We start from the raw sequence: 144,179 nt of genomic DNA, 5'->3' as shown, positions 1-144,179 counted from the left end.
GACGAAGAGCCCATGATCACAGATAACGATTTGAGATTTAAAAATAGAGTAAATATTAATAAATCTGAATACTGGTCATCTTCCTCGGACAATGAAGATTTAGAGACAATATCTCGTCGTCAGCAGATTAAAGTTAAACAGATTGATGTTGAAGCAAATACGTTTTATTGCAAAGAAAATATACATCCAAATCTCATATTTCCTGGGACATTCTTGCTTTTTAAAGTTCCTACTGAGAAGCCAAATATTTGCTTCAGATATGTTGCTACCTGCCAGACACGTGTCGATGACGGTGATGAAGAAATCTGAGTACCCTTTTTGAGATCTGTGCGTAACAATCTTAGAAAATTTAAGCTGGAATCTAAGGATATATCACATATTGATTTTGAGCAAATAATCTGTATTATTCCAACACTGACGCTAAAAAAAAGAAAAAAGTCAAGAATATTATTGTTTTGATAATGATATTGATGTTTTTGAAAAATAATAAGTTTTGTAAAATAAATATATAAATGACTTAGTTATTTAAACCGTTGTTTATAATTTAAATATTTCCTTATTTCTACCTAATTATATCAATATCATCATTTCGAGAACATTTTTGTCATTCCGGGAACGGTTGATCATTTTCGAGAACATTACAATATTTCAATAAAATACGCATAAATGGAGGTATTTAATATTATAATTATAGATACATACCCATGTTTTAAACAAAGCTCAAATTATCCGCTTTGTTTAGTTTTTGCGGATTTTATGAAACTTAGGAAAACGTTCCCGAATTGATGGTTCTCTGCAAGATATTTACTACTAAGCAATATTACTAAAAAAATAAAGAATTCTGTGCGCTGCCCTGTAAAGGTTTAAAAATATACAAATTAAGCAACAGTATAAACTAATAGTCATCATTATAGCTTTCAATTTTTTTTGTCATAAAACCGATTTTGAAATTCGCAACCTTGCTGATTTTGAGCCACTAGGTTTTTGCCTTGAAGATTATTTGTCTGTCAGGAGTTGTATTTTCATATTTATTTTTTTGAGAAATGGTGAAAACACCATAGTCTAGATGTGGCAAAATACAATTACTTAACCTCATCTAGGCGAATTCAATCAAAATTGGATTTAGTTGTGCAGCAGAATACCCAAATAAAAGACTGCAGAGAAAATGACGAGTAGTGTTTGAGTAGCGTAGCGGGACTATCTCTCAAAGAGTAAAGTGGCGATTCCGTTGAATTATGCAAAGGCTATTTACACTACAGCGTGAGACTCGATGACGGTTGCATATGGAAAACGCAAACCAAGTGAAGAGAGATCGGGAGCAGTAGTACACAAAAAACAAGCAACAACCGCCCACAGAGAACAAGTAACTAATAACACAGAGAGGCAGGAGGCCAGCGTACCTTGCGATAATCCGCTAGCGCTTTCAAAGCAATCAACCGACGCATTGTTACCTATACCGAAACGCACAGTGAGCGCTGAGCTTGAAAATATAGTTACAAAATCCGCACATCCAGATGGGACCGAAGTTAAGAATACAGCAACAACTGAAATGGCACCACAACAACCACATCGTGTTGATAAAATTGATTTGCTAGTTGGTAATACATATAATGTCTTAATTAAAAAAAAAACTAAAATTTTAAAGTATTTTAGGTATTCATAAGATATTGTATAGTACGTTAAATGAGTCTAATCGTGTGCTATTTCAAAAACATTATGGCTTCAATACGATATAAACAGAACGCTTAAGGTGATGGGAATCCCCCGCCATTCAATTTCCAAACTCATTGCGATGCTCACTGATCACTGAGTGATCGGTACTCATGCGGAGAATCTTGGAATTCCGTACAATACCTATTGCAGAAGCTGTGCAGATCCTGCAGAGAAAGACACTGTTGAGAACTTTTTCTGCAAATGTTCGGCTCTGGCAGCTAGGCGCTTGATATTCCTTAGCGTGCCCTTTGGGGATGGCTTAAAGAAATTCTCCAGCCTAAATCCCTTTTCTCTGCTCCATTAAATCAACAGCACTGGATGGCTTTAGTCGATTTTCTCTTCCCTAAATTTTTTCACAGGTAGTGGTTCACTTTATGGTATCAAAACGGCAGGTAAGTGCTACTTGTAGTGCACCTGGGGTACTCTTGCCATCTAACCTACCTACCTACCTGATGTTTCACCGAGATTCGAACCTACGTTCTTTTCGAATTCCAAATGGCGGATCAGGTGGATAAGCATTTGGCTTAACTTGGTGTGTTTTCCTTTGGCGTCGGTTCGCACGAGAGGGAAACGACTGACGCGCATCAGTCAAGAAGAAGAAGAAGAAATCACATCATAGATTAAATATTATTTTTAAAAATCTAATATTTTTTTGGTACTGCTATTTTCTTGTTCGCAACTGTAGGTATTGTATATATGTATACTAGTATAGATTACAATCAGAGAGCGGAACCCATTTAATTGAAAATAACGATTAAGGGTAACATTAAAATGTAAAAATAATAAAAATGCAACAAATAATAAGGGAAAATTCTTAATATGTACAGACAGCTTTTCACTCTGTCTAGCGATAAAAAATATCTTTAATGATAATCAGATCGTTTGTCGAATCAGGGATAAATTAATAAAATATCCTAACAATATAAAAATTATGTGGATACCTAGCCACAAAGGCATCCCTGGAAATGTAAAAGCTGATGCAGCAGTCAAAAATACATATTCGAACCCCTAAATCACTTTTGACACATTATCCTCGAATGACATCCTTAAAACTATCAACCTCCTTTTCCCAATTCCCAACTTCCCAACTTCCCTTTCCAAACACCAGATCACAACTTTCATACGTCTGGGACTCGGTCATAATAAACTAATACACGAACATCTTCTTCTCGGCTCTCCTTCCCGGACTTGGCAGTTTTGTGGAGGGCATCTCTCAATCGAACACATTCTAGACCTCTGTCCAACACTAACCACCAAACGAACTACTGCATTCGGAACTATGGTACCACCCACTCTATTAAATAATGTTAATTACTTTTGACAATGTGATTAAAATATAAAATTATAGAAAATGTATTAATATATCAGACTATATTTAAATTGTACAGTTAGAAATAATTCATTTTGTAATCGTCATTAAGCACTGAAGGCCCTAGTAGCCAGTGTGCTAATTAAGTTAGGGTTATATTGTATATATCTCCTATAAATAATAATAATAATAAATAATAAAGTTCGTAAATAAATTTTCGACGTAAAAATTACCAAACCAGACTTTAAAAGAAATTAATAAATATTTTGGTGCTTTTCGATGCCCAATATCACAGTTGATGCATTAAATTTAAAAAACCAGAAAAAAATGTTTGCCAACCTGTGTAATTGTTGGGGTAGTTAATATGTTTGCAAGATTTGTGCTTAGTATTGCCATCAGTGCTTGCTGCATCATTTTGGTGAAGGCCACCATGCCAAATACGAGTATGTAAACATATTTTTTATCTATCTGTAGTTTTATGCTTGCCAGTGGAAGTATTGCAAATAGTTTTTTCATGAGTTGTCTTTAATCCATTCTTAAGCATCGCAACCCTCCACCCACCTCCCCTTCAATGTAACTCCATGAAACTCACGTGGTTACGAGCCCAACCCCACATTCGATCTGTACGAATTTGTATTTGCGCACACTTGTTTGTCTGCGCCACTGTTGGTTTGCTGCTTTTTGGCAGAACTCTAATTTGGTCTTAATTACTATTACAGCTCGAAACATAACTATTCTGCTTGCTTCCATTTGGTTTCATCCCTAAGTAAAGCAGTAAGCAATCAGTGAAGCAAGACACCTCACCAGGACGTAAGTAATGATGTGTTTGTTTGTATGTTTGTATGTAGAAATTGAAATGTATGAATATAAAGTTCTCAATACGTTCCTATTTCTTTTTAAGAACAGTTTGGTTCATATTAATAAAAACTGTAATGAAATAAAATTTCACGAAATTTCCCATCTCAAACCATTTTTCATTCATCGACCGGACGAGGCATGTCCTTAAGATTCTGAAGATGACTTTGAAGTGAAATCAAATTATCGACCGACCAAGTAAACAGGTTGGGTTAGGATAAATGGATGTCCACGCGAGGACCCACTTGGATAAATAATCAAATTTGTTCACTGCGATGCCGTACAGATGAAAACAAAACAGCAGCGGGCGAAGTACCGAACAGTGCGAAAAAAAGAAGAAGGAGCTTTGCATTAAAGGACGACGATCAACGGTAGCTAATTACATTTGCTTTACCCACTTCAAGCTGGAGAACTTCACTAGACTCGTGATATTAAAACCTGCTATATTTGCAGGTGTAGCAAAAAAGTGAGAGATTCAAGCATCGTTCTTGGCCTGGCGAGAGTAGGACAGCTGAGAAGACAGCTTCTTTCTCTAGACAGCTTCCACAGAAAGGACTTGACATTGGACATTGCATGGATACCTAATAGGCAATGCCTAGTAAGGGAACCCACCAAATTCCAGAGCTTCGGTATTAGAATTTCCCTCGACCACCCCCCATCTACTCGCGGCTGAAAGATCTCGCGGCTTTGCACGTTTGCGTACTAACCCAGCACTCGCTGAGTTGGCGCAAGGCCCATCTTCCGAGGAGTAGACCAAAGGTTCTCATTTCGCATTGAAACCTTCTCGGGGGTCCCCCATCTAGGCAGCTCATCATTCAATCGGTTTCCCGCTATGCCCCTGTGAGCGGAAACCCAAATGCGCCTAATATCGTTGTACTCGGATGCAGTTGATAGAAAAATTAGGCATTTAGCGACTAATTTCAAGCGCACAAATAACGAGCCCAGGACCCTAATTGGCACTAGGCTGTTGAAGTAGAATTTTATCTCCCTTAAAGTAATTATAAAAGTAAACAACCAATCCTTCTTCTTCTTCTAGATTGGTACAATAACCGATTACGCGATTTTGGCCGAGTTTAACAAAGCCAGTCGTTTCTTTTCCGTGCTAGGCGGCACCAGTTGGAAACACCAAGTGAATCCAAGTCCTTCTCCACCTGAGCTTTCCAACGCAAAGGAGGCCTTCCTCTTCTTCTGCTGCCATCAGCTGGTACCGCATCGAATACTTTCAGAGCCGAAGCGTTTGTATTCATTCGGACGACAAGACCCTGCCAGCGTAGCCACTGGATCTTTATTCGCTGCGCTATGTCTATGTCGTCGTAAAGCTCATACAGCTCATTGTTCCATCACATACCCCAGTCCCCGTTGCGAACGTAGGTAGGTAGGTAGGTGAAATGATTGAAGTGCCAGGCAGGCACTCCTCAAGCAACACTAAAGCACCGTTTTGATACCATTATGAGACCTCCAAGAGGCAGATATCTACAGCCAGCCAGAGCTGTTGATATAATGGAGGAGATTGATTGGATTTAGATTGGCGCACTTCCCAAAGTTGTCGAAGAAAGGAGCGTCCAGTGTTCTTAGTCGTCTAGCTGCCAAACCTGGATATTTACAGGGAAAGTGCTCTACAGTATCTTTCTCTGAAAGGTTCCCACAGCTTCTGCAATGGGGGTTAAATGGTAAACCTAGCTTCCTCGTGTGCGTGACCGTACCATCGTATATCGTATTGGGGTCAAAGCGTTTTCGAAATAGCACCTGAAGAAATGGAACTCCATCTTTTCTGCGCTTTCTTGTGGAATAATTTGTGCAGTTCGCCTTTAACAACTGTCGGGGGGATGCCGATGACCGGGTAAGAGGACAACTCTGTCCCCTTCGTGGCAAGCTCACCAGCGATCTCATTTCAATTTACGTTTCTATGTCCTGCAAAACCCAGATCAGAGAAATGTTACCTGAACAGCCAAGAGATTTGATCCACTCCTTTCAGGAGTTGAATAGTTTCGTTCTGCACCAAGGCGTCGTCAGAGCCTTTATAGCGGTTTGACTATAGGAGAAAATGTTAAAATCTCCCTAGCTCACCCGTTCCCTAAGCATTTTGCATGCCTGCAGGATCGCAAAGACTTCTGCTTGAAAAAACACTAGCTGTATTCGGCAGTTTAAAGGAACGTGTAAAGTTCAAAAAATCTTCTTGATCGGGAGCTTCTTGCAAAATACTCCCCCACCAACCCTCATGTCCAACTTCGAGCCATCCATAAGCATTTTGCACTCCGTTGAGGAAATATGAATAGAAAAAGTACCGGTTGGACCCAGCGACGTAGTGCATTGACCAAGCACCATGGGGATGAACTCTAAGTTTCTAAGAATACTGGAGTGTTCGTAGGTTACGTCTACCTTGTGGCCCGAACACCTCATTCTGGTTGCGGCGCGTTCAGCAGCAGGTTTGCCTGTGATGTCCACGCGTACCACATCAGCATAGCGTTAAGTGCTGGAGTAGGAGTGGTTCGAAAAGTAAATTAAACCAACTCGTGTAAACAATTCTTAGAAAGTGTGGGATATTTTTAGCATAAGAATTTTCTAAAAAATTTCTGATTATTTTATTAAATTAAATATATTAAAATTTAATAAAACATGGCGCAAATTCAAAGTGAGTCTAAATGAGTGTAGATTTTTGATGGTTCTTTTCCTTTCATATAACGAATACTCGAAGTTTTTGGTAAACTTCTCGTATACCGTCGCGGTAAAAAGATTCATCTTTTGAGGCTATCCACGGATCAAGCCATTTTTTGTGGTCTTCCTTGATGTGCCGTCGATCGGAACAGGTGATAATCGGACAGCGCAATCTCTGGAGAATATGGCGGGTGGGGTAGGATTTCTCATTTTTGTGATTCCAGGTAGGTTTTAACGGGTTTAGCAACGTGAGGCCGAGCGTTGTCATGATGTAGAATCACTTTTTCATGCATCTCCGCGCATTGCGGTTGCTTCTCGCGCGTCTTACAAACGGACAACGCTTGCAAATCATTGAATTTTACTATAAAAATGCGTGTTCTGTTAAGAAAGTTTAAGATTCACTGTTTTATCGAAAAATTGTGTTCAGCGACGAAGCTCATTTTTGGATCAATGGGTACGTTAATAAGCAGAATTGTCGATTTTGGAGTGAAGATCAGCCAGAAGAATTGCAAGAGCTACAAATGTATCCAGAAAAGCTCACAGTTTGGTGCGGTTTAAGGGCTGGAGGTATCATTGGACCGTACTTCTTCAAAGATGCTGCGAATCGTAACGTAACTGTGAATGGTGAGCGCTACCGTGAAATGATATCCAACTTTTTTTTTTGCCCAAAGTGCAAGAGCTTGACTTGCATGGCATGCGGTTTCAGCAAGGCGGTGCCACATGCCACACAGCACGCGTAACAATGGACTTGTTGAGAGGCGAGTTCGGTGAACATTTTATTTCACGTTCGGGACCTGTCAATTGGCCATCCAGTTCGTGCGATATCACGCCTTTACATTGTTTTTTATGGGGCTATGTTAAAGCTCATGTCTATTCAGACAAGCCTGCTTCAATTAACGCATTGGAAGACAACATTAAAGCATTTATATGTGAGATACCGGCCGACACATTGGTAAGAGTATGCCAAAATTGGACTAAGCGGATGGACCATTTGAAGCGCAGTCGCGGTCGACATTTGCGTGAAATAATCTTCAAGCATTAAATTAAATGGACTGTACTATCGGATGTAAAAAAAATTTGAATGCATTTTGCTGAATTTTACGAGTGTTTTTCTGAAAAACTTTCCTATAGCTCTTAAAAAATCACCCTGGAGTATAAAGTATATTTTTGAAAAAAGAACATTAAAAAAAAAAACAATAAATAAATAAATACAATATTTAGCACTTCGCAATATGTTGCGCTGCTATTCTCGTGTAAACAGGTGCATCTAATTTTAATTGAAAATGAAAGCTTAAAATAAATTAACAAATAAAAGTTAATTTTCAGATGTACAGTGTACTTGTTTTTTTTGGCTTTTGTTAAATTTTTTTTTTGTGTTTTTGTTTTTTTTCTTACATTTCAACCTTCAAAATAGCTGGTCTTAATTTCAGACCCTACATAACCGAGAATATGTAAAGCAATCTGCTGCCGCGTGTAATCATTAGTATAAAACACACACACACATACGCATATATTTATTTATCCCAAGATCTATTGTAAGTGTATTGAGTGCATGGCAGCCGTAAAAACAAAATTACTTCATACATTACACATGCACACACACACACATAGACATAGACATGCCTATGGCGTAAAAGCCAGAGTAAGTGAAGCACCGCTTTCCGATTCAACCATTTCCATTTCCACAACCACTTACAACCAAGCTTCAGTTCAATGCTATAAAATAACAAAAATACGCATAAAAGTAAACAAACGCACTTTGTTACACACACACACACACACATACTCGCATTCTTTGTCTTCACTCAGGCAAACAGACAAACCACCTCGAACAAATCTTAACCGAGAGCATTGCCAAACAGGTGTTTCCCTACCCATGCCAAGAGCATCTATCAAATCAGCGCACTGCAGAAGTATTCACATGCTTACGTACATAACCACATACACAGGAGAGCATTTCTACATGTTTGAAGGTAAACGAAAGTTGTTGGAAGGGAGGCGGCTTGCAAATTTTTGCCAGAGAGCTATAAAAGAATGCGCCGCATTTTACGGAAATCGTTTATTGAGTTCCCTCCGCTCGCTGGATATCAACAGAGAAGCATAAATGTTTGCTCATACAAAACACACACACACACACACACAAATATATATATACTATATACAGATTTCTATGAGGGCTTGCAATGAAAGCTTCTCTATATATTTTTAAAGCCGATTTTTGCGAACAGATCCCAAATTTTCCCCTTCCTACATACACGCGTAGGTTTACCGCTGCTCTCCACTGCAGCAGTCATATGCTGTATTGTTATTAAGAAAATTGTTTTTCATAGCGTACGAGTATGTTTGACTACTTGACGGTGCCGTGTACTCGTAACTGTAAAAAATATCTTGATTTCTGGTAAGCTGATACAACTGGCGAAATTATCCAACGCACCATATAAAAGTACTCGCATACATACATACATATGTATTATGTGTGTGTGTGCACTTGTTCACAAGTAATATGAAGTTGAGGGAAGCCAGCAGTCGAGTGCTCTACGAAAATAAAATCGCACAATTGACAGAAGGAACTGAACCTGAGCTGCTTGCAGCAGGAAGTGTGCCCGAAAATATTTATAGATTTTTTTTTTTTTGTTTGTTTTTTGTTTTTTTTTTTGTGCAAAAGCGACTGATATGAAATCTGCTTTCTGGGAATTTTGAGCATAATTAAGCTGAATTTCAAATATTCATTGTGAGCGAATGTCGAATAATAAATAATAGACAACTTGTAAATCGTCGTTAATGAGTTTGATTTTGCTGTTCGAATTATGAGTAATGATGACTATGTGACGCAAATTTCTGATGGAAATCAATCTTGCAATGAATTGCAATTTTCTCAGTCTTTTTAGTCCTTAATTTAGTCCAATATTAAATAGTAGGTGCGCAACGAAGTTCCTACGTTAAACATAACATAACGTCATAAACCAACCTCAGACATTTGGTAAACAAACTGCTTCGACACATTAGTGATTTTGTTTTGGTACCAAATACTTTTGGTTTTGTGAAAATGTCTGATTTTGTGCCGAATAATCATCATTTGCGGGAAGTGTTGATTTTCCCCTTTCATTCAACGGCCGAAAAAAACCGCGGCTAAAGCGCATCGAGAGGTACAAAAAGTTTATGGAAATGCTGCTTTCAGTGAAACAACGTGCCGAGATTGGTGCCGTCGCTTCAAAGACGGTGATTTTAATGTTGACGACCGTCCGCGTGAAGAAAAGCCAAAAACCTTCGAAGACACTGAATTGAAGGCATTCCTTAATGAGGATCCGTGTCAAACGCAAGAAGAGCTTGCTTTAGTATTAGGAGTTACCCGCTCATCCATATCCAAGCGATTTCATGCTTTGGGAATGATTCAGAAACAGGGGACTTGGGTTCCTTATGAGTTAAAACCAAAGGATGCTGAACGTCGTTTCTCGTCTGTGAACAACTGCTCCAGCGGCAAAAAGGGAGGGGTTTCTTCATCGCATCGAGACGAGTGATGAAAAATGGATAGATTAAAGCAATCCAAAGAAAAGAAAGTCAAGGGGACTGCCCGGCCATGGTTCTCCCTGCATCCCATTGGTCCTTCCCTTTCACCTCACTTCGTTCACACTGGTATCACAAAGGACGAATCCTTCTTCGTCCAAGTGTGCTCACGCCCTGGGCAACCATACCAACCTAACCTAACCTAACCTAACTGACTCTCCATTTTGGCCAAGTGCTTTGGGAACTGTTATGGCAAATGCTAATCTTACTGGAATTTTGTACAACTGCCGCGTACATTCCAGTTGAACTCTTAATAAATCCGGCTTTATTGTTTGTACAAATGCAGGTATTCAATAATAAGATATTCCACTTCAACTTTTAAATAATAAACTAAACAAAAAATTATAAATTAAAAATTAATGGCAATCAGATACAAAAATATTTCTGGGCTTAAAAGATGATTCAGTTTTTGAAATTTTGATGTTTATCTAATATTTTCTTATACCTATAAATATTTCATCAGTGGTAAACAATTTAAACAAAATTTATGTCATCAAACTCAGTTTCCGGGATTACCTAAAATTTAAATAAAATAAATTCATCTTCCCCCTTACGTACGCACCTACAAATAGTTCAGTTGCTCAGTTCCACTTGCTGGCATACATTTTATTTCATTTTCAATTTCCGTTTTTTGCAGTTACTTAGTTTTAATCTTTATCCTTACAGTTCATTTCGTTTTGTAATTTCCTACAGAAGTTTTCAGTTTCCTGTCAACCCATTTTTTGTTTGTTTTTGCTCGAAGCTGGCTTTAAGTTTCAGTGTGAACTTTACGGGTGGCTGAGAGTTGGCCTTTGAAACAAGTGGCACATAATTTCAGCATGCCACATGCGTCATGCAAGTGCCACATGTGCATGCAGTACATACCAATTCAGTATAAAGCTGGAGATGTAGACATATATATACTGCATTTTTGTTGTTTATTGCTCCTTTCCTTGCTCGTTGTAGCCACTTAATGAGAAGCAGTCAAAGGCTTGAGCCTCACGATAAGTTTACTAAGTTTGTACTCGTGCACATGTGTGTGTATGTATGTAATATTTGTGCCAATTTAGTGAATGTCTTTTAAGCGTTGCAGCAGATTCCCTTTTTTCACTTCCTTTTCCTCCGAAGTTTTTTCTTTTTTCTTGGTTCACTGGCCTATGCGCTGCTTAGATTTATTATTTGGCTTGCTGACACAATTCGCTGGCCAGTGCGAATGATTTGCTGAATGCCCAATTACATATTTATATACTGTAGCGGTCTGTGTGCGCATTCGCTTATTTACAAATATTAATAAGTTTATTTTACACTTCTCTTTTAATGGTACGTTAAATTGTTATGCTATGCTAAGATTACATTGCGCCTGTTCGCTTTATATTGAATGTTTGACTCCTTTTATTGAGCGATGCCACGGCAAGTGCTACAAGTCATTTGGACATTGTCGTAAATTTTTCTGAATACGCTTTCTTGTAGACTTAAGAAGTAACTTAGAAGACTAAAAATATGATAAAAAATTAATAATTTTGAGACTTGTTCAGTTTTGCAAATTTTGGTATGGAGTTTTTTAAAGTGAAATATTTTCGGTTAATTTTAACATTTAATGAACTTTTATTTTTATTTTTTAGGATAAAATATGCAAAACAAAAAGTTAAAATAATACTAAAATAAATAAAAATAAAATAAAAAAATGCAAATTTACAAAAAACAAATCATATTGAAATTTTATCCGAATTTTGTTTGTTTGTGTAATTCTTGAAAATACACCTCTCACACTTTGTTTATTTTTAAATTTTTTTCTTATTATTAAAAGACTATTTTAGTTTTTTTTTATTTTGTATATTTTAACACGTTGACTACCAAGCCCATTTTCAGAAAACTGGCCAAAAATTACTTTTTTTTGATTTTTTCACATTATATTACTAAAAACTCTATTTCTAGATCATTGGTATCATCAAAAATCAAAAATGATGTTTTTTAAAGGAGAAAAATGACCTACGAGTTATCTCGTAGTTGGCGTCTAGGAAAGAACTCGCTACGAATTATCTCGTAGTAGGTACGTCCTTTTTCCCCTAATTTTTGCTTTCTATTGTATTTTGTTTTATAGTTATTATTATTTATTATATTTAATTATCATAATTTTATTATTGTTTTCTTTCTTTTTAGATTTATAAACATTCTCTAAAATTACTGTTATAATTATCAAGAACCCAATATGGATAAGAAAAGGTCACTGAATCAAAGTGAAATTGAGTACAACGCAAATCTAAGTGATTCAGAAGATGATTTCAACGATGGTAGTAACGACATTTATGAGCCTTCTGAGAATACAAGTGATAGTGAAGATGAAGTCATCTCCGAACCTGAAGACGTCTCCGAATCTGATAATAATGACGATGATTTTCAAGCAACAACGTCAAATGAGAATGATGATTTGTGGACAGAAGTTCAACACAATCCTGAATTATTTCTTTTCGAAGAAAATGTTGGTGTGAAATTAGATACATCAAATTTTATAGTACAAACGCTGGGGGATTTATATTTTTCGGATGATTTTTCTTGTATTACTGGTAGAACAAACTAATTTATATGCTGCGCAAGAAATTGCAACATTGGAAAATGGGAATCAAAATGCTATAAAAAAATCTAAAAGGATATCAATTTGGCAAGACGTAAGTGCTACAGAGATGAAAGTTTTTATTGCACTTTTATTGCAAATGGGACCTTGTACTTTTCCAAAAATAGAACATTACTGGAACACAAACAAGCTATATAATGTAAACTTTTGGCGCACACATATGAGCCGCAATCGATTCCAGTTGATACTTCGTTATTTTCATTTGGTTGGTAACTCACAACCATCTACCGACAGATTATACAAGGTGAGGCCAATCCTAAATCATTTCAGCGATATTATGCGTTGCTATGTACCAAGTAAAAATATTTGTATTGACGAATCCGTGATGCTATGGCGGGGAAGCAATTTCTTGAAATCAGTTAAATACTTTTTCTGCATATTATTAGATAATTTGAAGTATTCCATTACTTATGGAATGCGATTTCATTCACAGGCTAATCAGCTACCCTGTCAGAAATCAAAATAGATTAACGAAACCAACGCAAGACTACGTCTTGTCGAGGCCCTATGTTCCCGAGAGGAGTGAACAAGGAAAAAATAATAATTTCATTCACGTGGCTGCCTCGACTGGTTTTGCAGTAGCGCATCTTGGTAACCCACTTTTGTAAGACTTTGCTTACCGTTTTCTGATTCTGCCTCACGAATGCTTTCTCAGTATTTACTTTGAGGGCCTGAATCGTTCATTGATTGTTCGCCTAACATCGATCCTTTACGGCGTCAAATCGCGGCGCCGAGGTGGCCAGTTGATATCGCCCAGATGGTTGTTAACTCAATTAGCGCCGAAAAGACTGATTGTGGCACGGTCTGTGTGACATGGCGCGCCATACCGCTGAAGTCAAGGGTCGTTCAAGTATATGCTTTCAATTTCCAGCCACAAAAAATACTTATTTTGTCTCAGTATAGCTCTTCCTTGACTGAAGTGGCGTTATTAGCCGAATTTTCAAAGAAAGATGGGCTTATGATGCCACCGCTCCGAAATCCGTACCAAACTATCACTCTCTTGGAATGCATTAGCTGCTCGACGATGACGTGCGGGTTTTTTGATCCCCAAATACAGCAGTTTTGTTAATTAACCCCTTAACCTACGATGACGGGCATAACCCGCGTACGATGGTCGGGCCAAACGTAAATATTACGTGTGCCATGGTGTGGGTTAAACCTAGATGACTTAAAACTTTTATTGCAGTCAGCGTGTTCCGTGTGAATGCCCCGAATGCTGCGCGAGCTTGTGTACGATTTGTGCCCAATATCTTGGAATCTAAATCGTAGGTTTAAGGGTTAACATAGCTATTGACATAAAAATTAGCTTCGTCAGAAAAGATGATTGTTCGAGCAGAATCCTCGTCCATTTCGAGCTGTTTTAAGGCCCAAATTGAGACACGATAACGTAGCGGATGGTCAAGTAAGTTCAATTACTGTAAGCTAATATTGCACGATGTTTATAAAATTCTTACAGCAGGCTGGCGCGCGAAATATTGAATTGTTGAGATCAACAGCGAGTCGATGTTCCAGTACTGAACCGCCACATTCTCCTCAATGCGGTGCGCATACGGTGCGTACGACGGGAACCGTGTAAGTTGTCCACTAACATGCTAGTAGCATGAACTTTTTGCAGAAGTTGCCTACAGAAGGTGTGGTGGGTGCCTTATATGGCTCAAAACTTTTGTTCCACTAAATCACTGTTTAGGCTACACAATATTGATATTGGGAATAAGTTTACCATATATCTCAAGCAAATGGTCACCTTTTTTTTAGAAAATGTTGTCCTGTCGCAAACTCTACCCCCAGGGAAACTTAAACCAAACAATTCTGAGTGGTACACAGCCACTTGATTCCTAGCAGTTTTCGGAGAACTAAGGAAAACCAACGGCAGAAGACGAATCATACATCACCAGAAAGTTTTTGAGCACTCAACAGATCGAGTGCCAGACCTATTATGCCGCGACGTCTGAATTTGGTATCCCCACAAAACTAATACGGCTTTGCAAAATGACGTTGCTCAATACCAGCAGCGTCGTCAGAATTGGGATGTACCTCTCCGGAGGAGGTTTCCTACAGGGTAACTCGCTGTCGTGTGACTTCTTTAACCTGATGTTGGAGAGGATCGTACGAGCCGCAGAATTTAATCGCTTAGGCACAATATTTAATGAGACCATACAATTCTTGGCGTATTCCGGTGATATTCACACCATCGGTCTTAACAACCGCGCTGTTAGTTCTGCCTTCTCCAAACTGGATAAAGAAGCAAAGCGAATGGGTCTGGTGGTGAACGAGGACAAAACGTAGTACCTCCTGTCATCAAACAAACAGTCGGCGTACTCGCATATCGGCACGCACGTCACTGTTGACAGTTATGATTTCGAGGTTGTAAAAGACTTCGTTTATTTAGGAACCAGCATTAACACCGATAACAATGTCAGCCTGGAAATCCAACGTAGAATCTCTCTTGCCAAGAAGTGGTGCTTTGGCCTAAGTAGGCAACTGAGTAGTGAGGTCCCTCTCTCGACGAACAAAACTAACACTCTACAAGACTCTCATCATGCCCGTCCTAACGTATGGCGCAGCAGCGTGAACGATGACAACATCCGATGAAGCGACGCTTGAAGTGTTCAAGGGAAAGATTCTGCGCAAGATTTTTGGATCTTTGCACGTTGGCAACGGCGAATATCGCACGCGTATGAGCTTTACGACGACACAGACATAGCGCAGCGAATAAAGATCCAGCGGCTACATTGGCTGGGTCATGTCGTCCGAATGAATACAGCGAATGAATGCGTTGGAAAGATCAAGTGGAGAAGGACTTGGCTTCACGAGGTGTATCCAACTGGCACCGGTTAGCACGAGAGAGAATCGACTGGCGCGCTTTGTTAAACTCGGCCGAAATCGCGTAATCGGTTATAGCGCAAATTAAAGAGATGATGTTATACTGTATATGGGCTTAGCTGTACGGAATTTTCTAGACTGAGAACGCAAGAGCTCCGCATCCACGAAACTCTTGCTCCATGCCACGAATAACTTTCGTTGCTAAAAGCCTCAGAATCTTTTAGACTACCCATGGAACATTGAGTTTTCGGGGCAATCCATCGAATAAGTCAAACAAACCAATAAACATCGGCTCATATTACAATTACCGAACTCTAACACTACGCGGCGCTAAAAAAACTATTGCACTAGGGCTTATTTCCAAGTTTCGACAGTGTATTTATTTCTCATTTAATTTTTTAAATTTTTGAATGAATATACAATTTATTTCAAGTTCATTTCAAACTACGTGCAAGCTAAAGAAAATCAACAATTTTAATAAGAATTTCTAGAAAAATTTTTAATGTGCAGTTTCATAGTCCATTGCATTTTTTTACAATAAAATGCAATAATTAAGTAGTTTAAAACTCCCGTTAATTTTTGATAATTTTTTTCTTGACAGTATTGCATGTTTGCTCCATTTATCGAAATTTTTTTATGGAAGAAAACACCAAATATTGTGAGCCAGAAAATCAGCGCATTTTTTGAGCTACTCGAGCTTTTATAAAAATTCTCTGGACTTATTTTTCCTTGTCGTGTTTCACAAAGTTTTAAATTCGTGTTTATATGGTTTTCGTAGGAACATAAAAAGTGTGGAATTGTGCTCAAAATTTCTTGCAATTTTTTTTTTAATTTGCACGACATTTGAAATTTGGATCTATAGGGTTTTTGTATGCAATTTTGTTTAAACAATATTATTAAAAAAAAATTATTTAAATTAATTTCAAAATAAAAAAATTGTCTTCTTCTTGATTGGCGTGATAACCGCTTGTTGTGCCATCGCCTACGACACTCGTCGTCACTAACGTGCAAAGATCCAAAAATCTTCGGTCGAATCTTTCTCTCAAACACTCCAAGGGACGCCTCATCGGATATTGTAATCGTCCAAGCTTCTGCGGCATACGTTAGGACGGGTATGTTGAGAACCTTGTAGAGTGTTAGTTTTGTTCACCGAGAGAGCAGACTTTACTCGTATTACTCCGTTGCCTATTTAGTCCAAGTTGGCGAGAAAGATGCTACTTTATTATTTTACTGTGTTTTCATAATTGGGCACAAAATATAAAAAACAACCCTCGTACGATTTTATTCAAGTATTTTACGCTCAATACGGAAAATGTGAGAATACCGGCAATAAGCTGGTGTTCCTTGTCTCTTCATCAGTATGCGCGCTCCATAACATTTGAAATCTTCTTGCTAGCTGTTTAGTCTTCAAGTGTCTTGCAATGCTTTTTTTTTATTTTTTTATGCTATTTTTCTTTTTTTATCTTTTTTTTTTGATTTTGCTGTTTGTAGCTCTTGGCGTTCCATATTGCACTCATTCCTCATATTTATATTACTTCCATTGAAATGATTTTCTTTAAATATAATCGTAAAATTTTTACAACATAAATGCATCTACATAAATTCTTCCATGTGTGGAGAAGCAAAATCTGTATGATTTTACGAGGTATTTTTTACAGTCAAGATTTTTGCCTTGGCACAGATTTATTTGGGTGCATGCAATTTTTACGAGCATACCATCGTTTATGCCTTTATAAAAACGTTTATGTAAATGGTTTGAACTGAGTTTGCGGCCGGCCATTCGGAAGAGAGGTGACTTGATTGCTTCGGCTGTTATTTCCTTTATTTCCGCTCGATTATTTAGTGCCGCTTTATTTTATCATTATTTTATCTAGAACGCCTATTTATTTATTTTTAATATTTATTTAGATTTTTTTACTATAATTTGTATTATATAAAAACAAATGGCATGCCTACTTTCTTCATAGTTTGCTGTATGCGTCAGTAAATATGCGTCCCAATAATTATCTACGTTCACTTTCTCTCGCATGCGACAAAACTTTGAGAGCTTCCTTTTCCTTTGCTAAGTTGAAGTAGTTCGAATGACATAAATTAATTTACAACACAAACGGAGCCGACTTGTATCGCCACTTACAAAATGCGTCATATGCGTGGTTGCGCATACATACACATAACAACATAGCTCTGCATATCCGCAGAGTTCTCTATGGGTATGCATGAATGTATTTTGCGTAGAAGTGGATAACTTCATTTGCAACAAAGCGCATTGTACTTGTTTTGTACTCCTCAAAAGTGCAGTGGGAGCGCAACTCGAGCGCAACTGTGTCACTGTAAGCACACGCACACACACACACACGCTCCGGTGGAGCTGACTTTATATTTGAGGGCGCACATAACTACTACTATGCGGGCGAATTCGCAACATCAATGAATCTATACCGCCGGCATACTTCAGACCACTTTGCTTGTGCAAATCTAGAGCGGAATTGATTATGGATCATTATTTAAAAGTACCGCTAGGATAAATTCTTTTGATGTTGGAAACAGGGCTAAGAGAAGCAGAATTGAAAGTGATAACAAACTGTAACAATGGCAGTTCAATTCCTATATAAAATTTTCTTGTATATCGGCTGATTTATAAAATTGTTAAGAAAATAAAAGTAGGTATGAAGAAAAACTAGTTTGGAGTGATTGCCGCTGGGTGCAATGGCGTATTTAGGTCAAAAATAAAGTTCCATTGTGATATGACAATTATAGATAAATTTTACTCCCTTAGGTTAGATTAGGTTTGGCAGACGCAACGCACATTGAGACAGCGAGGAAACTTAAACAACGAAATGGGTCCGTTGTGAGCCGCAGGGGCTGGGATGCATTGCCTCTTCCATATTGAAACGTCCTGAGCCTTGAACAAAGCGCAAAAGGTTGTTGATACCTAAAGTGTATAGATTATCCATATTTATTAAGAAGTAGGATCTTAAATTCGGTTCCTGCTTCTAGCTAGAGCCGGGCATGTGCAAAAAAGGTTGTTTCCAATTCCTCCTCATTTCTGCAGCTGCGAGAGAAATCATGCGTGTAAACTCCTAATCTCCTTGCATGATTTCCTATGAGACAATGCCCTGGGCCCCTACTAAGGTTCTAATTTGAAGTCTACTCAATTTTATAATATTCTTCGATAGACGTAGGTTTAGCCTTGGCCATGTTTGTCTAGCAATTTCACAGGTATTGGCACTAATCCATCTTCGATTGACGGAGTTGATTAGGGCGTCCATAACAAGAAGCTTACAAGTTGCGAGAGGTACTTCCATAAAATTATTTATGTTTGGCATAGAGGTACCTTCTCTTGCAAGTTGGTCAGCCCTACAGTTCCCTGGTATATATATCTCTGTGGCCTGGAGCCCAGCATAAGATAATACGATATTGTTTGGCCAACTCATTAAGCGATTGGCGATAATTTAAAACCCTTCTTGATGTTATTTGTAGGCAGCAGGGATGCCTGATAGAATGCAGAGTAAAATCGCTTGCGCCTAAAACTCTACCCCTCCCATTCGGTGACTCGAATTAATCTCTGCAGGTATTTTAAGTCGGCATCCATCACATATTTTAGATCGACCTTAGAAGATGCAGCAGCCTTTGTGCTTAACAGAAACTGAGATATCGTTTGTTCCTATTCGTGTATTTACAGCTTTTGCAACATCCTTGGAAAGCCGCGTCTGCATTGTTATTATTAGTCGCTATGGCCCCTACATTGCGCGTATTGCCGAAAGGCCTTTCTGCATGCATCCGTATACGCCGTATCCGGCAATGCTCTGTTAGAGGTCCACCGACAGTGGTCTCATCCACCATTCTTAGAAAGTGCATGGAAAAAAAGTGCGTGTAGCGTGGTCACATAACAGAAGTGAAACTTTCAAGGCAGACAAAGAAACAGGGAGAAACCCGAGAGAGAATGAGAGAGAGGGAGAGACCCGAGAGAGAATATATATAGTCTGACAGTTTCCCATTCTTCCTACCCGTCCTGGTACTCAAGTTAGGGCGGATTTGTTCTAATTAGCTAGTTACTTAGTTGCCTTTTATATACTTCACCCAATACTGAGACACAGCCTAAAAATAATGGAAATATCTTTATAGTTTTTCAAAATATTCTCCTTCTCCTTGGAAATCAATACACTTTTGCATTCGTTTGAACCAATTTCCAAAGCAGTGTTGCCACACGGAAGTGGATATGTCCAAAACAAGCTCTTTAAAAAATTGAACAGCTTCTTCAAGCATAGAAAAAAGTTGACCTCACATTTTATTTTTGATGTACGGAAACGAACAGAAGTTAATAGGTGCCAAATCAGTGTTGTTCGGTGGATGACTCATTAATTCGTTATTTTCTTCTTCTTCTTAATTGGCGGTTTTGGTAGAGTTTAACAAAGCGCGCCAGTCATTTCTATCTCGTGCTAACCGGCGCCAGTTGGACACACGAAGTGAAGCCAAGTCCTTCTCCACCTAAGCTTTCCAGCCCAAAGTAGGCCTTCCTCCTCCTCTGCTACCAATAGTTGGTACCGCATCGAATACTTTCAAAGCCGGAGCTTTGGTATCCATTCGAACGACTTAACCCAGCCAACGTAGCCGCTGGATCTTTATTCGCTTCGCTATGTCTATGTCGTCGTAAAGCTCATACAGCTCATCGCTCCATCGCCTGCAATATTCGACATTGCCAACGTACAAAGCTCCAAAAATCGCTGTCTCCCAAACACTCCAAGCGTCGCTTCATCGGATATTGCCATCGTGCACGCTGCTGCGCCATACGTTAAGACGGGCATGATGAGAGTCTTGTAGCCGTGTTAGTATTGTTCGTCGAGAGAGGACTTTACTACTCAATTCAAAGAACCACTTCTTGGCAAGAGAGATTCTAAGTTGGGTTTCAAGGCTGACATTTTCTTCGGTGTTAATGCTGGTTCCTAAGTATACGCGGTCTTTTTTGATGGCAGGAGGTACTTCGTTTTGTCCTCGTTCACCACCAGACCCATTCGCTTTGCTTCCTGGAAAAGGCAGAACTAACAGCGCGGTTGTTAAGGCCAATAATGTCACCAACAATTGAACGTTCTTATAAAATATTGTGCCTAAACGATAAAGTTCTGCGGCTCATACGATCCTCTCCAGCATCAGGTTAAAGAAATCACTCGACAGCGAATCACCCTGTCGGAAACCTCGTTTGGTATCAAACGGCTCGGAGAGGTCCTTCCCAATTCTGACGGCGCTGCTGGTGTTGAGCAACGTCATCTTGCATAGCCGTATTAGTTTTGTGGGGATACCAAATTCAGACATCGGGACATACAGATAACTCCTCTTCGTACTGTCGGATGCAGCTTTGAAGTCGACGAAAAGATGTTGTGTGTCGATTATCTTTTCATAGGTCTTTTCCAAGATTTTGCGCACTGTGAATATTTGGTCGATTGTAGATTTTCTAGGTCTAAAGCCAGACTGATAAGGTCCAATCAGTTGGTTGACGGTGGGCTTCCGCCTTTCACACAATACGCTCGCTAGAACCTTATAGGCGATATTTAGAAGACTAATCCCGCGGTAATTGGCACAGATTCCAGGATCACGTTATCGCTTTGTCACCTCGTCATGGTCGGGTAGCGGAATGTCAAATGCGTCGTCGACGATTGGGTTATCGGGATCTTCACCTTCTCTGAGACATGCGCAGCTATCACTGTTTAGCAAGTTAGAGAAGTGTTCTCTCCATAATTTAAGAATGCTCTGTATGTCAGTTACCTGATCACCGCCTCTATTTTTACAGGAATATGCCCTGATCCTAAAACCTTCTGTAAGCCGCCGAACTTTCTGGTGGAATTTTCAGGCATTGTTCCTATTGGCCAGCACTTGCGTATTTCGGCCTTTCGTTTCTTCCGCCTGATAATAGACTTTTTAGCTCCCAGTAGCGATACCACATGGCTCGCGTTGCGCCCGATCGCAGCGTGGCACCAGTATAACAGTTAGGGGAAAAATGATTTTCTGAATTATGCCTAATTTGTTTTTATTCCATTTAAAATAGAAAAATAAGGAGTGAAATCACGAAAAAGTCTCTTTTCAATAATCTGTTGCGATCAGCGCAGTTCAAGATTAGAGACCTAACTGATTTTTTCTACAAATTTACAATAACAAATATGAGGCAGAAGTGATATAATTATTCTTATTTGCTTAAACCAAAGTTTGAAATTGAACACTTAATCTATCTTTCTGCTTCTACTCCTGCTGTCGCTGTTGTTGCTGTGTCGTTTATGGGCTTTCCTCTTTCAGTCAATGTAAATAGTTGAGCCTCATCCCGACTGTAGCCGCGAACGTTTTTATGGCGTCTCATTTAGTGATGAGCGAGGGACTGCCGTAGCCGAATGGGTTGGTGCGTTCGTGTCTCGGCGAAACACCAAAATGAAGACAACCTTTTTTTTAATAGCGGTCGCCCTTCGCAGGCAATGGCAAACCTCCGAGTGTACTTCTGCCGTGAAAAAGCTCCTCATAAAAATATCTGCCGTTCGGAGTCGGCAGGTCACTCCATTTATGGAACAACATCAAGACGCACATCACAAATAGGAGAAGGAGCTCGGTCAAACACCCAAAAAGGGTGTACGCGCTAATTATATATGCATATATGTATTTAGCGATGGTCGAGCACATATCCTGGACAAATCTTCTACACGTACTTGACTGAAACTTTTGCCGTGAAAGGCCACACGGTCTGCTCTCTCAAATGTAACTCGAGTAACTGGGGCAAAAAGGGCTGTCGACCCGCTGGAAACAGGGTAGGTATTCCAGGAAGCAGCCGGGTCCGGTGAGTATCTGAGTTAGAGAGTAGTCGATATCGCCATGCTTCCTACTAATCCATTTGGTATGAGTTTGTATGCCCACCGGCCTTTGGTTAACTTATCCCATCTTCTTTGCCAATCAGTCATCGCGTTCTTTCTGCAGCCTTATCTGCTAAAAGAGTGAAGCCTCTTTTCACTATAGGCGACACAATTCCATCGCATGGATGTACATTGGTATCTTTCTAGCGACAACGCATATTGCGTAGTCTGATCACTGTGGGTACGAGCCACCTCACGTATTTGACTATGGTTGGCCTCAGTCCACTACAGTTGCGGCCCACCTCCGCTCGTCTCTTCTTGCGGCCCACCTATGTTAGCCAGAATTCTTGCGAGAGCGCCATTGACAGCCGGTGATTTACAATTAACTACTACCAAATGATGCTTGAAGCTTAAGCTCGTGTTGAGCGTGACTCAGAGATCCTTAATCGAGAATATTTGGTGCTCACCAACCGTAATCCTTTTTTGCTTCTGCGCGCTTATAAGCACGGCCTCCGTTTTTAGGGCTGCCAGCTCCAATCCCGTATTACAGAGCCATTGATTATGAATACAAGGTGGAGTCCAAAATAAACAAGACTGAGCTTAAATATATTAACTTCGAGTTTTTTTATTCAAAACAGTCCCCTCTGACCTCGATACTCTATTTTTCGTGATCTAAAAGCTTTTTGAAAGAGTGTTTCAGGTCATTGATCGGAATCCGGAATGCCCTTCAGGATGTGGGTAAAAGTCTTTTAGATGGTCTCTGCCGAGGCAAAACGTTTTCCTTTCATGGCTAAATGAAGTTTTCTGCATAGGTAAAAGTCACAGAGTATGGCTACCAGGCGAATACGGTGAGTGAGTGATGGTTAAAATGCGATTTCTTGTCAAGAAATCAGTCACAAGAGTGGATGCATTATCATGCAATAAGTGACAGCTTCCTCCTTCGTGGTATTCAGGGCGAATTCGACGATGCAGCAAACGCTTTAAAATGCCAAGATAGGAAATTGCATTGACGGTTTTCCCCGTTGGCAAGAACTCCTTGTGGACAATACCTTTGGAATCGTGAAAACAAATGAGCATCGACTTGATTTTTGACTGCTCCAAACGCGATTTTTTGGGTAGTGGCTCATCTGCAGCCTTCCATTCGGCACTTTGATGCTTAGTTTCAGGTTCACGGTGGAAACACCACATTTCATCACCAGTTGCAATGTTCTAAAGGAAGTTCTCGTCGTTTCTCGCCTCTTTAATGAGGTCTTTCGAATGTTGAATTCTGAGCAAGTGTTGGTCCACAGTTAACTTGTGCGGAATGAAACGAGTACAGTCCTTTCTTAAAACAAAATGCTCAGCTAAAATGCGATAAATCGATGTTTTTGAGATATTCAACTCCGATTCCATGAATTTCAACTATGATTTCGGTTCATTTTTGGTAAATTTTCGAACAATTTCGATGGAGTTTTCGGTGATTACTGATTTTGAGCGCCTCGTATGTGCATTGTCATCATTTATGTCCTCACAACCATCTCTGAAATGTGTAAACCACTCATGGACTCTGGACGAGGTGGACATAAACTTAAACTTTTTTCATCAATTTAAAAGTTTCGGTAAACGCTTTACCGATTTGAAAACAAAATTTGATATTAGTTCTTTGTTCGAGACTCATTTTTATACCGCTGATACAAACATACTGGCACTTTAGACGCAATAACTTTGCTTCCGCTGAACTGAATGGCATCAAGCTGTAACTGGAAGTCCGCTAGGGATGTGACTATAACGCACTGACTCATTAAAAGGATGGTGCCACCAAAAACTTTTTATGACGCCAGTCTTGTTTATTGTGGACTTCACCTTGTATAGCTCAGTCTTAGATACTTTGACTATGCCTTTGATTAAGACTATGACAATGACCCAGACTGTGACAATGCCATTGGTTTTGGCTATGACTACGACATTCACTAAAAGCGTTTTCAGATATCGTCCCCTTAGTATAACAATAGCCTATGTGCTCATAGGCTATTATTTTTTTATTGAATTTTTGGATTCTCCATCGTCGATTTTATATGTGGTCAAAATTTTGTCAAATTCTAGTTCCACAAAGTGGGTCAAAACGTCAGTCAAAAATAATAAATATTTACAGACATAACGAGATTTGAGTGAGAGCTACTTTCGACAAAAAGTTTGAAATTCATTTTCTCAAAACATCAAAAAATGTATAGGCTATTTTAATACTAAGGGGACGATATGTTTCCCCTTAGATCTGGCAACACCTTAAGCCTTATTTGGTTGAACGAAATTTTGTGCAAAAGGGGCTAAGGTTTTGAATTGAAATGCACAAAAGCCTCACGCAATCCACAGGGCGCTATTAAAGTCGTTGCTTTACATTTAAAGTCACATTGAAAAAACAGAAAAATTGTTCAGCGCCTGCCGAAAAGTACTCATAAAAGAAAATGGCATTTTACGCAAAATATCACTTTCAATGCGGATGAATAACAAATAAATCATTTATTGATAATGTCCGAATGTTTGGCAAAATGACAAGCTACAGAACTGAGTGCGGGCGAGCAAAAGAGAAGAATCCAACTGAAAATCAGCAGGCAGATGGCATGAAAAGTTGAAAAAAAAAACAAAAAAAATCTTAATACATAAAATGAGCGCTGTGCACTTTAATTGGAATAATATTAATTTATTGATTTACGCATGCAACACGCTGCGCATGCTGCGCTATTAAGTGTTGCATGCAACAAACCAAACATAATTACAGAACAAACCTACAGCTGCTGCAGAATAAAAACAACAAATATTACAACTATAAGAAAAAACAAGCACGAGAATGTGGCACTGTGGCGTGCACTGACCGAGATTGCAGGGAGATGCAGGTGGGCCGGGCACTGGTGCGCTGTGAGTGCGTCGGCGCTGGTGGCTACCAAAAAAGAAAACTTCATAATTATTTTCGCCCTCGAATTCAGTACAAACCAAGCCTTGTAGCTGTTCGTGGGTCGCGCTTTGGAGGCTGGGTTGGCTGGGTTGGCTTTGTTGGTGTTGTTGTTGTTTTTGTTTATGCGTTCATGCACGCGCTACCCAAGTGTAAATAAAATTGTCGAGAAGCTGACATTTTTATTGACCACATTTAACGAAGTCACCCACCACCGGACAGCTTATTTGCTTCACTTCTCGGCTGCGTTTGTGCGCCTGTGTGCGTGTGCGTGTGTATGCCACGTATTCGCTTATTTGTCCGCTTGCCTACAGTCGCACACAGCTTTCTAGGCTCATACAGATTTCTAGAATTCACTTGCTTACTTATGGACATGCGTGTGTAGGTATTTGTGCCTGCGTGCGAGTAGATATGTCGTCATGTTGTCTGTATGTATGGCTTTATGTCTCTTGCCGCGATTCACGGTCTTAATTGGAGTTTATGTGTTCACACGTATGTCATATTGGGACATTTAAATCAGCGGCACTCTTCCATCTGCAAGCTGGCAAACAACCTCCTATTCTCATAAATTGTAAAACAGCTTTTTGAGGAAATAAAAATAACCATTTCATGGTTCAGGTAATTGAATATGAAAAGTGTAGCGGGAAATTTGAAATTTTCGAATAAAACGTAATAAATTCTTTGAGAAGTCTACACGAATTTTGGGGCACACTCTTCCAGAGAAGAAGAGAGTTTCTCTCACCATCTGGTGAATGAAATCTGGCTTCCGTTACCCGCTGAAATATTTAGTGCATCTAAAGAACAAAAACCTCTAAGAGCTGACGGGCTGGCGCATTAATATCACAGAAAAAGCGCGAGTGCTTAAAACTATTTATTGAAAATTTAGGGTTTTGAAACTTTGACGTTTTTTAAATGAAAAACTGAGTATGCAGTATTGCTGTATGAAATCTATACTTTGTGCACGTGGCACATGGGCTAGTCCTTGGATAACTAAGTATGAATGTCCCGCGGTGAACTCATTCCGCAAATTTCATTGGTCATTTCTGGTGTGATCCAGTGTTGAGGGGTTCTTAGGAGGGCTGCTACTTAATTTTGGGATAGACGCAGAAAATAACGGGTGATTTTTTAGTTATTATTAACATCTTCAGTTTTGTCTATAATTTAACCATGAATCGTCTTACAAACGAACAACGCTTGCAAATCATTGAATTTTATTATAAAAATGCGTGTTCTGTTAAGAAAGTTTCAGATCCACTTTTTTATCGAAAAATTGTGTTCAGCGACGAAGCTCATTTTTGGATCAATGGGTACGTAAATAAGCAGAATTGTCGATTTTGGAGTGAAGATCAGGCAGAAGAATTGCAAGAGCTACAAATGTATCCCGAAAAGCCACAGTTTGGTGCGGTTTAAGGGCTGGAGGTATCATTGGACCGTACTTCTTCAAAGATGCTGCGAATCGTAACGTAACTGTGAATGGTGAGCGCTACCGTGAAATGATATCCAACTTTTTTTTTTGCCCAAAGTGCAAGAGCTCGACTTGCATGGCATGTGGTTTTAGCAAGAGGATGCCACATGCCACACAGCACGCGTAGCAATGGACTTGTTGAGAGGCGAGCGATATAACGCCTTTAGATTATTTTTTGTGGGGCTATGTTAAAGCTCATGTCTATTCAGACAAGCCAGCTTCAATTAACGCATTGGAAGACAAAATTAAAGCATTTATATGTGAGATACCGGTCGTAACATTGGTAAGAGTATGCCAAAATTGGACTAAGCGGATGGACCATTTGAAGCGCAGTCGCGGTCAACATTTGCGTGAAATAATCTTCAAACATTAAATTATGAAAATATGAATGTATACACATTTTTACGTCATTTGTCGTTTCGTAGTGATGCGCGCACAACATACAGACATTCACCTTTATAGTATAGATAGCTTCGGAATAGAAACTTTTTGATGTCAGAAACACAATCGGTTTGCCTTTGCCTACCTTGGGGCGACCGCTAATGATTAATTTTGTAAGTAGGGATGTTGTGATACCAAAATAGTATCGATATCAATATCAAAGGATGTATCAGAGGACGACTAACGATATTAAATTTGTATTGGCTACGAAGTAGTAAAGAATCGATATTTCACCCTTTTAGGTCAGATGAGGCTCCGCAGTTAGTAAGAACGGATGTTCTGCTCTTCTCGTGAATTCTGTGGAATCGTGGACATCGCCGTCATTGAGATATTCTCGTCTGCTGGACTAGACTCTATCGTAAGAAGACCTATAATGCACGATGAATGCGATTGCATTTAAGACTGATAAAATTAAAAATAAATAAAGAACAAAAAAAAAAAACAAAAATGCCCAATAATGATGATTTATTCCAGAAATTTAAGAAAATATGCTGATTTAGATGAATAAACAAGGACAATTGAAGCTCCAGTTTTTATTTTTAAAATTAATTCCACTAAATCTTTTTTTAGTATAAGATGTGAATACAAACACATTTTTGCATCTAGAATCTTAGCTGTAGGCATATGCTTTGATACCCAGATACAATTTCTTGCTTCTCTAATATAATGAAGGTATCTATGCCATTATTACATGATTTATCGTAAATATAATATAAAGGGTGGTTCAATTTCAAGGGCCAATGTTGACTGTAAACCACACCTAAACGTCAAGTTTCTTTCCGTATATCATTTGATATTTTTCAATTTCAGACTAACTCAATTTGAACCATGGAAAGATACACAATCGAGCAAGGCTTAAAGTTATTCAGTTCAATCTAAATGCATATCGCACACTTCGTGATTTTTCGGTCAATTTAATCGTTCAAATGTGCTTTCATCGGAAAAATTTTGCAACAGTTTGAGCAAACCGGGTCTGTAGGAGATGTGAAAACACCAGTGCATGCTCGTACAGCTCGTACTGCAGAAAATTTTGCTGCTGTTCGCGATAGTGTGGTTGAAGAGCCATCCACCTCAACTCGTCGTCGTGCCCAACAATTGCACCTCGCACGCTCGTCGTTGATGAACATTATGCATAAAGACTTGCATTTACACGCTCAAAAGGTGCAATCGACTCAAGAACTAAAGCCTATTGACCATTTCAAGCGTCGTCAATGGTCAGAATGGAGGCAGGAAATGGCAACAGTGAATGACCAATTTTCGAACAAAATCATCCTCAGTGGTGAGGCACATTTTCACCTCAGCGGATTCGTCAATAAGCGGAATGCCGCATTTGGGCGAATGATAATCCAAGAGTGATTGCCGAAAAACCAATGCACCCACAAAGAGTGACTGTTTGGTGCGGTTTATGGGCCGGCGGCATCATTGGGCCGTATTTTTTCCAAAATGAGGCCGGACAGGCAGTTACTGTGAATAGTGTTCGCTATAGTGAGATGATAACGAACTTTTTATGGCCCGAATTGGAAGATATGGATGTGGACGATATGTGGTTTCAACAGGATGGTATCACTTGCCACACAACTAACGAAATAATGGCTCTTTTGCGCGAAAAACTTGATGACCGAATAATCTCACGTCGCGGCGATGCCAATTGGCCGCCAAGATCATGTGGTTTGACACGGTTGGACTTCTTTCTTTGAGGTTATTTGAAAGAAAAGGTGTACGTCGATAAGCCAGTAACAATTCAAGAGCTAAAGGATGAGATAATTTGGCACATTAACGCCATAGAACCTCAATTATGCCTCAGCGTCATCGAGGCCGAGGCCGCGGCGGCCATTTGGCCGATATTTTATTTCATGCGTAATTAAGACATACCAATATTATCGGCCGACGTAGCCGAATAGGTTGGTGCGTGACCACCATTCGGAATTCACAGAGAGAACGTAGGTTCGAATCTCGGTGAAACACCAAAATTAAGAAAAACATTTTTCTAATAGCGGTCACCCCTCGGCAGTCAATGGCAAACCACCGAGTGTATATCTGCCATGAAAAAGCTCCTCATAAAATATCTGCCGTTCGGAGTCGGCTTAAAACTGTAGGTCCCTCCATTTGAAGATCAACATCAAGACGCACCACACAAATAGGAGGAGAAGCTCGGCCAAACACCGAAAAAAGGTATACCCGCCAATTATATATATATATAATTATTTCCTAAAATCCTTACAATAATTTCCTAAACAAATTGTATTTTATTCAAAATCAACACCGGCCCTTGAAACTTAACCACCCTTTAGTGAATATTAGTATTTCTATCACAAAGCGATAGAACGAAACGAGGAAAAATTGTATGCTGTATCAAAAGATTCGAATATGAGTATCGCCACAGGTCTCAAACACCGATATACCCAGTAGTGTCGGGGCATCCCGATTGATAAGATTTAGGTAGATGGATTTCATAGAAGCTTCTATGAATTTCTTTTGCCATTCAGATACCCAGAATTTAAGTTCATATTTTAAGATTTCGTGGGCATATTTTGCCGAAATTTACATTTGCCCTATGACCTAAAAGCTGTTCGTCAACAGTCATACCTCGATTTGAGTAGTAATACTCGTAGTCCACTAATAGCATTCGCAACTTACCTAACACATCATGGAAATGATGATGCAAAAAAATAAGAGAAACAAATATCTGATATTATTATTCGAACTTTTCTAAACATTTCTAAATCTCCCACATTGAGCCAGAAGTGCTTAAGACTGTTATACTATACATATATTTTAAAATGTAAAATGGGTCTATGTTTGAAACCATTTCAAGTACTTTATTAGTAGATGGAGTATTGCTCTCATCACCAAAACCACTATCACTCGATTACGAACTCAAATACAGACTCTTCTAGGGCATACGCTTCATCACTAATATTGAGGAGACTTCAGGCATCTTTTTGACTACTTAAAATAAATGTTCCACCATTGAACATATTTTTTCTCATATGCGTCGAAAATGACGCATGAGGACAGACAACGCAACATTTGAAATAAAATTCGTGACATATTTTTTATAGGTTGGTGCGTGACTACCATTCCCTAGTGCACGGAAGGCAAGTATCTGAGTGTATTTCTGCCGTGAAATGGGTCCTTATATAAAATCTCATTCGTCGTTCGGAGGCAGCTTATAACTGATGGTCACTTCATTTGTGGCGGGTTAACAGTTTCCATAAAAATTTCAAAAGATTATAGCACAGACGTCGTTTTCGACACAAATATTATCAGTAGTTGGCATATAGTGTTTCAGTGGTCAACGGTAACGAAAACAATTAGCGGCTGTTCGAAGTCAAAAAGAGCCTCGAAGGCCCATTCGCACTTCCTAGGAGTTTTTTGTTTCCTTGTTCACTCCTCTCGGGAGCATAGGGCCTCAACAAGACTCAGTCTTGCGTTGGTTTCGTTAATCTATTTTATTTCTGACAGAGTAGCTGATTAACCTCAGGCTGCCAGTGGGAAAAGTGGAAATGCCCACCTGTCGTTGCTTAGAAACAACGGTTTCTTACTGCTTGGAGCGCCATCTGTGTTCCACATTTTTCTGGCAGAAGGATCGCACAGATGGTTGAGGACTTCGCTAAATTTGGTGTGCCTGCGCTATTACCGCGGTTTCCCGCTTCCTCTTGCTGGCGCCACTGATGCAATATATAATATAACTGTTTCTTTTTTGCTTGTTTTAGCAGCCACAATGCAAAAAATGCGCTGACTCTTGTGCGGGAGTGAGGATGGAAAGTGAGAATGGAAAGTTTGAGAATGTTTTTGGGATGGAAAATTATTAGAAAGAAAGATAGTAGGTAAATTTGGAAAAGTGCGAGGACTGTGCTTTACGTGGGATTCAAGCCCACAACTTCTGGGATGGCAGGCCAGTGCACTTTTGCTACACTACCGTAATAATTTTGATTTGATGTTTTTTTTTCGCGAAAATAGTGTTTAGTGAGCGCACGGAATTCACTCAAATTCAAATGAATATCACAACAAAACTATTTGTCACGTCAGCTAGAAAATTAGGTTGCATTCTATTGAAAAATATTTTCTACAAAGTGAAGTGTTGCATTTCTGCGTCTTATTGACTCAACCTCTAACGTTTTTTCTGCTTTTCCATTTTCCAATTTATTTCAAGCAAATCTCGCCAAACCATAAAACCAAAATGAAGAAAAAAACAAGAAAACGCAAGCCACCAAAAAGTTTTACTAAAAAAAAAACAAAACAAAATCAAAACACGCAAGAAATGTTTTACGCTGTGAGCAAAAATCTCACAACACTAACAAATAATCAATTAGACAGGTGAAGCAGACCAGCAAAATGAAGTCCAACTGTGGATGCCACAGACAAAATTTTCTATTAATTTTCACGCCGGTTTATGTTTTTTTTCTTTTTGTTGTTGTTTTTTTGCTTTACTTTTTTTATTTATTTTTTATTTCTTTTTTTGTACAATTTTCATATACGAAGCTCAGTTCATTTTGATAGCCGCAATTTGGCGCGTGGATTGGCGTGGAGTGCAATAGTCATCTGCATCCTCTGCACCTTCCTCCCACTCAGCCACTCCAATGCCGGCGAATGAATTTGTTTTATTGAGGCATGCTTTCATGCTTCACTCGCTTCGTGTTAATGCTGCGCCTTTTGTTACTTTTGTTCGCCTCAACATTGTTATTGCCCCAACAACTTGACCACATTTGCAGCCAAGATGCTCCTGTCATATCGTCTTTGCTTGTGGCATTAAAATGTGCAATACAGCAAGAAATTGAAATAAAGTACGAGTGAGCAACAGCAGCAGCGTAAGCAGCAACAGCGGTGCGGTAGAGGGGACAAGAATTGCTTTTCGTATACCGCATTGGCAGTAACAATAAAATGCGACGTGGAAATGAAAAGCGCATGGCCAGCCAGAGCACCAACAGCGCAGCAGCACGTGCACTATGGACGTAGGGGGAGCCAATACGGATTTGGCATTCTTAGTGTTGTTCTCTGCTCGGCCACCATTGTACGATTTGCTTAAACAATAAAATTTAAATGCAATGCAAAGATTAGCTGCAATGAGAATTTTGCAATTTCACTGGAATCTCCACTCTGCAACTGGCACGAGTGCAGCCTCTTTGCTGTTGCTGCGGCATACTTGGCAGGGTTCATGCCAGCGGTGCTGTGGCGCTTGCGCAGCATGATTGCTCAGCATTTGCTGGGGGTTTTGCTCCGTGGCTTGATTGTTTGTTGTCTGTCACAGATTGGAGTGTCTGATTTTAATGCACTTTTGATGGCACGCGCTCAACTATTTCACCTGTACCATTCACTACGCTTTGTTTTGCAATAGCCATTAAAAATGTTCCCTCTTTGCTTTCTCGAAATTGCGCAGCATTGTGAAATTGTTTGCGTACAAAGTTTTGTAGCTGCTGCTGCACAAATACTCAAGTGAGATTATCAAAAAATTACGCAGAGAATTATAAGAAGATGCTAGCATAAGGGCTATGCTGTGCTATGAGCGCTCAGGAAGCACCAGAGCTTCAGGCTTACGAGGAAAAATAAAACAGTTGAGATCCTTGATTTAATGATATGTAGAATATTTGCTTCTTAGTTTGAGATAATTGAAGAAGGATATTAATTTTGTAAACATTATTTTGACCTACAAACCGGGCCATCCCTATCTGGTCGACCCGATTAAGAATTGTCATCACTACAGCATTGCTCAAAATTCTAGAGCAGGTTTGGTGTTTTATGCAGTTAGAACAATAACATCTAACTTCCACCTCTGGCTATAAGTACTCGGAAGGGCTCGTGAATATATTCAATAAAAAACATAGCATCGAGTCGGTCTATATTATCACTAAAATTCGGTGTCTGCAGGTTCGATAGCTCCTAAGGACATGAAACATTCCTATCGCAGCCGATTCTACATACAGAAACGACTCGGATTTTTCCCTACCAAGGGCTGCCGCCCAAACAAACTAAGCGACTGAGCTCCTCACCCCTCGTTTGTAGTCACTAAAGCAGCTCTATGCAACAAGACTGCTTCTAATATTTCTCCTTAAGGCTGGCATACAGCCTAACCCTGTATCCGAAGTCTATTTCTGTTGCGTTTGCCAAACACGGCTCCAACCAAATACACAACTGGTAGATGAAGTCAAAGTAACGGGTTGTGCCACCTTAAGACCTGCTCAGGCCTGCAGACACATAGCGATGCACACACGGTTTCTAGACACATGTTGCTCCCGCCTTCTGGTGCCCTTAGCCCTCTCCTGCCACGCGTAATGCGCTGATCCAACCATCTAGCTCTATAAATAGAGCTTCTACAGTTCCTCGCAGCTAACGTGAGTAACATTACTCCCTCCGTCTGGTCGTCTGGTGGACAAAGCCCCAGACCTGTCAAAATCCTGCTAACAGAACAGCCACAGGATACGTCCTGGTCTGTTCTCTGTAACACCTTCATAGCGAGACTTCCATGCACGAGCTCAAGGAGCATAGAAAAATACTCAGCAGGTAATTTCTGTTTGGATGTTATTGTACTATAGCATGATAAAGCATGAGCCACCTCAGACGCACGTCAGGAGACATCAAATCGACTACATCAACGATATCCAGAACCAAGCACGACTGCAACTACTGCATCGGGCAGCATATCGACAGACATTAAATGGACCCCTAAGAAGCAGGGTGTGTATGTATACAAATGGAAAGAGGTAATAAAAAACAAAAAATCTTTTATTTGCAATCTAATAGTTGACAATCAGAAAATTGTATAACTATAGTAAAGGGTGATCCGATTGAAGGTACTTTTTCCAATACATCTCAACAACATTTACAAGTCGTAGAATTATATTACGAAAATCGACGCTCTTTGAAAAGTGTTTATCGCGCGCTTAGGCCAACTAATAGTGTACATAACCGTTCTGCCGATTATGCCCATTTTTGGCTGAAGAGCAACCCGAAGCCATTCAAGAACAGCCATTAAATCCATTGAAAACAACCGTTTGTTGCGGCTTATGAGCTGGAGGAATCATCGGCCAATATGTCTTCAAAGACGAGGCTCTAACACCGAATGACGAATGCTTTCGGCTATCACGCCGTGATAAATGCTCTTTTGATGCCGGATGTGGTTGATGTGGTTTCAACACGACGGCGCTAATTGCCATACAACTCGTGAAACAATGCATTTATTCAAATCATGGCCCTTATGTGAAAAACTGCATCATTTAAATGTCCACCATGGGTGCGTCTACAGCTAAAATCTGTCAAACAGTCGATTCATGAATTCCTAATTGTTGAGAACTTTCTTCGTGGAAAGGCTTACGCCTCATCGAAAGGTGTTCGTCGCGCGCTCAAGCCAACTTATGGTGTACCCAACCGTCCTACCGAACGCAGTATTCGGCAACCCATCGACAATAGCGAATTGGGTTGAAAAACAATTCGAAGCAATTCAAAAACAGCCATTACATCCATTGAAAACACCCGTTTAATGCAGGGCGTTGGCCACCAAGATCGTGTGATATCACACTTTTGGACTTTTATTTGTACATAAGGTGGCGTTGTACAGGGTGGGCCAAATAAGACCTACTAATGTTAAGCACAAATAACTTTTTTATTTATTGACACATTTATTTTTCTCTTTTTGTAGGTTATAGTTGAATTGTTGAAAATTTATTATGGAACCCTACAGTACAACACAACGCGTTAAAATGATCGAGTTTTTCTATTCTTATCAACGATCAATTGTTTTAACGCAGCGGAAATATCGGCAACATTTTAATTCCAGATCAGCTCCCACAGCCTTCATGTTTAGGAGTTTGGTCGGGTTCAGTGGCCGACCGTCCTGGACGAGGTGCCCATCGAAATATTCGCACTGAAGGCAACGTGTTAACTGTGCGGCAGAGTGTTGCAGACGATCCATCTGTCTCAACTCGCCGTCGTTCCAGCCAATTGGGCATTTCCAGAACGACATTGCGTAGAATTTTAGAGTTGGATCTTAAGATGTACTCATACAAAATTCAAATAATGTTTTGATGTCGGATGAAGCGCATTTCCATTTAAATGGTTCTCTGAACAAATGAAACTGTAGATTGTGGGGCTCTGAAAATCCAAGGGCAACACACCAACATCAGTTGCACCCATCTAAATGTACTGTTTATGCGGTGTTATGGCCACTATAGTTATCGGTCCATATTTCTTCGAAAATGAGGGTGAAACGCCGGAACCGATTTCAGGAGCTTCTTACAGAACATTGATTCAAAACTTTTTGCGGGCCAATGGCGGATCAGTATCCTAATTTGTGGTTTCAACAAGATGGAGCAACTGCGTTTTTTTTTTTTGTTTTTTTTTGTTTTTGTTTTGTCGGGATAACTAGCAAGTGAAGCACTCAGACATTAATTAAGTCCATTGTACTACACTTGGATTACCTTTTAATTTTCTTTAAATCTACCCAATCTCCGAAGATGTTGAGTTCTGAGTAGGTCTTGTGGTGGCAAGGAGCCAAGGTGGTCGCTTCTTAACACATCAGTGTCAAAGACTTCAAGCCTGATTCGAGCGAAGGCCGGGCAGTCGCACAGAAAGTGGTGCGTCATCTCATCCTCCTCTTCACAAGCTGGGCAGGGTACACTGTCTGAGATGCCCAACCTTTCCATGTGCTTCGCCCACAGAAAGTGGCCCGTCATCAGTCCAACCAGCCGGCAACTGCGAATACTGCTAGGCAAACTATGGACCTGCTGCGTGAAATTTTTGGCAAACGTCTGATTACCAAAAATTCAGATTTCCCTTGGCCACCTCGTTCGCCAGATTTGACTGCGCCCGACTTCTTTTTATGGGGATATTTAGTGTATCCTAATAAACCAGAGACTATTAGACAAGACAGCTGAAGCAAAATATTCGAGACGAAATACTGAGCCTTCAACCAGAAACATTATGTGGTGTAATGGAAAACGCGTTAAAAAGAGCCAATCTTTGTATCGACAAAAATGGTGGACATTTGTCTGATGCAATATTTCATACATAATTTCCATAAAATCTATTCAATGTATAAAAACAATCAACCAAAATAAATGATTATTGCCAAAGTTTGTGTTTAACATTAGTAGGTCTTATTTGGCCCACCCTGTATAAGGTGGGGCAATATTAATCATCCAATTTAGTTTTTGAATAGCTATTTTAGTAAATAAAACAAAAAATGAGTTTGATTACTGGAAATTTTTATTTTAACATTTACGCGCTCCACTGTTCCTCTGTTTGTAACCGACAAGGTGATCAATTTTGCGCCACCTTGTATTTTATGTTTACATTTGCAAGAAACATTTCACAAAATCAAACAAAAAATGTTTTCAAAAGAAATAAAGTGTTTGATACAATATACACCTAATTCTCTTTTTACACGAATTTTTTTTACACGAATTTGATTTAACACGAGTTAAAAAGAGAAAAAAATTTTTTTTTTACACGAATTGTTTTGTTTTAACACGATTTTCAAATTTTATGAATTTTTCTTGAATCTCATAGAGCAAATCGGATTTATTGTTTGGGATTTTTGTTTTAGCATATCGGTTTAGGTTATTTATTTAGGATCTTAGAATATCAGCATGTAATCGCATCTATATAGGATGAGCGGCTTTGGGCTGTTATCGTGTACAGCTGTTGCTATAAAAATATGTGTATATGAGTGGGATTCCCCGAATTATGCATAGAGTAAAGACGTAATGTACTTTTTACGCAATTTAGTTTGGTTTTGAGAGTTGAAAAGAAAAGACGCTTAGTTGTTGTGAGTATTTAAAACATTATAAGTAAAATAAAGTTAGTGCTCGTATAGATTTATTAACTCAATAACAGGTAAGCTTTAAATAATTTTCAAATCTTTGCATTATTAATATGAAAAATATTTTGGTAGCCTTAACACAATGTCACATAATTCACCTGTAATAAAAGCCAAGAGGAAGGCGATCAGTTTAGATACTAAAATTAAAATTTTAGATCAACTTACAATAGGACAAGGAGCAACGGCTGTAGGAAAGCATTTTGGAATTCATGAAGCTACCATAAGAACGATCAAGAAAAATGAAACTGCGATTAGAAAATCGGTATGTTCTGGAACGAAAATAAGTGCTAAATCAACGTCATACATAAGAGATGTTGTCAAAGAGAAGATGGAAAAAGCTTTGGTAATGTGGATTGAAGATAAATTACAAAAAATAATACCAGAAGATGGAATTGCTATCAAGCAAACTGCATTAAGAATTTATAAACGTATTAAAGAAGTTGAGCCAGGCACTTCATCTCAGTCAAAACAACCCGAATTTTCTGCAAGTACAGGTTGGATGACAGGTTTTCTTAAACGACATGCTCTCCATAATGTAAAAATTAAGGGAGAAACTGCGTCTGCAGAAAATTGGCTGCCAAAAAATTTCCTGAAAAACTTAGAAAAATTATTGAAGATGGAGGATACACCCCAGATCAAGTTTGGAATGTAGATAAAAGGGCCTCTTTTGGAAAAAAATGCCGAGCAGAACTTATCGCAGAAAACTGCCGGTGGTTTAAAAGTAGCAAAGGACCGTGTAACATTGTTGTTTTGTTCCAATGCTTCAGGAGAACGTATGTTAAAACCACTGCTAGTAAATCGTGATTTAAGACCACGCTCGATGAAAAGTGTAGATTTCAATAAACTGCCAATTCACTGGACAGCAAACTAAAAGGCATGGATGACCAGTGCAATCTTTACAGAATGGTTCCAGAAATACTTCATTTCAGAAGTTAGACGCTACATGAATGCAAAATGTCTAGAATTTAAAGTTTTTTAATTCTAGACAATGCACCTTGCCATCCGCTCTTGGAGCACCCAAATGTGCAATTTTGCTATCTTCCGCCTAACACTACCTCCTTAATACAACCGCTAGACCAAGGGATCATTGCTACTTTAAAACGTACTACATAAAACGTTCATTCCAATACGTGGTAGACAAACTAGACCATAATGAGGATTTAACAGTCATTGATATGTGGAAAAAATTTTCTTTTATGGACTGCATTAATCAAGTTGGGTTAGCGTTAGCTGACTTAAAGCCATCAACCTTGAGCTCATGTTGGAAAAATATTTGGCCAGAATGTGTCAAAAGCAAAGATCCTGATCCTGTCATCCATAATAACGCTGTTTTTACTGACATCACAACGCTGGCACATACAATTGGTGGAGATGGATTCGATGATCTATCATTTGCCGATATAGAGGAATTATTAGCTGATAAAAGCTTGAGCGAAAATGAAATTATAGACCTCACCCTTGAGACTCATCAAGACAGAGAACATAGCGATAATGACGAAGAAGATCCTCCCATTTTAAATTCAACTCTAATTAAAGAAGGTCTTGATCTTGCCAGAAAATTAGGTAATCATTTTCAACAACATGATCCTGATGAGGAACGACCTGCAAAATTTCAACGTGAACTGAAATCATTAATGGCATCTTACAGGGAACTTTATAAAGGTTTATCACGAAATCAAACACAATATTTAATGACTGATTTCCTTCTAAAAACTACTGAATTATCAACACAGGAGCCTAGAGATGATAATCCAGAAGCAATTTCACAAGATGATGAACAAAATAATTCTAGTGATGGCAGTGATATTCTAGTCTTACGCAAACGTACAATATAAATAAATTCTTTAGTGAACTCTAAAAAGAATTTTTTAGTATTGTTTTCACCTATATTAATTCTCTTTTTACACGAATTTTTTTTACACGAATTCTTTGGGAACGTATCTATCGTGTAAAAAGAGAATTAGGCGTACATTATTTCATTTAACAAAAACTTTTCAGTGAAGTGCTTTGTCTCCTAAGTTGTGTCTTTTATTAGCCAACAAAAGGTCCCAAATAGAAAAAACTCTTTCAACAGAAACATGTATGTACCTTTATATGTATGTATGAGTACAGAAATTGTCTCATTTTCTTAAATCACAGAAAAAATGGAAAAAATATTGGATCAGCACATACGGGAGAATAACTTGGTTAATTTCCCACTGCACCAACTTCAATTTGCCTACCAACAAGGTAAATCTACTGAGACTGCAATACACAGTCTGGTAACCATTATTGAAAAATCTATTGAGTCAAAGCAAATCGCACTTTGCGCTTTTATTGACATAACAGGAGCTTTCGATAATACGTCCTATGAGGCAATCAACAATGCCCTATCTCAAAAGGACGTACCTAAACCTATCAGACGATGGACTATATCGATGCTGAAATCCAGAACGATCAGTACAGAATTAGGAGGAAGAATAAAGTCTATCAAGGCCACAAGAGGTTGCCCGCAAGGGGGAGTACTCTCTCCTCTTCTGTGGACACTAGTAATAGATGAACTTCTCCACAAACTGAACAACCTAGGATTCCACACCCAGGGCTATGCTGATGACCTGGTAGTATATATAATGGGCTGGCATGAAGAGACCATCTCTAACCGCATGCAACAAGCCCTTAACATAATAAACAAATGGTGCACTGACAAAGGGCTCTCTATCAACCCATCTAAAACTGCGCTAGTGCCGTTCACCAGGAAAAGGAATATCAACATCAAATGTCCTGTCCTGAATGGATCGACTCTACAACTCTCCACAGAGGCGAACTACCTTGGTATCAACCTTGACAAAGCGCTTACCTGGAACTCGCATCTTGAGAAAGTTACTGTAAAAGCCACAAGGGCATTCTATGCCTGCACAAGGCTTTTTGGTAAAACATGGGGGCTCAGCCCCAGAATGACCTACTGGACATTCACTACTGTTGTTAAGCCTATAGCCACTTATGCTTCCATAGCATGGTGGCCCAAAGTTAAGCAACGAAAGGCGGCAAGCGATCTTAACAAATTGTACCGCCTCATCTGCATCGGTATAACAGGAGCAATGAAAACATGCCCAACTGAAGCTTTGGGCGTGCTCCTAGGTATACCACCGCTTCCCATCTTAATTGAAAAAGAAGCAAGATTGAGTGCCTTAAGACTAAAAGGCAACGCCGATCTTAAAAGTGGAGATATGAGAGGACATCTAAAGATCTTAGAAGACTTTCTACACACTCCTATACTACACAGGGTGGATACAATATCTCCCAAACCCATTCTCTACAGAAACTTCCGAATTATTATTAATGAACGAACAACTTGGAGAACTAATTCTATCAATTTCAAGCCTGGATCTCAATTATGGTTCACTGATGGGTCCAAGCTGGAAGATGGTAGAACAGGGGCAGGAATCAATGGGCCTAAATTTAAAAAATCGATTTCGATGGGACTCTACCCAACAATTTTCCAGGCAGAAATACATGCCATTGAAATATGTGTGAGAGAATGCCTTCGCAGGAAAATGAGAGGTACTCACATCTACATACTCTCAGATAGTCAAGCGGCTCTAAAAGCCCTTCTATCAACAACTATCACCTCTAAATTGGTAAATGATTGCCTAAACCTTCTCAACATGTTAGGAAACCTCAACACAGTAAATGTAGTCTGGATTCCGGGACATGAAGGGCATGAGGGGAATGAAATGGCTGACGACCTCGCAAAACAAGGAGCAAATATGCAACTTACTGGTCCTGAGCCTTTCTGTGGACTCACGAAAAGCCACATTAATGAATTCCTCAGGAAATGGGAAGAAAGGAAATTTGCTGCACACTGGCTAAATTGTGCCGGTCAGCGTCAAGCCAAACAATTTCTTAGTCCCAACAAAGGAATATCAGACAAGCTACTCTCACTAAACAGAGTAGATCTGCGTCTTTTAACAGGATACCTCACAGGTCACTGCAGCCTGAGGCATCATTTAAATAACATTGGTCTATCAGAGACCAATGTCTGCCGCTTTTGCGAAATGGATATAGAAAGCTCAGAACATGTGCTTTGTGAATGTCCTGCGCTGGGCAGACAAAGACTTCACCACTTTGGTGGTATCGTAGTATCTCCATGTAATCTTTGGAACAACAAACCCACAATAGTGCTAAAATTTATAAAAAGCCTTAAACTCTAGGGTTACAAAAATAGGTCTTGCACAATAGATCAACTCTGGTCGCAGTGCGTAATGGCCTTCTAATAATAATAATAAATCACAGAAAGTCATTATTAAATTTTTGAAACAAATTAGTTTTAAGTCCACAAATAGCTCGCGATTTCCTAAAGTTTTTTAATATTGAGGTAAAAACTTCAAAGTTTTTTCAATGCTTTGGTAGAGCCAAGGCCATATTGCAAATATTTAATGTAATCATTGGCAGACTTGCACACCTTTCCGCAAAACCTTTTAACGCAATAAAGAAAGACATTTAATAACTGAACTTTGGTAGCTAATAAACTTTATCAATTAACCCACTTGCGGCCACTTCTGTTTTAGATTTTTATTATTCGATTTTTCTATTACAAACTTTGACGGCAATGAAATTATGCCGTCATGAGCATAGGAATGTATGTATGTATAAGCACATAGATATGTATGCTTAAGTACATTTAAAACATACAGTCACTCATACCTAATTTGATACAGATGCGATTTTTTTTCCATATTTCATAATATTCTGTGAGTGACTGTAATTAATGTAGGTATCTGTTTTCGTTTAGTTTCGTTGCAGTGAGTCTATAAAAACTTGTACTTTTTTAGGCCAAAAAAAAAAAAAAAATAAAAATAAAAAAGATGTCTTGGGCAATATATTTAGTCCTGCTATAAGTTCTGTTACAAGTTACGCCCGTTATAGATATGGAATTACAACACTTTTTTTAAAGAAGTTAGTTTTATATAATCAAGAAAATATTAAAAAAAAGAAGATAATTTTCATTCGAAACCGTCACCATTTGCTTTTGAACGAGCCTTCCATCCAAATCTAGGAGTAATCTTGGATAAGAAGCTGACTTGGGAGGCACACGTTTCACTGAAGGAGAAGGTGAGGATTTTTCAACAATGCCGTAGAGCCTTTGGTAAAACCTGGGGTCTGAAACCTGCTGTGGTCCTATGGATATGCACAGCACTTATCAGACCAATCATCACTTACGCTTCTGTGGTCTGGTGGCGTCGGAGCATGGTTAAGTCTACAATCGGGGAACTATACAGGCTGCAAAGAAGTGTATGTTTATGCATCACGGCTGCCATGAGTACAATCTCTGGTGATGCCCTAAATGCTATGCTTGATTTGCTCCCCCTGGATCTTAAGATACAAATGGGAGCAATAAAAGCAATGTGTAGACTCCATAAATATGGTTTCTGGCACGAAGACGGAACTTCGGGACACAGAGAAATCTTTAAGTTGCTATCTGAGCAGTATCCACTGTTTTTGTCACCTAAAGATGACCTGATACCCATAGTTTTATTTGGAAGGAAATTTGATGTCAGATGTCAGAGCAATCCAGAAAGCATGCAGGGAGGTTTGACGGATATTTTCTTTACCAATGGGTCCAAGAATTAAATACGAGTAGGGTAAGCGATAGTAATAAGTATCACTATGCTATGGGGAAAATGGCAATATTTTCCAAACAGCAGTTTTTGCCATCCTGTAAGTAGCCGAATGGATGATCGAGAGGAGATGGAGCTGAAAACAGAAAGGAGTTTTCAGTGACAGCTAGGCTGCACTGAAGGCCACGGAGATCGCGAAGCAAACTTCAAAGATTGTTCAAGAATTTAAAAGGAAGCTTAATTTTGTCGCAAAACAAAAAAAGCTTGTACTTATATGTGTTCCAGGACACTCCTGTGTTCAAGGAAACGAAACTGCCGATGAATTGGCCAACCGCGGATCAGCGGTGCTTCCACAATGGCCAGAGCCAATAATCGGAATCAGTTCCGTACGAATCTTGAATCGGATCAGCGATTATGTAAGCAATATACATAAAGAGCGATGGTCCGGTCTAGAACGTTGCAGAATTGCAAAGTGCTTTGTGACAAGTCCGAACAGAAAACTGTCAAAGTTTCTACTAAAACTTAGAAGGAAAGACATTCGGTTGATGGTCGCCATCATTACAGGACACAACCCATGGGGTCAGCATATGACCACCATTGGAATCATCGAGGACCCGGTATGCCTGTCATGCTTGGAGGAGGCGGTTAGCACTGAGCATTTTCTCTGTAAGCGTCCTGCCTTTGCTAGAGCACGGCTACGCGTTTTGGGCTCCGATGTCGTGAGAATGAGTAATATTCGTTCTCTAAAACTGCAGGATATTTACAGATTTGCCGAAGAATCTGAAAAAATCTCACAGGACTAACTATCTCTATCTCAGTCTCTATTCTTTCCTATCTCTTTCTCTGATACTTTTCTCCTTCCGTCTTTGACTATCTACTCTGTTTCCAGAGCTTTAAATACAATAGGCTTTTTAGCCTGAGTGTTTTAGGAGCCACCAAATCTCCTGGTGCTCCTTGCCTCGACCTTTTCAAATTTCAAATTTCAGCCTTCCAAACGATTAGGCCATTCAGTTATTGCAGCACGCACGGTTTCCATGGATATTGATGTCGCTGCTCGAATCAAAGATTATTTGAGACTCAGCCAAATTTCTGTGAGGTCTTCGACAGACCATGTTCTCTAATTCTGACCTCAAACTGTAGTCCAATGGATTCAGACCGGGGCTTCCAGATGGCCAGTCTTCCAATTTTCTACGGCTATAAACCCAAAAGTGGTTTTTGCCTTATGGGCTGGAGCGGAAACTTGCTGGAAGATCCAACGCTCTCCGGTGAAAAGAGTACTGCTCAACTACTTCATTACGTCTTCTAAGACATCCTCCTGGTACACTTTTGCCCCGGTCTTAAGCCCTTTATCACAGAAATGAAGAGATGTAACGTCTTTACAAGACACTTCCCATCAAATAATTACGGATGGTTGGCTGGATGGTGGCCACGCTGAACCCTTGGAACAAAATGTTTTTCGTCTTCAGAAGTTTTAGCATAGGTTTTATTTATTTGCTTATTAAAAACTTCTTCAATAGCGAAAATTTTCTCGTCTGGGAAAATAATATGACCGTTGATCGCGTACCACCGAAGAAGCTGCTTGCATCTGTCGAGTCTAATTTTCTTCAAGCGCGTTGTCAAAATATGACCAGTTGAGCAACGGAAGGCTTTCATGTGGAAATCATCTCTAATTAGGCTTGATATGGATCTCGTCGATACATTCATTTCCCTGGACATGGGCTTTTGTTTACTAAAGGGATTTCGCCGAATTCTTTCTCGAGCGGCTTTTAGAGCTGCAATGGAATGGAATTAGGGGACGACAGGCTCCAAATAAAACTTTCACAGAGAACGGGTGTCAGTGGTTAGGGCGCCAAGCGAAGAAAAATCCAGCAACAAGCGTTCCAAAGTCGAATGAACGTAGCCCGCGAAATTTGTAAAATTCACCTTATATACCCTTTTGGATGCTTCGCCGATCTCCTCCGGCCATTTGTACTGAGCGTCTTGATATTCGCCCATAGTTGGAGCGGCCTACAGTTTTACGTCACCTCCAAATTGCAGATGGTTTCTGGGTCTTATTCAGGGGATAAGGGATCATGAAAAGCACAAATGTTTTGACGTCCGGTTCAGATATTTTTCACCTTGGTTGTAGTCGCACTGAAGAATGGAAAGTTAGGTTTGGTTAGGTTATCCAGGCTGCTTGTTTAAGACAAGACACTCGGTGGTCCTAAAGCTCATTATGATGCCTGCATTTGATTTTCATCCCCTAACAAAGCTGCTTAAGCCACCTGAACCTTTTTAAGAAGGTAACTAGTCCCTCTAGTGAGACATTTTGCAAGTTTCTCAGGTATTCAAAGAAATAACTGCACGGCTTCTTTGAAGTGCAGGACAATACTGACTTAATTTCTTCTTCAAATTTGCAATTCCTGCAGCAGTCATTGTGAGGTACACCGATTCTACTGGCTCTTGTCCAAGAATGAAGGCATGTGTAGAATTTTTTCTCGCTTTACTTCCATTTTAGAAAGCCGTGTGACACAGATGTGGCTTCACCAAATACAAAACTGCCAAAGAACTTAGTAATGTCCACATTAGATAGTAGTATACTTTAATCCACAATAACGCAAGGCAGATATTGGTTGACGGATGCCTGGTGGAATTCGTTGAAAGCTGCTGCTACCTCGGCTACATCATCACGGCAAATTGTGGAGCAGATGAAGCGGTCAACTGCAGGCTAAACAAAGCAAGGGCGGCATTCGGGCGAATGCATACAGTATGGGGGAGTTCGCAAATCTCTAGGCGCACTAAACTACGAATATTCGGCTCATGCGTGAAGGTAGAATTCTTGGACCGCAGCGAAATTTGGCTGGTCTCTAACACCATCACACAGGCTACAACCCTTCATCAACAAATGCCTCCGCATCATCTGCAGAATATTCTGGCCAAACACCATCACTAACGACGCACTGTGGAGATTAACGAATGAGAAACCCTTCCTTAGGCAAGACAAACGCAGAAAGTAGCGATGGATAGGCCACCTATTGAGGAAACCACCAGGTAGCATCACGAGAATGGCAATGGACTCTAAACCGCAAGGGAGCAGAGTTCGCTGTCGACCTTCACTTGGAGAAGGTCAATGCTGCGCGAATTAGTAGATGCCGACATCTCGTGGGAAGGTGCAAAAGCAACAGCACAGAACCGCCTTGCCAATAGGGCCTAGGGGCTCCCGAGAGGAGTAAACAAGGAAAAAAAAATACTATGATCCAACATTCTCCCGGAATATGAGAGTCTGCTCGCATTATTTACTCTTTCCAAGATTCTAAGAGCTCTGAAATAATTTAACTTGCGCTCTGATTCTTTAGTTACGTAATTTTAGTGCTACTGTTGTGCCAACGCATCAGCCGCCCGTGAATGGGTTAACTTTATGCGGTTATGAATGCCGTTTTCATTTTAGTGGCTCCTGAATTTAATTAATTTCTATTTCCTGCCTTCTTGCCGTCATATAAAAGCGTTAATGTTTCACCAACTTAGCCCAGTTTCTCCGCAGTAACTGCGACTGCTGTCCTTGCAGTTTGATTTTTCCTAAAATAATAGCAGTCGATTATTAAAAATTACCTTCTCGCCATGCTGGACTTATTGCGTGGTCGCTATCGTGGCATTTACCAGTCGCGCGATGCACTCACTTACCTCTTCAACATTTTCACTTTCGTTGGCACCAATCCACTGGAGCAGCGCACACCGAAATACTATCACCTCTATTATCTGTATTCCGTGACAGTGAATTTCATTTGCTGCTTCTTCTGTCCGCTCTCGTTTCACATTGGCTACATAAAGTTCTTGAAAGTGCTGAACACTACCGAATTGCTTGCTGCCATACAAAATGCCGTACAAGTGACGGCTATTCCTATAAAAATCGTCGCCATCACTTGGCACATGAAGAGTTTGCTGAGTGCGCGTGCGGTGCTGGACAAATTGGATGCCAATTATAAGCGCGCCGAAGATTTGCTGCGTATTCGTAAATGCGTGCAGAGTTGTTGTAAAATTATAGTGGTATTTTGTGTGCCCTACTACAGTTTTGAGGTTACCACCATAGCCTTTGGTGTGCTGCAAAATCGCGTGCCTTTAGCTGCTTGGGTGCCTTACTTGGATGCAGATCGTGCAGCTTGGGAATATTGGACGATTGTGGGTTGGGACACTTTTGTAATGTTCATCTTATTGGCCCATCAATTGGGCAGTGACACCTATCCGGCGGTATATATTTCGATTATACGCACACACATGCAATTGTTGGTGGAGCGAGCTAAGCGTTTAGGTAACGATCGAGCGCTGAATGCGGAGGAAAATTATGCAGAACTTTTGGCATGCAAACGCACACATGGTCAGATTAAGAGGTGAGGGCACAAAAAAAAAATATTTATAATATATATTAGGGCGGGTCGATTTAAAAATCGCTCATTGCTCTGTGAAAATCGTATTCTAGGGATCAAAATAAGAAACTTTGCTGAAGGAACCATACCTCTAAAACGATTTCTGATGTCGCCCAATTTGGGTCGAACGAAAAATCCCACTTTGACCCATTTAGAGTGCTCCAATCGAGTCCAAATGTATGACCGACCCCCACTAACTTTGGACGGCCGACCCACCCATGCCAGTGGCACACCCCCTGGAACTCTCCTGGGGGGCTCCCCGTACAATCATTTCAAAATATCACCATTTTTGGCCTTTACATGAGAAAAGAAACTAAAAAGTTCGACCTAAATTGGGGGACATCAGAATTCGTTTTAGAGGTATGGTTCCTTCGGCAAAGTTTCTTATTTTGATCCCTAGAATATGATTTTCACAGAGCAATGGGCGATTTTTTTCCTCCCCACAAATCGACCCGGCCTAATATATATATATAAATTTAATTTGATTCATTACAAAAACTCGTTTGAGCAAAAACAAATAACTTGCATTTTTTCTCTTCTTCAGCTTGGCCAAAATTGTTGCTCCAGTTATTTCAATCACGCTCTTCACCCAATTCGCCACCACCGCCATCACTGTGCTGAATTGGTTTGGCGATGTCGAATTTCCAGAAAATATCATATCTTTTGCTTTCTTTAGTTGCCAGCTAATGCAGATTTTACCCTGTTGCTATTGCGCCTCTCACCTCATCGCCGATTGTGACCTGCTGCCCAACGCGATTTTCCACTCCAATTGGATAGAGCAAGATCGGCGTTTTAGGAAAACTGTTTTATTTTTTATACAACGCGCCCAAAATCCAATGCGGTTTTCGTGCCTGAAGCTATTCAGTGTCAGCTTGGCGACGGGTGTGGCGGTAGGTTGACTGAACTTTCTCTTATGCGAAATAAAATAATGGCTCATTTCTGCTCATTCCTCTTTTCAGATTGGAAAATTTGCTTTCTCACTCTACACCTTCATACAGGAAGTGGGCGATAAGTCGGAGAACTGAACTCAGAAGGATTAAATGTTTAATAATAAGAATAATTTAGTATCTGTAGTGTGTCTGTCTGGCTTAGATGTCAACATCCTAATGAGGTTCTGAAACCGCACAGACTGGATATATGTAGTCATGCCATAAATAACTGGTAAACAAGTTGGTAACGAGGATGTGGCAACAAAATGGTGCGGAAGCGCTAGTTGGATTCTGGAATAATCACCGCAAAAACCAACCAACCAATCTGTAGTGTGTAACAAATAAATAAAATATCTTTCGAAGCCAAGTCCTTCCCCACCTCAACTTTCCAACGCCGTCGCTAAAGTGGAAAGTTCCATAACTCGTCCACAGAATCTTCCTTTTAAACACTCCAAGGAACGCCTCATCGTATATTGTCATCGTCCAAGCTTCTGTGCCATACGTTAGGACGAGCATAATGAGTTCGGCGTGGGAACTCAATCTGAAACTGAAACTATCTAAAAACTCAAACTAAAAGAAAAATTCAAACAAAAAAAGTTTTCTTTTTCGATAGCATCGTTTTTTTCCTATGTGTCTCAATTTACTTGATATCCGTCATTTTTCAAGCTCCCACAAAATGTGGTTTTTCATCGATAAACATTTCTCTCGCCTCAAACCTCTTACTCTTGAGCCATTTCTGCATACTCTTCATATCTGGAAACATCAAATAGATACAGTGGCTCAATCGGGCAATTTGAATTAAAGCAATTTTGCCATTGCTTCTGGGAACTTATAGCGGCACAAAGCGTTTTGTTGGTGTAAGATACATTTTTTCTAAGTAAAAGCGGTTTCATAATAAGCAGAAGCGACAATTTGTTTACTTATTCAAATTAATTGATGTGAATTGAACCCAAAAAGCATCATCAACAACATTTTGGCAGAAAAGCCTGCTTCGATTTGAATCCATCACAGAAAATCCTTTCTCGCCTACCGCCAGTTGGTCTCTAGTATACTCGTGTGTTGTGTTGAACTATTTATATGTCCTGAATAGTCAAAAAATCAGGGTGTTTTCCTTTTTGAAAAATGCTTCTGGGCAAGCAAAATTTTGGAATTAAGATTACTAAGCCTTTTGGCCTTTGGCCTTGCTTTGCAATATTATCGCCTTTTAAGTACTTGCGAAACATTTCTGGAATTATATTTTCGGTAAAGGCATCGGAGCCATCTTCGATTTTTCCATTACTTCCTTTTGTTTATTAAAACGCGTTCCTCGTATTGGGTTTTTAACTCGATCAAAGAGAAATCGCCATATCAACCCTATAGCTTTTTTGTTTGTTTCTGGGATGAGGAAACTGTCATGAGTACCGCAGTAAGCACGACTTATAGCCGTACAGCTACACATACGTACTAAACACCTCTCCACTTTCTACCACTCTCCCCGCGAAAATGTCCACAAAGGTAATACCTCACAGGGCTGGTAGGCTCAAGGCTCCTAAATTATTGTTGACGCTTGTGATACTTTGTCCGTCCTAGGTCCACATCAGTTGTATGCTCAACTAATTCCAGGTTCATGGACGTAAACCAAGCCTTAATCGTACTTACTGATTCGCTGGCGATCCTCTAAATTTCTTGGATGTGTTTTGCCACTATTATCACCGCAACATGATCTGCGAATCCAATGACTTTCGTTATGTGAGACATATCGAGTTTAAGTACCCCATCGAACATAAGCTTCCATAGTAGTGAGCCTAGAACTGCTCCTTGGAGAGCCCCTGGTGTTACATTGTACCGCTCAATGCCTTTGTTGGTTCTAAACCTCAGTTTGCGGACCGAAAAACAGCTCCCAATCATTCTGATAATATGTAAAATTTGCAGCCCCTACTTTTATGAGGGCTTCAGGTACACGCTGCCAGCTAGCTGATTGCATCCACTGTTGAGCGGGATTGCCTGAAGCCAAAATGGTATGTGGATAGAATACCTATATCGTCAGCGAAATATTGTCAATCTGCCGCAAATAATACTCACGAGAATTTTTCCCAATGTGTCTAGTAGACATATTGGTCGGTAAGACTCGGGTTCGCCAGGCTTTTTGTTTGCTTCTTCCACCTCTTTGGGAAAGTGCCTGCTAGAAATATGTCTGGACGTTTGGAATCCGCTAATTTCAGAGCTCTATTGGTATACCAACAGGATCTGGAGTTTTCTTAGACTTTATTTTATTACACGCCGCATGGAGTTCTTGTTCGGTGACACGAGGGACGTAACCTGCTACGTGTTGTGTGCAAGATGGCAAAATGTTTTCATATCTTTCAAAAGAGTCGTAACAATTTTACGCAACCTTTCTAGGCAAGAAATTTGTTAGGGTTGTGTGCTCTTTGTTTGGATAATACCACCCGATAAGCAGTGCCTCAGGGGTTGATATCAGCTTCTTCTCAAAGTTTCTTACATCTTTCTTTTTTGCTAGGTTTAATAGCTGCTTTAATTGACTGCCTTGCTGATCTGAAATTATGAACATTATAAGCAAAATCGGGTCTACCTCTACTGCGCTGCATCTTACGCCTAGTGCGAAAGCAATTTAAATGCAAGCAATTTAAGTTCAGTAGATTGATGCTTTTATTCCACCAGTATCACGAAGATGTGTGTTTACGCATTACGCGCCTGGGCATGGAAGCGTTGCAAGCTTCTCGTAGTCCTTCTATTGGGCGTTTCTTCGGAACCAACTATGAAATTAGATAGCTGTTGGGTGGTATTCGTTTCGTTCTTGGTCAGAAATTCACGGATAATGACGGCACTATGCGACGCTGCGTTGTAATGGTGCAAACTCCATGAGTTGTTTTCCCACCTATAATTTCTATTAACTGTCTGATCTTATGGGAAAAATACGTGGTGTATAATATTGTTTTAATCCATAAAAACCGTGAGCATAGCTTTCTTTTTGGATGGAAGAAATAAAAAAAATAAAAAAAAATTCATTAAAGTAAAATTAAAAAAAAAATTTGAAGTTTAAATAAAATATTACAAAAATTAAGAATTTAAATAAAAGAAAAAAATTTAAGAATTTAAATAAAATATAAAAAAATAATAAAAATATATATGTACACGGGTAACGGACAGTCTAGTCCGTTGAACCAATTTCAGAAATTGATTTTTGTATATCTCCGCCACTTTCGATTTCATGTTTCAACTTCCAAAGCGTCTCGGTATACCGTAGTTAGCATCACCTTTCAACTCAATAAGCAAAGAACAAAGTTGATAGTTTCGAAATATACTTATATTCTATGAATGATTCGGGCGATTTTTAATAGCAGTATAATATAAAAGCAGTATAATATAATATATCGTCATATGAATTCAAAAAAGCCCTAAGTTACAATACAAAAAATTCAAAATCGACTTTTTAGTTGATTATCATGCACCGTATCATTATACATGTTCCTTTAAAATTTTATAATCCAACAACCAATAATGACGTTGGTATAAACAAAATTCGAAAAGCCCTAAGTGCAATCGCAACAAATTTGCCAACCAAAACTGTAACTTACACCTTTAGAGAAATAATAAACAACAAACACAAGAAGGCATAGCATGCCATGCCATTGTGTGTGTTCTTATTTATCAGTTACTGACTCTGTATTAACAGTTAGTTTTTCTTTGTATGTTTCTAAGAGGCTTTACTGAGTTAGAGTTTATTTAATTAAAACTAAAAATCTCTAAAAATGATTAACGAAACTAATTTTGATAAGTCAGTGTTAAAAAAAACGGTGAATAAAACATTTTCATTTTAAAAGGTTTTTTGCTTCTCCTGTAAAATTTTTAAAATGTAACTTAGGGTTTTTTGATTTCATGTGACGATATTATATGTATTTCTGCCATGAAAAAGCTCCTCATAAAAATATCTGCCGTACGGCGTCGGCTTGAAACTGCTGGTCCCTCCATTTATGGAACAACAACAAGACGGCAAAAAAAAAGGGTGTCCGCGCCAATTATAAACGGTCCGCCATATAACTTTACGGAATTAAAAATGCTATGAAAAAGAAACTACTCAATATTTTTCCAAACTGTTTCTTTTATTTTGAAGTACAATCCTTCCGGTTAATAATGGAACACAACTTCATTCATATGGCTGCCTCAGCTAGACATGCACCATTCCTTACGATCGGTCATAACACTGGTCTTTGACGGCACCCCAAAGATAATAATCCAACGGCGTCAAATCGCAGCTCCGAGGCGGCCAAACGATATCAGAATTTCGGCTGATAATGCGATCTTCGAAGACAGTGCGCAAAAGATTGCTCATAGCATTCGCTGTGTGGCAAGTAGTGCCATCTTGTTGGAACCAAATGCCACCAATATCCTCCTCTTCAATTTCTCGGAACAAAAATTCGTTCAACATGACCCGGTAACGCTCTCCATTGACGGTTACGGCCACTCCTCGCTCATTTTCGAAGAAAAATGGACCAATGATGCCTCTCGACCAAAATCCGCACCAAACAGTGACTCGTTATGAATGCATCGGCTTTTCTTCGAGTGCGTGCGGGTTTTCTGAGCCCCAAATGCGGCAATTTTGCTTGTTAACATACCCGCCGAGATGGAAATTCATTTTCTTCAAGTCGATCCCAAGCCCATGAAGCGAAGCGAAAACGCATTGGGTGGTCGGTCCTTTGAGCGTATACACAACCATTTTTGTTCAGCGGAAGAATAAAACTAATTTTCTGTCAAATCAGATGACAGCTAAGTGTTACCATTCTTCAAATAATACCTAGTTCAAATCCGTAACGATAGATGGCGGGCCCTGTATATACATATATATAGTATAATATCACCCTATCAGAGCACCCTACAAAAAAGTTCAATAGCTTCAAATCACAGCTCAAGATAGCTAATCGAGCGTCAAGGGGGCTCATTAAACGATAACAGATTTTACGGCACTAAATATCGGTTGTTTGATGGGATGCGTACTACCCTACTATAATTAAAGATCACCCGTCCATTTTTTCTATTTCAGGCCACAAAAAGTCTGTCATAAAGGCTTTATAGCAACCAACATATCGTGCAATATTTTCGACCGAAAATATGTGCGAGTAGTGATTCCGCAAGATATCATATCACTCCAGAAATATTTCACCACATCATGTCAGATAATGTCACATCGTATCACTTATCAACATATCATGAAATGATACTAAATTATTAGCATCACATCAATCCACTTGTTCTCATATCACATTATAGGTATCACAGGGCATCACACATAAAAAAGTGAAATGATATTACATCATATAATATTGTAAATAGAATATATCACATCACATCATAAAATCATATGATATCACATCACACAATAAATAAAATATATGAAATCACATCATAAAATCATATGATATCAAATGACATAATAAATAAATATATCGCATCATATCATAAAGTCATATGATATCAGATCACAGTGTAAATAGAATATTTCAAATCACATCATAAAGCGATACGACTTGTTCGAAAACCCCATTTTGCGCACACATCCAACTGAGATATTTAAGATTGCTGAACACGACTGTGATATTAATTTGACTACATTGGCTAAAATAAAAAAAAGATATGTGTTTGTGAAGTTGTCTTGAAATGAACGTTAAATCGCATCATATGATCTCATACTTATTGACTTGCTATGGATGTGAAACAATCGAAAATCTACTCCTATTTAAATCGTAATAAAATGAAAATGTTAAGCAATAAACTTTAACGTGTTGCTTGATTGTGCATCTTTCCATTATTCAAATTGAGCTAGTCTGAAATTGTAAAAGATCAAACGAAATGCAGAAAAAGCTTAACGTTTAGATGTGATTCACATTCAACATCAGCCCTTGAAATTTAACCACCCTTTACATGGATGCAAATTTCAATTCGTACAGAACTAAAAATTCGCCTCAATGGCCAAAGGTGGCGAATTTCAAATTTGTCTTGAGCGAAGTTCAGATATGAACTAACGTTCCTGCGCATACAGTTCAATTCAGTTTGTGTAAAAATTGAACTCAGCAAAACCCATAAAAATAGAATAAAAATCTATTTTTTATTTAAAAATTTTACTAACAAATTTTTATTTATTCATCAACATTTTTTAAAAAATCTGCATGTCTAAGAATTAAACCTCTCGCTCGAAACCTGTTATCCCCTACCGGAGTTGGCAACATTACAAAATGTTCCTAAACAAAACCGTTAACTTACTATCCACAACAGCACGGCGGCAACACACCAAACTCTCCAATTGGAGCGTAACACCAAGCAATCCATAAGTGGAGAGAAATGCTGTTCGTCGCTTGAGCGCCAATTTGTTCCACACGCAGCTCCACTATAGCTTCACTGCCAACGGAGCTGCTGCTGCCGCTGCCGCTGTTGCTGTTGCTTCTTTGGAAGCTACAGTTCGCCTCAACTTGAATTGACAGCCCAAATTCAGTTGCAGTTTGTGTTTCGTGCGCGACGGTTCGTTAGCGGTGAAAATACGCTTTTTGGCTCACTGCCGATTGCAAAGCAGAGAAAGCATTGAACGGTAGATAGACTCCACACACTCTGGTTGAGTGGTGTTGGCATTCGCTCCAGCGCATGTAAATAGTTGGAGTGCGATTGTATGTAGTGCGACCAGTTACGTTCGGGGTTCACTTAAGTGCAGTGCGGTTTTAGTGCAAATTTGGCAGTGAAGCAGCAGCAGCAACTGTAGCAGCGCAGCGCCAATACCGGCGACCGGTTGAAGTTGCGTAGCCGTAGCCGTTGCAAGTGCGTTTGGTGCGTTAGTGAACGGGTGCTTAACTGCGTGCCGCACAGTGATTGATTGACGTCTGTCAGATACAGTTGCAATCGCGTGTCGCTGACATTGTGTACACATCATTACGTCTGTAGCCGATACTAGATTGAATGCGTTGAGTAGACGTAGTTTGCATTCGCAGAGGCACTGTAAAATACTCGTTAAATTGTGAAAAAAAAATAAATATTTACATACATACAGACACACTCGTAAATTGCTGCTGCTGTGCAATGCGCGTTCGGTGTTGTGCGAAAGTGAAGTGCATTTTATGGTTATTCAATACAATTTCTAATGAAACCTTCAAGCGAGTGGGCGCATAAAAATCACTGAAAATACACAATGAAAAAGTGCAGATATGCATAAATAATAAGTTAATATTCTGTGTATATAGGTATGTGTGATTTGAAGAACAAGACCAAGTTAATTTTCTAATATCCAATTTGGTGATTTGGTGGCTCATAAAAATTGTTCAGGTTGTTTTTGTAGCGGTATTTATATTGTTTTTTTTTTCCTGTTGTGTCATTTGATTCTCTGACTCTTTTGTGTAGGCTTTGAATTTGCCTTCGAAATGAGCTGACGATATCCATTTGAAACGCTTCGCTACTTTTTACCGTCAAAACCAGAACTGAGTTGCTTTGAAAGCAGAGACGTTCAAGTGCAAGTGCCGTGTCTTTCTGTGATCTTTGTGCTTTAATCTAAGTTTTTGTGCTTTATTGATTATGTGAAATATAACGCGTTTTTTATTTACGGTTCGTTTGCTGGTCAGCATCTGCTTTTCAGTGGAATGAATTTTATTAAGACATTTTTTATTGCTTTAGAGATTTTGAATTATTCAACCAAAAAAGAAAAAATAATAATAGTACTAATGAAGTATAACAGTAAATAAGTACACAGGGTGCCTTATATAGCATTTTGAATTTAATTTAATTCGATTATAAATAAAAGGCGCATGAATATTTTTCTGTGATCTCAAGTTTTTTGTAAGAACGAGCAAACTTCTTTCAAAACAATTTTTCAGTAGATTTTCTCTCATTTCGGCACTTATATCAACAAAGCGCTATGGACCAAAAGCCCCTCAAAAGTGTCGAAAATAGCAAGCGATTGGTCGATTTTAATGAAACTTCGGTGAAAGAGGTTTTTGAGGACGCGGATTACTAAACTGAAGTTAATTTCTCAATATTCGAAATGGCGGACACAATTTAAAGAACAAAAATCATTCGATTTTAAACCTCCGTTGAACACCTTTTATGGGCACACAGGTCTGGCTTTTTATCGCCCTGCTCGAGGATCCCTTTTAAAAGATTACATCTATAAATCGGTAGAAAGTTAAATTTTAGGAAGTAACCTGGAAGCTCAAGTCGTTAGCTATTATAGAAATATGTTAAATTCACGTCCAAAGTCGAAAAAGTCTGGCCAGCCGGGACCCAGGTGCCCAACGAAGAGTCCATTAGCTGCTTCTATGACTAGTTGGTGGTTTTTGTTTGGCTCTTGTAAGCAGTGCTAATTGTAAGCAATAGGATTGCTTTACTTAAAATATTTTTAAAATTAAAGAAAAATCTACATGCGAAGATGCAAAATGCAAAGCAATGGCGCGCTCTGACCGCCAAGAATAAATTTTATGCGCTATAAGCCAAATAAAATAATAAATAATTAAAAAAAAATCGAATAAAAATTATAAAGACTAAAAATAAACTTATGAAAATAAAAAATATAAATAAAAAATTTTTTTAAATACAAACGATTATGGAAACTAAAAAAATAAAGAAATTATAAAAAAAAACATTGTTCAAAAGATTATAAAAAATAATAAAATTAAATATAAAAATTGCCAAAACGATTATGTTAAAAAAAAATTTAAAAAATCAAAAACAAAAAAAATTAAAAAAAAAATTATAGAAATATACAAATTAAAAATAAAATTATGAAAAATTTCACAAAATTAAAATAGAGTATCGAAATTAAAAATAAAAAAATAGATATATAGAAATATTATACAAACTAAAAACAAAATTATGAGAAATTTCAAAAAATTTAAATAGATTATCGAAATTAAAAATAAAAAATTTTAAAATTAAAAAAAATATTTAGGGTATAAAAAAGAAAAAAAGTGTAAAAAAAAAAAAAATTTAATGAAAGAAGATTATAGAAATTAAATAAAAGGAAATTAAATGAATAAAAACATTTTAAAAAAGATTATGAAAATATAAAATTATAAAATTAAAAAAAATATATAAAAAAGTTATAAAAATGAAAAAAAGTATTAAAATTGCCAACAAGATTATAAATGTTGAAAGCTATTAATAAAAATTAATAAAAATTAAAAAAATAAACAAGGAAAGTAAAAATTAAAAACTATAAAAATTAAAACAAAATTATTAAAAATAAAAACATTTTAAAAACGATGATAATTATTAAAAACAATATATGAAAGAAAAAATCATAAATTAAAAAAAATGTAAATAATATTATAATTATTAAAAAAAAAATTTTTAAAATTATAAAAATTAAAAAAAGTTAAAACAAAATTAACTAATTATATTTCATAAGTCACCTAGTCCATTTAACCAATTCTAAACTTGATTTCGGTAAATGATTGCCAAATTGAAAAAAATTATATTAATTATAATTATATTATAAAAAATAAAAAAAATTAAAAACGATTATAAATATTAAACACAATAAATGAAAAAAAAATTATAACTTAAAAAAAAATGAAGTAAAATTATAGAAATAAAAAAAAAATAAAAAAATTATAAAAATAAAAAAATAGAACAAAAGTTATAAAAATTAAAAAAAAAATTATGTAAACTAAAAAAAAATCAAAACAAAATTAATAAATTACATTTGATAAGTCGTTTTTATAACTTGGTATGTTAAATTGATCCCACATCTTAGCAAAAAAACCTGTATTAAGTGAGTTATAACCCGCAATTCTTACACGCCATTTTATTTCACATCTCACAGCATCACGAAATCTCTTGTTCACTGATCACTGCTAATATTGGGATCACCAGTTTGATAAGAGCATTCCACCGTGATTGCACACTTTCGCTTTTATCATCTTTTGTGGTTTAGATATAAAAGAAACTGACACTTTGCATTGAGAGGCAATCGAATTGAGCAAAAAGTTTCCGAGTTATGGCGGTAACCAAACGTATTATAGGTCAAAGATCCATTATTTTTTAAATTTAATTTTATTTTATAAAAGTTCATATATTGTATTTTTTTCTGTTCAATTTAATAAAGGTTTATATAATAATTTTATAGTTTTTTAATTATTTAATTTCATTTTTATTTTTATTTATATTTGGTATAATAACTTTATTTTTATTCTATCTCATTTTATTTGACATAAGTTTGTATAATGATTTTATTCTTATTCTATTTTATTTTAATTCTATTCTATTTAATAACAGTTTATATAATAATTTTATATATCATTTTTAATTTTATTTTATTTTATAAAAGTCTATTTTAGAAAATTTTATTTAATAATTTTACTTTAATTTTACTTTAAAAAAGTTTATGTATCTAATATTTTTTTTGTTTTTATTTTAATTCTATTTTATTCAAGTTAATATAATTATTTTATTTTCTATTTATATAATTTTGTTTTCCTATATAAAATTTTATAAAATAATTTTAGTTTTGTTTTATAATTTTAATTTTTTAATTTAATTCTATTTCATTAAGATTTATTTAATAATTTTATTTTTATTTTATTTTATTTTATAAAAGTTTGTTTAATAATTTTTTTAAATTTAATTTTATATTACTAAATTTTATGTAATAACTTTATTTAATTTTTAATATATTTATTTAATTTAATTTAGTTCATAAAATTTTATATAATAAATTTATTTTATTTTTAATTTAATTCTATTTTATAGAAGTTTATATAATTATTTTATTTTTATTTAATATACTTTTTTTAATTAAACTTTATTTTATGAAAGTTATAATATTATTTTTTTGTTATTTAATTTTATATTATAAAATTTTATATAATACTTTTTTTTCTTTTATCTTAATTTTTAAAAGTTTATATAATAATTTAATTTTATTTTATTTAACATAGACTTTTATTAATAGTTTTTTTTTTGTAATTTAATTTTATATTGTATTATAAAATTTTATATAATAATTTGGTTGTAATTTTATTGTATTCTATAAAATTTTATGTAACAATTTAATTTGTTTTTAATTTAATTCTATTTTATTCAAGTTCATATATTAATTTTATTTTTATTTAATTTAATTTTTTTTATTTAATTTTCTATTATAAAATTTTATCTAATAATATTATTTTTATTTTATTTTAATGCAATCATTTTATTTTTTTTAATACAATTCCATTTTATAAAAGTTTATACAATAATTTAATTTTCATTTATTTAAAATTTTTTTAATTTAATGTTATTTTATAAAACTTTGTATAATAATTTTGTCTTTATTTTATTTTATAATACAGTTTTCTAGCAAACTTTACGACGAATTAAAAAATTTGTGGGTACATGTTTTCTTAAACGATTACAGTTTCTAAATTGAATCAGTTAAACAAGCTACAACAAAAAGCAGATATGGGAAGAAAGTGGCAATGATAAACTCTTTGGGAAAAGTATTTTTAGTATTTTTATCCAAACATATATTATTAATTTATGCTTTTCATTTCATTTCCATTCAATAGTTGAAGAAAATTGTTTTTCTACATATGTGGATTAAAATTATATAATTGAAAGTTAAATTATTAAAATTATTTATTCGCACTTTTCTAAAATTTTCAATACGCTTATCAAATATTTAACATAACTGCCAAGCTCGATGAGTTGAAAATCTTGATAGTTCCTAACAAAGTGCGGTCCTCTTAATAAGTCGCACAAAATTTATGAATTGGGCGCCCTCGAAAATCACAATAACTAATTTTATTTATTTTCTTTAGACTACTAGTTATCGCGCTTCCACTGTGCATACGCAAATCACAAAAGGAAGTGCCTCAGCTGCAAATTGGGAGCTTCTTAAAGGCTAAATTTGTTAGAGTATAATGAAAGTTTCCCAGTTCAAAATTGGCTGTTTTTTACGAGTTATAAAGCTTAAATTCATAATTCTGAAAATTTCAGAGCTCAAATGGAGCCCGGAACCCAAGGGTTTACCCAGCTTAATCAGCTTATAATGATGCCACTAACTAGCTGCTTTGCTAAAAATTAAAAAAGGCCTAATTTTTTTTAGTTTCTTTGAATATTAAATTATAATTTATTTATCTATTTCTTATGTTTTTAATATATCAAAATTTGTTGGCTGCTATTGAAATACCAAAATAAATTTCTAGCCTTTGAATGAGTCTGTATCAATGTAGAAGCACTGGCCTTCACCGCATATCCAGCACTTTGAAGATATCTTCGAGGGCATGTGCCATGTAGGTAACTTGTTGTAGAAAATTCGCCCAAAATTTTAACTAATACTCGTAAGATAAATCAGGAGAAAATCTTCTTTCATCACTACAATTGACTTTGGAGGTCTCTTAGTAACATCTTCAAGGGCAGCTCGTCTTAGCTAAAATAACTTTGTCTAACCTAATAGGTCTATTTATAAGTTCGTGCGGTTTTACAACAGATGGCGTAACTTGATTATTATTCCATCGATCCACATTTCCAAACATTCATTGGAGAGCTACTGTCGTAAGGCACAAACGTCAGTATAAGTTTTTTATTTGAAGCGTAAACAACAATATTTTTACCACACTTGAAAATGTCGAATTTCGTGCCAAATAATGTGTTTTTGCGGGGAATTCTTCTTCATTATTTTAATATGAAGAAAAAAGCAGCCGAAAGTCATCGTATCTTGGTGGAAGTTTATGGTGAGCATGCTCTATCTGAGCGAACGTGCCAGAAGTGGTTTGCACGCTTTAAAAGTGGTGATTTTGGCTTGGAAGACGAAGAACGCGAGGGTGCGCCGCCAAAGTTCATGGATACCGAATTGGAGGAATTGCTCGATCAAGATCCGGCTCAAACGCAAGAAGAGGTTGCAAAAACTTTGGGAGTTGATCAATCAACCATTTCCAAACGTTTAAAAGCCATGGGAATGATCCGAAAGGTAGGCCATTGGGTGCCGTATGAATTGAAGCCAAGAGACGTTGAACGCCGTTTTATGGCATGCGAACAACTGCTTCAACGGCACAAAAGAAAGGGTTTTTTGCATCGAATTGTGACTGGCGATGAAAAGTGGGTCCATTACGACAATCCAAAACGTCGGGCAACGTATGGATACCCTGGCCATGCTTCAACATCGACGTCGGCGCAGAATATTCATGGCCTGAAGGTTATGCTGTGTATCTGGTGGGACCAGCTGGGTGTTGTGTATTATGAGCTACTGAAACCGAATGAAACGATTACGGGGGATGTCTACCGACGACAATTGATGCGTTTGAGCCGAGCACTGCGAGAAAAACGGCCGCAATACGCCGATAGACACGACAAAGTTATTTTGCAACATGACAATGCTCGGCCACATGTTGCACAAGTGGTCAAAACATACTTAGAAACGCTCAAATGGGATGTCCTACCCCACCCGCCGTATAGTCCAGACCTTGCGCCATCCGATTACTATCTCTTCCGATCGATGCAACATGGCCTGGCTGACCAGCACTTCCGTAATTACGATGAAGTCAAAAAATGGATCGATTCGTGGATTGCGGCAAAACCGACCGAATTTTTCACAAAGGGAATCCGTGAATTGCCAGAAAGATGGGAAAAAGTAGTAGTAAGCGATGGACAATATTTTGAATATTAAATTTGTAACCATTTTACGTCAATAAAGTTTCAAATTTCGAAAAAAACCGCACGAACTTATTCATAGTCCTATTAACATTAACGTTTTCTCAGTTTATTTAGTAAATACATTTTTGTTTTTATTATTAATGGCGTAAAAACCAAAAGCAGTTATGCATATTTCAAATTGTTTCATTTAAAAATAATTGCAATATTTTTATCACACCCCAAAGCGCATAATTAATGCCTTGAGACTAAGTGCTATAAAAATAATTGCAGTTTATAATAAAAAAAAAATTTTGTTACATATTTTCAGATGCAGATTTTAACGCATTATAAAGAGAATATAAGTGAACACAAAACTATTGTAAATAAAAAGACAATTAATTTATACTAAAAACGGCTTATCGAGTCTATAAAAGCCAGCGAATGGCCAACGGGAAAAAAGTTGCGCGAGCTTAAACTAAGACATTATTTTCGATATGCGACAGGTGCATTAAAGCGTGAAAAGCCTCAAAATTTTAGTATCAACATTTAGCTAATTTATAGCCAAAACAAAAACAAAAATAGTGCGAAATAAATTAGTGATGCTAAAATATAAATAACCAATGGTTATTGGGCAAGTTTCTACATCATTAAAAACACATCAGAATATTTGTATGATAGTCGAATAAAAAACACAATTTTGCTACAAACATAAAAGTGAAAAATTAATAGTGCCATAAATCAGCAAGAATCACAAAAACAAAATATTTAATGGTAAGTTCAATTTATGCATATTTTTGTTTTTGTTTGTGTTTCTGTTATTTAGGTTTTGCTTAATTTATTGCGTACAATAAAAAATTAACACAAAGCATTTTTAATTATAATCGGGTTAACAAAATTATTAATAATGGAACTTAATATTAATTAAAAAATTTTTTTAAATAAATTTTATAAAACCAAAACCAGGTTTTTGCTTTTATTTAAATTTAAAACCAAAAATTTTTGTTTCTCGACGATGAATACCCGCCAAGCTGTAATTATAAAGGGTTATCTACCTAATAAAAAAAAGCTTTTTTTTTAATAAAAATTATCGAATTTTCATTTCATTGTAAAGAGGAAGGTATGCCGTTAATAGTGGAAAATAACATCAGGCAAATGACCACCACGACCACGCTTACAGGACAATATCCTTTTCATGAAATTTTCCATACCACAATTGCAAAGTGACTGCCCTATGTCCTCGATAGCCTCACGAATTCCATCTTTCAGGTCTTGAATCGACCCTGACTGATCAGATGTTGGCGTAGACCTTCTCTTTCACGTGGTCTCAAAGAAAAAAGTCACAAGGTGTTAAATCACAAGATCTCGGTGGCCAATTGTGATCACCTCTTCTAGAGATAACACGGTCCGGAGACTTTTCCCCTAAAAGATCAATGGCACGTAGCGCTGTCTTGTTAAAACAAACGCTGTCCAGATCAATACCATCCAATTCCGGCCATAAAAAATCTAATCATCTCTCGATAGCGATAGAAAAAACCCTTGGAAAACTCTCAATGTAAAAGGTCTTTCAAAACTGAAAGACGAAAAAAATTTTTTTACACTCTCTTGCGCGATCTAAAAGCTTTTCAAAATAGCGTTTCAGGTAATTGACCGGAACCCGGAACGTCCTTCAGGAAGTCGGTACAAGCCTTCTGGATGATCTCTACGGACGGAAAACGTCTTCCTTTCATGGTCAGATGCAATTTTTCGAATAAGAACATGTCACAGGGAGCCATATCAGGCGAAAACGATGAGTGAGTGATGGTTAAAATGCGATTTCTAGTCAAAAAATTACTCACAAGAGTGGATCGATGAGATGGTGCATAATCATGCAATAAGCGTCAGCTTCCTCCTTCGCGGTATTCAGAGCGACGCTTCAAAACGCCAAGTTAGAAAATTTTATTGATGGTTTGGCCCATTGGTACTAACTCCTTGTAGACAATTCCCTTGGAATCGTAAAAACAAACGAGAATCGACTTGATTTTTGACTTCTCCAAACGCGATTTTTTGGGTGGTGGCTCGTCTGAAATCGTTTGAGGCTTAGCTTCAGGTTCCTGTTGGAAACACCCTGTTCCATCACCAGTTACAATGTTGCAAAAAAAGTTCTCGTCTTTTCTCGCCTCTTTAGTGAGTTCTTTCGAATGTTGAGTTCTGAGCAATTTTTGGTCCACAGTTAAATTGTGCGGAAGGAAACGTGCACAGACCTTTCGTAAGCCCAAATGATCAGTTAAAATACGATAAATCGATGTTCTGGAGATATTCAACTCCGATTCCATGAATTTCAACGATGATCTCGATTCATTTTTGATAAACTTACAAACAATTCGAAGGAGTTTTCGGTGATTATTGATTTTGGGCGGTCCGTATGTTTATTGTCCTCATTTATGCCCTCACAACCATGTCTGAAACGTGCAAACCACCCATGAATTCTGGAACGAGATAGAAAATCATCGCCATAAACTTTTTTCAGCAATTCAAAATATCAATTAAAACAACATTTGATATTAGCTCTTTATTCAAAACTCACTTTTGTACTGATGACACAACCATACTGACACTTTAGACACAATAAGCCTCTACTGAACCGAATGTAACCAAGCTTTCACTGGAGGTCAGCTAGAGATGTAACTTCCAACGCACTAACCCATTGAAAAGATGGCGCTATCAAAAACATTTTTATGACAGCAGTCTGGTTTATTTTGGACTTCACCTTGTACATATTTTTTTGCAATTTTAAGTTTCAAAAGTATGGCTTTTATATAAATAAACAAACGTACATACATATAAACACGATGACTTCATTCCGAAGTTAAAACAAATCTTTCAGACACTCATATCGCACAGTGTTTCCTCACATAGTCACACACACTCACACCTTCACACTCTCATAGTGAATTAAACTCCGTCTGAACACACGCGTTTTAATAGCTTTACAAATTAAAAACTGTAATTTAATGTTAAATTACAAATTCTAAAAGTGTATTATTTCAAAAGTGTAATTTGCATATTTTAAAAAATGCAAATAAGCAAAAACATGCTTTTTATAATCGTAATAATATTTAGATTTAAATTTAGATGAAGTGCGGAAAGTACAGCGAAATTTAATTGCAAATGAATTATGTGAATATAAACGATTTGGCTTTGGCTGCGAAACTAGTTGAAAGTGCAAAAAATAAAACATTCAAGTTGTAATATAAAATTTTATAAAAAATATTTTGTGGTAGTTGTGTGACTTTTTGATTACATAAAAGGCAAGGCGAATCTATTAAAGGGGGTGTTGGTAAATCAGCTGAGTGTTGTTTTTTCTTCGCCGTGTCCATGTGGCTGTCAGCTCAGTATAAAACAAGGCGAGTCCATTATTTGTTTTCTAGTTTCTCAATACTTTGCTTTGACAATCAAACCTGCAGAACAGTGTTGATGGTCTAGTGCCACCACTTTTAATGCATTCGCCTGCAATTCTAGCAAATTTCAATGCAAAGTTACTTACGAGCATTTTGGTATTCTGACAGTAGTCACTAGACACCAGTCAAAAGCTACTATTAGGTTGTTCAGAAAGTAATTTTGTTTTTTTGTGGATACATAGAGCATCAAGGCTAAGCCCCGGCCTTTCAGTTGGTCCTAAACAGTTGAATTCGATAAATTTACCCTCTAACGTATTGTTTACATGAACTAACGCCTTTATCGATGGCAGGGTGGGCGGTGGTGTATATTCCGAACATCTGGGGATCTCCTTCAGTTTTCGGCTCCTCGACTACTGTAGTGTCTTTCAGGCTGAACTGATGGCAATAGTCCGAGACACTGGTACAGTGTGATACGATACCTGGAGATGATATTTACATTTTCACAGATAGCCAGGCGGCGATAAAATCCCTCACAAAACAGTCGATACCCTTCGAAGTAGCCATGAAATGCCGCGCATCTCTTAACGAGATGGCTGAGTCATTTCGCCTATTGATAGCCTGGGTTCCTGGCCATTACGACGTTGAGGGGAACTGCAGCGCCGATGAACTAGCGAAAATCGGTACCAAATTGACTGATGAGAATATAGACAATGATATAGGTAAACCCTTGCAAACATGTAGACTACGTATCCGCGAGGAAATTGTAAGAGTAGCGAATGAAAGATGACGTAATGAAGCCACTTGCAAAATCGCACGACAGCTGTGGCCGACTTTCAATGCTAAACGCAGGGAACTTCTACTAAGAAGAGACAAGCACAGTCTTAACACACTGATTTCAGTTATTACGGGGCACTGCCTAATCGGTAGGCCCGCCCAGAGGATGGATGCGCAAACACATGACTTCTGCAGAAGTTGTCTAGACGACATCTATTCAGACGTAGACTCGCCATTTTGGGCGGACATTTCTTCAACGAGTTAGAAGACCTCGGCTCTGTCGAAATTAAAGACCTTGCGAAATTTTTGAATAGCACACATTGGTTCCAGAAGGTTTCAGGAGGCCCAGGCGGCATCACAATAGGCCATGAACCTGAGTGTGTCCTACAATGGACAACCGCTTCAACCTAACCTAACCTAATGCCTTTATCGCGTCTTTATCAGCTTCCACCGGCCTTCCAGAACGTGGTGCATCTTCGACATCAAAATTGCTGAATAGAAATTTTGCAAACCATTTCTGGCACTGGCGTATTGTCAACACATCGTCCCCATATACATCGATTAATTTATTTCTGGCTTGAACAGCATTTTTACCTTTTCTAGAGTAAAAAAGTAAAATATTAAAATATGACGAAAATGCTGCTTATTGCTCTCCGCATTTAAAAGGACACCGACCAAAAACTTCAGCGTAAAATGAATTGAAATTATTCACACACAAGCCTTGCTATATCAGCTGTCAAAACATATAATGACAATGCGACTTAAGTGTGAAGTTAGCTGTGAAAAAATACAATTAAATCCTCTGTGGGGAAAAAACGAAATTACATTCCGAACATCAAAATTTAATAAAAAATAGAAACATACAAGAACAAAAACAAAAAAATACAAATATAAAAATAAAAATACTAAAATACAAAATAACAAAAAAATACTATAGCACTTTAAACTTTTATCTGTTAAACGTTTTTTCATTTTTATGAAAGCAACTAAATTTTATTTTTTTTTTAAATAAAAAGTTGTATCATGATTTCCTACAACGGAAAAGCTACAACGGAGCCCCTATAAGCCTTTTTAGCTTTTATTTTGTATTTCTATTGGTAACTTTTTCTTTTGTCAAAATATGAAAGCTTTTAATTTTTATTTAAAACATATGCCCAAACCTTGCCAACATGCCCAAATCATTACGAAAAATCGAATGGCACGAGCCAATCGATGTGACAAGGTCCTCAGTAACTTCTCTAACGGTGATTCGACGATTGGCCAATACCATTTTCTTCACTTCATTAATTTTTTCGTGTGTTGTTGAAGTGCTCGGGCGTCCGGCACGCCGGCACGCTTTTCGTCGTTCACATCTTCTCGGCATTCTGAGAACATTTTGTGCCACCCATAAACGTTGCTTTGGTCCAAAGTAGCTTCTCCGTATGACACAATCAACATTCGGAATGCATCCGCACACTTAATTTCATTTTTCACACAAAATTTGATAAAACTTCTTTGATCCATCTTTTTGAATAGGAAAAATCGAAGACGAGCCGAAACACGTGCAAGCAAAGCAGCTGTCAACAATAAACTGAACATTCAAAATGGCCGAGCTCGTCTGCATGAGTGGTAGACATAAGTACCAACAAATCGCCACAAAAAAAATTGCAATTAGAATATACGTAACCTGCGAAAATTCAAAATTCGCGATACTTTTTGAACACACCTGGTATGCCCTATCCACTGCCACTTCCTTTTTCGAATTTCAGTCGTCACGTCAAGCTGGTTAGCTATTTTTAGCAGGTCCGAGTTGGATATTGTACCGGGCCAAAAAACTCGCAAAATACGGCGCATGCACCGGTTGACAGACGTTTGCAGTCGTCTCGTTATTGCTACGGTTAGTTTCTATGTAGTGAACCATATAGAAGGATAAATTTGACATTTGCAACTCGATTTCTTAGTTTTGGCTTTTTATGTTCTTCTTTAATCGCCCCACCTTACCGATACCTGTTCTCATTTATTGTATGATTTCAAGTGGTTTCAATATCTCACAATAAATACGACAAAGTGTATATAAGACTTCAAACACCCTTAGGATTATTACAGTACTTATATATATTCTTCTCGTTTCAAGTTTTGGAGGTGTGCTCACAATATAGTACATATACAAGGTGAAGTTAAACAAAACTGATCTAAAATATAAATGACAGGAGCTTTGTTCTGATAGCTTCGATTTTATTTATTCACAATATTCCACTCTGGCCTCGATACACGAATTCCCCCTGATCTAAAAGCTTTTCGAAAGAGTGTTTCAGCTCTTTGACCGGATTCCGGAATGTCCTTCAGGATGTCGGTATTAGCCTTCTGGAAGCCATATCAGGCGAATACGGTGAGTGATTGATGATTAAAATGCCATTTCTAGTCAAAAAATCAGTCACAAGAGTGGATCGATGAGATGGTGCATTATCATGCAATAAGCGACAGCTTCCTTCTTCGCGGTATTCAGGGAAAATTCGACGAATGCGATGCAACAAATGCTTTAAAACGCCAAGATAGAAAATTGGTACTAACTCCAAACGTGTTTCACATGCCACTCTTCTCACAGTCCATGAAATTCGGTGTTATTTTTCATTCGCTTTTTACGTTCATTATCCTTATTAACTCTATTATTCCGAAGTCATTGTCATAGCTTTTTTTTGCGACAGTGTCTTAGTGATTCTAAAGACCCATACACTAGAAAAATCTCATATATAGTACATACATAATGCTTTAGTCCGTTCGAAGTTGGAGTATGCCTCCGTCTTCTGGATCGATATTCTTAAATTTTTAGAAGTGGCCCATTACGATCTTGTTGAACAAAAAGAAGATAATTTGTTTGACTGTCCAAGGGATGTCTTTGTTAGTGATTCAGAAAATGATAGACGGTACAAATATCAAATATCAGACCAAAAAAACCAAGAAAACCCGTAATTGTTGCGAGTGATTCTGAAAATGAAGACAACGGTTATGATGGTGAAGAAAATTCTTCTCTTTTCTCAGAAGAATAGATTGAAAGCAACATTTTACGAAATTTGAAAAGCTTTACAATGTAACTGCTGATTGTAATAACCCACAAAGTATTAGTAAAGTGACAAAGTTAATCTTCGGTAACGACTTTTTCGAGTTGCTTATGGTTCAAACAAATCTGTATCATCAACAGACTGAAAAATGATACACAAAAAAAATTTTGGTAATGTTTAAAATGGACTGCCGTTGCTAATAATGGCATAAAAAAGTTTCTGGGATTAATAATTAAAATAGGACAAACACGAAAGTTACACTAGAGGGAATATTGGTCAACAGATTCGTTACTAGAAACTGCTATATTTTCAAATATAATGTGAAGAAAGCGCCTCAAACAAATATTGACGTTTTTCCATTTTAACGACAATTTGCAAACACTAGTTCGTAGCAATAGACTCTCAAAACTGGAACCTCTTTTGTATTATTTTTTTCCACATTATGGTTTTACCCAAGTGACCTGTTGTTCAATCATTCCCAAAGCATAGAATCGCCTGGAAATGGACTGGCGGTTTACTTCTAATACTGAAGCAAGCTCTTCTTACGTTTGACACGGATCCTCATTTAGCAATGCATCCAATTCAGCGTCTTCGAAGGTTTTTGGCCAACCTTCACGCGGACGGTCGCCAAGATTAAAATCAACGTCTTTGAAGCAACGGAACCAATCTCGGCACGTTATTTCACTTAAGGGGTAACACCACTGTAGAAATTTCAAAAACTTGATTTTTTTTTTATAAGCTTAAACAATTCTTTGAACCTTTTAAAATACAGCACAAAAAGTTGTATACGTTACCGAAGTTTATTTCATAAATATTTTAAGCTTTTTACCAAGCGTTAGTGACTGCTACCTAACGACTTCTCCAAATTTCCAAACTTTAAACGCGTTTTTCTCAAAACACGTTTTCTGAAATTGGCACGCAGCATAACTCAAACAATTTTAAATATTTTTAATCAGGTTTTTCACTACGTCTGTATAATAACCTTCTTAAGAGAAGAGCGTAGGGGATTTTCGATAGATTAATTTAAACGATTGTTATAATCGTTTAAGTGCCGCTTTTTTAGTCCAAAATAGAGTTTTTTCCTTCAAATGCTTGCTAATTCCACAAAAATAAATATTTTTTAAATCCCCTACATGTTTCTCTAGCTATTTTTATCTAGATTAAGAAAAAAATGTTTCTTTGTTCCAGATTAAAATTTGCACCCTCTTTGCTGCGTGCCGCGGAGCTCCTTCAAGAGAAACCACATTACAAAAATGTCTCCAGTGCCGCCATTTTGTAAAATTTTTCGATCAAATTTTGTAGTTTTGTATTTTAGTATATAAGTAATAACTTCCCAAATCAGAGTGATTGTTTTCCCGTTCCTTCTATACAAAAAAATTCTTTAAAAATCGTGTTTATTTTGCGCGTGCACAGTAGTGTTACCCCTTAAAGCAGCATCTCCACAAACTTCTTGTAGCTCTCGATGCGCTTCATTCGCCGTTTTTTTTTTTCGAATGAAAGAGGAAAATCTACACTTCCCGCAAATGGCGATTATTCGGCACAAAATCAGACATTTTCATAACACCAAAAGTATATGATCCCAAAACAAAATCACTGAGGTTTCGAAGCAGTTTGTTTATCATATGTCTAAGCTTGGTTTACGCCGTTTATTTTATGTTAGAATCGACTAGCACAAACAGCGGAAACTTAGTTGTGCACCTAATTCTAAAACGTTGTGCCTACGGCTGAAATATTGTTCAAAAATAAAACAAGAGTTTGTGAACTTTAAGTGAAAATCGAGGTTTACCAAAACAACTAAAGGAAAAATCAAAAAATTTAAATTGGTATTATGAAATGTGTTTAAAATCTTTTGTACCTTCAATCCATAGAATAAAATAAGATATAAAAAACTTTTGTTAGAAGTAACTAGGGAATAGCTAAAAGGCATTTCTGTTGAATGTAGTCACGTAACTGATTCATCCTCCTCTGCTACTAAAAAAGCCTCTCAGCGTGATCCTCCTTGTCGACTAGGCGGTAAAATAAGTGAATATTTCCCATAGAAAATATTTGCGAAAGGAGTAAAAAAATATCCTAAAGAAGTGCAGAATCTACTGCTCGAAAGCATTAGGACAATTAAAAACAAAGCTTTCACTCCATCCTAATGTTTACATTATCTGTCACAATTCAGTCAGGCTGTTTCCAATAAACATTAAGTGATCAAAGTTGAATTTCCTATTGCGCCCTCAAGTCCTTCAGCTCAAATATAATATTTTTAGGAAATTCAGATTCTGAGATTCGCTGAAAGCATCAACAGAACAAGCATTGGCAAGTGGTATATGTATGTGTAATATAATTATTTTGCAATACGCCGTTATTGTATTCCGCTTTTAATACCAGCAAATTCAATGCAGTACAATGCGAAATCACGCGTGTGCACAAAGGATGCGCTTAATCTCGAAACGAGTTAGTTTAGGCTTTAATTCGCGGGCACTCCCCCTAAGGGGGCACCAATCAGAACTGGTGGTCGGACGCAGGAGCAATAGCTGCGAGGTGGCAAGGCGTTGCCCATACTTGAATATGCGGCACGTACATTTACGGAGCTATGCATCCAATCTCCGGCATGCCAACGGGTGTGTGCGTGTGTGTGTGTTGAGGCGCACGCTCGCACATTTCTATGTGTTTGCACACTTAAGTGCTGCAATTAGTGCTCCTCCTGGTGTCTAACTGCACTTAATGAATAAATAAATGCCACTAATAGTTGCCACATTTCCTGTTTTGGCACATTCAATGCCCCACCGATGTGTGCGTGAGTGAGTGAGGAAATTTGAAGTGCCAAAGGGGCTGAGTGGCATGCTACACAGCAACATGCATAGGTGGTGGTGTGGTGGTGTGCGTGTTTACATAAGATTCACCTTGGCATAAAGAGTGTGCAACAGCAAGAACAACATGAGTAACAGCAGCAGCCCCGACCACAGCCACATCCGGCAACAATGATAGCGCCAAAACGTGCTCACAAAAGCGCGCTGCAACAACAACAAGTAACAGCAACAAAAACTTGCCACAGCCGCAGTGACATTACGAAATGCACAGAGCAGCAGAATAACCGATAAAATCAACTTTGCAAAAATTAAATCATAACCATAGCGGCAACAACAAATGCAACATCCATAAATGTGTGCTGTCAGCAACAGCAACAACAATAGCCGAGCCGAAGCCAATAGCAACGGTTTCATTTTTGTAGCTTTTCACCTTCCGTTGTTGTTGCTAGCAATTCGTTCACGTAGCATCAACTGCCGTTGTCGTTGTTGTCGTTGTCGTCGTCGTCGTCGTCGTCTGTGTTGCAGTTAATATTTGTTCTTGCTGTCATTGCTGTTGCACTTCAAATTGCTGCTCTTTTATGCAACTACAATACCAACCGACAACGATGCGGCACAGATTGAAATTGTCGCCGAGAACGTCAACGTGTTGTCACCAACTTAGCGGCATCGCAACGTGCCGTTGCCAGTTATGTTGTCAATATGTAAGGGACACGCACACACATATGTAACTTGCCACAAAGTCGAAAAGAGAAAAATTGGAAAATTTTATTACAAAAACTATACAAAGCACGTATGTGGGGTATGCGCGTGTGTGTGTGTGTGTGTGTGAGGAAACACTCTGAGGCACATCGGCGTTGTTGTTGCTATGTTGTTTTTTTTTTTTTTAGTTTGTTTTATGTTTTTTTATTTGTACTGCACTCGGATTCGCTTTTAATTTTCTTTAAATCTACTCAACCTCCGAAGAAATCTGATCTCGTGGTGCCAAGGTGCTAAGGTGGTCGCATCACGCATCACACATTAGTTCCAAAGACCTCAATCCTGAATCGAACGAAGGCGGGACAGACGCACAGAAAGTGGTCTACCGTCTCATCCCCCTTTTCACAAGCTGGGCAGAGTACTCTGTCTGAGATGCCTACCCTTTCCATGTGCTTCGCCCACAGAAAGTGGCCCGTTATCAGTGACAGGGGATTTGCGACATGATCGGACACGGTCGGACATGTCTGGTAACATCAGTTTAGTCCATCTGCAGCCTCTCTTAGCCTACCAAGCACGCTTGAGGGTTGTAGTAACCCATTTGCTAAACGTGGCTTTGATGGTTGTAAAAGAGAGTGGCAGAACGGGCTCTAGGGCTCTAAGGCCAACATCCTAGCTTAAGAGTCAGAGGTATCGTTACCCGCGATATTCACGTGTCCCGGGACCCAAGTAATCATCAGTGTATTATGTCCACCGACATAATTCAGCCTGGACTTACAGGACTCGACTACCCTTGAAGTGGTTGGGGGTTGTCTAAGGCCATGAGCGCAGCTTGTCTGTCAGTGCAGGCACATACAGATCTGCATCTTCATCTGTGTTACATACCAAAGTTCATCGCTTCTTGAACAGCATACACCTCCGCTTGAAACACAGATGCATGCATTCTAAGGGCAAAGTGAAGTTTCATCCCGTTGAATTCCACGTAGTCCCCAGAGCTGGAACCGTGCTCGGTCCGGGAGCCATTTGTGAAAATACGAAAACAGTGTTTGCCGGGCTTATTTTCAGAATCTGACCACAATAGAGCTTCTGGCAGCACCACACTGTATATTTTTTCAAGTACAATTCTTGGAGAGAATCGTTGGATCGAGGTCCATGCCTTCTCTGTTGTCCAATGTCAGACAAAGGCCGTTCCAATTCCCATTGTGTTTTAACTTGCTGATGACCTTCACGGCCTCTCGTTGGTTGAAAGCATCAATTGGTGGTAGACTGACCAGAGCATCTAATGCCGGAAAAGCTCCGGTGCAACAGATGTCGGTGGCGTTGTAGTCTCGATAAGATCCTCCTGACGCCCACAAGAGCGAGTCTACTCATCCAGACAACTGATGCATAGGTGATAATAGGTCTTATAATTTTAATTTACTTGTCGAAGTTTTTTGGGCTCTCGCTAAAGTTGAGTTTTTCCAGTGCATGGACGGACGCTTCATCTCATGATCATCATCATCATCTTTTAGCGCTCAAGCCCGGGTTGGACCTTGTTTAATACCTGAGACGGCAGCTACCGCAGCCACATGGGTTGGTCCGTCCTACTAGCTATTAACTATTTATTAAGAAAAATATTTTAACTATTTTTTATAGTGCCGAGAAGTGAGTAAGAAAAGACCGTTAATTTTCTTGTACAAGGGCAGTATCGACAGAAACTTGAGAAACTTATTTATATAAATATTTAAGTAAAGAGGTTTGTGGCTTAAGTAAATTTTCTCAGATCCACTCTGATCAAGCAATCTGTAATTTTTACAATATTTTCGTGGGGAGAGAAAGCCGAGAAACCCTTTGAAATTTAAATTTGAATTGGTCGAGCCAAAGAGCACCAAGAGATTTGGTGGCTCCTAAAACACTCAGGCTAAAAAGCTAATTGTATTTACAGCACTATGCTATGTTTACTGAAATCTACTAAGCGGTTTTTAAGTTACAGTGATCACCAGTTCAAAAAACATAGATTTGAGAAAAAGGCATTTAAAGTTTTGCTATCGATTTCCGGAGCGCCCGAGCGCCGTTTGTTAATTCTTGAATAACTCGAAAGGTATTTGTCGGAGTCACTTCAAATTTTCACACAATATTTTTAAGATACAGGGTGGCTGATGAATTTTGCTACATTAAGAAACTCAAATAACTTTTTTTTTAGTGTATGGAATTTAATTATTGTTTTTTCAAGTTGAAGGACATTAAATTTTATTAAATGTAGCTTAACTAGTTTTAAAAATAATTGAATTTAAATGCCCCCCATGCTCGTTGACACAAGTGCGGCATCTTAGTAAAAAGTTGCTCATTGCTGCTTTGAGAGTTGCGACAGGAATAGCCGCAATTGTTGCCCGAATGGATTGTTTTAGTTCATCCAAATTTGTTGGCTTTGTTTTATAAACTTCTTGTTTACATAAACCCCACAAGAAAAAGTCAGGTGCAGTAAGGTCAGGCGACCTGGGGGGCCAACGAAATTCGGAGTTTCTTGAAATCAGTTTATTGGGAAATTTTCGCCGCAACTCTGTCATAACAGTCTGGGCTATGTGAGACGTTGCCCCATCTTGTTGAAACCACACAGAGTTGAAAGGAATTCTCTTTCGGCGTAGTTCTGGATAGAAAAATTCTTTCAGCATTTTCAAATAACGGTCTCCAGTAACCGTAACGGTGTGACCATTTTCTTCAAAAAAATAAGGCCCGACAATACAGCGTGAAAAAACCGCACACCACACTGTCACGCGAAGAGGATACAATTCCGTCTCGTGGAGTATCTGTGGGTTAGAAGTACTCCATATTCGACAATTTTGTTTGTTCACATTGCCGTTTAAATCGAAATGGGCCTCATCAGACATGAAAAGGCAGTTTAACATGTTTTGGTCTTCTTCCACCATTTGCAGGATCTTCTGGCAAAATTCCAAGCGAATCGGCAAGTCTGCTGCATTCAGTTTGTTAACCATTTGAATTTTGTAGGGAAATAAGTCTAAATCTTTGTGCATTATTGTTTGCAAAGACTGTCGGCTGACACCAAGTTGAGCAGATAAGCTTCTTGTTGAAACCCTTGGATTGCTTTGTATAGCTGCAGCTACAGCAGCGATCGTTTCCTCCGTTCGAACTGCTGGGTTTCGATGATAAGGCCTTCTTGCGACTGTTCCTTGCTCAGCAAAATTATTCACCAGTCTCATTATGGTCCATCTGCTCGGGGGATCGCCGCCAAACATCCGCCTGTACTCTCTCTGTACCAAAACTACGGACTCCAGTGCGTGATAGCGGCGGACTATCCAAATTCTTGTTTGCGTGCCCCAGTTATCCATTTTAATAAATTTTAAAGATCAATCTGCAAATTAAAACAAAAATGGAACAGATAACTTAAAAAGAAAAAAAGTTATTCAATTTTTTTTTGGTACCGGCATTCATCAGCCACATCATCAGTATTATACTTTAAGAAGTGGCAAAAACAAGATTCAATTTTTTGAAAATTCTGACTACCTCTAACCACTTAGTACCAGCGTGACCGTGAATCCACATTATTTTGACTATGTTTTCATGTTCGTTTCCTATGCTTCGTTGTACTAGAAATTAGGGATGATTTGTTTGTTATATTCAGGATACCTCACAGTCTGGGTATTAATCTTAGATTAAAAAATTTGCATATTTTCGTTTTTATTGCAATATAAAACAATTAAGAAATTTGTCGTAGTAAATATTTAGTGACTTAACTTTTTTCTAAACCACCCTAATGCATGTATGTATGCATGTATGCACGACAGATCTAACACTTCCGCAATGTATGGCTTACTTGGGAACGAATTTCACGTTTTTTTACCAATAGCATTCAATAAAAAGAAATATCATAGAAAAAGAAAAACAAAAGCAAAAACAGTTAAACGCTTCTCAATAAGGGCACTTCCTTCGATGAACAGGTATCTGGGCAAAAACCAGTACAAAGTTACATAAAAAAATAGTAAATGGCGGTAGACAAACGACAGCGCAAATAACGCAAAGTTCTATGCGGAAAAAACTCATACGAGCAATACGCGTAGGCAATCGCCGATGATGACTTTCCATCACCACACAACTTAGAATAACGCAGGAGGAACATTTTTAATTAAGTCGCCAATTTCCGCTTCATCATATGCATAATTAAGGCAGAAGAGCGATAAGTAAAGAAAAAGAAATTTAAATAAACATACGGTATTATTGTAAATGTGTGTGTGTAACTTGCGGCATTTACAAGGTGGCTCAACATTGATCGCATCTCGGTGAAAGCCCAAAAAGAAGAAAAAGTTTTTTATAATAGCGGTCGCCCCTCGCCAGACAATGGCAAACCTCCGATTGTATTTCTGCCACGAAAAAGCTCCTCATAAAAAAAAGCTGCCGTTCGGAATCGGCTTAATACTGTAGGTCCCTCCATTTGTGGAACAACATCAAGACCCACGCCACAAAAAAGAGGAGGAGCTCTGCATACAAACAGACAAGCAATGGAGTGGGGAAAAGGCAAAATCAAGATTTCCATCATTCACATAATTTGTGTTTTTATTAGCAAAAAAGTTATTTATTCATTATACAGAAACTTAGAATTTAAAGTTATAAATAGCAACAATGGCCTTCACATAGATTAGGTTAGGTTGAAGCGGTTAAGCACGGTGGGACACACTTAGGCTCATGGCCCATTGTCATGCCGCGTGGAGCACTAGCCCTTATCCCTCCTAAAACCAATGTGTCCTTTTCAAAAATTGTGGAAGATCCTTAATTCCGAGAGAACCGAGATCTTCCAATTCATTAAAGGATTGTCCATCCAGAAAGTGCGGGATCGTCTCTTCCCCTCCCCATCTAGACGACCTCTACAGAAGTCATGTGCACGCACACCCATTGTATGGGCGTGCCCACCGATTAGACAGTGCCCCGTAATAACTGAAATCAGTGTGTTAAGACTGTGCTTGTCTCTTCTTAGTAGAAGTTCCGAGCATTTAGCATTGAAAGTCGGCCACAGCTGTCGTGCGATTCTGCAAGTGGCTTCATTACGCCATTTTTCATGCGCTACTCTTACAATTTCTTCGCGGATACGTAGTTTACATGTTTGCAAGGGTATACCTATATCGTTGTCTATAGACTCATCAGTCAATTTGGTACCAATTTTCGCTAGTTCATCGGCTCTGCACTTCCGCTCAATGTCACAATTGCCAAGAACCCATATTATCAGCAATCTCGTTAAGAGCTGCGCGGCATTTCATGGCTTCTTTGGAGGTTGGCGACTGTTTTGTGAGGGATTTTATCGCCGCCAGGCTATAAGTGCATACGTAGATCTCATGCCCAGGTATCTTATCACACTATACCAGTGTCTCGGCTTTTATTATAGCCATCAGTTTAGCCTTAAATACACTACAGTAGCCGGGAAGCCGAGAATACCTTCGCCCATCCAGCCCTTGAGCTTAGAGACATCTGTGCGTACTTGGATGGACTCGCCCCGTCTTACCACGTCCCGTTCTCTCTTTTCCCTCGAGGGTAGGAGGGGCTTGAAAGTTGTAATGGCAAGTATAGGTGGGACTGTATAGTCCACCTGCCCTGGAAGCCTCAACGCGCCATCCAGGCTTCACCTTAGAAGTAAAAAAGTTTTTCAAAAGCAGATATGGATTACTAGTTTTGTAAAATAATCCAGACAGAAATGTCCGGAAAGAGTGAATTGACATTCTGAGTAGCAGTCTAGCCACGCTCATGGCCCTATCGTCCTGTGAGTTCAAATCCTCACTGGTACTTAAGTGTATTGAGAAACTTAATCTTTGGCTCCAAGGACACAGGTGTATAACTGGGAACGAAATAGTGGACTCATTGGCAAGAGAGGCAGCGGCCTTGTCTTTAATAGGACCCGAGTCCTTCCTTGCTATGGAACAACACACCATCAAGAAGAACCTTAGGAGTGAAGAGCTAGGGCTAAGGAAGGTTTGCTGGCACCAAACTATGGGGCTACGCCAGGCGAAATCCCTACTGGGAGGGTACAACCAAAAGAGGTTTAAAAGAGTCATAACCCTCCCCAAAGATAAACTGAGAAAGCACACAAGCCAGTGCAGACTGGGAAGTTATCTGCGCATGATTGGGATTTGATCTACGGACTCTTGTAGTTTCTGCGACCAACTGCAGGAGACTCCAATGCAGCTTCTCCTGGAATACATCGCTATTGCTCGGAGAAGGTTGAGACATTTTGGCCAGTTGCAGCCAGAAGAAAGGCACATACGCATAATCCAACCCAGTTCTATTCCTAGTTTAATAAGGGAATTGGGTCTATATGAGGTATTGTGATGAGTAGACGAAAGGAAAGATCGTGAGGTCGAAGTACAAACCTCATAAAGAATCTAATCTAATCTAATTGAAATAATCCTAATTAGCGACTAGCGCCGTTTCACTACCATTAATCTCGCGTGATGTCTGAGTGTGTTTTTTTCCCACAATTTGTTTTTGTTTTAAGTCAGATATATTTCGCGAGATCCGAGTATAGCAGCAAACTTTGTATTTGTTTTTCTGAGATCTCATTGATTTGCTGTAAGAAAGGTTTACCGAAAAAGCGACTTGGAAATTCGCATAAATAGCGGAAAAGACTTTTTTTCACCCCCTCCGCCTGACAGCTTCTGCAGATGGGACTGAAGGGAAGGTTAAGCCTGGCTGCATGATCCCCTACCTTCGAGTGACCTGTAAGGGTTGCACTGATACGAGAGCTGCTCCTCCTCTGGTTGTTATACGACGGCCCTGTTATTCTTGTTGTTGTAGTGCATGTAGTTAATTGCTTCCATCTTCTTTCGGCTAAAGCATATTAGTGTTAAGCAATGGATGTTTTTGTTGTGTTGAATGGTGTAGCAACTGCCAACGCCTCTGTTATGTCTACTGTCGAGCCTTTTCTTGCTAGCTTATCCGCTATCTCATAACGCTCTATATTCCTATGACCGGAAACCCATATCAGGGTAATTTGAAGACAATGGCCAAGCAATTCTAGATCCTCTCTACACTGTGAAGCTGGTTTGGATGAAATGGAATTGGAATCTTAGGCCTGCTCGACTGTTTGAAAGATAGCTACTTTTACATCAATCTTTTTGTAGTGGTTTAAAGATTTGCATGCTGCTCTGATTGCTTATGGGTCTGCCTGGAACACGCTGGCATAGTCAGGAAGTCGGATTGTTTTGGATAATTTGAGGCACTCCAAATAGAAGGCAGCTCCCACACCCCTATTCATCTTAGAACCGTCAGTGTAGATTTCAAGGGCGAATCTACTAACCACCTTCCCTTTCCTGCATTCGACTCTCTATGGAAGACGTACCGTAAAATCTTTCCGCAAGTTAAAGTCTGAGATTGTGAAGTCTGATTTGTATTTGAGCAGTAAGGGTCCCGGTAGGAGGATCTCGTTATGACCGTACGATTTTGTCGTCCAACTTCCTGTGTGTCTGAGTCTCACCGCGCTGCTTGTAGCGATGTAGTGCCACCTTGTACTTTTATTTATTCATACATATTCATTTACACACACATACATCTACATATGTGCCGACTTTCATATGTTCATAAGCATTTTTGCAGTTAGTTGAAGCTGTTAGTTTGCGTGTAGCTGCGTTCAAGCTCAAATCAGTGGGTAGACACTTCAGGAAATGTTCTGATTAAGCAAAAAGAAAATTAACGACCTAAACCAATGACAACGAAACCAACAAAAACAAACAGAAAGGAAAGAATCATCGGCAGCAGTGAAGGTATAAAAGTAGAGCTGTTGTTCTAAAATAAATATTGTCGTACAAGACAGGAAAAATATTGCATCTGACTAGCTGATTCGTATGCACGCGCCTCTTCAGCCACTTCAACTAGGACGACATAGCAAGCACAGACAAACCACTAGCCAACCAACCAGCCGAACTAACAAAAAGTCTTGCCTACATAACCACCAACATTCAAATGAGATATTCTAATGAGCACTTCCCAGTTTAATGTTCTGTGTGGGTAACGTAATATTGTAATAATGATGATGCATCATGGCCAGGGGATGTTAGATATTAGAAGACAACTGAGAGCAGCGTAGTTTTGAAGAAGGAGACGGTGATGCATCGGCAAAATCCTGTGTGTTCGGTGATGCTATATAAGAGGTGTATAGGTGTAGAGGTGAAGCGGTGAAGAGCTGAGTTTAAATATCATTGTTCTATAGTACATTGAAACTGGTACTGTTCTAGTGAATTTTGGAGCCATCACTAGTTTACATCACTTTTTATAGAACTCCTAATGGAATGAGTGATTTTTCAAATACGAGCTTGTTCATTCAAAATAGTCACCTCTTGCACGATCTCAAAGTTTTTCGGAAGATGTCCTTCAGGATGTCGGTACAAGCCTTTTGTATGTTCTCTACGGACGCAAAACGTTTTCCTCTCATGGCCAAATGTAATTTTCTGAATAAGCAGAAGTCACAGGGAGCCATATCAGGTGAATACGGTGAGTGATTATTGGTGGTTACAATGCGATTTCTAGTCAAAAAATCAGTGACAAGAGTTCATCGATGAGATGGTGTATTATCATGCAATAAACGTCAGCTTTCTCCTTCGCGATATTCAGGGCGAATTCGACGAATGCGATGCAACAAACACTTCAAAACGCCAAGATAGAAAATTGCATTTACGGTTTGGCCCGTTGACACGAACACCTTGTGGACAATTCCCTTGGAATCGTAGAAACAAATTAGCATCGACTTGATTTTTGACTTCTCCAAATGCGATTTTGTGGGTAAAGGCTCGTTTTGGGCCTTCCATTCGGCACTTTGACGTTTGGTTTCAGCCTCATGTTGGAAACACCAGGTCTCATCACCCGCTACAATGTTGTAAAGGAAGTTCTCGATTTTCTCGCCACTTTAGTGAGTTCTTTCGAATGTTGAAATCTGAGCAATTTTTGGTCCTCAGTTAACTTGTGCGGAATGAAACGTGCACAGACCTTTCGAAAGCCCAAATGATCAGTTAAAATGCGATAAATCGATGTTTTGGAGATATTTAACTCCGATCCCATGAATTTCAAAGATGATTTCGGTTCATTTTTTTCGGTGACTACTGGTTTTGGGCGGCCCGTATATTCAATGTCATTTATGTCCTCACAACCACCTGGAATCGTGTAAACCACTCATGAGCTCTGGCATAAGATAAACAATCATCGTCCTCAACTTTTCTCATCAATAAATAATAATAATAATTATTAAAAACGAATATTTCGAAGTCTGTAATCAAAAACAGCCTAAATATATTAATAACACACTTCGGTGTCTAGAAGGACTTTCTCGGTAACGCTGTATATTTACAAAGCGGCGTAATTTTGTGGTTGAATTACTTTTTGCTGAACCAAAACAAAAAAATGATTTTGAGTGACGAAAATATTTCTTTTGATCTTTAAGTGCTCCCTTCCTTGTCTGGTTTTATACTGCAGCTGTCTACTTCACAGGTGTCAAATTTATTTGAATACCATTTGCAGAAATCTTCCGATAGGGTGATTAACTTTGCACCCCTTTGTATGACATCAAAGAATTTTATAAGCCTGCCGCCCGCGGATTAATTTTATTAGCTTAAAATAAAAAGAAAAAAATATGATAACATCGCATTTATCGATTGAACCTCAGAGTTTTTGGAAAAATTTAATTCATTTAGCTTTAATTGATAAGAAAAAGAATTTGCTAAAATTACATTTGTCGATCGAGCCAAAAATTGAAAAAAAAGTTAATTTAATTAGCTTAAACTCACAAGAAAAAATTCAATAAAATCGCATTTATCATTTGAGCCAAAAATTTCTCAAAACTTCTATTCAATTAACTTAAATAAACAACAACAAAATTTCGTAAAATCGCTTGAACCAAATAATTCTGCAGAAAACTAAGAAACACCAACGCAAAATTCCAACGAAAAGCGCACAAACAACAGCAAATATCGACACATGAGCACGCCCATCAATTCTTCTACATTCATCCATCCAATTGAGCAGCTATCTAACCATCCATCACACGCTGTGCTCGTGCCTGTCTCCATTTATCTCCCCAAAGTTCTGCCGGCCTACCTACTTCTCATTCATTCATTCATTCATTTATATATACAAATATACAGGCCGGTATTTGCACTGCACGATCACCCGACTTTCCGTCGATCATCTGTCAGAGCGGCCGCGCTGCCGAGCACCCGGTTGCACTTGCACCGCATAGACAGCAGCATAAAAAACAACTCATTCTAGGTGACAGATAAACCTGTAAAAGGTAGCAATTCACTGCGACAACCGGAGACGTTCTTGGTTTAGGATTGAATTGATTTTGTTTTTTTTTTTCAATTTTTCAATTCGGGTGGGGTACGAATTGGGCTTGCTGCTGCGTTGGCTGGTGAATGCGAAGCAACGCGCGACCATTCCATTATTTATGCTTATGGTTTAATTAAGGCGACGCTGAACGGAATCACAACATACACACACCAGCACATGCGATCGCCTAGAGATTGTTAAGTAACAGCAAAAACTTACAGCTACAGCCACAGCGAGAAGAGTAGGAAGCAGAAACGCAGCAGCAACTTTGCAGTTATGCGGCAAAGCAGTTGCGGCTGGCTCAAGTGTTCTAGTTCTAGTTCTAATTCCAGTTCTAGTGCAAAGATGCGGCAACAGAGGCTGTGGCTGTGGCAGTGGCAGTGGCATGGCGACGGTGGCACAGCGGTATCACCATTTGTATCTGTATCTGGAAGCGTGCATCGCGTGGTGCGCGCAATTGCGGCCAAAACGGCGGCAACCGTTGCTCCCGTTGACGTTAAGTGACTTGGACAGCTTGACTGGCTGGCGGCTGCTAGCTTTTCCTTTTTTTATTTTTTTTTAACTATTTTTTTTTATTTTTTTTATTTAGACTTGTTGTTGTTGTTGTTTTTTTTTCTTAACAAAATGTGTGCATGTTTGTCTGTGTATGCGACAAGAAACCGACGCACTGATTGCTGCTGTGTATTTGTGTGTAACAACAGTTGCAATGTAACTGTTGCATGCAACAAGCAAAGGCACGACGCGGCAATGCAAAACAAGAGCACCAAAATGGAAACAGTAAAACAGCTGAAGAAGCATTGCAGCGCAAAAAGAAGAAATGAAACAATCGCGCAAAACTGGTGCAATTCGTTTTTCGCAAACAATACCAACAACATGCGCCACTATATTTAGCGCGCAGCAACAACATTTGCTGTTAGATAGCTGCAACTTGCGAGCTTGTTAGTTTCCCGCTTGTTGCCGCTACTGTTGGCTATAACATTTCTCATTCTTCTTCTTCTTCTTCTTCTTGTTTTCTTTTTCTCCATACATTTGCGGCAGATGATTCATTTAGGTGATGCTGCTGTCGCTGTCGTTGCCGCTGTTGCCGTTGTTGCCGTTGTTGTGGCGGCCTGTGACCAGTGACGGTGATGTAAGGCCAACTTTTGCTACAAACAACTACAACTTTGGCTTGCCAAACTCTTTATAGCTGTATTACGAAACGTCAGCTGGGACATATTTTAGTTCAACTGGATCTTACATTCAATTACCTGCTCGCATTCTAGTCACTTTTGTGTTGAAAGCAGCCAAACAGGAGTGCTGAATTTATCGCCAACGATGACAGTTGCACTGATAAAACGCGCTACAATATAGCTTAGTATGTATGTATGTGTGTATATATGCATGTGTGTGTGTGTGCATGTATGCATGTATGTATGTGAGTGTGTGTTTGTTGCTATGATGAGCAGTACAATGAGTGCCTTGTCCAATGCTTGGTGGTAATGTACTCTGATTGCTTAGTTTGTTGTTGTTTTTAGTGTTTTAGTTGTTATTATTGTTGCCGCAGCTGATGTATGTGGCTGATGTTTGGCGATTGTGACAGGAACGTGGTACAAGTGCCGCTAATTAGTCAATTTAATTGTATATGTTTTCGAATACTTGGGTGTTAATTTATAGATTGCCTGGGAAGAGATAAGTTACAAAGGCGGAAATGTGTACATATGTTTGCCATATACTATAAATTTTTTTCTAAAAATATTCGGAAAAACATTCGCAAGCCCACATTTGTCTTACAGATAATATTGCTACAGATTTAAGATGCCTTTACTTCCGGGTGTAGCTGGCCCAATCCTTAACTCGTTGAGTGTCATGTGTGAACACGTTGGTTGTTATTGTTGTAGCAGTTGACAAAGCACTGTGCAATGGGGTGAAGTCATCAGTCACCGTCGTACGAGGGGTGCCTTTTATATGTCGTGATTAGAAAACAAAAACAAATTTTAATCATCGAAAATCACTTTATTGTTTTTCAAAATATTCTCCATGAAGATCTATACACTTTTGCATGCGTTTGAACCAATTGTCGAAGCACTTTTGCCACTCTGAATGAATGACGTCTCAGTTTGTTTTTTACGTACGGGAATAAAAAGAAGTCATTCGGTGCCAAGTCAGGACTACGGCGGATGACCCATTAATTCGACGTTTTGGGTTCTCAAAAATGCAGTTGTTTGACCCGATGTGTGAGAGCTCGCATTGTCCTGGTGAAGAGTGATCCGTCTTTGGCGATTGGTTTTCCTAATTTCTTGGAAGGCAACTGGCAAACAAATGGTTGTGTACCACTCAGAATTTACTGTTCTGCGTTGTTGCGACATGTCCAGTTTTTCCGAAAAAACAGGCGACCATTTGCTAGGAAGTGCTTCGTGCGCGAACAACTTTTGTTGGATTTGGCTCATCTTGAAACACCCATACCGTCGACTGCTGTTTACTTTCGGGCTCATACGCGTACATCCATGATTCATCACCTGTCTCGATGTCATAGACGTGTTTCGAAGCCCCGCGATCGTATTTTTTCAGCATTTCCTTCGACCAATCGACACGAGCCTTTTTTTGAGCGATTGACAAATTGTGTGGGATCCAACGCGAACAAATTTCTTTGACAGTCAAATGTTTATGCAATATTGAATGTATGCTGGTCCCACTAATGCCTAAGATTGTCTCAATCTCACGATAGGTCACATGACGATCTTGCAATATCAGTTCGCGCACAGCATCAATGGTTTTCGGAACAACAACTGATTTTGGACGATCTTCACGAAATTCGTCTTGGAGTGACGATAAACACTGGTCCTTGATGGAGCTTCATCGCCAAAAAATTAATTAAGTTCATCCACGCAATGTTGCTGAGTTATTCCACGTCGAAAGTTGTAAAAAATACTCGTAATCGCACGAAAATGTTCTCGATTTAATTCCATTTTTGGGCCGAGTTAAGTTACTGTAAACAACACAAATAGCGCTGGTATTTCAAAACGCTCTGAGTACGTAAAAGCCAAAAAATGTCAAATGCGATACAGCTGTCAGTTGCCAGATTGCAACACTAGGGTTGCCAAATCCCGAAATATAAAAGTCACCCCTCGTATATCGCACCCAACGACGCGCCCAGGAAACAGGCTACTTCGACTGGGTAAGATTAAAGTGCGCGTGGTTGGGAGAGTGGGTTTAAGTGGGTATGTGAAGATGTTGTTAGTGCCATGGTAATTGGTAGCTTCACATGCCGGACATATGTTTACTATGCTTGGGTCAATTTCGGATAGATAGAGGCTTAATATTCTTAACATAATTATGCTAGGGTAAAGCGCATTCTCTTACAAGGGACCTGGAGCTCTTCGTCTGCTATAGGTGGTGGTTGGACTCTGACAACGGTATTCGGGTGGCGAGAGTTCAAGAAGGTGGTGAGGGACTAGATTATGGTTCCGCTGTACTATCGTCAAGAAAAACCAGGAGAAGAAGAAGATTATAAGGGCAAGACCAGACGCTGTTATCACATCAAATACGCTGACATCCTGCGCAAGGAGAAAACCTACCACTTCATTAAATCGCTTGGAGAAGATGTTAAGACGCTTCGCAAAACAGCAAAGCAACATCTTATTATAGAGCTGAAAGAGGTGGCGGAAAAGAATACATCTACGTATCATTCCGCATTAGAGGAGATGTTCAAAACCAAAGCGAAAGTCTCGACAAAGACTCACACATTAACTTTGCAATGTAGGGACTTGGATGAAATAATCAGACCAGAAGAAATTTGAGGCACCTTCCAAACACAGTGTGGCGTAAGGAGTTTCCGCACAGTTTTCAACGGTACGCAGACAGCATTCATTGAACTCACGACATGCGATGCGACAAAAGGCACAGCGAGTGCGAATAGGGTGGGCTTCGTGCCAGATACGAGAAGCCGACTCTCCGAAACACTGATTTAGGTGCTGCCTATACCGAAAATGTGACTTAGAAGGCCATAAAGCTGCGGGATGCACAAATCCGGAAAAGTACGCATTGTGCAAAGGAGAACACGTACCTGGTTGTTTGAAATGCGTCATGACTAAAAAGGTGCGAAGAAACGAGCAAACATAAACATCTTACAGCTCAACCTTACTTACTGCAAAGCTGTGCAAGAACTTCTGGGTCACACCATGCATGAGCACAATATGGATATTGCGCTGATATCTGCGCAATTTCAAAACCTCGACAGCCACTCCTGTATATCGGATGGTCTGAACAAGTCGGCGGCATGGATAATGGGTAGTATAGCTCTGCAGGGTAAAATGGCGAGTGCAAAATCCGTATTCACGTGGGTCAAGATGAGAGGCGTATATCTCTTTAGTTGCTATGCCTCACCAGCCAAGAATATAGACGACTTTGAACAAATGCTTGCTATATTAGTAATTGAAACGCAGCGTAAAGACCCGCTCCTTATAGCTGGAGACTTCAAAGCGTTTGCGGAAGCAAGCACACCAACAGATGTGGAGACTTACTTGCAAGCATGTCATTGCTAATCCTCGTGCTGCTGAACGTTCCTAGTCATTGCACCCTTCAAATAGAAGAAGGCAGTTCCATTGTGGACCTGACTTTCGCACAGAGCAACATTGCTCATATGGCAGAATGGAGCATAAGCTCTATTTACACACATAGTGGCCACAAAGCTATCATCATCAATATACTGGCTGACGTGAAAAGCTACGCTCACCGTATAAATGAAGTATAACAAAAACGTTGGAACAAACAAGCCTATGATTCCGAGGTATTCAACTTAACATAGCAAAATAACAACGATAGCGATGAGCTTATGGAAGCGAGTGCTGAAAGAATGGCAAAGAAAGTAAGTGACCACCTAGGAAAGGCATCTGATTCAACCATGCATAGGCTGCATAGAAGGCCGAACAGGAAGCGAGGCCACTGGTGGAACGATAAAATCGCGTCTGCTAGAAGCGACTGAAACCATCCGTGAAGAACGCTGAATAGAAGATGAACGGCACGCCAGCATCGGTTATGTTACGTACGGAATCTTCTTCTTAATTGGCGCGATAACCGCTTAAGCGATTTTGGCCGAGTTTAACAAAGCACGCCAGTCGTTTCTTTCTCGTGCTAACCGGCGCCAGTTGGACACACCAAGTGAAGTCAAGTCCTTCTCCACCTGATCTTTTCAACGCAAAGGAGGCCTTCCTCTTCCTCTGCTACCACCAGTTAGTACCGCATCGAATACTTTCAGAGCCGGAGCGTTTGTATCCATTCGGACGACATGACCTAGCCAACGTAGCCGCTGGATCTTTATTCGCTGTGCTATGTCTATGGCCTCGTAAAGCTCATACAGCTCATCGTTCCATCGCCAAAACTCTTGCGCAGAATCTTTCTCTTGAACACTCCATGCGTCGCTTCATCGAATGTTGTCATCGCCCACGCTTCTGCGCCATACGTTAGGACGGGTATGATAAGAGCCTTGTAGAGTGTTAGTTTTGTTCATCGGGAGAGGACTTTACTGCTCAGTTGCCTATTTAGTCTAAAGTAGCACTTGCTGGCATGAGAGATTCTACGTTGGGTTTCCAGGCTGGCATTATTATAGGTGTTAAGAAGAAAGCAATATAGGGCAGCAAAAATCAATGTTTCAAAGAGCTTCGTGAGAGTGTGAAAGTTGACCCCTGGGGACTAGGTTACAAAACTGTTATGAGCAAGATTGAAAGTCCGAGAGTACCACAGCCAACGTGCCCTACACTTCTGCGATTAGTGGTAGCCACAATTTTTCCGCAACAGGAAGAAGTCACACTTTCAACCCATTTTTCGGCGTAACATCCCAGATGTAACAACAGACGAAGTGCTTTTGCTGATAACAATGCTCCCGACCTAGATGGTTTACCAAATGTGGCTGTGAAAGCAGCCAGAAATGAGACACCTGAAGCGTTCACTGGGTTGTACAACGCATGCTTGCAGGAAGGCGTTTTCCCAACGCCCAGGAAACATCAGAGATTGGAGCTCCTGCGCAAGCCGAGGAAGCAACTTGACCAACCGTCGTCATAGCGCCCTCCATGCATGCTGAGACCGGATTATTAGCAAACAATTACAGGAGTATTTAGAAGCACCCGGTGGACCTTCCGAAAATCAGTACGGATTGAGAAAAGCACAATCTAGTCATGAGTACTGCGCGTAATCCAATTATGCAATGCAATCAACATACATGCAGTCTGTGTCAGAAAAAAGGAACCTCGATTATTCATGAGGTATAAAAGACAAAACATAACAGAAATTTGTTTACATGGAAGTATGAACAAAACTACTAGTCGTAATTACTCAATAAGCCGTGCAGTCTTCATCGTTGTCGAGTATAGCCTGGCATCTTCTTTATGTTTTGCACCAGCTCAGGAGGAGCTCGTTAACAAACAGGACTAGATTTTGTGAACCTGACGCACGAGTTGCTTTAAATCATTTTCGTAGTTCCCCACACATTTTCAATGGGGTTGGCGTCTGGGGACTGGGAAGGCCAGTCCAATATTGTGATGTTATTTTCTTGTTTTGTTGTTTCTCAATGTGTTTTTCTGAGAGCAGTGGTTTTGATGATGTGGGACGGTAGAATATGTTCGCCTCCTCAGTCGTCGTTCGATGGTGTTTATACTCAGGAATTGTGCATGCTTGGCGTAGTCACAAAGAAGGGTCCCACTTAAAAAGTGCGACGATCACTTTATCTTGCTCTTATGTCGTCACTCGCTTCAAGCCGCGCTGGGATAAGTCATCAACATTTTTGTACTCTTTATACCGCTGCAGCGTAGCAAGGTAGCAAGTGGTAGCAGCTGAATCTTGTTTTATTCAGTAACCATTACTTTTTTGAGTGACCTTTAATAGGTTTCAAAGCAGCATATGACGGCGTTGTATTACTATACAGTTTGAAAACTTAAATTTTATAAAAAAAATTGCAAAAAATGTATCTACGTATTGCTGCAGCTAAAAATTTTGTGTCGAGGTATTGATATGTACTAAAGATTTCTCGTATTTTACTGACCTTCCGAAGATGATTCCATTTGGTTTGGTTCAATTTACTCCATTACAAAATCTTTCAAATGTGTACAACTTTCACTAATCATCGATAGTAATACGATGCTCAAACGAAGGCCACGTTGCGACTGAAAATACAGAGGATACTTAGGGTACAGGACGTTGCTATGAACGGTTTTCACTACTCAAGGCATTACTGTAGCCAACCCAAAGACAAAAAAACTCTATCTAGAAACTTTTTTTTTCGAATTTTGGCCAGCTTTTTGGGAATCGGCCGCACTGTGCGCTGATTCCACATCACAACAAACTTTTTTGATTTTTGAATTACTATTGCAGTCGCGGTGTAAAATAATTTCGGCCCTTTCGAATGCGTGCATAAAAATTCCGCCTCGAAACGCTTCGCATACTTCTCACTTATTTTTGTTTGGTTGCGTTTACGGGAAAGTTTCGAAACACTAACCAGAGTTAGCATTGGCACGAACCGGTACAACGCTCGATCTCGAACCGGATAAGGCGCTGATACCCATGCCCATAGCCACTTGTAAGTTACTTATAGACAGGGAAACCATCAAAAAGGTAAATACAAGCTGGCAAAACCTCACAACATGCGAACTAAGCAGACAGACATGGCCGAACTGGAACAGCGGTCGATCGAAGATCTTGCTAAGATTCAACAGAGAATCTATAAGAAAAATGATAGGTGTATTAACTGGTCATTGTTTAATAGGCAGCCACGCTAGAAGGTTAGGACTCCCGTACTTCGATTTCTGTAGAAGCTGTCTTAATACAGAAGAAGAGGAAACAGTCAGACACCTTTTATGTGAGTGTGAAAGCTTAGCTATGGGAAGGCTGCGCACTCTTGATACAGTATTTTTAACCGATGTAGCGGACATAGCCCATCTAAAACTAACGAAGCTCTGCTCGTTTATTAAAGCAACCGGATGGTTTGAAAAGGAATAAGTAGAGTAAGGATAAGCTCCAGTGGTATCACAATGGACCTGCGAAGGGTCTAAAGAAACTGATTCTGTTGAGTATAGACAAAGGATTGACAGATCTTAAACTGAGCGTTCTGTTCAGAATATTACTGCTGTACAAAGTGTTGCTGAACAACCTTGAACCGATGCTGATATCTCGCCTTTCTCAACAATTAGCGCTCGTGAACCAATTGTTTGGCGGCTGATGCTATTTTTGAGATATAATTAAGAGCCTTCATAAATCTAAAATTTTATGTTTTATTTTAAAACGGCATCTAGACGCGTCTTTTGAAAGATCCTTTATTAAATTATTGACCCTTCAGGATGGTGTTATAATTTTTCATACTTTTCAAGTAGACTCACGTAAGAGTCAAAATAGAGATTCTCAACGCTCAAAACTTTTTTTATTTAGTAAAAAAGTCATTCAGAAACAAAATTGGATGATAATTTTTGCGCCACCTTGTATAAAATTCACCACAGTTCCAATTTTAATCGTCTGAAAAAGCTTTCCGTAAGTAAGTTTTTGAATGGTGGGGGCAGAAAAAAAGCGCGCATGCCTATGCCTCGGGAATACGGAGCTGGATGAATGGCTGGCTGAATCGCCTTTATGTTATCGTAAAAGGTCAGTCCTTTACGTCTGCAGTTGCCTAAAGAGGTCTAGTGGTTTGTTGCGGTAACAACTGTCGGCATCTAAAGTAAAAAGCAGTTCAAGAAACTTAGATTTTAATACCAAATTGTGTGCATATCTAACTTCGAATTGTTATTTGTTGTTTTAATACCAATTTGCAAATTTGTTCAGCAGTTTTTTTTCCATTTTTGTGATATTTTTCTCTCCAATTTAATTACACTTTTAACGAGCGTAATTTAGTTGTCTAAGCAAATAGACAAATTTATCTTGACAACTCACAGCATTTGGAAATTACCTCAAAGCGCACAGAAGGGCGCCCACAACATAGCATGCGCAGCACAGCGCGTACAGCATTGAAAGCTTCAACTGATCGTGGCAGGGAGAAACCAGAAAAAGAAAAAGTAATAATAAAACAAGAGCAAAAAAGTTATTCGACCACAAATGTTGAATGAGCAGCAGTTGATTAACTTTGGAATCGTTTACAAGGACGGAAGTGTACCGTAAGCGCACGCTCAACTAAGCGTCGCAGCGATCGTCAACACCACGGCACGACGATCGAGCTGCGATCGCAGACGCTATCATTGATGATGGCGAGCGCTCAAGTTAATGATCAATTAGCTTAATTTCCGCACAATCAGACTTTTTGTTGACTTGCAATAACTGATGTTGAATTGGCGAGTTAACAAAAAAGCGAAAATGTGATCTTGCCATTAGATCTGTATAAGATATTTATCATTAAAAAAAAATAAAAATTAAAAAAAAGTAAATCGAAAACATAAATGAAAAAAAAATTCAAAAACACAAAGTAAGGCGCACAGCAGCACAAAAATCAAAGAAAGCCTCTAAACTAAATTATTAAAAAAAAAGTAATTTATAAGCGTCATTTCTTCAGCCTTTTCGCTGTTTTGCTTCCAAAGTATTGTCTCGGTCTTAACTTGGCCTAAAAGCGCGCAAACGTAGTAGCCACTTGCACGCGATTAGCAACGTTTGCCAGCTGCTTGCGCTGAATTCGTCGGCGTGCGCTCATTTTAAGTTATTTGAATAGAAGTAATTTGAAGAAAACAATGCAACAACAAAGAAGAGTAACAAAACGAAATGAAATGTATGCAGATGCTTTTGATGCATGCTTAACGCTGCACAATTCGTGTGTACTTGCAACAAAGGCACTGATGGTCTGTGTGACGAAGTGAACAGCATAGAAAATCCACAATCGGCGAGGTGAAAGAAATTCTAGGAATATGTATGTATGTGTGTTCCGTTCCATTAGAATGTGAGGAAAATTGGGTGAAGTTATTTTTACACTCCATTCACATGGCGGTTCGTTCAATGAAGTGATTACGTTATTCTGCATGTGAATGTGCGGTTAGCCTATCCACTGCTGTATGCACTTGTGTGGAATATTGGCACAGTGACCTGTGAGGCCACAAAACTTGGAAATTTGTGCTGTAAGAAATGAGTAACATTTTTTCGTTTTAAAGCGTTTGCAGCTATTTTTTTTTTTCCCCAAATGCTGTGCCACATTTTTTAATGGTGCTTGGAAGAGGGACAAGCAAAAAAAAATTCAAAATTTACGTCTGCACTTTTTTATAGTGGATTAAAATTTTCATCTTCTTGCACATTCTCGCGGCAAATCAGCATAGGAAACTGTGCAGTCCTTAAAAAAAACAAAATAATAATAATTGTGGCGGGTACACTTCTGTTAGGTATTTGGTCGTGTTCTTCCTCCTATTTGTGTTCTTCCTCCTATTGTGGTTGATGCTGTTCCTGGGCCTGCAGTTTTAAGCCGACTCCGAACGGCAAATGATTTTTTATGAGAAGCTTTTCATGGCAGAAATTCACACGGGCATCTGCCATTGCCCACCGAAGGGCGACCGCTTTTAGAAAACAACTTTTTCTATCATTTTGTTGTTTCACGCACGGAGATTCGAATCGATGAACTCGCGAATGAAAGTTACTTACCACCCATTTGGCTATGGTGGCCGCCGAAAACATCTAGCCAAAGAAAAATCAAGCTCGATAAGAGATGCGATCTGTTTGAACTCATTAAGAGCGCGTAAAATTAGGGCATTTCGGGCGTAATTTATTTTATATGTTCTTTTCTTGAAACATGAAGATTAAAGTTTTCGAGAAGGGCAGCGCAGTCAAAATCTCCCTTTATAATGCCATATAGACAAGTTAAGGAGAGAACAGATTTGTCCATGCTAGAGGTTTGAGATTTGAAAGAAGTAAATGAAAACCATCTGAATTTTTGGTCAATACTCTGGCAAAAAAAAAATCAATTTTACTCAACATCAAAAAATTTCATTTAAGCAATAAAACGGAAAAGTTAGATAAGTCATGTATGTTAATAGAGAAAAATCAAAAAAAAAAATATTAAAACAAAAAATATGCAACACAGCTAATACTTTTATACTACGGTAAAAATTTTCAAATTAAATTTTAAGTTGAAGTTTATTTTTTTATATAAAAGTAGGTGGCAACTCTATTAAAAATTACACCTCAATTGAATTCTTTTTCTTCTTTGTTTTTCTGATCACTTTAAGATTTAACATTTGTGGGGAAACTCCATTTAGAAATATATTTTTTTAAGTTGTTCTATGATATTATATTATACTGTATTATTTTTAGTTGATTTTCATATTGTATGTCCATATATTTATAAAAAAAAATCAAAATAAAAAATTTTCAATACAGCTAATTTTTTTACTTACGATAACACTTTTCAATTTACGTTTTGTATCACCTTTAATTAAATAACCAGGTGGCATCATTTTTCAAAATTAATTTTCACATTGCTGTTTTGTATGTCTGTTCATTTTTGATTACTTCAGCAAATTTTCAAATTCCATTTTAAGTTGAAGTTTATTACTTTATTGTATATAAATAGGTGGCATCACTGTTTAAAATTATACTTCAAAACTTATCTTTCCTTTCTTTCTGTAATAAAATTTTATATTTTACGTCAGCGCTTTTCTGATCGCTTTAGTGTATTTTTAGTATTTAAAATTAAGTGGCAACTCTACTCAGATATATTGCTTATTTGAAGTTGTTCTAAAAGTTTTCATATTGTATGTCTTATATTTATAGAAAAATAATATAAATTGTCAAAACTCATATTATTTTACATTAAAATAAATAACCAGGTGGCATCACTTTGGAAAATTAAATTTCATATTGCAAGTTTTTATGCCAGTTCATTTTTGATTGCTAGAGCAAACTTTCAAGTTACATTTTAAGTTCGAGTTTATTTATATATTGTGTATAAATAGGTGGCATCACTGTTAAAAATGATACTTCAAGTAAAACTTATCTTTCCTTTCTTTCTATAATTACATTGTATATTTTACGTCAGCTCTTTTCTGACCGCTTTAGGGTATTTTAAGTATTTAAAATTTAGCGGCAGCTCTATTCAGAAATATTGCTTATTTGAAGTTGTTCTAAAAATTTTCATATTGTATGCCTGTATATTTATAGAAAAAGTATACAACTTTTCATATTACATTTTATTTTACATTAAATTAAATAACCAGGTGGCATCACTTTGGAAAATTAAATTTCACATTCCAATTTTTTCTTTCAGTTCGTTTTTGATTACTAGAGCAAACTTTGAAATTACATTTTAAGTTCGAGTTTATTTATATACTGTATATAAATAGGTGGCATCACTGTTAAAAAATTATACTTGAAGTAAAACTTATCGTTCCTTTCTTTCTGTAATTACATTTTATATTTTACGTCAGATCTTTTCTGATCGCTTTAGTGTATTTTCAGTATTTAAAATTAAGTGGCAACTCTATTCAGAAATATTGCTAATTTGAAGTATTTCTAAAAGTTTTAATTTTAAAAGGATTTTCGTATTATATGTCTGTATATTTATAGAAAAAATATATAACTTGTCAAAACTCATATTATTTTACATTAAATTAAATAACCAGGTAGCATCACTTTGGAAAATTAAATTTCACATTGCAATTTTGTATGCCAGCTCTTTTAATAATTGAGCAAATTTTCAAATTACATTTTAAGTTGAAATATATATACATATAAATATGTGGCATCCCTGTTCAAAATTATACTTTAATAAAAACTTTCTCTTCTTTCTCTCTTCATAAATATTATATTTTTTCTGCGCTATTTTGTGATCACTTTACTATATTTTGGTATTTATATTTAAGTGGCAACTCTATTCAGAAATATTTTTTATTTGAAGATGTACTAAATATTTTTAGTTGATTTTTATGCTGATGTCTATGTATTTATAAAAAAATCAAAAACAAAATTTTAATAAATTAAGTGGCAACTCTATTCAGAAATATTACTTAATCCAAGTTTTTCTAAACATTTTTAGTTGATTTTCATATTGGGATGTTCTATTTTCTGTTGGCTCTTTTCTGATCATTTATAGCATTTACAATTAATTGGCAACTCTATTCAGAGATTTTTTTATATGAAATTTTTAGCTGATTTTTGTAATGCGATATTGCACTTGCTTCATTTTAAAACAAATGAGCAAATTTTAATATTACATTTCAAGATAAAATGTATATATTAATATACAAATAGGTGGCATCCCTAATTACTAAAATTATACTGTAATAAGAGCCTTTCTCTCTTTTCTTTATGTAAATACATAGTTATGTTTTATGTTAGCTCAATTTAGTAAATTTTTAGTATTTATAATTAAGTGGCAACTCGATTTAGTAATATTCTTTGTTTTTATTTGCAGTTGTTCTAAAAATATTTAGTCGACTTTTATTTTGCTATTTAGTTAGCTGCTTCAAACAATTATAATTGCTTCATAATAAACATATTTAGATGGCAACCCTGTTCACCGTTCTACACCAATTAAAAACCTTGCGTGATATTTACGGATTAATCGCCAAACCATATCACCCATACTTTCTGAAATATTCTAATATCAATATTTTCCCAAACACCCGCAGCGATGGAAACACTGCAAAACTGTGACGCTGGACGTTGCAAACAAATTATCTGGCCTTTCTTTGCCATTCTTTCAGCTTAACTCTTGGTGATTGTGTTTTTGAACTTTTCATTTTTTTCTAATTTTTTTCTGTTTGTGTGTGGCTCACATGCGCTTGGCTGACTTTGCGTTCTAACTCTTTTGACATTAGTCGTTTGTTTATTTCTTCTTTCGGAATTTGGAACCTACATACATATGTATGTACTATATGTGTGTGTGTGTGTTTTGTGTGCTTGCTTGACTTGGTTGCGCCTAGTAAACATTTTTCACGCTTTTTACACGCTATGCATGTGTGTGATAAATTTCTCTATGTATGCGTGCACAGATTTTTTCGTCCAAATGTTTTTTCTTTATTTAACACGTGAACGCTTCATTTTATCTGTCCAGCGGTGTGGTTCTTTGGTCACTCGATTTGTTGTTTATATCTGGTTAGTTAGCTGGTAGCGCTTTCGTAAGGTAAGCGGAAAGAAGCTGGAAATATTTTAGAACAATTTTTTTTTTTTTTTTACTTTTTTTTACTATTTTGTTTTAACTATTTTTCGGGAGCAAGTTGTGTTTATGCTTAATTGGGTTAGGTGAATGTATGTTCATACATACAAAATGTACACATAAATATGCTCAAGAATGCGTTTTTAATGATTTCTCTGCTCATCATTTAAATTTCTTTTACATTACGTAAATCTATTTTTTAACATTTTTTGCTATTTAAAGAATTTTTGTAATATATATTTTTTTTTTCAATTTTTTTCCCAATTTTTTCCAATTTTTTTGTTTTGTAAAAAGCACCACACGTCTGCCTAAGCACCTCAACGATACAGGAAAAATCTCACTTTGTGCATTATTGTTGCCTTATTCGATTTGCATAACTACTACTTTAATGCAAACAGTTCTTTTACGTTCACACACACACACTCACACCTTTGTTTTTGTTTTTCGATTTATTTCGGTGAACACTTTTGTTTTTATTTTTATTTTTTCTCTCTTCTTTCTTTCTAATTTGAAATGTCGTTTGTGCTCGCCTCTGCAGCTGTTCTGTTGATTTTATTGCTATTGTTTGCCGTTGTTGTTTATTAGGTAACAACATTCACATTTCACTGTTAAGGTAATCTTGATTTACGGTTCGCCGTTAAATTTAACCACCGTTACTCTTTCTCTGCTGGAGCGCAAATATGCATATATGCGAGTAAATTCACATCCACACACACACACACATACATGCATATGAGCACATGTGTCCATTTATTTTGGTGAGCATCTGTGACACCAAGTGGCCCAACTTGCCGGCACTCTTGACCATTTCTGGCACTGCTGCTCCTCCCAACAGCGCAGATGTTAGAAAGCTTAGGAAAATTCTATTATTCGCATATCTTAGACATTGCACACTCTTTCAGTTGCTTGCTTGCTATAAACACACACACGCACACACACATATGTATGTGTATGCATAAGAATTCATATGTGTTTACCATTTTCGGGTTAGTCATTGCCGTGTGTTGTTGCGTTGTTGAGTAAAATTGAAGAGAATTGGATGCTAGACTTTTCGGTTGTTGTTGCTTGTTCGGTGAATGTTTTATTGCCAATTGGAAAGCTGTGATTGTGCGAAATCGTTTTTGGTCAGCAGCTCACTTTGGTTCTGTTCGTTCTTTTTACTTGATGTTTTTTTTTTCTTTATTTACAAAAATTCATTTCGTGGTTGCAGCAGCTATGGGCCGACAGTGCAGAAAATAGCAGAAATGCAAAAAAAAGGTGTCAAATTTCAAATGAGTAAATTGGTTGCGGTCAGTTTTGTTAAAACAAATTTTTTCCACTTTTTCTCTTATTTTACATTTTTTTACAATCTTCATGGGGTTTTTTATGTGCACACACATCGATGAAAATGCTATATTTGCTATTTAGTGTTTTGCACGCAAATATGAGAACATGAAGTTTATAGCAAAAAAAAAATTATTTTAATTTATTGCATTTAAAGTCCTCAATTTTCCAATTTCAGACAGCACTTCACATATAAGTATGTACTTATATTAGACTTTTGATTTTGGTATAAAATCTGATGTAGGTCATCATACCCATAAAGTACAATAGCATGAACTTGTTTGTTGTGCCACTGCAAATATTAGCCACTCCTTGAAATGAGCCAATCTCCGCAATGAAAATTGTGACAATTTTTTTAATTTTTCCACAAACTTCTCATTCCATTTCCACGGTTTTTAAATATAATTTATAGGAATATTTTAGGTCTGCAGTTTTATTGTTATTTTTTTTTTTTCAACTTTTCCATAAACTTTCCATCTCATTTAATTTAATTAGAATTTATATGAGTATTTTTGGTTTGCAGTTTCATAGCTCCTAAAATTTTAGGACGTAGTCGGTCAAATACTCATTTTTTATATATTTTTTTAGGAATTTTTTTTAAGAAAATAAAATGCGATCGTTTTGATTTTATAGTATGTTATTATTGACATCAAATAGTATACAAAAACAATCTGTTTTTTTTGACGTATTTTTTTTATAGTAGGGTAGCACCAAAGTAAGCGTCTTAAGATAGGTGGCTTGTCAGCAGGATCTCTGCTCTTCTGGACATCTGAAACAAAAAGTTAAACTGATTATTATTCTGTAGGCTTGTCATTCTGGCAGCTGCTACTTTCATTTCTTTTCAGCCCGTACTACAGTCTGATTTTCACCGGAAAAACATACCTTTTTTTCAAAAGTCTGCCATTTAGTTATTTATCAAAAAAAAATTTCCCATTGTAGCCAAAAAAAAAATGCCTAAAAAATATCTATAAAAAATGAGTATTTCACCAGACTACTTCTTCTGCATCTCTTCTTAATTGGCGCGATAACCGCTTACGCGATTTTGGCCGAGTTTAACAAAGCGCGCCAGTCGTTTCTTTCTTGTGCTAACCGGCGCCAATTGGGCACACCAAGTGAAGCCAAGTCCTTCTCCACCTGATCTTTTCGACGCAGAGGAGGCATTCCTCTTCCTCTGCTACCACCAACTGGTACCGCATCGAATACTTTCAAAGCCGGAGCGTTTGTATCCATTCGGACGACATGACTCAGCCAACGTAGACGCTGGATCTTATTCGCTGCGCTATGTCTATGTCGTCGTAAAGCTCATACAGCTCATTGTTCCGTTGCCTGCGATATTCGCCGTTGCCAACGTGCAAAGGTCCAAAAATCTTCCGGAGAATCTTTCTCTCAAACACTCCAAGCGTCGCTTCATCGGGTGTTGGCATACGTTAGGACGGGCATGATGAGAGCCTTGTAGAGTGTTAGTTTTGTTCGTCGAGAAAGGACTTTACTGCTCAGTTGCTTACTTAGTCCAAACCAGACCAGACTAAGGTAGTAACCTTTAGTATACCAAAGTGCAAGTTTCAAGTTGCTAAACAATTTTGTTGTTTTTTTATAAGTCTTTCGCTGGCGGTGTTTCGCTTTTTCTAATTAAGTTATTTTTACTCAAAAAAATGATTTTCTATGATGGACTTTTTTATTTTGACCTTTGCGCGCTCCATCGCTTGTCTGTTTGTATACTATAGCTATTCACAAGTGTTAAAAGTGATTGACGTACGACGCCATTTGTAAAAATTATAAATCTTCCGATAGGGTGATTAATTTTGCGCCACCTTGTATAACGCAGGGCATAAAACAAAAGTATGTAAAATCTAACTGCATATAAAAGCTGGTCTAAAAATTCAGATTAAAAACCGTGGGATAAAATTTTTAAAAATTCTCCAAATATTCATCAAAATTTCAAACGTGGCACTGAAATTTTTTTTTAAATTTCGGGTACGCAATTGTATAGCTCATTAAATTTTGTTTTACTAAAATGCAAATTTCAAGTACGTCAAAAATCACACTGATTTTTGAGAATTTTTTCCATTCGCGGTCTTGCTCAATTTCTCCATTTAACGCCTACTCCACTTATTTTTATTTGGAAGAAAACATCTAACAGAGTCAGCAAAAAAAAAACTCTAGAAAATCCACGTGATTTTGAAACCACTTGAAACTTGCACTTTATTATGTAAAAATTCAATGATCTATAAAATTGCAAAAATTTTCTAAAAATTATGAGAAAAAATTTTTTAGTTTTGATGAAACTACCGAATTTTTACAAATTTTGTACAAATTCGAAACTTTGCTTTTCGTTTATTTTGAAAGATAGGCTTAAAGATTTTGACCAGCTTTGAATTTCTTCGTTCTGATGTTATTAACATTTTTTATGTAAAGAAAATGCGCAACAGCGCCAGAGGAAAATATTGTAAAAACTCAACGGGATTTTTCAGCAACTTTTCAACAACACCTTATTATACTAATATTTAATAAGCTATAAAACAGCAAACCGAAAATATTTCTAGAATTTTAATTAAATCCATGAAATTGTAATGAAAAAATTGATATTTTTCTAATTTTTGTATACAATTTTAAACTTCGATTTATGTACATAGTTTTTGTGAGGCAATGATATCTACATTTTTATCAAAAAATAGCCAGCTCAACAGTTCAGCAGAAGGAAGAAAAATGGTAAAATCTTCTCAAAATATTGAAATATTGCTTTGTCGCGGGGTATATCTATGCTTAATCTTTTCCTCTTCAAAATTCAAGTGAGAACTTTGGTGAAAATAATTTAGAAGGTGCAGTCAAGATCAAACTGTTAACCGACTCTCAGCGAATTTGAAAGAATCAGCTGTTTGTCTGACGTCATCGGGGTCTTCACAGTGGTTTGTTTACGAAAAAAGCAGAGCTTGTGTTGGGGATATAAGAAAAAGTCCACACAGCTACGACAATCGGTCGGACATGACAGTTAACATTAGTTTAGTCCATCAGTTTTTGACAGGCTTAAACCGGTTCGATTCATAGCGATGCCAGATGGAGTTCATTGGTTATGCGTTTTGAAATAGTAAACCCGCATGGAGCCTGCTTGTATTACGAATTTAAGGACACATTTCCAACTCATTACTGAAATGTCTTTCACTCCATCAAACTGTGGTGACGATAAATATTTTAAGCGAGTTTTAAATAACGCAGGACATCCGCAAAGGAGATGCTGTACAGTACCCTACATTTTCTGCATTCCTGGCTGTCCTATTCCTATCTTATAAATATACGCTGCTACTGGGTAATGTCCCGTCAGTACGCCTATCATAATTCTACAATCCACGCAGCAATTACTTAATTTCCGTCTGAACAACGACTGATAAGACGAGTGTGCGAATACGCGTGAAATGAGCGGCTGAACTCTGCTGTCGAGTACTGGGTGACGTAGCAGTTGATTTCTGCAAATATTTTGACCACAAGATGACATATTTCTTCTTGCGTAATTAAGGCTATATGATCAGAAAGTGCCGGGATGTTTAAATAAAACAAAACAGAGTTAAATTTCAGGCAAATTTATTTTATCTCCTTCAATGACCCTTTATATGACCCGTCTGAGGCAACACACATGTGGCAAAGTTTAACCCAGTCCTCCATGCACCCCTGGTAGGCCGAAGAAGGGCTGACCGTCATTTCCTTCGTCGCATTCTCTTTGATCTACTCTATCGACTGAAATCTCCTTCCACGAAGTGGTAACTTCAACTTGGGAAACAAAAAGAAGTCGCACGGGGCCATATCAGGTGAATACGGTGCTTAGACGATGGTAATTACTTGGTATTTGGTCAAATAATCCAGCACAATTTGGGCTCAGTGCGATGGCGCATTAACATCATGCAAAATCCAAAAATTGTTTGCCCATATTTCCGGCCGTTTGCGACGTACAGCATCTCTCAAATGCTTCAAAACGGATAAAAAATATTCTTTATTAACTGTCTGGCCCGATGGAAGCTACTCATAGTGCATTACGTCTAGGAAATCAAAGAAAACAGTCAACACCACCTTCCCGGTACTTTTTGATCATTGGGTAAGTATGAGTAATATGTGAATTTGAGCATTTTGATGCCAACCCCGTAGATGAAGGTTTATATTTTTCAGAAACATTTAATTTGAAGTAGTTACAATGTCAACCACGTATGAACAAAATCGGACTCTAAATACGATGTTTTGGAATATTTCGACACCAGCGCCATCTAGCGATCTACTATTTCCTAAATTTTTTTTGATTATAGGTAGCAATTACGATCCCAGCGCCGTTCATTTCGCTCAAATAAGTTTGCAAATCTTACTAGGCATTCTCACAACTACTCAAAACAATTTCATGGTAATCGGATGAATGACTTCGCAATGCATAATGTGAACGAGGCCTATTGCTAATGTGATTTGTTTGTTTACAGAAGCGGGAGGTACTACATTCGAAGAGGGATTTTACGCCAAGCTAAGCTCATTTAATGTGCATACCTCGAGTTATTAACAATATGAATAGCCATGACTGGACTGCCAGACGTCCAGGCAGTGCGGCAAACGACCGACGAGGCACTGAAATCTTAAGTGCTGTGCAAAGCATAGCAAATCAACAATTTCTTTTTTTGTACTATTTGTGGTAATGACTAATGAGTTTTGCCTGTCAATTTTGGCGCTCACTCATCCTGCCTGCGCTAGCTGTTGACAACAAATTACATACCGTTTGAAGCTTGTCGTGGATTTGCTTTGCTTATGTCATCATTAATCAACTTTCAAATAATATCCAACTCGAACTGTGATGCCGCAAAGTTGCTAAAAGTGTCGAAAACCGAAAAATTAAGTAATGATAATAATTAAAAAAAGTCTTCACAGAGCTGCAATGTAGAAGAGCCATTTGTGTTTTGGTATTTATAACCCTGTGAGGTAACCCGGAGGCCTCTCTTGAACTTCAACTGGGTTTGTGGGTTACTGTGTTGATGAGCACCTGAGTATACTTGTGTTTATGTTTATACATACTTACAAACATATGTATATGGTGTATGTGGTAGTAGGTCAAAGGTGCAAGCGGAAGAATTTCAACTTGAAAACTATTAGCCGCAAATATTTGGATGGCTGCTTGCTTGCCCCCGAGGTGATTAGGTTAACTGGAACTAATTGCTTTTGCTGGTCAGGTGCTTATAACCGCTTTTGTTTTTTCGTTTCTTCTTTGGTGTTTTTTCACATAATTTCACACTTGAAAATTAATGATTTGCCCAACAACGAAAATTACTGTTAATAATTTTTTTTTGCCTCAAATATGAGTGTTGCAATAGATTTTTTCCATTTATTTGCAGCATAAATAAGTCGATAAATAAATAAACACGATTTTTCATGCTGCAACCTGCATCTGCTGCCTTTCGTAGTCATTGAATTTTTTACGCCCAAACTATTTACAATTCCACAACTTTAGCACATAATCGAAATTTTATTAATCACTTAATGCCGTCGCGCAACAAAGGCACAAGCAGGAACTGTAAACGTTAGAAGTATGAGTTTCAGTCTTTCAATCCCGCATTACAGTGTGAGGTGTGGGTTTTCGGGATTTTAAAATTGCAATCCCGAAATATCGTAAATTTAAGTAACTTCGCATTTTATCGGAGAAATATTATATACAATTTAAAGGAAATGATAGAAGAAATGTCAACTCTATTTCGAGAGAGAATCACTTCGAGACTACGTAGTACAAGGTGGCGCAAAATTTTTTATTATTTTGAATAACTTCTTTACAAAAAAAACACAAAATGATTTTGAGTGTTTGTTTCAAAAAAGGATCGTTTAGAGCACTTAGTACAAGGCGGCGCAAAAATAATCATCCATTTTTTTTTAATAACTTTTTTACAAAAATAATGATTTTGAGTATTTGTTTTGAAATAGTGTTGTTTATAATATTTAGTACACCACAAGGCGGCGCAAAATTAAACATTCACTTATTTTAATAACTTCTTTACTAAAAATTTTTTTAGAGTTTGTTTCGAAATAGCATCGTTTAGACTACTTAGTACAAGGCGGCACAAAATTAATCATCCAATATTTTTTTTTAATAACTTCTTTACTAAAAAAATGATTTTGAGTTTTTTTTTTAAATATAATCGTTTATATTATTTAGTACAACACAAGGCGGCGCAAAATTAATAATCCATTTTTTTTAATAACTTCTTTACTAAAAAAATGAATGATTTTGAGTCTTTGTTACGAAATATTATTATCGCTTAGACTACTTAGTACTAGGCGGCGCAAAATGAATCATCCAATATTTTTTTTAATAACTTCTTTACTAAAAAAATGATTTTGCACAAGGTGGCGCAATATTAATCATCCAAAATTTTTGCTGTTAACTTCTTTACTAAAAACAAATGATTTTGAGTCTTTGTTTTGAAATAATATCGTTTATATTATTTAGTACAAGGTGGCGCAAAATTAATAATCCAATATTTTTTTTTAACAACTTCTTTACTAAAAAAAATTCTTTTCAGTTCCTGTTTCGATATAGTACCGTTTTGACTACTTAGTAAAAGGTGGCGCACAATTAATCATCCAATTGTTGTTTTTTTAATAACTTCTTTACTAAATAAAAAAATAATTTTGAGTGCTGAAAATCTCTATTTTGACTTTTACGCCTTCCATTGCTTGTCTGTTTTTATGCTGCAGCTGTTTAATTCACAAGTGGCAAATATGACGTACGACACCATTTAGAGTAGAGTCCTGATTGACTTGTCACTCATTTTGTTTTTGTTTGTGCCGGGACAACTAGGAAGTACAGCACTCAGACAATATTGAGTCCTTTTTACTGCACTTGAGTTCCCTTTTAATTTTTTTTAAATCTACCCGACCCGCGAAGAAATCTGAGTAGATCTTGTGGTGCCAAGGAGTCAAGGTGGTCGCTTCTTAACACATCAGTGCCAAAGACTTCAAGTTTGATTCGAGCGAAGGCCGGGCAGGCGCACAGAAAGTGGTCCGCCGTCTTATTCTCCTCTCCACATGCTGGGCAGAGTGCACTGCCTGAGATGTCTACCTTTTCCATGTGCTTCGCCCACAGAAAGCGACCCGTCATCATTCTGGAAAAGTCTCCCAGGGCCAGCTACCTTTATGTCTCTATTCGATCCTATCTTTTTCCTTCTGTTACTTCTCCCCTTTCCTCTTTGACTATCTACCCTTTAACTTTCCAGAGCCTTAAACGCAATGGGCTTTTTAGCCTGAGTGTTTTAGAAGTTACCAAATCTGTCGGTGCTTCTTGGTACGACTTTTCAAATTGCAAAATTTTCAGTACCTTCATCAGGTTGAATTTGATTGATGAATTAAGTTTTCTTTCATTAATATAAATATTAACCTTCATTATTACTAGAATTATCTTTATTTTGAATTAAATCATATGACAGAATTCCGAGATCCCGAAGACTCAAGCTCGGTAGTTCGGGACACGGTAAGAAGTACGGGACTGCCGTGTCTTGGATCGCTTTATCCCGGTATTATATGCCATAACATGAACTAATAAATATATGTGTGTATTCGTAAGTGTGTGTGATTGAGGGCGACCCTGTGGGGAAATGCATTGCTTTCCGTAGATTTAGATCCAGGACTTGTTGGGGTTATTTCACTTTTTTATAATACAGAGTAACTGGTGAATATATAAAACTCCCTCTTCTTCTTGATTGGTACGATAATCGCTCAAGCGAATTTGGTAGAGCTTAGTAAGGCGCGTCAGTTGTTGTTGTTGTCATAACAGTTTATTAGGCTCTGTCAGTGTGGTGTATTTACCGATCGTTATCGTCTAACCCTTCTAGCGGTACGCCCAGGAAACGTGCTGTTTCGACAGGTTGGGTCCAGAGAGAGGGGTGTTAGATGAGGGGGTTGAAGAGGGTACGTGAATAGGTGGTTAGTAACGCGCGACGTGCCTATACTGCATTTTTTTTATATTATTGGTTTGGCAGACCGTCATTACGCCAAAGCTACTCGTGTTTCGCGAGGCAGCTGAAGCTCTTCGCCTGCAATAGGCGGTAGTTGGTCTCTGATAACAGAGTAGGTGAAAATCGTGATCGGGAGCTTAGAAAGGCGCTGAGAGTCTCCATTATTGCCGTTTAAAGCCTATCTATATAGTGTCCGGTTCAGTCGGTTCCCTTTCTGTTAACCGGCGCCATTTGGGCACACGAAGTGAAGACAAGTCCTTCTTTGCAGCTGGTATTTCCAACGCAAAAGAGGCCTTCCTCTTCCTCTGCTATCAGCAGCTAGTACTGCGTCGAATAATTTCAGAGTCGCGACGCTTATATTCATTCAGACGATATGAACTAGGCAGCAGAGACGCCGTATCTTTACTCGCTTTACTATGTACATACATGTCGTCGTAAAGCTTATATAGCTCATTGTTCTATAGCCTGCTAAACTCGCCGTTCTCATACAAAGGTCTTAAGACCCAAAAACCTTTCGTAGAATCTTTCTCTCGACTACTCCAAAGGATGATCCATCGGATGTTGTCAACGTCCAAACTTCTACTTCGTACAGTGGGACAAGCAAGATTGGGGACTTATAAAGTGATAGTTTTGTTCACCAAGAGAGAAGACTTTAGTACTCAATTTCACTGAGAGGGAAGACTTTAATACTCAATTTCACTGAAAGTAAAGACTTTAATACTCTCAAGAGTCCTAATGCTGGTTTCTAAATAATTTAGAATATTTTTAAAAATATTCTGAGGTACCTTTTGATATTTTTTTGAGTAAATATATCTTATAAATTCTGAAATACAATTGACTACTCTAACGAATATTGATTCAATTTTTTTTTGAAATACTTGTAATAAACTTGATTAGCTGACTACTCTAAAGTATGTCTAACTCTTCCTCAGGCGCATTGACTATTCCGAAATATGTTTACTAAATGCTTTTTGAAGGAAAATTTACTACTACGAAGTACTCGAAGTATGTATACATTTTCGATTTCTGAAGTCATCTTGAAAAATTTTCTGCAACTCACTACATCACACGGTCAAACTTTACGAGAAGTTTGGTTATTTGCCTTTTTCTTCACCTTTGACGCCGGTAACACCCGCTGCATAGATGTCGCTACTTTGGCACATTCGAAATAAATGAAATCGTACTAGTCGTAAGTAAGAAATTCGTTTATTAATTTACTACAGGGAAGCCTTGCTTTCGCAGCTATCTGACAACTAAACGCACGCCGTAGTAGTTAACAGCAATTATTGCTACCTTCACGTGGCTTTGTGTTGGCATGCCATCACATTTTTCAAATTACTACTAAGGCACTTTAGTGTTGAAAGATGCCGCTGCTGCCGAACGATTTAAAGTAGTGGAAAAATGTTTGTGCTTTGGAAAAGAAATGCAATAAAAAATTTATAGGAAGAGTTAAAGAGTGAAGAATTACACACTGCCGTGAAGAATGCACTACGTACTTTACTAGCAAACAAGTATTAGAAAGCACTTACAGATTTTTGCCAGATTACTATCGATTCCCTTTTCCTATCGCCAAACAACACCACCAACACAACACCACTTTTATAGCAATCGCACAAATGTACGTTCCATGATGAACTGCTTAATTAATTGCCTGAAATGTGTCCGTTTGGCAGCACATCTATTAGAATTATGCTAGAACAGGGCATTTGCTAACAAGCTCTGCTACATTGTTGCAACAATTTATTGGGTAGTTAACTTGGTGGCAAGCATGTCGGTACGCTTATGCAGCAGCAGCAGCTACATGCGTCGCACAACAGTGAAAACAATTACAGCTGGAGACTGCCTCTTTTAATGATAGCAATGCGAAGTTAGTCCGAGAGCTGGTTGATTGTAGAGCTATCGATATATTCAGTTCTCCAGCTGCGTTTCGTCTGTAGTCTGGACACGGCGACTCTACAGCATAAGGCGCGTCGTTGCTTTGTTGGCAATTTTTTCTTTACATTGTTCTTTTATTGCCAGTTGACTTATGGTGTTGCAGTGAGTTTTCAATAGAGGAAATTGATTTTGAACTTTGGAATGCATCTTTTCTTATTTGTATACTAAAATTGCTTGTTGATTGACGGATAAGTGGATAATAATTATTTTGCCATATATCAACACGCAAGTCGACATCTTCTAAGGGTACTTTAGAGGGGTTGGGTGCTAGAAAGTGACTTTAGAAAGTTCTCGGGCAATGGCCTTTTCATTGCAATTTCTTTTCATTTCGCGACATTATTCTGCACGTCATTGACGTAATTTGTTTAAGGCAAGCAATTTTAGTATATTATATTTCTAGAACATAATAAAAATATAAATAAAATAAAATAAATTAAAATAATAAGAATTAAAATAAAGGAAAATAAAATTTAAATAAAGCAAAATTAAGGGTAGTCGAGGGCCAGAAAAAGCACGATTTTCAATAATTTTTTTTTTGCTATGCAATTGCTTTATTTTACAAAAATAAAAACATAGCATTAATACATCATATTTTAACTTGACTTTAGTAAAATTTCCAAGAAAAACATTAATAATTGTAAAAGTTATAGCTGTTTGTGTGGACCCCGTTTTTCCAGAAGACCTTTGCGGTGATCACAAGTCCTTGGCGATTCATCTAAAATAAATCGGATAAGAGAAATTAGTTTTATTAATAGATAATTTTGTGACCGGTCCAAGCTTTTATTTTCAAAGTTTACAATATGGCGGCCTCAGGAAATATTTTTCAGATTTTCGAGCTAAAAAACCGACAATTAATTGTTAAAAAAAAATAAGTTTGTGGAAAAAGTCCTCGATCTGGCACGATTTTTTTATGTTCTTCAAAAGCAGTATAAATTTTATTAAAATCTACCAAGCGGTTTTTAAGTTACAGTGATCATCACCAGTCCAAAGGCATTTAAGGTTTTGTTTGAAGGCTCCGGAGCGTCCGAGCGCTCTTTGTTAATTGTTGAATAACTCGAAAAGTATTTGTCGGATTCACCTCAAATTTTCACATAATATTTTTAATATATTATATTTAAAAAAATGCAAAAAAAAACATTTTTTTGAAAATTCTGACTATCTTTAACCCCTTAAATAAAATAAAAGAAAATACATTTTTTTACATCAAAGCTGTCGTTACAGCAGGAAATGCTTTCGCATTACCTCGGAGTGGCGTTCCATATTTCTCATTACAAGACCTATGCTTGTGTGCCTACGCTCAGGTCCTGCTTGTTCATCAGAAGCGTATACGAGTCTTGCCGAGTTCAGGTTACATTTCCGGTGGTTATACATAAATATAACCGACTGCAGTCTCCAACGTTCTTCTTCCCAACGCAAGTAGTGGAAAAAGTGTTTGCAGTGTTCGCTTTTTCTTATTTATAACAGGTACATATTTCTAGAAATGGAAAGCATTTAGGTCGTCTATCTGCTGCGAGTTTCGTTTCAGAACTATCCCGCCTCTTGAGTTCGCAGTTGACATCTAGTTTATTTTGGAATTCTTCGATGTTATCACTGGGTGTTACGGGTCCGCTCCTGTTTTCTATTGTTTTTACCCCATTCCGGGTCGGGAACCAGTGCCGGTGGAGTCCTGAAACCAGTTGCCGGTACAATGCTCACTGATTATAACAACGTAGCTGTTTTTTTCTGCTACTAGTTGCAATAGGGACGCGTCTACCGGTTTGCTTCTGAACAGTATATACATTTCACGCATTTGCTCTTATATTTCGCGTATCTTCCCGATCCTGGTGTATGATCAGTCGAACGGTGATTTGCTTCAAAGCACAAACAGCATTTTGGAGTTTTGGTGCTTTTGTTAAGCTTTTGGACGGGTTTACCGCATCTAATGCAGAGACATTGGTTCTTTCAGTCGGGCCCCTTACAATTCCATACTAGGTGGCATGCCCTGACACACTTGAATCAACGCTTGAGTCTTAGCTGATCGCATTTTCCGGTCATCCAGCCGATTTGTAGGGTTGACTTATCGAGGAGAATATCAGCTTTCTCCTTTGTTAGTGTCAAGTAAACACAAACATGCTATTTGCTAAACTTTAATAACAGCCGATTCCTGTAGAGTCGTTTTTAGTGCCTCCCACAAGGTGGGCTTCATCTGTTTTCCTTTATCTAAGGCCACTGGGCGCTCCTTTTTTCGCCAACCTAAATCCCATCATTCTTCTCTATTATATCAACAGCTCTGGCTGGCTGTAGATATCTGCCTGTTGGAGGTCTCATAATGGTATCAAAACGGCGCTTTAGTGCTACTTGACGAGTGCCAGACTAGCACTTCAACCATTTCACCTACCTACCTTAGGACATCCACGTAGCTGTGTTCTTTTGCGGGCCTGATTAGGAGAGCTACCGACTGAGTCTTGCTTTTAACAGTATTTTCGCTCTTGCCGTATTTGCTGTTTCAGGACCAGACGTGGGATCCGTTTCAGCAGTACTTCTAGCTCAGCTTTTTTTTCGCCAACAATTTGCTATTGTCGCTCTTCGCTATTTATGTTCGTGTGTTGCGAGCGACTGTTGGGAGCTGGGGGATTGGTGGCCACTCGTTTCGCCTGGTATGGGCAAGGTAGTAGCTCGTATAGCTTCGTTTGCCCTTTTTGTGGAACTATTTTGTGTTTCTTTTTCTGCCGTCATTCAGGTTCGTCGGTAGCTAACAATTACATCGAACATTTCTGATACTCCAACTTTTATGTCCATGCTGACGTTCTTTTGTTTTAGTAACGCAAGCTCCATTTTATTTATCGCCCTTTTGCATTTCGTAAGGGATTCTTCTCAGGGGGTCTCTGTATGAACTCATCTTTTGGAGAACAGTAGTCCGGTTTGTGTAGGAGTGGCGTATTGTGTTGGGTGTTTCGATGTATCGATTAAAGTCTCCATTGTTGTTTTGTTAGGCTTACCTTCGGGAGCCGCTGTAATCTCCTTTGACATTTTTGATGATTGAGGCGTGCTCAGGACTGGAGGTCGCAGTACTTTGCTGCTCCTTTTGAACACGCTTCTCCCGTCTACGCTTTCTTTGTTTATAGTTTGTTGTTTTTCCATTTTTACTTCTTGAGTCTCCCTTTCAAGCCGCTATCTCCGCACGGCGTACAGTTGTCTTACAAAAAAAAATATATTCCCAGGGTTGACACGAGTCTTTATGGGAATTTATGTGCAGAGCCAGAATCAGACACTAGTCAGAAGCTGTCTCAGCTGAACCTGTATCACCAACTTAATGGTGACGTAGCATCGAATGCACTTAAAGACTTGTCAGGGTGCTTAGGTGAGACGTAGGTGATTGTAGGTGACTGATAGATTAATATCAGCCATTTCGGTGAGTTGTCGCCCTCCAGTACTGAGATGATAGAATACTACTTTCTCCAGCCCTTAGAGTGTTTAATACGGATAATTTTTCCAGTATACCATAATCAGGATCTTACTGGTCTCGATGCTGTCGAGCTTTACAGCTGGAAATTCCCGGGGTATAAGAGTCCTTTTAAGACGGGCCCCCCACCTGCCGGAATTTAGTCGTCTCTTACGACAGGCATGCCTTACCGCGGGTGTATTCTTTTCCCCGACGCGCTGGGGTGTATTTTTAGGCTTTTAGGTATATTTTAGGCTTTAGGCGATAAATCGGATGCTTAAGTAAAAAAATTAAATAAAGAAAAAAATTAAAAATGAAAATATTTGTGAAGAAAAAAAAATAAAAATATAAACACAAAAGATTTTTTAAATTTCTTTTATTTCTATTTTTTATGTAAGCATCCGATTTATAATTAAATAAAAAAATTGAAATAAAAGAAAATTAAAAAAAAAAGAGGTTGTCTGTAAAGTCGGTTTACTGACGATAGTTTAACGTGATAACGTCATAAGAAAATACTGATTGAATGGTTGCATTTTTCAAAAGAAAACTTTAATTTAATTTGTTTGATAGATATTTTGTATGGATATAGAGAATGAGTTAACATTAACATAACATAACATAAAACAACATAACATAACATAACATAACATAAAACAACATAACATAACATAACATAACATAACATAACATAACATAACATAACATAACATAACATAACATAACATAACATAACATAACATAACATAACATAACATAACATAACATAACATAACATAACATAATATAACATAACATAACATAACATAACATAACATAACATAACATAACATAACATAACATAACATAACATAACATAACATAACATAACATAACATAACATAACATAACATAACATAACATAACATAACATAACATAACATAACATAACATAACATAACATAACTTAACAAAACATAACATAACATAACATAACATAACATAACATAACATAACATAACATAACATAACATAACAAATTACCCCGCATTAAAGCACTTATCAACAGCTTTCATTTGATACCCATATTGTACATACACAACCAAAGGTTACCCGGGTCCACGTTTTGACCTATATCTCGAGACCCCAGTCACGGAGCGGCATGAAAAATACTCTGTACTAAAGCATTCACCAACAGCTTTCATTTGATACCCATATTGTACATACACGTCCGAAAGTTACCCGGGTCCACGTCTTGACCTATATCTTGAGACCCTATCTACCAATAGGTATTCAAACTATACGGAAATCATCTTCAATACCTACTTAACAATGTGTGTAAGTTTGGTTTAATTCGGTTCAAAGACACGGCGGGTCCACGTTTTGGCATATATTTCGAGACCCTAGTCATCAATAGGTATGAAAATTACCCCGTATTAAAGCACTTATCAACAGCTTTCATTTGATATCCATATTGTACAAACACATTCTAGGGTCCACATTTTGGTCTCTATCTCGAGACCCTAGTCACGGAGCGGATGGAAATACTCTGAACTAAAGCATTCACCAACAGCTTCCATTTGATACCCATATTGTACATACACATCCGAAGGTTAACCGGGTCCACGTTTTGACCTATATCTCGAGACCCTGTCTACCAATAGATATCCAAACTATACGGAAACCATCTTCAATACCTCCTTAACAATGTGTGTAAGTTTGGTTTAATTCGGTGCAAAGACACGGTGGGTCCACGTTTTGGCATATATTTCCAGACCCTAGTCATCAATAGGTATGAAAATTACCCCGTATTAAAGCACTTATCAACAGCTTTCATTTGATACCCATATTGTACATACACAGCCAAAGGTTACCCGGGTCCACGTTTTGACCTATATCTCGAGCCCTATTTCCAAAATAAAATATAATCCATGTTACTCGTGGATGATGTAGCTTTCGAATGGTGAAAGAATTTTTAAAATCGGTCTAGTAGTTTTTGAGCCTCTTCATTACAAACAAACAAAGTTTTCCTCTTTATAATATTAGTATAGACAACATATCTTATAAGGTATATGGTAAATATTACCATACATTTTTTCCTTCATATATAATAAAAAAATTAATAATAATAACATTAAAACAACAGGTATTATTAACAAACTTGGTTTTATTTTAAATTCTTCAAGCAAGGTAACACTAATGAGTAAGGTAACACTAATGAACAAGGTAACACTAATGAGCAAGGTAACGACACATTTTTTCGTGCGTGCAGCCTGTTAAATCGAATTATAAGACGTTATCACGTCAAAAATTAAATATGAAAATATTTAAGAAGAAAAAAATAATACAAATATAAAAACAAAAAAATTTTTTAATTTTTTTATTTATATATTTTTATTTATTTATATTTTTTTATTTCTTTATAAATCGGATGCTTTAATAAAACAATAAAATAACGAAAAAAAATTAAAAATTAAAATATTTATAAAGAAAAAAAATAAAAATATAAAAACAAAAGATTTTTTTTTATTTCTTTTATTTCTATTTTTTTATTTAAGCATCCGATTTATAATGAAATAAAAAAACAGAAATAAAAGAAATTTAAAACAAGAAATTAAAAATGAAAATATTTATAAAGAAAAAAAAATAAAAATATGAAAACGAAAAATTTTTTTAATATTTTTTATTTATATTTTTTTATTTATTTATAAATTTGATGCTTAAATAAAAAAAAATAAAATAAAGAAAAAAAATTAAAAATGAAAATATTTGTGAAGAAAACAATAATAAAAATATAAAAAGAAAACATTTTTTAAATAAAGAAAAAAAATTAAAAATGAAAATATTTATCAAGAAAAAAAAAGAAAAATATAAAAACAAAAGATTTTTTAAATTTCGTTTATTTCTATTTTCTTATTTCTTTATAAATCGGATGCTTAAATAAAAAAATAAAGAAAAAAACTAGAAATGAAAATATTTATAAAGAAAAAAAATAATAAAAATATAATTTTATTTAAAATATAATTTATTTTTTTAATAATTTTTATTTCTATTTTTTTATTTATTTATAAATCAGGTGCTTAAATAAAAAAATAAAGAAAAAAAAGTAAAAAAATGTGTTTTTTTGTTTTTTTAATAAAAAAATGCGTTTTGGTGTTTTTTTAATAAAATAACAAAATTTAAAAACCAAATAGACACATCGGCCACAATCCAATGGCCAGTTACTGTACATTTAGCAAATTGCATATTCTATTATTTTGCGGGCAAATCAACTTTTGAATCAACATTAATTATGCTTCCCACAGCTGTGCATAAAACTAATGCCGTTTTGTTAGTTAAACAAAAGAGTTTGAAAGCTGCAAAGAGAGAAAAATATGTAAAGTAAATTACGGCATTCACTTGAATTTATGTGCGATGCTTTAGTGACTCGTTGGCCTGTGTGTTTGTGTTTGTATTTTTCCGCGTTATTATTGGCTATTGTGCATCGAAAATTTTAAGAACTTTACCGACTCTTCGAAGAATACATAATTTGCCATTAATGTATGGCTTTTTTGGTGCAAAATACATTTTTTCCCCGTACACTTAATGGCTTAATATTAATAATGGCAAAGGAGGCTACAAAGAGCCGCGTGGAACCTTGACATTTGTTCAAGTCGTAGCGAAAAATGAGAAACATAAATGAGCGAATAAAGCATTGCAGCTATTAGACTACAAAGGAGGCACTCTATTATTCGCGCTTTTGCAACTATTATTTCGCATTTTACAAATTTTTCTAACAATTTTACGTTCACAGCCGTAGCAGCTTACTTGCCGCGACTCCTAACACTTTGTTGGCTCGATGTCTCTAAATCTACTTGGCTTTAAACTGCGAATACATTTTGAATCTTTTTTTTTCCACATATTTGCTTTTTCCAATTTCCAGTGTACGCTGAAAAATGTGAGCTAATTTCTAGCATGACTCAGCATGGAGTGGCTGTGCTGCGCAAATACTGCAATGCGAAAGACAATCGGACAAACGGGCAGACAGGCTGACAGACAATTGCGAAATCAAACACGGCGGAGGCGGTGCTGTTGTCGTTTCGTTTGTTGTTGTACTAATGCCATAACTATTTGCAGTTAGTTTCTATGCTCATTTGTTGTTGCTATTGCCATTGCTATAGCTGGCATATCTTGACAGTTGTTGCAACAAGACAAGAACGTGATTCTGGTGACCGCTTATTTGCTATTTGCCGGCGTAGCTTGACTTCTGGCATGGACTCGCTCACCGACCGGCCAGGAGTTCAATGTTGCTCAGCGCTTGACAGCATTGCTGTAGAAATATCGAGTTGTGTTTTTTTTCTGGTTTTTTGCATTTTTTTTAACCTCCTCCTCGCTATTTGTTGTCGTCATCGTCATTTGCCCCCAAATGGTCATTTGTGGCATTCTACTGGCTCATAGTCTACAGCAAGTCAAGCAAAAGTTCTTCGCAACATTCTGCCAGCCGCTGCAAGCTGCTGTTTCACTGCCTGTCTGCGTGCTGAAATGTCGGGAATGATAAGCACATTTGGTCGCCTGCCGCTTGTTGTCAGCCGATAGTCACCAGCCGCCTACCTTCACCTTCAAACTCTACACCCACTTCAAACCTTATCCTCCTCGTCTGTTCTTTCTGTATTTCTACGTTTTTCAGCATCTCTGTTGCCCACTGCTTGTCTGCTGCGCTTGTCAAGTCTGCCATTTCTGAACAATTCTACATTGTCTTCCGGTCACATTTCTCCGTCACTGTGGTGCCCAGATTCGTTGATTACACCCACTTTCTCAGCTCTACTGGCAACGGCAGCCTTTCTCTCAATCGTGCTTTTTAGGACCTAATTTCCTTTTTTTATCTGCCTGCCTTCTGGCTCTGGCGAATGCGTGCAACATTTGACTTTTAATTTGTTATTGTTTGGGTCAGCAGGCGAATGTGTTACAGAAGCGGCTCTACACAAAAGCAAAAAAAAAAAAATTACTTACAAGTATTTCCTAAGTTCAGCAAAAAAAAAAATTGAATACTATGATACAAATTTGGATTTTCATAAAATTTATCACAAATCATTTACTCTTATTTTAAACCTCTCATACTTTCCAATGAATTCAAGCTCGGCGGTTGAGCTGCTTTGAAACATTTTTAAAGTTCCTCCCTTCTTCGTCTTCGGCATTCAACGTTGAAAATCCTCACGTGTTGACAAATTTCAGCAGAACCCAAGCTAATTTGGATTAGATTACCTTCACATGAAAGGGACTCTATCGGTAGCCACTGAGTCACATAGTACTCCCTAGGAATATTTCTCCAGGGATAAGACTTACGTACTATTAAGCCATTCCAATCTTTTGACGAATCCAATCAAGCCGTTGAGCTGGACTGTGTCTAAACCATCCAGGCGTAATTAAGCGATCTTGGCAAGTTTTATCGATGCCAGTTCGATACATCAAGTGAAGCCAAGTCCTTCTCCACCTGATCTTTCTAGCGCAGAGAAGGCCTTTCTCTTCCTCTGCTAACATTAGCTGGTGCCGCATTGAAAATTTTCAAGGCTGGATCGTTTGCATCGCTACGGACGACATGACCCAATCAAAGAAGCCGCTGGATCTTTACTCGCTGCGCTATGTTTATGTCGTCGTAAAGCTCATCGCCTACGATACTCATCGCTGCATCGGCTACAATTTTCGCCATCGCCATGGCTCACGATCAAATATTCAAAAATCTTCCGCAGAATCTTTCTCTCAAAAACTCCAAGGGACGTCTTATCGCATGTTGTCATCGTCCAAGCTGCTGCCCTATACGTTAGGACGGGCATGATGGGAGCCTTGTAGAGTGTTAGTTTTGTTCATCAAGAGAGGGCTTTACTGCCAATTGTCCAAAGTAGCCTTAGTCCAAAGTAGCACTTGTTGATGAGAGAGATCCTTCTTATTTATTTCAAAGCTGACATTATTATCGGTGCTAATCCTAAACAAACAGTCTCTTAGGTTAGGTTAGGTTAAATGGCTGCCCTTGCAAGAGGCCATCTTGGACAAAAATTAGAAATGGTGAAAAGGTGCAGAGATGATTCCACCTCGTGCTCTACACAACTTCTGCAGCAAGAATTTGAAGCAATCCCAAGCCTCACAGCACGGACACCCAACGGACAATGTCCGGTAAGGATATCTACCAAATTTAAGAGCTGCAGCTTTGTTAGCCTTAGAAGCTCTCTCCAAAAGTTCCCTTGAGCTGAAGCATGTACCTTACCAGCCACTCACCGCCCATTTTGAATAGCAGTTCATCGGCGGCTCCCGGGGCTTTGTTGTTCTTTAGCTGCGTTGTCACTATTCGTATGGTAGGAGCTGCGGCTTTATTAGTCTTAGAAGCACTCTCGAGAAGTTCGCTTGAGCTGAAGCCTGCACTTTACCAGCCCTTCGCCGCCAATTTTAAATAACAGTCCATCGACGGCTCCCGCGGCGTTGTTGTTCTTTAGCTGCGCTGTCATTATTCGTATGGTTTGAGTTGCGGTTTTGTTAAGAGCTGCGGATTTGTTAGCCTTAGAAGTTCTCTCGAAAAGCTCCCTTGAGCTGAAGCTTGCACCTTATAATACACTCACTGCCCATTTTGAATAACAGTCCATCAGCGGCTACCGCGGCTTTGTTGTTCTTTAGTTGCGTTGTCACTATTCGTATGGTTGGGTAGCGGATCGACAATCCCATAGTCAAAGTCTTCATAGTCGTTGTCGCGCCCATGGTTGTTACGACTTAATAAGTTCGAGTAGTGATCCTTCCATAACTTCAGATTGCTCTGGACGTCAGCCACCAGATCACCGTATTTGTTCTTACAGGAAAATGATCTGATCTTGAAACCTTATCTTTATTTAATCTTTGGTTTTCTCAACTTTGTATTTAACAACCGATGATATGCGAATGCCTCAATTATCATTAGTTTGGCTTCGTTAACTCATTTACAGAATACTTCTCTCAAAATGATAGTATTCGTATCGACTTAGTAATCATCGGGAGTTCAGTAGGGACGTGGGTATGTTTCCCTTTAATCACATTTCCCTATTTTGTTTTAGTGAAACACGAATTCCATCGCTGATTTTTGAGTTTTCTGATACCTGTGTCACTACTCAGAAAGATGAAGACTTGATGTTTAGGTTACCAAAGGAGCTGATACTTCTTATTTACGTGCGATCTTGCTCCAAATTTTTAATAAATACTTCTCGAAGCAACTGACCTGGCGGTTATATTAACCTCTGTCTTTAGCTAGAAAGAAACCAGCTAGTTTTTAGAATTTAAGGGCAGCATTCTTCATAAAATGATGTGTAATATGTATACAAAATAAAAATATGTACATATCTATGTCTATGTGTATATGTAGGTCCCTTTGTTTGCTCCCAAAACCTTTACCTTCCTCACCAATTCAATTCTTTCTTTTATTATTCGTCTCTCCGTTAACAACTCAATGTATTCCCACTTGCCGGCATCTTGCCACTTGCCGCCTGCCACTGTCTTACAGGAGGCATGCATGCCACACTAGTCGTTGCAATGCATTGTTGCACTGTCAATAATGCAAACACCTTCCGCAAATGGCAATTTGTTTTACTTTTTTTGTTTTTTGATTCATTTTTCTTTCGTTTCTTTTGTTTTTCTTCATACTTCATTCGTTTTTTGCCGTTGGCCAAAATGTGTTTTGTGTGTAAGCAATGACAAAAGTGACTATATGTTGCACATACTCAAATGCATACAAGGGTATGCAGCACGAACAAGTCACAAGGCACTTCGCGCTTACAACATTGTGACAATTGGTGTGGAATTAAAAGCCAGTGGAGTAGACTGCTTAAGTTTGGTGGAGGGGAGAGTTGTTGTGGTTTCGTGAAGCTGGCAATCGTATAGGGTTCTAAACCAAGAGGTCTGTGTTTTGAGTTACATGGGTTGCTTTTAGGTGGTTCACTCGACGGTCATGAGAAATCGTGACAGAAGGGTATCTTTAATTCCATCTCTACATATCTTATCAGATTTGCCAATGAGGCGTTGTTTCGAATAATTAATCATACAGAGAATAAGTTTTGGTGGAATTTGTAAGTTAGCAAACAAAATTTTCATATGTGAGACAACTGATATCCTCTTGAGTTCCACCAGATCACAACCCATCCATAAAAGTTACTACTTTCGTTCGGAGTTTTTGTTTTTTTTTTGTCGTCTGATGGCGTTGCTTCTTCGTCATTCTTCAAAAATGACTTCGTGAGTTCACCAACATCAGCGGCAAGCGTTACGGAAGGGTAGGAATCAAATTAGTGTGTCTCACATTGAGCTATACATCCAATGCCACAATGGGCATGCCTACGAATGACTTGGGGGCATTGCTATCTCTCGAGAAAGAGGCCTGAAATAGCCAGTAAGGTCTTGCAATTTTACTCTGTCATTTTGTTTCAGGACGGCGACACATCAGTGCTAAAGGCCTCAAGCCCGATTCGAGCGAAGGCCGGGCAGATGAACAGAAAGTGGTCCGCCGTCTCATCATTTTCCCCATATGCTACATTGTCTGAGATGCTTACCTTTTTCATGTGCTTCGCCCACAGAAAGTGGCCCTTTAACAGTTCAACCAGCTGCCTACAGTTCCTTCTGCTTAATGACAGGAGGATCTGTGACCGTCGGTCGGACATGACATGTAACATCAGTTTTGTATATCTGCAGCCTCCCTCAGCCTTTCAAGCTCGCTTGTCGGTTGAAGTAACATGTTTGCTAAGCGTGGCTGTGATGGCTTGAGAAAGGAGTGGCAGTCGCGCTCCGGGCCAAATAAGTTGCCCTCAGAGCTCAAGAGAGCTATCGTTACCCGCGTTACTCAAGTTTTTTTTCTATTTTCTTTCTTAACTTAAAAACATCTTTTAGAAATTTCCTCAAATTCTCACCTTCTTGATGTTCTAAAAGTGCAATGTCCTCCTAGCAGCGCTGGTCCCCCCTTATCTGTATGTTTGTACGGACAGTCTCTGTCTCTGTACTGCGTAGAAATTTCAGGTTGCGAAAAAACAAACATTCGCTTTGCCGCAATTGTCGGGTGCGAAAACGCGTTCGTCATGACGTAAAAGGCTTCATGCAAGCACTCAAAAAATAACAATAACAACAAATGAGAATTCGTAACATAAGGAATAAGGAAATTACACAAAACAGAAACAAAAGCCTATTGAAATCATTTCGTCGATTGTGAACAAAACGGTAAAGTGTGGTAAGATGCTGTTGCTGTAACGGTTACCGTTGTGTACATATACACAAATGTGTCAACAAGTGTTGTTGTTCTGCTTGTTTTCTTCCTGTACGTTTCTTTGTTTGTTTGTTTGTTTGTTTGGCAAGCACACAACAACTGAAGCAACAACACAAACTACAGTAGCAACAATTGCCATCGAACACTAATTGCAATATTCGTAACTGGCCAAGCGACCAAACGGCACAAACGGCCAAGCGGTGTTTGCATGAATGGCAGACAGCAACCGACAACCAATTGTTGGCAACAGCAACTGTGGCCGCTGCAGATCTTGTCTTCGCTTCTCTAGCCAATATGGTAACGGTGTGGCAGTGCCCACGTTGGCGGGACTGCAACATCGGAATGCATCATATTTCGCACGCTATAAATTTTCTGTGCTAGCTGGCCAAGTTAAGTGCGCTTTTTTGCTTGCCATTTTTCCATATGATTGGCGGCTATTATTGGTTTTCGTGTGATACGGCGATGTGCCCTTACTGGCGGCATATACGCGGCTGGGTAGGTAGGCAGGCAGGCGGGCAGGTAGGTGAACGGAAGTGTGTGGAGTGCAGTTTATTTACATTTGCATGCCAATTAAATGCAGACTGTTTCTTGAATCGGCGATTGTGGCCACTTGTATTGATTGAGGGCGATAATTTCCTATTATTTTTTAGCGTATGACCAGAGCATAAAAACTACAGAAAAATTCTAAATATTTACGTCAAAAAGTTGTTTTGATGCAATTTTGAAAAATGTTTTGTTCAAAGTGTAAAACTTTGCGTTGTATGGTTTTTGTTGTAGTAAGAATATACTAGCTTGTTCAATAGATTTTGCGGCTCCATAAAAAAAACACAAGTTGTGTGGTTATAAACTCAATATAGTATCCTGGAACATCAATACATCCCCTGTTCCAACAAGTTACCAAGTCATGAATTCCATCCCTGAAGTGAGAATCTGGAAGGCCTGAGAAGTACGCTTTCACAGCTGTTATGAGCTCTTCATTTGATGAAAAACGCTTTCCACGCATGTTTCTGTTAGGTTTGGAAACAGATGGAAGTCGCTAGGGGCCAAATCTGTTGAAAACTGTGGATGCTCCAACAATTCGAATCTTAATATATGAATTTTAGCCCTTGTCAAAATGCTCTTGGGGCTCGACGGTGCATTGTCCTGGTGGAAATTAATTTTTTTCGTTTGCAAACTGGATCTTTTTTCACAATTTTTTTTCTTCAGCTGGTCTGAAAGGTTACAATAACATTCAAAATTTATTCTTTACCAGTTTTCAATTAATCCGCAAAAAAAAATTCCTTTCGCATCCCAAAAAACTAATGCTAACACCTTATTGGCCGACTTCGGAACACGAACCCGTTTCGAAGCTGAAGTACCAGTTTCACATCACTCTTTAGTCTTTTGTTATAATTTAGGATCACAACGATAGACCCAAATTTCAACCATAGTGATGTATCGACGCACAAATTCCACTTCATCTTTTCGAAAACAATCTAAATGTTGCTGAGAATGTCGAATTCGAATGTGTTTTTGTTCCATTGCTAGCGAGCACCCATTGCGGCACCCATTGTGTACACAGATTTCTGAAACCCAATTTTTTTCTAAATTTCCTTGCTCACTCCACTCGGAAGCATAGGCCCTCGAAAAGACTTTCATCGTACACGGTTCGGGGCTGATGTTTTTCCACAGTCCCATGTGAAGTCGGCATCTGCTAGCTCGCACAACATCGACCTTCGCCAAGTGATCTTTAGCCGACCGCGACCTCTGCTCTCTTCCGGGTTCCAATGCAGTGACATTTCCGGGATGCTATCTGGTGGTCTTCAGAGTGTGTAACCCATCCATCACCACTCTCTGCATTTGATTTGCCATCGGATGGACTCCTCAAAACCAATACTCGTACTTCAATCAAAATATAGCTTACACTGTGCAATAAGATGCCGAGGGCTTATACTAAATCCATTTTAGTAACTCGACGATTTTCCAATGCGATATTTTGTATTCCTGTACTTTTTCTACGATTTGTGGTGATGTTGCTGTTTTTGGACGTCTAAGACGTGGACCGTCTTCAAAGCTTGTACGACCCAGTTTAAATTCAGCAACCCATCTTTCTGCTGTACTAATTGATGGCAAAGAGTCCATCTACACTTTCAACATTCGTTCATCAATTTCCTTTGCTTTTAAAACCTTGCAAAAATAAAAATTCAATCAGAGCACGATACTAGATTTTTTCCATTGTCGGAAGAACTGTGAGGTGTCGATCCCAAATGGTTTGTAAACGAAGAACGAATTGACAGATTAGAATGAAAAAAAGTAAGCATTTAGGCTACTAGTGACGCCCTCTCTTATCGTACCGCAAAACTTATTAAGCAACCTAGTATATCAGAAAAAATCGTAGCAGTACGAATTAATAGTGGATCGGGTTCCAGGGCAAATTTTCGGCCTTGCTACTCAAAGACTCTGAGCTAAATGCCTCGCTAAAACCTGCCTTATTTCACTAGCTTCGAATTTCTCTGCGGGTATACATGAAATTATCGACCAATACATACATACGTATATACATACATAAGTACATATAACTTCATGATTGCCACAGCAAGTGGCCGGCACAATTATTTGTTTGTAAGCGGCTAAGAACATCTTAAGCAATAGCGGAATATTTTTTGCCCACGCTCTTCTGACCAGGTGGCTTGCCAAGTGAATTGTGCGCGTTCGTTTAAGTGCGTCCGCATAGAGGTAAATATGTGTGTGGGTGTGTGTAAATACATAAGTGTGTGTGTGTGCTTTAAATGTCCAAAATATGCAAAAATCCACAAATAAATAAATTGCGTGGTAACAGATTTTTTTCTTCTTAAATCTAAGCACTACGTTTTGCTGGTCAATGGGAGCTGGCGGTCAACAACAAAACCAGAAAAGTAAAACTCAAAACTATTAAAGCAAGCCGGCAGGTAATATGCGCGCATGTACAGCAATTGTTGCTATTGTTGTTGTGCATAAATTGTATATAAGCGTGGGTTTGAAAATTGATTTATTATTATTATGACGAATTCTTTTTTGCTTGCGTTTTTTAGGCTTTGTGTTTTATGTTGTTTTTTTCCTGCTTAAAGTATTCAAAAACACAAAAAATAATGCGGACTGGTTTTTAAGCGTCGCTCGATTTCTGTTTCTATTTTTTTCTTTTTTTTCCTTAAATTTATTGATTTCTTGACGAAATTAAGTCATGGCTCTTTTCCTCTTTTCCTCCAGTATTACTTTGTGATTGAGTGTGGCGCGAATATTGAGATCAATCAAATAGGCGCAAGCGAACATGAAAAACATATGTAGAATAGTTCATATGTTTACTTATTAAAAGGGTGTGCGTTACATACAGCAGTGTGCAAAATTGTAGCAGTTGCTGAAATTTACATCATTTAATGTTGGCAATGCACATAGAAAAAATTATTGTGGTCTGAAACCTGCAACTTGGAAAATTCTCAACTTAATTACATTAGACATTTTTCAGGACTAGCAACGGTGATTATTTCGGAATTTCTAATTTGAAATTTTCAGAAATAATAACGATGCGCGTTTCCATAAGGTTTCAGGAAATATTCATTTTATAAAAAAATATTTATTTTGCATATTTTAATAATATTCCTTATAAATATTTTATGAAAATATATATTTATTGTATATTAATAAAAAAAATATTTTATCAAACCAAAAAATATTTTATAAAAAACTCTACTTTAAAAACAAAAATTTACTTTACTAAAACAAAATCCAATTTATAAAAACAAACATATTTTATAAAAATATATATTAAATAAAAAAAATTTATTAATACAAATTTTTTATATTTAAAAAATTATATTATTATATAAATACATGTAAAAACAATATTTTATGAAAAATCTATACGAGTATTATATAAAAACAAAAATATTTTACAATTACATATTTTTTATAAAAAAGATATATTTTATAAGAATGTGGACTTTATAAAAACAAAATATTTTATAAAAAAATATATGTATATTATTTTATAAAAATATGTAAAAAAATTATATTACATAAAAACAAAAATATTTAAAAAAGACATTTTTTTTTTTTAAAGAGGTATATTTTATAAGAATATAGATTTTATAAAAACAAAATATTTTAGAAAAAAAATTTTTTTTTTAATATTTTATAGAAAAAAATTTCATAAAAGAAATATTTTACATATAGACACATATGTATATATTTTATAAAAAACCCATTCTAAACAAAACATTTATTGCAATTTTCTAATATAATATTTTTGTGAATTTTTTTCTATATTTATACCGATATTTTATATGAAGGAAAAATTCAGCACTGTAAGCAAATAAAGCTTTAAACATTTTAGGTATTTTGAATTTTCACTTATTATAAAAAATATTTTAAAACGATTGACTAAATTTTATTACGGAAATATCAAAAATTTTTATTGGAATTTTTTTATATTTTTATACATTTTTTATATATAAAACTATTAAAAAAAAATCAAAAATCTTTAGAAAGTCTTAGACATTTTCAATTTTTACTTGTTATAAAAAAGCATTTTAAAAATAGTGACTAAATTTGATTACTGAAATGCCAAATAATTCTATTTTTTAAATTTCTTTTTTTTTTAATTTTTGTGCATTTTTTTCTACATAAACAAATTTTTATGTGAAAATATTTAAAAAATTGTAGGTATTTTCAATTTCTACTTATAATAAAAAAGTGTTTTAAAACGATTGACTAAATTTGATTATTGAAAGGCAAAATATTTTTATTGCATTTTATTAAATTTGTGTGCACTTTTTTCTACATAAAACAAAGTTTTATATGGAGCAAAGTTTGACATTGTAAGCAAAAATAATTTGTCAATATTTTAGGTATTTTGCATTTTTACTTACTAAAAAAAATATTTTAAAGCGAGTGGCTAAATCTTATTATTGAAATATCCAACTTTTGTATTGCAATTTTTTTCTATTTTTATCATTTTTTTATATAAATAGAACAATTCAAAAATTTTAAAAATGTTTAAAAAATTGTATTGTAGGTATTTTCAATTTTTACTTATCATAAAAAAAAGTATTTTAAAACGATTGACTAAATATTTTTATTGCAATTTTTGTGCAATTTTTTCTACATAAAACAACAACAAAACTACATAGAGAAAAACTTCAAAAAAAAATTTCAAAATTTTAGGTATTTTGGATTTTTACTTAATGTTCCAAAGTGTTAACCCCGCAATAGTCTCGAAAATCGGGATCACTTCGGGGTCTATCTCCCGAATTTTCGGGATCAACTATTGAAAATATTAAAAACCTAATAAGTATTTTTAACATCATTTGCAGGCATCTGAAATAAAAAAAATCATGCTACATAAATATTACTTTTGATATAAATCTTAGCGTCTTGAGATTGCCAGCCAAAGCTGTTAATATTGAAGCTGATTAATTCATATCGCTCCAATCACTGGGCGCATAGTGCCAGAACAAATGATTTCCATTGATTTCGATTCTCAGCTTTTTAATTTTAAATTGTCCGAAAAGTATGGTAACTTATGTGTTAAAAAAGATGAATAAAACCTTGATGGTGAAACGAAGGCCTGACAGTGGAAGAAAGAAAGGATTTGTGTCGCAGTCAAAAGCCAAGGAAGTTGTGTCACTATTTCGAGAAAACCTTGTCCCTCTTTTCGAGATGCTACAAAACAAGTCCATAGTATGTCGAAAGGGTACGTCCCAAAACTGCACAAGAGTAAAGGTTTTTGTGAACTTATAAAAAGATTGTAGCACCCAATCGAAATGATAGATAAAAAAAAGAGTTTTAAAGCACGTGCGTGAAAATTATACACTCAAGACATCCATAAATATGGTTGTGTTGTAATGGATGAGATGAGGAGTCCCAATTGTCTTCAAGCTAAAAATGTTGGGAAAGTCCCCTAAAAAATATTTGGTTTGGCAAGCCAGCTGCCTCAGTGTGGTATGAAAAACAAAACGTTCATTACCACGGACTTAACAAATCCAGAAATTTATAAGATGGAGTATTTAAAAAAACGTTTGTTGCCATTCATAGAACAACAGAAAAGATCAGCTCTATTCTGGCCCGATTTATCATTGTGTCATTACAGCCGTCTTGCAAAGAACTGGTATGAAAACCACTAGGCAAATATTTTTCAAAAGGATCACAACCCACCAAACTGTTCACAATTGCGACTTATTGGAAAATATTAGGCAATTGTTAAAAACGAAAGAAGAAATTAAAAAGGAGCAACAGTTTAAAATGAATAGGCGAAGAGTTGCAGATACTGTACCAAAAAATGTTCTGCTGACTTCATGCTCTAGTTTGCCCAAAATATGCCCTATCCAGCGACATTTCCTTTCCCTTTCTCAATATTTATTGGCTTTTGGTTACATTTAAGTTGAGTAGATCCACATTTGAGTTCCAGTTTTCGGGGCAACAGATAGAGAGCATTTGGCTAAGGCAGGTTTGAATTTTGTTTATAACTTAGTCGGATGCTTGTTAAGTTTCACAGCCATAGAGCAGGTCAGATTCTTATACTTCCATGGAAGAAGGAGCTGCCTGCCGCTCAGATGGATTGCCGGTGTAGATGAAGACACAGGTTTTTTTGAGATTTTGAGCATAAAGGAGGCAGGTATCAAACCAAAACAATTGGAGGCATATGCAGGCTACAGCAGGCGAAGATCCGACTAGGATTGTCCAGCCAGCAATATTGATGTTGCTTGCATTTTATTCTTTTCCTACGTTTTATTATAAGAAAAATCACATATGCATGTTTTTTTTATTACTTGAAAATCAGTTGTAGCTTTTTTTGTTTTTATGTAACTTCTATACACTTTAATTAATGCGGTTTTTCTATGCTTTACTCCGCCTTTGCGGTTACCTCATTCGGTTGATTACTTCACTGCACCACTAATCTTGCATGTGTATAAGTATATATGTATGAATGTATGTACATATGTGCATAAAAAGTGGTTAAAATATAGGGTGTGCCACTGCATTGGCGGCATACTGCCCAGCTGAATATGAGCAATGGCGTGTCAAATATCAACTTTCCGTTTAGGAATTATTCCTGTATTTCTGGCATATACATACATACGCATTTTCCATACGATTTTTTTTTTTTTAAGTATGTAGAGAAAACACAAAATATTGTCAAGGAAAAAAATTGTCAAAAATCAACGACCGAGTTCAAACTTGCACTTTGTTCTAGTAAATGGGCTAAACCAGCGCACTGGAGAAAAATGGGGATTTGAACCCAGAATAATACATTGGCTCCACACTGGCCAATTCTCTACTATGGTATTGTAATATGTAGGAATGCCTTGAGAAGGGTGTGTGCATCAATAGAATTGTCAAGATTCAAATACTCGCATCTATTCTTATTACCGGTAAAAAGTCAACCAGACCATCGAAAGCATTATATGCCACACTAAACTTCGTTCCCGTAGATCTGCCGGCAAGATATTTCACGCCCAGTGTGACACTAAAGCTGAACACCTTAATCAAGTGGTCAAACAAGGATTACCGTCACGGTATAATCCTGGCTGGCATTTCGGAGCTGCTCGGACTAGTGGACTATGCACTCCCGCCTACACTTGATATTACAACTTTCACGACCCTGCTACCCACGAGGGAAAATAGGGAACGTGACGTGGTAAGACAAGGCGAGTCCATCCATGTATTCACACCTTCCGAATATCTGGCGATCTCCTTCAGCTTCCAGCTTCCCGGCTACTGTAGAATCTTCCAGGCTGAACTGATGGCAATGATGAAAGCAGTGATTCTGGAACAGTGTATTGCCATACCCGGCATCGCAATGGGTCATGAGCCTGAGTGGGTCCCACAGAAAAACCGCTTCAACCTAACCTAGCTTAATGCTGTGTACACAAATTTTTCTTTTTAAATTGATTGAAATTTTGAAATTCTTATGAAGATTTCTGAAATTCTATTAACCTTATTCATAGTATGATATATACGAGGGGGTTCAATAACTACCTGTGTTAGAAAGAAATACACCATTTTTTCAAAAATTGTTTTTTTGTTTTCAACATAGTCCCTTTTAGAAAGATACACTTTTTCCAACACTCTGGCCATTTTTTTAACCTCTCCAAGAAATAAAGATTGTCGCACTCTCCAAATTACGCATCTATCACGGCGATGACTTCCTCGTTTGAACCAAATTGTTTTTCTCGCCAGCCATTTCTTCATGTTAGGGACCAGAAAAAGTCGTATTGAGTCAGATCGGGTAAATACGGGGATGCGGTAGCAAATTCATACTGTATGAATTAGTTTGACGGTGACAACTCCGGGTGAATGGGCTGATGCATTATCGTGGTGAAACAGCTAGCAGGGGACCTACGATTTTAAATTGAGTTTTTAAATTAAGTTTTTTATGAAGGGGTTGGGGTTGTATTTTCATTCAAAGAAATAATTCTAGTGATATAAAATCAATTGCTCCTCTGGATGGCCATCATCGCTGTAGCGACACATTCTCGGAAGCCTCTCACAAATTAGGTAGCTACTCTGCATGCGAGTGATTCTTCATGACTTAAGTAAGTTTGCATTCCTCTCCAACATTTCTAAGGAGAAATGCTATTTTCTATGGCAGCGTTAAGCAATCCATGATTCAAAAACAAAAAATGTGTTACCTTTACCACCCTGTACTTTTATCTCTTTTATTGATTACTTCACTGCACCACTACTCATGCATACCACATCTACTTGCAAACAAAAACAGTTGTAAAAAATAGCCACTTCCAGCAAATCGCTAGTTATCTTCTCGCATCTATCTGGCAAATCACCTTCGCGTTAATGTTGCGGTGAAATGCCAATTTGATTTTGTAAATTTATGTATTGCCAACAACAATGCAAGGAACTTATTATTTATAGACATTTAGGTATTTGCCTTCATATGTACGTAGACACCTTCATAAGTGTGTGGCGCATGCGTCTGGCTAAAACCACACACGCCACATACCGCCGGCATCATTAACGATTCGTTACTCCTCAGCAAATGGCACAAGGGGTGTAATAGCTCCTTCTGTGCAGTTATCATGATTGCCATTGAAGCGATTGATTGCTTTACAAGTATCATTTTACATTAATTATGTTTTGGTCATGGCTGAAATAGAGATGTAAGTAGTCGATTATAAATCCGACAAACCACACCTCCACTCACTGCACTCACTTCACTCAGCCCCAGTTAGTAATCACCAAAGCAATAACCAAACGCCCGATCGATACAGCAATCAACCAGCCAGGCAGTCGAGTAAGCAAGAAATCAATTGATGGACAGAATAATCCCGATAATTGCTCACTTATTATAATGACACATAACTGCTTCGATGGCGTCCTCCCAACAACTCCCTCTCTCAAGTTTTCTCTCTTCGGTATTAACACTTTACAGTACATCGCTTTGCAACTTCAAATCAGCAGTCAATAGTTAAATTACTTGCAATTGTAGCTATCGTGAAGTTGCTGGTGATACATGGAAATAAATATGTAAATCCAATGCTTATACTTGCATGTATGTAGATATCAGTAATCTTAGCTCAATGATTAACTGCATTGGCGATGCTCTACTAATTTCACAATTCAGATACGTAGACGCATTGATAAGCAAATATTATCTTCAATACCTTTCACAAGGTGAGGTAATATTGCTTACAGTTTTTCACCTTGATATCGCAGGGTTACCGGGAGAGCCGTCCTACACGCTTAAGGGCGTTTTTATTTCTGAACAATTTGGTTACTTGAATTAATGTCCAAAACCTAATCGTTTTTGAGATAATCGATTTTAAAGATTATTGTGAACAAATAGTTTCTTTTTTTGCCTATCCGTTCACTTTAGTTTTAATGTTAGTGCAGAGGCCGAATTCGTTTCTATTTTTAGTTTACAAAAACCATTAATAAAGTTTGAGCTTGACGCTGACTGTTACGAATGACCACTTGATGAAATTATGAGTTTACGATTTCTCACTAAATGTTTCCTATTTTATTATTATTACCATTATTACAATATTATTATTATTATTATTATTATTAGAAGGCCATTACGCACTGCGACCAGAGCTGATCTATTGTGAAAGGCTTATTTTGTAACCCTAGAGTTTTAGGCTTTTTAAAAATTTTAGCACAGTTTTGGGTTTGTTGTTCCAAAGATTGCATGGAGATACTACGATACCACCAAGGTGGTGAAGTCTTTGTCTGCCCAACGCAGGACATTCACAAAGCACATGTTCTGAGCTTTCTATGTCCATTTCGCAAAAGCGGCAGACATTGGTCTCGGATAGACCAATATTATTTAGATGGTACCTCAGGCTGCAGTGACCTGTAAAGTATCCGGTTAAAAGACGCAGATCTACTCTGTTTAGTGAGAGAAGTTTGTCAGATATTCCTTTGTTGGGACTTAGGAATAGTTTGGCTTGACGCTGACCGGCACAGTTTAGTCAGTGTGCGGCAAGTTTTCTTTCCTCCCATTTCCTAAGGAATTCATTAATGTGGCCTTTTGTCAGTCCACAGAAAGGCTCAGGACCAGTAAGTTGCATATTTGCTCCTTGTTTTGCAAGGTCATCAGCCATTTCATTTCCCTCATGTCCTTCATGTCCCGGAATCCAGCATAGTGTTACTATGTTGAGGTTTCCTAACGTGTTAAGAAGGTTTAGGCAATCATTTACCAATTTAGAGGTGATAGTTGTTGATAGAAGGGCTTTTAGAGCCGCTTGGCTATCTGAAAGCATGTAGATGTGAGTACCTCTCATTTTCCTGCTAAGGCATTCTCTCACACATATTTCAATGGCATGTATTTCTGCCTGGAATATTGTTGGGTAGGATCCCATCGGAATCGATTTTTTGAATTTGGGCCCATTGATTCCTGCCCCTGTTCTACCATTTTGCAATTTGGACCCATCAGTAAACCATAGCTGGGAGCCAGGTTTGAAAGTGATAGAGTTAGTTCTCCAGTCTGTTCGTTCATTGATTATAACTTGGAAGTTTCTGAAGAGTATTGGTTTGGGTGATAGTATATCATCCCTATGAAGAATGGGACTATGTAGGAAGTCTTCCAAGATCTTTAAATGTCCTTTCATATCCCCACTTTTAAGTTCAAATATACCGTTTATTCTTAAGGCACTCGAGCGAGCTTCCCTTTCAATTAGAATTGGAAACGGTGGTATGTTCAGGAGCACACCCAATGCATCCGTGGGACATGTTTTCATAGCCCCTGTAATACCAACACATATCAGGCGATGCAGTTTGCTTAATTCGTTTGCTGCCTTTCTTTACTTGACCTTGGGCCACCATGCTAAGGATGCATAAGTGACTATGGGTTTCACAACTGTGGTGAATGTCCAGAAGGTCATTCTAGGGTTTAGTCCCCATGTCTTACCAAAAAGCTTTGTACAGGCAAAGAATGCCCTTGTGGCTTTTTAAGTAACTCTCTCAATATGGGAATTCCACGTAAGCGTTTTGTTAAGACTGACGCCAAGATAGTTCGCTTCTGTCGAGAGTTGAAGTGTTGTTCCATTAAGGGTGGGACATTTGAGATTTATGTTCCTTCTCCTAGTAAACGGTACAAGTGTTGCTTTGGATGGGTTGCTGGAGAGCCCTTTTTCCGTGCACCATTTGTTTATTATTGTAAGGGCTTGCTGCATGCGATCCGAAATGGTTTCCCCATGCCAGCCTAATACATAAACTACTAGGTCATCAGCGTAACCCTGAGTGTGAAATCCTAGGTTATTCAGTTTGTGGAGAAGTTCATCTATGACTAGAGTCCACAGAAGAGGTGAGAGTACACCACCTTGAGGGCAACCTCTTGTGGCTTTAATAGATTTGATTGTTCCTCCTAGTTCGGTGCTGATCGTCCTAGATTTCAGCACGAATATTATCCATCTAATGATGGGTTCAGGTACCTCCTTTAGATATAGGGCATTATAGATTGCCTCATAGGAGGTGTTATCAAAAGCTCCTGATATGTCAATAAATGCTCATAGAGCTATCTGTTTGGACTCAATAGCCTTTTCAATAACTGTTACCAGGCTGTGTATTGCAGTCTCAGTGGATTTTCCCTGTTGATAGGCAAATTGAAGTCGATGCAGTGGGAAGTTAGCTAGATTGTTTTCCCTAATATACTGATCAACTATCTTTTCCATTGTTTTTAGGAAAAATGAGCTGAGACTAATTGGTCTGTATTGTTCGGGTTTTTCCTAAGTCTCATCATTTAAGAGGTCACATACATACGTCCAGCAGCGCCAAAAATGCACTAAAAGAAAAACTGTTTTCGAAGGGATAAGAATAAATATAAATATAAAAAAATTGTGTACATTATTTATTGGTACTTGAACTTTATAAAAAAGATTATTTGAATTTTTCTGTTCAAAAATTAGTATATAAAAAATCACGTGACCCAAAGCAATTGGCAATTTACGGCATTTAAAAAAAAATATGTTTATAAAATTTTTTCAATAAAAATATCGATCCAGACAGACTATAGAGAAAACACTTTTGAATATTAAAAAAAAACCGCATCAAAAAATATTAAACTCTGTATGAGTAGTTTCGAGAAAAACGAGTTTAAAGCTTGAGGTATAGGAGCGTGCGGACTGCTCTCTACCTAATCAATGGGCCGTAGAAGCTATAATATTGCGAATTTCCGCATGAAAATTTCACAGTGTATTCTTCAGATACTATACTTTCGAAATATCGAAAACACGTTTCAACACCAGTTACACTAATTTCTCCTCTTTTTCCGCCTCTTTAATGAGGTCTTTCGAATGTTAAATTCTAAGCAATTTTTGGTCCTCAGTTAAGCTGTATTCGGAATGAAACGTGCACAAACCTTTCGTAAGCTCAAATGATCAGTTAAAATGCGACAAATCGATGTTTGGAGATATTCAACCCGATTCCATGAATTTCAACGATAGTTTCGGTTCATTTTTGGCAAATTTATTTTTTATTTATTTATTTTATTTTAATTATTTATTTATTGTCTTTGAATGGATACATTCTTACAGACTATATTAAGCTAATGTACAATAGTTTAGCAGTTACTAAGAAAAGAACGATTTAAGAGGATTGACTAAGATGCCATACGACCATGTAAAATCAGCACCAGAAGAATTGAAAAACATATTTAAATCTGCATATGCCCTAGGAGTCGGAGTTCGTTCTCGAGAAGCCAATTTTAAAGGTTTCGTCCTGTCGGAGCCTCATATTGGGCATATTAAATTGAATTTTATTTAAAAGGCAAGGACAATCAATAGATCTAGAAATGATACGAATAATAAACACAAACAAATTTACAAACAATTTCGATGGAGTTTTCAGTGATTACTGATTTGCTCATTGTCCTCATTTATGTCCTCACAACCATCTTTGAAGCGTGTAAACCACGTACGGATTCTGGCACGAGATAGACAATCATCGCCATAAACTTTTTTTTCATCAATTCAAATGTTTCGGTACGCGTTCTACCGATTTCAAAAAAAAGTTTGATATTAACTCTTTGTTCGAAATCATTTTTGCACCGATGACACAAAAATACTGACACTTTAGACGCAACAACTTCGCTTCCACTGATCCGAATGTAACCAAGTTTTCACTGAAAGTCAGTCATTAAACAAGTGGCGCCATCAAACACATTTTTACGATTCCAGTCATATTTATTTTGGACTTCGCCTTGTAGAACATTGAAGGTGTGCTTATGTTTAGTCCATTAAGTCTTTGGGGTTTTTGCGTTTCAATCTTCTTCTCCAATTATTTGCATTAACAAGAATAGAGGCCTCCATATTAACATGGTTTTTTAATCTTTCATTGGCTTTTGCTGCCTTTTTTATTTTGTCTGCTACCGGGTCAATATTTAGGTCGATCTCAAGATCAGAGCTACAGATAAACCAAGAAGCACCGACTGCACTTTTAATAATTTTAATCTGAACCTTTTGTATAATTTGAATGTTGGTTTGACTGGAACAGTCCCATAACTGTGCGCTTGATCAATAGTCGAATGGTTTCGATAGTATTGGAAGAAGTGAGATAGGTCTGTATGATGTTATGTCGTGAGCTGCTTTGCCTGGCTTATTAAACATAATGCCTCTCGCTGTTTTTCAATATAATGAAGAATATTTCAGCTGAAATGTGGTGTTGTTGATATTCGTCAATGCGGCATATTATTTTGTTCGGGAGCTGCTTCACTATTTCAGCAGTAATAAGGTCATAGCCTGGCGATTTTTTTATCTTCAGTTTTGTAATTTCTTCTATTATTTCGTTTTGTGTTACTGAACGGATTTTATTAATAGCACTACGATCGCCGTCGTGATCCATATCATTCGTCGTTAAGTTCTTTTAAAAGGGTTTTGTCAAGAGGTGATCGTGTTTGATGCCATCTTCGTCACATTTCCCGTTTCCCCAATACTATTTATTTCCTCTATTTCTTTAGTATACTGAGACGGTATTATTTTTGATAGACGTACTGTATCCAGCTGCGCGTTGGATGTTATTTGTCAATCCAAGAGCTGATGCTTTGTATTAATTACCGACAAGTGGTCACCTAGACACGCCGAAGCTATTCTCAGCGCTCACAGAAGCGGTAGATACTTTTTTAGCGATGGACAAATCAATTGAGTCCGTTGTTTTCTGTAGATCTGTTGGTCAGTACGGTTGGCTGCACGTCGATATAGAAATCCAGCCTGTCTTTTTCAGTGCGTCGTACAGTTCTTTCTTTGGGTCGTTGTAAGTCGTAATCCCCAGTGTGCATGTTTGGCATTAAAGTCGCCACCCATTATAAATCTATTCTTGTGACTGTTTATTAGTTCAACATATTGGGCACATTTGATTGTATATTTAAAAGCCATATATGTATTTATTATTTATTGTATGGCAAGAGCGATTCTAAAAAAATATTGGTATAATTTTTTAAGAGTTAAGTTATCCCGGAACTGAAATTATGTTATTAATTAGCATTGGGTCTATAAATAAGCAACGAAATGAAAAGCAAAAAATATGTAAAATATTGTATAAATATAACAATTCTACATGACCATTTTTGCATACTCATATATAAGTATTTGTGTATGTGTTAGTTATCCGAAGCAAATGTAAGCAACTTAAAATTAAAACTGGCGTAGTTGATTAACGTCAGAGTGCGGCTGAATGAATTTGTTACGATCAAAAAATTTAACTGATTAAACGCAATATAAATTCATATCTATGTGTGTATGAATGTGTGGCTACGACTATGGGCTGTCTGGCTGCATGTGGCATCCATATTGTGTCACAGCTGGAGTCACAGACCGAGCGGCCAAGTCGAGCAACAATGTCAAAGTTGCTAGTCGCTAGTTGCACGCACATTTGCCACACACACATGCGTACATACAAGCTATTAGCCACTATGTTGCATGTTGCTTTGTTGTCGCGATAATTGCATTGACTTTGTTGATGTTGTGCATCAAATCATCGGCCATGCATACGCACAATCCAACAAAACAATAAAGAACGAAAAACTTGCAAAAATAAACAGAAAACAAAAGAATGTAGACAAAAATAATGAACTGCCTGGTAAGTGCGCATTTTCGCGTCTCTGTGTGTGTGTGTATGTGTGTGCATATTTAGTTTTAGTGCAATTTACTTGCAAAAGCGCAACAAGTCAAATAATTGTTGCATTAGCAGCGCACAATGCATTCACGTATTGTTGTATGCCCCATTCGCAGTTGTTGTTGTTGCTGTTGTCATTGGTGCGCTTGCAATGTCAAACGCATTGCATTTAAATTGATTGTGAACTAAGCTGACAGCAAACAACAGACAGCAGAGACAGTTGAGCAGCATGGCATTGCCATGCCACATACATCATGTGGCACGCATTTAATCAAGCGTATTACATGTGGCTGCGCATGCGCAAATTAATGTGCAACGCCGCCACATTGCAATTGTGCGGATTTAAGGCGATTAAAGTTGTAGTGAGTGCGTTAAGGCTGGGGATTACAAAACGCATGCGCAGAAGGTGGAGAGAGGTGGAGCAACGGTGGTAATGGCATTCGAAGGGAGTGGCTGCTTAGATGACATATGGAATTGTGAAGAGAAGTGTGTAAAGTATTTGTGATGTAAAATATGAAAGGTATGCATAAATAACTAGTCAATAACTGATCCAAATGTAAGTACGTTTGAGGCGTAAAGTCGGGCAACTCGGCTCAGCAAGCGCTTTGATACTGGTGTGAATAGTTGAGATCAGTTTACAGTTAAGGGTAAGTTAACAGTTAAGTTAAGGGTGACGTCAGGGGGCGAAAAATTTGCTAAGCTTTATATAAGTAGGGTCCACGAAAAAAATTTCCTAAATTTGCGATATGGCGAAAACACGCAATACCGTCAGAGAATTGAATTATAAAAAATCAACCAGGTCTTGGAACTATTTGAAATTTACACTGTTTTCGGTATAATTTAATGGCGTATAAAACTGAGAAATCAATTTTTTTTTTTATCTTAAATTTTTTTTTAGAAATTTTAAGGAAATACGCGCCTGTTTTTGTATGGAGAAAATGCGCAACAAAAAAAATAAAGAAACAATATTTCAAATTCCAAAACATTAGATGAATAATACGCTAGAAGCGCCGAGTGCACCATTTCGCTGAGTGCTATTGCATTTGAGTGCAGCTGGTCAGGTTGTCGCTTCTTCGCAAAATTCTAATACTAGAAAAAGCACAGAAATCTACAAGCCTTAAAACACAGATGAGTTACTTTCCTCTTTATTTCTTAGTTTAATTCGTTACTAAGGTAAACTACGATGTTGACATAAAATTATAAAAAATTTACTGGAAAAATTAAAAAAATGGCTTGACTAGCTTCTGGTTTCGCATAAGAATTTCATACATTATATTTATTTTATTTTTGCAGCAGATTACCCTACATGGGGTATGATTGAAAACAATTAGTATATTGAGTGTATTCTATAAAAAATTAAAAAAATATTAAAAAAATAAATTTTGTCCCAAGGGAAGTAAGGAATCAAATCTTCCAGTATTATCGAGTAGGTTAGAATTTTTTAAGTGAGGGGCGCGGTCAAAGCTTACTCGCTTTCAACAATTTCAGGGGAATACTGCAGCATAACATTTTTATAGACAGCCAAAGCCTACCTACCTAATTCTTCAGTTATTGTTTTTTTTAAGTATGTTTTTCTTAACAAATAAAAAAATATGTAAACTAACATTAAAAGGAACCAACATCGGTTCCACTTTAAAAACCAAAATTTTTAAAATTAAATAAATCTCATTTTTTTTCGTGTTTGGGAAAAAATTTTAATTTTTTTTAAATAACTTAAAAAAAAAATTTATATATTGTAATTTTTGGAAAAAATTTCATATTTTTAATTAAATTATTAAGCTCAATGCTCATTTGATTTTTTTTATTAGAAAAAAATTCGGAAAAAAATTTAATTTTTGTTTTAAATTTTTTCTGTTTTTTGTTAAAAAATTTTAAAAAAGAATTTAGTTTTTGTTTTAAATTTTCTTTTTGTTAAACAATTTTTTTTTGTTAAAAACTGTTTTTTGCTAAAAAAATTAAAATCTTTTTAAATAACTTAAAAAACAATTTAATTTAATTTTTGGAAAAAATCCCAACATTTTTATTAAATTATTAATTTGAATTCTAATTTCAGTTAAATTTTTTTTATTGAAAAAAATTTAGATTTTGTCTTAAAATTTTATATTTTTAATTAAAATTGGAAAAAATTTAGATTTTGGTCCTTTTTTTTTTTGTTGAAAAATTTTGGAAAAAAATTTCATTTTGGTTTTAAATTTTTTTGTTAAAAAATTGTTTTTTTTTTAAACAATTTTAAATCTTTTTAAATAACTTAAAAAAAATTTAATTCAATTTTTGGAAAAAATCCCAATATTTTTTATTAAATTATTAATTTCAATTTAATTTATTTTATTGGAAAAAAACATCGAAAAAATTCCACACTTTGTTTTAAAGTGAAAAACACAAATTCAATTTTCTCATTAATCCATAGTTGGTTAGACTCCCCTGAACTGGTTTAATTGTTCTCATAAATAGCTGAAAAATTAAAAATAAACTCATAAAAATGTTAAAATGACCGCAGATATTTGAGTTTAAGAATCTCCGAACCAAATTTTTCAACCTTAAATAAATCTCAAAAATTTTATTATAATTTTTTCAAAATTTTTCAAAAACAAAATGCGTTTTAGAAAGTTTATTTGACACTAACAAATTAAAAAAAAAATGTTAGAACAGCCGAAGGTATTTGAGTCTAAAAGTCTCCTTAACAAAATTGTTAACCTCGAACAATTCCCAAAATTATTAGGTTTCTTTCAAAAATTTGTTTTAAAAAGTAAATTTTATCCTAAAAAATTAAAAAAAGAACTCATAAGAATGTTAAAATAACCGCAGATATTTGAGTTTAAAAATCACCGAGCCAAAATTGTCAACCTCGAATAAATAATTTTTTCAAAAACGAAATGCGTTTTCAAAAGTTTATTTTGTCTTAACAAAATTACAAAAAACGTATGAAAATGTTAGAGCAGTCGAAGATATTTGAGTCTTAAAGTCTTCGTACCAAAATTTTCAATCTAGAACAATTCTCAAAATGATTAGGCTCCTCTCAAAAATTTTCCAGAAAGATTTGTTTTAGAAAATATATTTTATTCTAAAAAATTAAAAAAGAACTCATAAAAATGGTTAAATAACCAAAGATATTTGAGTTTAAAAGTCTTCATGCCAAAATTTTCAACCTCGAGTATACCTCAAAATGACTACATTTATTCCAAATTTTATCAAAACCAAAATGCATAATAAAAAGTGTATTTTGTACTTACAAAATTAAAAAACAAAAAGGCATGAAAATGTTAAAACAGCCGAAGGTATTTGAGCCTAAAAGTCTCCGTACCAATCTTTCGAACTTTGAATGAGTCTCAGAATTATAAAACAAATGTTTCTTCAATTTTTTCAGCTTATTTCTTGTTATACTCAAACAAAGGCGCATTCATGAAAGATGGTGGCACTAGATCAACAACAATGTTTTATACTTTTGATTGTCAAAGAAAATTGTTGACAAAGTAGAAAACAAAGAATGAATTCGCCTTGTTTTACTCTGGGCTGACAGCGACATGAGCACGGCGAAAGAACAAAAATATATCAGCTGATTCACAGATACCACATTTAATAGATTCGTCTGGACTCGAGCCTACAAATGAACAAAGTGGCTGCCCTATGTCCTCGATAGCCTCCCGAATTCCATCTTTGTGATCTCGAATCGACCCTGGGTCGCTTCTCTTTCACGTGGCCCAAAATATAAAATACCCAAGGTGCTAAATCACAAGACTCGGTGGCCAATTGTGATTACCTCTTCGAGAGATAACACGGTCCGGAAACTTTTCCCATAAAAGATCAATGGTTTTGTTGCTTGTATGGCACGTAGCGCCGTCTTGTTGAAAATAAACGTTGTTCAGATCAATACCATCCAATTCCGTTAATACCATCCAAATCGTTAATCATCTCTCGATAGCGCAATCCATTCACCAATAACACCTGTTATTGGAAAATCTTTTATAATTGAAGTGAGCTACAACCCGAAAACAAAGATAAAGTCGATCGAAAATCCAATTTTGCTGAACGTTTTTTTTTTGTTTTTGTTTGATTTGTTGTTGCAGTGGGTTAGCTTAGTATCCCTTTCGCCAAATCAAACAGCAAATAGAAAGAATTATCCCACTTCCCTGAAGTATCAGAGAGGGAGAGAAGCCCGAATTTGGGAGGAACAAATTGTCTCGATTCGTAGCTTAACCACGACAATGCTCTGATTCGCACACTCAAATCATACCTTGACATTTTATGCGAGACTATTTGGCAAAAAAGAATGCCAGTATTATTCTGCATTTTCCATATTCACGTGACATGGTAATATGTGAATTGGTTTTTCTGTGTTCCTAGACTCAAGTTATCATTTCCCGGAAGACGTTTTGCGGCTTTTAGGGGAGAAAGAGTTGAAATTGAATTAAAAATTGACCTCGGAAAAGTGGTTTATAGACTAGAAGATGCATAAGGGAATGCAAAAATATCAATAAGTAAGTGAAAATTATCATTTTATTGATAAAATCTTGGTATTTTTTTAACAACAGTTATACATTTCTGTATGGGAAATAAGAATCTCATCTAAGGCAATTAAAAAAAATAATTAAATTGAAAATAGAAAAAAAAGAACAAAATGAAAATTATTTTTCATGCTGCCTTTGTAGTATTTACGCATTGTTATAATTAAAATTGAGTATGGAAGCGATGTTTTGAGGTGTACGATTTAATTAAGCAACTGTTACAATTCTGTCTGTAATAGTTTCGCTTCAAGGATTTTACGCTCATTTCGCTTTGTGCCCCAAAATAAATTGATTATTTTAATTAAGTTGTTCTTGTTTCTTTCTGTTTTGGAGATATTGGATCATATGGAGCATAGATTCAATGGTAAGTAAAAAAAGCAAACATCTACAGAAAAAAAAATTAAGTTAAGAAACGGAAGGGGAAAAAACACAGAATAGAAAAAGCTGTACAAGATGAAGCAAGTCATTCCCCTTAAGAGATATGTTACTCTACATGAAAACATATGTATACATATACAGACGTTGTTATACCTTCTACATGCTTTTTAAAGTGTAAAGTAGGGTTGAACTCTTTGCGGGCGGTGGCCTGTCGATTGTGAACTTTTCAAAATTACTCATTTACGCGCAACACAGCGACTTCTATTGAAATTAACCACGTAAGTACATATGTACATGTATGTAAAGCAAACGTGCTTAGCTAAATTTACATACATACAGACATACATGTACCTGCTTACCGTACACACATGCGAGCGTAAGTGGCAAATACTGCCGCCTTGATTTGAAAAGATTCAGAGAAAATGAGTTTTTGTATTGTTGAGTTCGCCAGAAAAGATGATTTTAACGAGGAAAAAGAAATCCAAATATAAGCAGTAATAATATTTCATCATTAACAATAATGACACATTACAAATTTAATATTCAAAATATTGTCCATCGCTTACTACTACTTTTTCCCATCTTTCTGGCAATTCACGGATTCCCTTTGTGAAAAATTCGGTCGGTTTTGCCGCAATCCACGAATCGATCCATTTTTTGACTTCATCGTAATTACGGAAGTGCTGGTCAGCCAGGCCATGTTGCATCGATCGGAAGAGATAGTAATCGGATGGCGCAAGGTCTGGACTATACGGCGGGTGGGGTAGGACATCCCATTTGAGCGTTTCTAAGTATGTTTTGACCACTTGTGCAACATGTGGCCGAGCATTGTCATGTTGCAAAACAACTTTGTCGTGTCTATCGGCGTATTGCGGCCGTTTTTCTCGCAGTGCTCGGCTCAAACGCATCAATTGTCGTCGGTAGACATCCCCCGTAATCGTTTCATTCGGTTTCAGTAGCTCATAATACACAACACCCAGCTGGTCCCACCAGATACACAGCATAACCTTCAGGCCATGAATATTCTGCGCCGACGTCGATGTTGAAGCATGGCCAGGGTATCCATACGTTGCCCGACGTTTTGGATTGTCGTAATGGACCCACTTTTCATCGCCAGTCACAATTCGATGCAAAAAACCCTTTCTTTTGTGCCGTTGAAGCAGTTGTTCGCATGCCATAAAACGGCGTTCAACGTCTCTTGGCTTCAATTCATACGGCACCCAATGGCCTACCTTTCGGATCATTCCCATGGCTTTTAAACGTTTGGAAATGGTTGATTGATCAACTCCCAAAGTTTTTGCAACCTCTTCTTGCGTTTGAGCCGGATCTTGATCGAGCAATTCCTCCAATTCGGTATCCATGAACTTTGGTGGCGCACCCTCGCGTTCTTCGTCTTCCAAGCCAAAATCACCACTTTTAAAGCGTGCAAACCACTTCTGGCACGTTCGCTCAGATAGAGCATGCTCACCATAAACTTCCACCAAGATACGATGACTTTCGGCTGCTTTTTTCTTCATATTAAAATAATGAAGAAGAATTCCCCGCAAAAACACATTATTTGGCACGAAATTCGACATTTTCAAGTGTGGTAAAAATATTGTTGTTTACGCTTCAAATAAAAAACTTATACTGACGTTTGTGCCTTACGACAGTAGCTCTCCAATGAATGTTTGGAAATGTGGATCGATGGAATAATAATCAAGTTACGCCATCTGTTGTAAAACCGCACGAACTTATTCATAGTCCTATTACAAGTATAAGATTTGTGAGAAATCATTCTGAAAAAAGGAGTTTTTATACCTTCCTCCATACGATGTAAAATACGTTAAATGGGCCCGCCTAAAAACTAAATCGCCCCAACTTTTATGAAATTTTGTGAATTTATAATAGATATTATTGTATTTATGTATGTTTGGACTTGGTTCTTATCTCGAATAGGAACGTATAAAATAAAAAAAAAAAATTATTGAGAAGAAATAGTTGTGGAAAAAATTTCAAGTTGTACAGCGCTGGGTCAGCCATTTCTAAAATTTCATTTGGCGCAATATACTCTTTAACATACACACATATAATTGGCGCTTACACCCATTTTTTAAGTTTTTGGTTTTCTTGAGTGCTAATGTTTTTCCACAAATGCAGACGCCACCCACAGTTTTATGGCGCCTCCAATTGGCAGATGAGTTTTTATGAGGAGCCTTTTCTTGACAGTAAAACACTTGGAGGTGTACTATTATTTGCCTAGGCCCACAGCTATTGCAATTTTTTTTTCTTTCTGACAAAAATGAATGGTTTTCTTCTTCTTCACTTCTAAATTGTCATCACCTACCAAACCATTCGCCTGCGGTGGCCATTGCACAGTGCCATAAATTGTGCAATAGGAGATTGGAAATATTGAGGGATTGCCGATATATAGTGGCTAAAGATTTAGAGTTTTTTGTACAAATTATTGTTTGTGCTTTTGTGTTTTGAATCAAAAATTCTCTCTTTATGAGAAAAAAATATTGTTTTCAATACTTTCTTATAAAAACAAAAAAAAAAAAAACACTGGTTTTTAGTTAAAAAAGTTAGAATTTCTAGATATTTTTAAATTTTCTTATTATCTCCAATGGAAGCTTAGAACTTTTCGTTTAAAAATCTAATTTTTCCTTCCTTATTATGCATAGAAAAAATTTCACAATTAAATTTTGATCTTGTTTTTGCTCCATACGCAGATTGATTTTTGCATGTCTTCTGGTTTGTGGGCTACAAGTTTTCTTAAGAAAAACGAATTGAAAAAAAAAATACGTGGAGCGCCATCTTTTATGTCAATATGAAAACATTGAACAACTTTGAACAACTGATTTGTATAAGTGAGGTATTTTTGTTTGGTTTGGTTATTTACAATTTATTAAAACTATTTTTTTAATTCAGTATCAATCAAGTGGCCTCCTTTATTAGCAATCACAAACTGCGATCTTTTTACTGCGTTTGTCATCACTTTGTTAAGCATTTCAGGTTTAATAGCGTCGATTTTGGCACGAATGTTTGCCTTAAGCTGGTCAATAGTCCGCGGTTTGTTGTCGTAAACTTTACTTTTAAAATAACCCCACAAAAAGAAGTCCGGGGTGTTAAGTTAGGTGATCTGGGGGCCAGTCGATGTCGCCTCATTTTGACACTAAAGCTAACGCATTTGGCAGCCATTTGCAAAAAGTCCTTTAACCACATCAAAAAACGACGTCTCTCGACCATCAACTGTGCAAGAGTTCGCTGTATTGAAGCAATTCAGTAGAGATGTAGTCGCTCAAATTATTGTAACTT

The 144,179-nt window shown here is 37.4% G+C and overlaps 1 protein-coding gene and 1 long non-coding RNA gene across 2 annotated transcripts; both read left to right on the top strand.

Annotated features, from left to right (window-relative positions):
• The first annotated feature begins 46,133 nt into the window (after positions 1-46,133).
• LOC128860257 (odorant receptor 42b-like) lies at positions 46,134-48,028 on the top strand. The gene is made up of 3 exons (XM_054097668.1): positions 46,134-46,967; positions 47,548-47,893; positions 47,963-48,028. Exons 1-3 carry the CDS (start codon positions 46,201-46,203, stop codon positions 48,026-48,028), a joined length of 1,179 nt encoding a protein of 392 aa, XP_053953643.1. The 5' UTR covers positions 46,134-46,200.
• A 6,298-nt stretch (positions 48,029-54,326) lies between these two features.
• On the top strand, positions 54,327-141,157 carry LOC128855718 (uncharacterized). The gene is made up of 3 exons (XR_008453758.1): positions 54,327-55,152; positions 61,842-62,284; positions 140,838-141,157. It is a non-coding gene; the product is annotated as an uncharacterized LOC128855718 (long non-coding RNA).
• Positions 141,158-144,179: the final 3,022 nt, after the last annotated feature.

This window comes from Anastrepha ludens, chromosome 2 (genome assembly GCF_028408465.1).
Source record: "Anastrepha ludens isolate Willacy chromosome 2, idAnaLude1.1, whole genome shotgun sequence".
Lineage (NCBI taxonomy): Eukaryota > Metazoa > Arthropoda > Insecta > Diptera > Tephritidae > Anastrepha > Anastrepha ludens.
The sequence above is the reverse complement of the archived record's forward strand: the minus strand, read 5'-3'. Positions and strand labels throughout refer to the sequence as shown.

Excerpts from the sequence above, each read along its gene's own strand:
- LOC128860257 (XM_054097668.1), top strand. The coding sequence starts at position 46,201 with ATGCTGGACTTATTGCGTGGTCGCTATCGTGGCATTTACCAGTCGCGC. Across the intron at positions 46,968-47,547 it reads ACACATGGTCAGATTAAGAG|CTTGGCCAAAATTGTTGCTC; the intron begins GTGAGGGCACAA and ends TCTCTTCTTCAG. Across the intron at positions 47,894-47,962 it reads GCTTGGCGACGGGTGTGGCG|ATTGGAAAATTTGCTTTCTC; the intron begins GTAGGTTGACTG and ends TCCTCTTTTCAG.